General features: G+C 44.5%; 3 protein-coding genes across 3 annotated transcripts; 1 reads left to right on the forward strand and 2 right to left on the reverse strand.

Moving 5' to 3' along the window:
* Window positions 1–9603: 9603 nt before the first annotated feature.
* Window positions 9604–12056, forward strand: LOC311146204 (Krueppel-like factor 4). The gene is made up of 3 exons (XM_084182710.1): window positions 9604–9892; window positions 9996–10986; window positions 11171–12056. Exons 1-3 carry the CDS (start codon window positions 9824–9826, stop codon window positions 11344–11346), a joined length of 1236 nt encoding a protein of 411 aa, XP_084038836.1. The 5' UTR covers window positions 9604–9823; the 3' UTR covers window positions 11347–12056.
* Window positions 12057–20893: 8837 nt separating this feature from the next.
* On the reverse strand, window positions 20894–120870 carry LOC311146922 (uncharacterized protein; the record flags this gene model as incomplete). Its single annotated transcript, XM_084183543.1, has 12 exons — window positions 20894–21085; window positions 34504–34511; window positions 34982–35045; window positions 48346–48431; window positions 63847–64012; window positions 73187–73259; window positions 73942–74027; window positions 79885–80044; window positions 95729–95778; window positions 97347–97472; window positions 97794–97873; window positions 120837–120870. The coding sequence occupies 12 exons, from the start codon at window positions 120868–120870 to the stop codon at window positions 20894–20896; spliced, it is 1125 nt and encodes a 374-aa protein (XP_084039669.1).
* A 4721-nt stretch (window positions 120871–125591) lies between these two features.
* On the reverse strand, window positions 125592–128624 carry LOC311146736 (retinal homeobox protein Rx2-like; the record flags this gene model as incomplete). Its single annotated transcript, XM_084183296.1, has 3 exons — window positions 125592–126059; window positions 126824–127080; window positions 128333–128624. 3 exons carry the CDS (start codon window positions 128622–128624, stop codon window positions 125592–125594), a joined length of 1017 nt encoding a protein of 338 aa, XP_084039422.1.
* Window positions 128625–144179: the final 15555 nt, after the last annotated feature.

Here is a 144179-nt window from a genome sequence, read left to right on the forward strand (position 1 = left end):
AACCAATCAAATGCCTTGCTTGGGCGAAGCTCCAAAGGTGCTCACCAGATTAGTGCCGTAGGAGCAACAGTGTGGGAGGACTAAAAATGGCAACAAAACAATCACTGGTAACAAAAAAAAATGAATGTTTGCAACATGCTAGTTTTCACAGCATTTCTCTGTTCTTTTGAGATGAGCTAAAGCTGCAGTCAGAGGGGTGAAATGGTCTACAATGCTGGCCATATCAATATCTGAAGTGATATTTGGCTTTAAAGTCTAGCATGAGGGACAGGAAGTAGCTAGCCACAATGAGGTTTGTTTTGAGAATAATCAGCTAACCTTGTAATCTAGCTAGGTATCTAGCTAGCTATGTTAATAAAACAGCATATTATTGACGTAAAAGGTTAGCTGTGTTAGTCCAGTCAATAGCTTATTCAGGGTCAGTGATACATTGAGCAACCATATACTGTCTATCTATGGGAACAACTGCAACCTTTTAGCAAGCAACATTGTAAAATGAATAAAATAAAATGAACCTCATATGTTTCCTGTAATGCGCATCTCCTATAGCCTAATTAACATACAGTGAAGGAAAAAAGTATTTGATCCCCTGCTTATTTTGTACGTTTGCCCACTGATAAAGACATGATCAGTCTATCATTTTAATGGTAGCGTTTATTTGAACAGTGAGAGACAGAATAACAACAAAAAAATCCAGAAAAACGCATATCAAAAATGTTATAAATTGATTTGCATTTTCATGAGGGAAATAAGTATTTAACCCCTCTGCAAAACATGACTTAGTACTTGGTGGCAAAACCCTTGTTGGCAATCACAGAGGTAAGACGTTTCTTGTAGTTGGCCACTAGGTTTGCACACATCTCAGGAGGGATTTTGTTCCACTCCTCTTTGCAGATCTTCTCCAAGTCAATAAGGTTTTGAGGCTGACGTTTGGCAACTTGAACCTTCAGCTCCCTCCACAGATTTTTTATGGAATTAAGGTCTGGAATACCCATCCACGACCCTTTCTCAATGCCCTGGCTGAGGGAAGGAGGTTCTCACCCAAGATTTGACGGTACATGGACCCGTCCATCGTCCCTTTGATGTGGTGCAGTTGTCCTGTCCCCTTAGCAGAAAAACACCCCCAAAGCATAATGTTTCCACCTCCATGTTTGACGGTGGGGATGGTGTTCTTGGGGTCATAGGCAGAATTCCTCCTCCTCCAAACACGGCGAGTTGAGTTGATGCCAAAGAGCTCGATTTTGGTCTCATCTGACCACAACACTTTCACCCAGTTCTCCTCTGAATCATTCAGATGTTCATTGGCAAACTTCAGACGGCCCTGTATATGTGCTTTCTTGAGCAGGGGGACCTTGCGGGCGCTGCAGGATTTCAGTCATTCACGGCGTAGTGTGTTACCAATTGTTTTCTTGGTGACTATGGTCCCAGCTGCCATGAGATCATTGACAAGATCCTCCCATGTAGTTATGGGCTGATTCCTCACCGTTCTCATGATCATTGCAACTCCACGAGGTGAGATCTTGCATGGAGCCCCAGGCCGAGGGAGATTGACAGTTCTTTTGTGTTTCTTCCATTTGCAAATAATCGCACAAACTGTTGTCCCCTTCTCACCAAGCTGTTTGGCGATGGTCTTGTAGCCCATTCCAGCCTTGTGTAGGTCTACAATCTTGTCCCTGACATCCTTGGAGAGCTCTTTGGTCTTGGCCATGGTAGAGAGTTTGGAATCAGATTGATTGATTGCTTCTGTGGACAGGTGTCTTTTATACAGGTAACAAGCTGAGATTAGGAGCACTCCCTTTAAGAGTGTGCTCCTAATCTCAGCTCGTTACCTGTATAAAAGACACATGGGAGCCAGAAATCTTTCTGATTGAGAGGGGGTCAAATACTTATTTCCCTCATTAAAATGCAAATCAATTTATAACATTTTTGACATGCGTATTTCTGGATTGTGTTGTTGTTATTCAGTCTCTCACTGTTCAAATAAACCTACCATTAAAATTATAGACTGATCATTTCTTTGTCAGTGGGCAAACGTACAAAATCAGCAGGGGATCAAATACTTTTTTCCCTCACTGTATTTTCATACTGTACCTAAATTACAAGGGTTGGATTTGCCCTACACAGTTGTATATGTCAGCACTTAAAAGCCATGTACAAAATCTGGTATATGGTTTACCTCATATACATTGTCTACTGAGAACATATAGCTCAACATGTAAACAATGTGTGAGTTTAGCTATTCGCTGCTTCAGATTACAGCACTGGTGTGTATTCATGGATGCCAAGGGAAACCAGGCTTTCCCAAAAAATTGACCAAGAAAAAAACAAAAAAACAAAATAATGTATCTTTCGTCTCTCTGTGTTTTCATAATTTTCCTTCAATTTGCAAGAGGCTGAATGTATCTCACCGGAGAAAGCATACGAGAGAGCGAAACAGTGCCTCTCTGTCTCTGTATGTGTAGGCCATCTAGCTGATGTGGTCTGGTGATAAAGCGTATGACATTGTTGTCGCCCGTAGCATTGAATGCAAGGGAAACCAGCAAGCAGTTGGCCTCCCTTGATGAAAAGTATAAAATAATAGCCAATCAGTGTTGAGCTAAACTGAGTGAGTTTAACTGTGAATGGTCCTGGCACACCAAAAAAAGTGTGATCGATAGAAACTTCAATTGTTGTATCTCGTTGTGTTGTTGTCCTCCGGTGGCTAGATAGCTAGCTAAAATGGGCCTTCCCTAAATTAGCCATGGATGGAGATAGGGATTTGGACTTGTGGTTTTACTTAATTCTCCGTACTGGCCAATGATTATAATGTAGATTCTGATCCAACCATAAAATACATTGAGCCACTGGACTGAGAGGATGGAAGTTCAATATGTAGCTAGATGTAAAAGGCTAATGTTAACTAGTTAACGTTGCCCATGAAAGGAAGTTAGGCTAGTGAGCAAGCATTTTAGCCAGGTAGCCTAGGACAACAAAAACAGTCATAGACCGTTTCGTCAACATGAAAGAGAGGAGGATGGCATTGGCATTTCTCTACAAGCAGGGTGAGTCAACATTTTTTTTCTGCTTACACGAACGCACACACACACACACACACACACACACACTCAGACACACACAACCATCAGAACCATGAACAACCACATCATATTTAGCTTACGTTGATTGGACTGAATTGTTTTTGGTATCTTTTAGTTGTCACTGTATTAGACTAATCATAGGTGATTAGATGATGTTGAAATTAAATGGTGCTGGAACAGTGGAGGCAGCTCCTGTTTTCTTTGCGACTTGCATTAACTCTCCGTGGTTCTAAATCAATAGTTGTTTAGTAGTCTGAAAATGTCAGAAACATTACTTTTCTTGACCATGCTGTAGGTCATGTAACTGTTTGTTAGATGCAATATGGTTTGTGGACTTCACAGATTGCGCTCTGGTTTTGTGATGAAACAAAGTTATGGTTGAATTTATTCTGCCACTGTGTCTTATTATTGTCTCGGCCTTAGGCATATATCACGGTTGCAAAGAATATGATCTAACAGGTTATAGAGCAAACAACGCAAGTATCATACAGTGTGTTAATGAGTCAACCATTTTTCCCTCCCACAACATTTTCCCAAAATGCACCATAATTTACAAAATGCTGCAGTAAATATACAGCAAAACAGCACTTTTTTGTTAAATTGTATTGTAATAAAAATACAGCAATTGCTAACAGTGAATATGTAATTATATATTACAGCATACCAATGAATATTTAGTGTTTTATATCACTTGAACTTGTAGAGGCCTTACGAAAGGCTTCTAAGCTGGCAGTGACTACAAGGCAAAACTAAAGGTTTGAGACTTGCTGCCACTCTGATCGGTGCCCTATACACATTACATTGTTTGGGAACTACTACCACATACAGCACTCTTACTTATGGGTGCAACAAATATAGCCTCTTACAAGGCACGCCTCAAAATATATTAATGAGCCAGAAACAACAATACCATGCACCCACTAGTATTCAAAAGGTTTTTGGCATTCCAAAAATACAGCATGGTACTGTAGTCTGTGGGGTGGTACTGAATTACAGTAAATTACTGGCAGCACAGTAGCCAATAAGTTACTGTAGATATACAGGAGAAGGTTTTTAGATTCCAAAAATACGGTATGGTACTGTATTCTGTGGGGTACAGCATTCTCACTAACGGGTGCAACAAATATAGCCTCTTAGAAGCCAGAGAGTCTTTCTCCGCCCACAACATTTCCCACAATGCACCATAATTCACAGTATTCTGCTGTAACTATACAGCAACACAGGTAACACAGTACTTTACTGTAAAATTGTATTGTAAAATTGCTGTAATTTTACAGTGGTGTAGTTGAATGCCATTGCGCCCCCATAATGCATTGCTCTTTACAGTACTTTACCGTAATATAGAATTACATTAGCTAACTGTTAATGTTTTGTTGTACATTTACAGCAATTTGTTTGTGTACCTTTCCAAAATGTTTATCTAGGCTATCTATCCAAATTCTAAATAGGCCTATTGTTTTGAATTGTGACTCAAGGTTCAGTGTGAAATGTGTGTTGAATTTAGATTTAAATCATTAAGAAAGTGTAAATAAAGTATAAAAAATTAAATGGTCTTAGTCAATCGAACATAGGCCTATTTTGTATTCTTAGCTGTCACTAAATTATTTTGGCCACATTATGTAAGGGATAATCATTGAGGGGCTATGCATTCTATAGAAAATAATGAATGACGTGCTAGCTGAGTGGAACTGACCTTCCATGGAGTTGCATTATTTTCCAGAGATCGCATAGAGCCCCAAGTTGATTATCCCTTTTATACCATGGCTATAATTTAACACATTTGCCACTAGAAAATTGTTCATTTGCCGGTAGAAATGTGTTCAACATACACTGAAGTTGCTAGCAAGTTTACTAGATAGCTACAGTAGTTGCTGTGGTAACCAAACAAACAGACTTGCTAGTTTAGCTAACCAAACCATCAGTCCTAGCTTGCTATTATTGCTAAACTAACATGCATATACAGTTGAAGTCGGAAGTTCACATACACCTTAGCCAAATACATTTAAACTCAGTTTTTCACAATTCCTGACATTTAATCCTAAAAATTCCCTGTCTTAGGTCAGTTAGGATCACCACTTTATTTTAAGAATGTGAAATGTCAGAATAATAGTAGAGAGAATGATTTATTTCACATTCCCAGTGGGTCAGAAGTTTACATACACTCAATTAGTATTATTGTAGCATTGCCTTTAAATTGTTTAACTTGGGTCAAACGTTTCGGGTAGCCTTCCACAAGCTTCCCACAATAAGTTGGGTTAATTTTGGCCCATTCCTCCTGACAGACCTTGTGTAACTGAGTCAGGTTTGTAGGCCTCCTTGCTCGCACACACTTTTTCAGTTCTGTCCACAAATGTTCTATAGGATTGAGGTCAGGGCTTTGTGATGGCCACTTTGTTGTCCTTAAGCCATTTTGTCACAACTTTGGAAGTATACTTGGGGTCATTGTCCATTTGGAAGACCCATTTGCGACCAAGCTTTAACTTCCTGACTGATGTCTTGAGATGTTGCTTCAATATATCCACATAATTTTCCTTCCTCATGATGCCATCTATTTTGTGAAGTGCACCAGTCCCTCCTGCAGCAAAGCACCCCCACAGCATGATGCTGCCACCCCCGTGCTTCACGGTTGGGATGGTGTTCTTCGGCTTGCAAGCAATCCCCTTTCTCCTACAAACATTACGATGGTCATTATGGCCAAACAGTTCTATTTTTGTTTCGTCAGACCAAAGTACATTTCTCCAAAAATTAAGATCTTTGTCCCCATGTACAGTTTCAAACCGTAGTCTGGCTTTTTTATGGTGGTTTTGGAGCAGTGGCTTCTTCCTTGCCTTTCAGGTTATGTCGATATAGGACTCGGTTTACTGTGGATATAGATACTTTTGTACCTGTTTCCTCCAGCATCTTCACAAGGTCCTTTGCTGTTGTTCTGGGATTGAGTTTCACTTTTAGCACCAAAGTACGTTCATCTCTAGGAGAAAGAACGCGTCTCCTTCCTGAGCGGTATGACGGCTGCGTGGTCCCATGGTGTTTATACGTGCATACTATTGTTTGTACAGATGAACGTGGTACCTTCAGGCGTTTGGAAATTGCTCCGAAGGATGAACTAAACTTGTGGAGGTATACGATTTTTTTTCTGAGGTCTTGGCTGATTTCTTTTCATTTTCCCATGATGTCAAGCAAAGAGGCACTGAGTTTGAAGATAGGCCTTGAAATACATCCACAGGTACACCTCCAATTGACTCAAATGATGTCAATTAGCCTTTCAGAAGCTTCTAAAGCCATGACATCATTTTCTGGAATTTTCCAAGCTGTTTAAAGGCACGGTCAACTTGTAAACTGTATGTATGTAAACGTCTGACCCACTGGAATTGTGATACAGTGAATTATAAGTGAAATAACCTGTCTGTAAACAATTGTTGGAAAAATTACTTGTGTCATGCACAAAGTAGATGTCCTAACCGACTTGCCAAAACTAAAGTTTGTTAACAAGAAATGTGTGGAATGGTTGAAAAATTAGTTTTATTGACTCCAACCTAACTGTATGTAAACTTCCGACTTCAACTGTATTCTCAAATTAAAAACATGCTTTCATACTGTAAAAGAACAGTAGTCCTAGACTAAATTATTTATTTATACCCAGAAACATGGTGACTAGTTTTGATTGAATGGTCCCCTTGGTTTGTGTCCTATGTTCCCATTACCTTAAGTCATTTCCCCCTGGTGTGAACAATTACAGCAGAGGAAAGGAAAGGTTAGACAATTTATTATCTGTGGGCTATCTTCCTCCCAGGTTAAACACTTGAAAATATTCATTGAAGTTTCAAGCAGGCTTTTTAATCAGGGCTCATTCCGTTTGATGCATCTCTGTGGGGAGGATGGTGCTGAGGATTCTACAGCCCAGCTGGAGAACAGAACAGGGGACCTATGGGAGAATAATCACACTGACTACAATAATATGATAAAAACACATTCAGCTAAAGCATTCACGCTCATTAAAATATTCACAGTGGAAACCGTCATCAGTATTTTCTAACGGTGTCCATCACTTACTGTAGGTGTGTATTCGGCTAATAAATGGGAAAAGGCAGATGATTAATCTCAAACAAACAGGGCCATTGTACATAACATCAATGATATATCCAACTCACAGAGGCACAGTCCTCCCCGGTCATCTTGTGCATACATTATGAATTCACAACAGTCTCAAGCATGCTAATAAGCTATGTCATACCCAAAAGGCTATTCCTCTCCATGCATATATTACAGTAGACACATAACACTTTCCCCCAGGCCAGACTGTCTAATCATAATCTCTGTAATAAGCAGGGTTGTGGTCAATTCGGAATTTCTGTATTTAATTGCATTCAAACCATTAATTTGAATTGGCCACACCCCACAGGAAGCAGAATTTGAGTTGTATTTTAATTCAAGGAAGTAGAATTGAATTCAAAACAATTTTTATTTTATTTTATTTATTTAACCAGGTAAGCCAGTTGAGAACAAGTTCTCATTTACACCTGCGACCTGGCCAAGATAAAGCAAATTTAAATCAATTTAACTGAGACATGAAAGTCTCATTCATTTTAGAAATATTTTATCAAAAGGATATGCCACTTATTAACGCAAAGAATACACAACCATTTCAAATCTTAGTTTGATTATAACTCAAACTGTATTTTTCTTTGTCATGAGATGTTAGATTTTTCCTTTCTATACTGCAGTGTTTGATCTAATGCATTCTGGGAAATGTTTTTATTTTCTTCTCATATTTAAAAACATTAAGGGAATAATGAATTATTATAGACAACCCACAACATGATCTTAGTTAGAATATTTCCAGACCACTGTAATTACTTAAAATAGTTTTAGGAGAGTGAGTTTTAAAAATGAAATGTTTCAACCTAATGCTACATGGTATTGGTAACCATACATTATGTCAAAATAAACATTTATTTGGTGATGAGGAGAATAAGCCATTTTAATTAAATACATTTTTTATTTAATTCGAATTCAATTCAAATTCTGCTTCCTGTGGGGTGTGGCCAATTCAAATTCAAGAATTGAATTGGAATTAAAGAGCAATTCGCAACTCAGTTCTGAAATGAGTCCCGGGAGGATTCTAACTAATGATGATAGTTCAGTATAGTTGACACACACAAGGTAAGACGAGTTAACAGTAGAATATAAAGTATTGTTCAAATGGAAAGAGATTCCCCTCTGCACTGTGTTGTTCCTGGTGATAGTGGGGAGCTGGCCAGTCGGACCATGTTACCCTTGCTGCTAGGAGCTTGTGAGATGAGACCAAACAAACTTTAAACCCTCTGCCCACCCAAGGGACCTGCTCCCTGGACACTCAGATGCGGCTGACACCCGTGGACAGACCATGGACATGATGCATTCACAACCCACTGTTGTGTGACCGACTGCCAATGTCACACTTCTACTGTGGGCCCTGTGTAGCTCACTTGGTAGAGCATGGCGCTTGCAACGGCAGGGTTGTGGGTTCGTTTCCCACGGGGGCCAGTATGAAAAAAGTATGAAAATGTATGCACTCACTAACTGTAAGTCACTCTGGATAAGAGTGTCTGCTAAAATGTAAATGTATAATGAAAATCGAATTCAACAAAACCAATACTGTTTTTAATTAGGCTTTTGCTTTCAAAAGCAGCTCAAACTAAACATGAACTATTGCCATTGAATTATGCAGTCCAAATATACAGTGCGTTATTTAAGCAATAAGGCCAGAGGGGTTGTGGTATATGGCCAATATACCACAGCTAAGGGCTATTCTTATGCATGACGCAACGCGGAGTGCCTGGATACAGCCCTTAGCCGTGGTATATTGGCCATATACCACAAACCCCAGAGGTGCCTTATTGCTATTATAAACTGGTTACCAATGTAATTAGAGCAGTAAAAATATATGTTTAGTCATACCTGTGGTATACCACGGCTGTCAGACAATCAGCATTCAGGGTTTTAACCACCCAGTTTATAAAGGGAAATAATGCACACTCTAGAAGCCAATCAGAAAGGAATATTCAACAATGTCATGGTATAAGTATGTGTAATGATGACATATTGTGTTTTCGACAACTAGTAACCCATGGTTTAACCAGGGGTGTAATCTTTACAACGATTCTGTTGCAAAACGTTTCTTCCGTTTTGCAACAGAAACAATATACTCCAAATGGAACATGCAAACGAGAGTTTCTATTGGACAAATTCAGTTAGGTCCCTCCCCGTTTCGAAACGTTTGCTCTGTTTGCTTCCGTTTGGTTCTTAAACATTAAACGGTTTCCGTAATGAATACACCCCTGCTTGCAAGTATTTTCCAACTTTCGAGTAACCCCCTTCCCTTCCTCGCCTCCGGGTGGGTTGTTCTACAACCCGGCTGCGTCATCTTTGTGGAGGGAGGTTCCCCAGTGTTTATAGGCTCGCCTGAACGGCCGAGTGGGGAGAGAGATAGAGCGCAATAACTTAGCTCACTGGAGGACCGCTTTATATACCGGAGCTAAATTTACCATCATCCTGAACGTATTTCCTCGGCTGCGCTCAATTGGTCCAGCTACTCGGCTACCATAGTTATAAGCTTGGAGAACCTCCTACTACCATTCAAACTTGCTCATGTCTTTGAAGCGCAACTTTGGAAGAGCAACAGTTAGATAGAACGCACTGATTCTGGTGAAAGGTGAGCGCAAAAGGGCACTCACTTTGACAAAAACGAACGTGTCACCTTTTTAAAAATGTTTTTATCCGGGGTGATTTTGCCATCCATCTCGACATTTTCAAACCAAACCAAAAGTTGTGAACATGTAAGTAAGACTACAGACCTAAAAGTGTTATGTTCATAGCCTTCTGTTGGAGATTCAGCTCTGTGTTGTATGTCTAATGCCCTATTCCTCTTGGTTGTTGCAGAAGTGGAAAAGCGAGATGGACAAACCCATTTCTTCCAGCTGCTCCGTGCTTGATATGGTACAGAACATGGACTGTCGCAGTATCGGGAGAAAGGACGACGGGGACCTTTGTAATTACTTAGATCTGGATTTTATTCTGGCCAACACCACTGGCTCAGACAGCATGGCTACCGCTGCGCTGGGAGCAGGTGTAGCGGAGTATTACATGTCCTCGGCGGATCAGCCAGACAACCCGTTCACCACCGAGAGCCCCATGCCATCCTACCTGTCCAGTGAGCACAACTCCCCGCCTCCTACCTACAGCACCAGCCTGATGGCGGAGCTTCTCAGGTACGAGGGGGAGAACAACTACGTAATTGGTATTACGCGCAACACCTCTAGCACCCAGGGAAGGTTGTATGTCAACTCTGCGCCGTTTCCCAGACAGGACATGTTAGATAACATCAAAGTGGAGCCGTCCATGGACGGTTATGGACCTGTTATGGGCATGGTTCCCCAGAGTTGTCCAAAAATCAAGCAAGAGGGCAACGTGTCGTGCATGATGTCCTTCGAGCAGCCGAAAGTAGCCATCTCCCCGCCGGCAGCCAGCAACATGACGCCGCCGCTCAGCCCCAACGATCAGGGGAGCTCCGAGTGCCACCAGCAGCCCCCGATGTGTCACTCCATGAGCTTCCCACAGAACTACCACTCCTCAGCGGCGTACCCACACCACCACCCCGGGGCGGCTCAAGCCACCCAGATGCAGCTTGGACCATACCAAGGCGCTCACCAGTTCGGCGTGTACGAGGAGGGACTCAGCATGCAGCCGAACACACAGAGGGTACTGCTGACGCCCCCGTCCTCTCCGCTGGAGCTGCTGGAGACCAAACCAAAGAGAGGTCGCCGCAACTGGCCACGGAAGCGCACGGCGACGCACACCTGCACATTCGCTGGGTGCGGAAAGACCTACACCAAGAGCTCGCATCTGAAGGCGCATCACAGAACGCACACTGGTAAGATAGATATCTTTGTTTGTTTTTTTAGCACATTATGCACCATAACATGTAACATTACACACTATTACGCGTGACCGTATAATATTACAGGGCCATATTATTGGTGAATAAATGTAGGCCTAGTTGCTTGTTTATACTCAAGAGAGCTTATGCTGATGTTTCTTTTGTTCTGTCTCCTCAGGTGAAAAGCCATACCATTGCAGCTGGGAAGGTTGCGGCTGGAAATTCGCTCGCTCCGACGAACTGACCCGCCATTTCCGCAAACATACCGGTCACCGGCCCTTCCAGTGCCACCTGTGTGATCGCGCCTTCTCCCGGTCCGACCACCTCGCGCTTCACATGAAGAGACATATGTGATGTGATGTACACGAGGACTGATTGGGGGTTATTAAGGAGTGTCCTTCATGCCTATTTTGATTAGGCCTATCTGTCTTTTATTTAAAATATTTAAACATGCCATTTTTTTTATACATATATATATATATTGAAAAAAAATGTTTAGTGTTATTATTTTGTAATAACGTAGCTGGTACTACCTTGGTTATATTTGTTATATTAAAGCTTTAGAACGCTTAATAGGGTGTTTGTTTTTGAGTAAACAGTCCTATGTGGGGCTGGCCCTGTACTTCTTCTCTTTCCATTACAAAACTGGAGTGCTGTGTTTGACACAAGTGCCTTTCTATTATTCTGACTGTGTGCTACTGTAAACACTGTCTATGGCAGAACTACAAGGCCACCAAAATAACAAGACAAGTTTACTTAGTCTGCTATGAGTGAAAGACAATGTTTTGTTATTTAAACTGCCTGAATGTTTTTTTTTGGATGGCCCAAATACTGTAGCTTGCCTTACACTCAACTGTGTTCTGTTTTCATGGAAATCGTACACTTTTGGTTGAAATTGTATGGTTTGAGTGCAAACAGATGGGTCCAGACCCTTTGTACACTACCAGGGCTGGATGTCCTGTGTATGATTATTTTTTACAGAAGTGTATATGAATTGTATACTGTAAATTGTTTATGTATTGTAAATGTTACAATACATTTAAATATATTCTTGATTTGTATTACACGCTTGATTGATATCTCAATGTGTGCAATCATGCATTTAGCCGCATAGTCACCAAAGATGTTCCTTTTTTTTAGAAGGTTGTTCACACATTATACTATAGCTTAGTGAAACACATCCACCCCATAATATGGGCTTTATATTTAGACTGTAAATAGATGCTGAAGAACAGACCTAAGATCCTACAGACAACCTATTACACAATCCATTAGACTATAAGCGTATACACACTGCTACTCTATATACCCCCTCTCAACCTCGAAGACTTGGTTAAATTGAAACAATTATGTTTTCCAGCTGTTAGTCAGACAAGGCCAGCCTCTCGTGGGCTAAGCCTATAAATACAAACATTACATTTCCATAATTACAGAGAGGGAGAGAGAGACTGGCTGGGCAGACATCTGGACAGGACAAGACAGGGGGCACAGCACAACACAGCAGTCCCAAATGGCACTATATTTCCTACAAAGTATATATTTCTTTATGGAATAGGGTGCCATTTGGGACGCATATGTTTCTGATGGCTAAATTATACATGGACATCAAAGGGTCTTATGATAAACTAATACTGAAATTATACATTTGGGGCAGGTTTCCAGGACTGAGATTAAGTCTCCTGGACTAAAACACACTTTCAATGGAGATTCTCCATTGAGCATGGTGTTTAACTCAGGACTAGGCTTAATCTGTGTCTGGGAAACTGGTCCATGGAGTAGTAGATCACAGTTGAAAACATTCTTGGCGGATAAAGATAATATATTATGAGTGTAGTTCCATTTATAAAACATTTGACGTTGACAGAGTTTGCTGGCGTGAACTTAATTGTGGACTTTACTAAAAGAAGCCAAAGACAGAAAGAGGATAAAATGAGACAAATGAAGAGACTAAAATACAGTTTATCACACTCATAGAGCTGAGGTCACACAAGTTTGGCAGAAATACAGTTAGTTTCAGTTGCTATAAAAGTTAAATGAGCTCCAATAAAACCACATCTCCCATTATAAGTGGCACCACTCTGTCCCTGAAGGAGACACATTTTAATACAACCCACTATGCTGATTAAGCAAAGAAAAATATACGGTACTATACAGGATAGGTAGGAAGAGACAGCTGCACCTAGTACCTCTCACTCAATACCTCTGCATTTACATTGTGTATATGTCTCATACACTGTATTTACATACAGTAGGTTGTTAAATTCAACGTTATTTTCAATTTTTTCTATTAAGTCAGTTTTGGAGAGAATTTTACAATTTGCAGAAGACCAAGGCCCATCATAGTATTTTAGTTCAATCAGCCAACATCTTGTTAGAATACATCTCAAGTAAAAAAAAAAAAAAAGACAACAGAAGTAAAAACCTGGCTAAAAATAACTAATTGAGCAGCGAAATGCAAATCTAACATTCTCATTTCACTTTTCTGTTCATGTGAAAGTTACTTTTACTACAGAGTGAGAGTGAGAGAGAGAGAAGGTGGAGAGAGAGGGGGAGAGAGAGGGGGGAGAGAGGGAGAAAGAGAGTGTGTGTAGACCCGAGACATTTTCTGGAATGTTACATTAATTTTATTTATATTAAATTATATTAAGAGGATTACAATTATTTTGAGAAAAATCCCAAACCTTGAAGGAATATTTATAATCATATACATTATATATTGTTACACATGAAATTAGTCATTTTGGTTGTGGATAAATAAGACATTGTAGTACATTTATTACATATTCATGTACATTACTTTTGCATTTGTGTGACCAATACAATGCACCTTCTGGCCAACACTGGAGAAAGGGGCTGCAGCACATAGTTAGTTGAATAACACACATTGTGGATTGGTCCCAAATGGCACCCTATTCCCTATATAGTGCACTACTTTTAACCAGGGCCCATAGGGAATAGGGTGCCATTTGAGACATAATATAAGAGTTCCTTGAATAAACACACACACACACTGTATGTGCCAAATAACCCTCATTGTCAGTGAATATAACAAAACAATTTTACATGGATGCATTATAAGGCATTAGGACCCCACATACTCGCACCAGGTAGTGGCCATGATCAAACTGAGTTATAACTGAGTGTGGTGCTTATGAGTGTTGCAAGGCAGGATTCATATAACTGTGACCTGGGTCACATTCATTACTGCACAAATTAGCTAAATGTTTTGCAACGGAAAACGATTGTTTCTTATTGGGTAAGTTTAGGTAGTTCCTCCCTGTTTCAATCCGTTTTCTTCTGTTTGGTGCCTACTCAATACAATCCAGCTGCAAATGGAAGGCTATTGCATGCTAAAGCAAAGTGAAGGGAAGACATGAACGTTGCATGTGGTGTCGGTCTGCAAGGAATTACTAACTACAATATGATGATGTAACAGACATCCATATGAATTCGATTTTGTCCTTTCAGTTTGGGAAGACTTGCATTATTCTTTCATTTCCATTCATACAACATTAAAGAAAACGGATGCCATCACTATTTCCTGGTCAGCTATTCTTCTGGTAGTTTGATGACACTTTGCAATGATATTGATAATAATACAAATGTTGCATTCCTTCAATTAAAAAATAAGGGCAAAAAATAGAATTAAAGTAATTAAAAACAGTTGTTTTAAGTGGTTAAACCTATGCTGTACTAATAAACCCACATAGCTTAAAAAGGAGTATATATAACTTGTTAGATGAAACTGTAGGAAAACAAAAACGCCCTACTAGTTGAATACATCCTCCACAGATGAACCAAAGAAACACTTCAAATCAGCCTACTAAATGCATAATAGAGTTTAGCACGAAGAAATCAAAAAGGAAATCCACATCACTCAAAATGTTCTTGAAGCTCTGGTGACAGAGGGTGGTCCCTTATCCTTCAAGGCAGATGAGGTGGGTTTTGACCTTGTCATTCTTCTGTTACAATAAAATTGTGTAAGGCAATGAAGTAGAAAACCCCAAGATTAACAAATAAACAATATTTGTCATTCCACAATCTAAAAAGGTGGTGATTTTCTCACCAAAACCAGAATTGCACCAGAAATAAGGAACCCAAACATGCTTGATGGCGTAGCAGTGCGGTCGCTTTTATTTCATCGTCCTGTGTAAATATCCCGTTTCTTGTTTTTTTTGGTCTATTTTGTATATATTTCTCAATTTTTACTTTCATTATTTAACTAAATATACTTTCCTGTAACCCGCCTCACCCAACGTGGAAAGGATTCTATTATTTCTTTATAACTTTCATCAAGAACCTTAAGCTGAAACGTGTGTAACGCAATCTGAATTGGCTACCCGTGGCCTACACTATCCACCAGCCAGCTCTAGCTCTAGCCTGGACAATTCGTCGGCCAGTCTGCACAGCGTGCTATCGACCCAGCGTGCTATCGACCCAGAGCTTATTGGACTTTCTGCCGGAATCACTGGACCCTAGCGCCGGATCATCACAACCAGCTAGCTAGCTGAGTGTAGCCGCAATCTGAGTGTAGCCGCAATCTGAATTGGCTACCTGCTATTAGTTACCCGTTTTGTCTTCACCACTGTCCGTGGCCTACACTATCCACCAGCCAGCTCTAGCTCTAGCCTGGACAATTCGTCGGCCAGTCTGCACAGCGTGCTATCGTCCCAGCGTGCTATCGACCCAGAGCTTATTGGACTTTCTGCCGGAATCACTGGACCCTAGCGCCGGATCATCACAACCAGCTAGCTAGCTGCAACCTGTTGTTGGCTGATTACCATTGTCCTATAGCAAGCACCAGTTAGCCTTGAGCTAGCCTCAGGCCCATTCTCCCGGCTATCTACCTCTTTGTCAACCGGACGGGACCTCCTAGTGTTGACACTGAGCCCCGCCGATCCAACACGACTGGTTTGCCGACAAAATAGTCTGATGTGGTTTCAACAGGCTTCCCGTTGCGACGACCACGAAGATCCATCTGCCAGCCCCGGCCCGCTAGCACACGCAAACTACAACTGTGCTCCCTGCTAGCTGTGCTGAAGCACCAATTTGAACTGCTCTCGGACTCACATATTGCTGTTCACTGGACCTTATGATCACTCAGCTGCACAGCTGATGCCTGCTGGACTGTTCCTTTACACGGTACCCTGTCCTGTTTATTCTGTTTAGTCTTAGCCCAAACGTTATCGCTATTTCCAGTTGTGTCTTAGCTCTCTCTAAATAACACCTGTGACTGCTTTATGCCTCTCTCCCATGTCAATTATGCCTTGCCTATTGCTGTTTGGGTTAGTTCTTATTATACAATTTCAATGTAGAACCCCTAGTCCCTCTCAAACTACCTCATATAGTTCCTTTGTTCCAAACCCCATACACGCCAAGACCGGCTCAATCGATGCCTCCAATGACGCTATCTCTTTCATTGTTACCCAACGCTTAGGGTTACCTGAACTGTACTCATATCCTTCCATATCCTTTTCTGTACATAATGCCCTGAATCTTTTCTACAACGCCCGGAGAACTGCCCCCTTTATTCTATGTACCCAACGCACTAGAAGACCAGTTCTTAAAGCCTTTAGTCATATCCTTATTCTAGTCCTCCTCTGTTCCTCTGGTGATGTAGAGGCTAACCCAGGCCCTGCAGCCCCCAGTATCACTCCTACTCCCCAGGAGCTATCATTTGTTGACTTCTGTAACCGTAAAAGTCTTGGTTTTCTGCACATAAATATCAGAAGCCTCCTTCCTAAGTTTGAGTTATTCACTGCGTTAGCACACTCCGCCAACCCTGATGTTCTAGCAGTGTCTGAATCCTGGCTTAGGAAGGCCACCAAAAATTCTGAAATTTCCATCCCCAACTATAACATTTTCCGTCTAGATAGAACTGCCAAAGGGGGTGGAGTTGCAATCTACTGTAGAGATAGCCTGCAGAGCTCTATCATACTATCCAGGTCTGTGCCCAAACAGTTTGAGCTCCTACTTCTAAAAATCCACCTTTCCAGAAATAAGTCTCTCACTGTTGCCGCTTGCTACAGACCCCCCTCAGCCCCCAGCTGTGCCCTGGACACCATATGTGAATTGATTGCCCCCCATCTATCCTCAGAGTTCGTACTGCTTGGTGACCTAAATTGGGATATGCTTAACACCCCGGCCATCCTACAATCTAAACTAGATGCCCTCAATCTCACACAAATTATCAACGAACCTACCAGGTACAACCCTAAATCCGTAAACATGGGTACCCTCATAGATATCATCCTGACTAACTTACCCTCTAAATACACCTCCGCTGTCTTCAACCAGGATCTCAGCGATCACTGCCTTATTGCCTGCGTCCGTAACGGGTCCGCGGTCAAACGACCACCCCTCATCACTGTCAAACGCTCCCAAAAACACTTCAGCGAGCAGGCCTTCCTAATTGACCTGGCCCAGGTATCCTGGATGGATATAGATCTCATTTCGTCAGTAGAGGATGCCTGGTTGTTCTTTAAAAGTAATTTCCTCTCAATCTTAAATAGACATGCCCCATTCAAAAAATATAGAACTAAGAACAGATATAGCCCCTGGTTCTCCTCAGACTTGACTGCCCTTGACCAGCACAAAAACATCCTGTGGCGTACTGCATTAGCATCAAATAGCCCCCGCGATATGCAACTTTTCAGGGAAGTTAGGAACCAATATACACAAGCAGTTAGGAAAGCAAAGGCTAACTTTTTCAAACAGAAATTTGCATCCTGTAGCACTAACTCCAAAAAGTTTTGGGACACTGTAAAGTCCATGGAAAATAAGAGCACTTCCTCCCAGCTGCCCACTGCACTGAGGCTAGGAAACACTATCACCACCGATAAATCTACAATAATCGAGAATTTCAACAAGCATTTTGCTACGGCTGGCCATGCTTTCCACCTGGCTACCACTACCCCGGCCACCAGCTCTGCACCCTCCGCTGCAACTTGCCCATGCCCCCCCCGCTTCTCCTTCACACAAATCCAGACAGCTGATGTTCTAAAAGAGCTGCAAAATCTGGACCCCTACAAATCATCTGGGCTAGACAATCTGGACCCTTTCTTTCTAAAACTAGCCGCCGAAATTGTCGCAACCCCTATTACTAGCCTGTTCAACCTCTCTTTCGTAACGTCTGAGATCCCCAGAGATTGGAAAGCTGCCGCGGTCATCCCCCTCTTCAAAGGGGGTGACACTCTAGGTCCAAACTGTTACAGACCCATATCCATCCTGTCCTGCCTTTCAAAAGTTTTTGAAAGCCAAGTCAACAAACAGATCACCGACCATTTCGAATCCCACCGTACCTTCTCCGCTATGCAATCCGGTTTCCGAGCTGGTCATGGTTGCACTTCAGCCACGCTCAAGGTCCTAAACGATATTATAACCGCGATCGATAATAGACAGTACTGTGCAGGCGTTTTCATTGACCTGGCCAAGGCTTTCGACTCTGTCAACCACCGCATTCTTATTGGCAGACTAAATAGCCTTGGTTTCTCAAATGACTGCCTCGCCTGGTTCACCAACTACTTCTCAGATAGAGTTCAATGTGTCAAATCGGAGGGCCTGTTGTCTGGACCTATGGCAGTCTCTATGGGGGTGCCACAGGGTTCAATTCTTGGGCCGACTCTTTTCTCTGTGTATATCAATGATGTCGCTCTTGCTGCTGGTGACTCTCAGATCCACCTCTACGCAGACGACACCATTTTGTATACATCTGGCCCTTCATTGGACACTGTGTTAACAAACCTCCAAACGAGCTTCAATTCCATACAACACTCCTTCAGTAGCCTCCAACTGCTCTTAAACACTAGTAAAACTAAATGCATGCTCTTCAACCGAACGCTGCTTGCACCCGCCCACCCGACTAGAATCACTACTCTCGACGGGTCTGACCTAGAGTATGTGGACAACTACAAATATCTAGGTGTCTGGTTAGACTGTAAACTCTCCTTCCAGACTCACATTAAGAATCTCCAATCCAAAGTTAAATCTAGAATCGGTTTCCTATTTCGCAACAAAGCCTCCTTCACTCATGCTGCCAAACATGCCCTCGTAAAACTGACTATCCTACCGATCCTTGACTTCGGCGATGTAATTTACAAAATAGCCTCCAACACTATACTCAGCAAATTGGATGTAGTCTATCACAGTGCCATCCGTTTTGTCTCCAAAGCCCCATATAATACCCACCACTGTGACCTGTACGCTCTTGTTGGCTGGTCCTCACTACATATTTGTCGCCAAACCCACTGGCTCCAGGCCATCTATAAATCACTGCTAGGCAAATCCCCGCCTTATCTTAGCTCATTGGTCACCATAGCAACACCCACCCGTAGTCTGCGCTCCAGCGGGTATATCTCACTGGTCATCCCCAAAGCCAACACCTCCTTTGGCCGCAATTCCTTCCAGTTCTCTGCTGCCAATGACTGGAACAAATTGCAAAAATCTCTGAAGCTGGAGACACTTATCTCCCTCACTAACTTTAAGCATCAGTTGTCAGAGCACCTTACCGATCACTGCACCTGTACACAGCCCATCTGAAATTAGTCCGCCCAACTACCTCATCCCTATATTGTTATTTATTTTGCTCATTTGTACCCCAGTATCTCTATTTGCACATCATCTCTTGCACATCTATCATTCCAGTGTTAATACTTATTGTAATTATTTTGCACTATAGCCTATTTTATTGCCTTACCTCCATAACTTGCTAAATTTGCACACACTGTATATTATATGTATTTCTGTTGTATTTTTGACTTTGTTTTGTTTTACCCCATATGTAACTCTGTGTTGTTGTTTTTATCGCACTGCTTTGCTTTATCTTGGCCAGGTCGCAGTTGTAAATGAGAACTTGTTTTCAACTGGTTTACCTGGTTAAATAAAGGTGAAATAAAATAAATAAAAAATGGTATGTTTAGACTTCAATATGAATGTTTTAAGCAGTTATTAAAGGGTATATGATAAAATGTATAATACAGTTATAACAGTGCATTTATATATACTTTATAAACCACAGATGCATGATTTCTATATAAATAATACAAATGAAATTAAAATGTTAAAATTGTCGATTTTTCCTCACAACAAACAATGAACCAAAGCAAAGTCAAGCATCCTGTCTCCCCATCTAAGAACTATGGGGTCTACTAGTCAGAATGACCACTTGCCGTAGCCAAGTCAGAGTTAAGTCACTATGGATTTAGGCTGTAGTCAGGGTTAAGTCAAACTTAAGTCAGACTGAAGTCGGGCTGAAGTGGAGATCCGCTGTAGTTGATTATAGTTGCGATGTAGCTGACTAGAGTTCCATTAGGAGGCTGATAATGCCAAAAGGGTTGAAGAAAGAAAGGCGTTGGTAGGTTACAGTCTTCAAATAGTTTGGCTTCAGTGGAGCTGGGTTGGTAGAGGGGCTGCTGTCCCATCGGTAAGTCCTAGAGCTGTCGTGAGAGCGAGGCTGCTTTCTTGCTGTACTTTTCAGGTTCTGGAGAAGCTGAATCTGTAGGTAGATGGGCTGCCGTCTGAACGTCACAGAGCTGTAGTGGGAGGCTGTAGTCAGGGTGAAGTTGTAGTTGTTGTAGGGCTGTTGTCAGGGTTGTATCTGGGCTGTACAAGCGTTGTAGTCAGGCTGTAGTGAGGGCTGTAAACACACTGTTTTCAGGTTGTTGTCAGATAGTAGTATTTGGGTTGTAGAGGAACTGTTGCTAGTCTGTATCACGTTGTAGTCCAGCTGTATGTGGGCTGTATGTTGTGAGTTTGTAGCATTGTTTTGGCTTGTAACGGGACTGTGGTCAGGCTGTGAGTGTTCTGAGTGTGTATCAGGGTTGTTGTTGTTATTGTGAGTGTGTAAAAAGGTTTTTCGTTTTTAGTCAGGTAGTAGGCAGGTAAGCCTTACTGAGGGCAATGGCTAGTTCCAGGACCTCCTGTTATGTGTTGTTGTTGTGAGTCTGTGACAGGGTTTTAAGTTTTCAGCCTTGCTGAGAGCGATGGCCAGTTCCAGGTCCTCCTGTTCTTGTAGATGGAGTCTCCTCAACCTCTCCTGTTCCTCCCGCTTGCTCTCACTCTTAGGCGACGCCTGCTGCTCCGCCTCACTTCCAAACTACAGGAGGGTAGGGAAAGACGTTAGACACTAGATACAATGGTAGAGATGCACGGCAACAGCACACACACACACACACACACACACACACACACAGCTAAACCATGCATGTCAATTTGGAGACAATAGTGTGGGATAACAATGTGAAATTAAATTATAGTGTTTGAATTGCGAAGATGAGTAAATATTATCAAAAAGTTAGTCAACAGGGTCATGAATTCCAACTGTGGTAAAAACAGTTCATGGTGATTCATTTCATTGATGGGTGATTGATTTGAAGAATTCAGTATTTATCAATGAGAGAAATTTGACTGTAACATTTTTGAAAAAGTAATGCATTTTCAAATGGATCTTTTTTTTTTTTATATAAAACAACGCTAGACATAAAATGTACAAATCAGGCACATGCCCCCAGCAAATTAACACACACAACACGCATAAACAGTATCACCAATGGTAGTACAATGCAACAACAACAATAAATGCATAGCCGAAGACAAAAGATAGAAATTCAGACATATCTACATCTCCTTAATGGCAAAGAGAATCACACGGTATCAATGTTATTATAGTAAATTAAAATAGAAACTAAAACTAAAATCATCATGAAAAAATCATTTTGTAAACAAATAAAATAATTAACAAACCGGTTTGAAAAACTAAAACTATACTAAAAATATTATTTTTGACTCCAAAACCAACAAAAAAATATTATGATTTATGTTCCGTTTTTCTTTTTCTTCTTGGGCAAAAATGTAATGGGGTTTTCAAGCTTTTATTTCGAATGGGGTTTTCAAGCTTCTGAATCTGGCGGGTCACATTGAGATTGACTTGAATTTACATTTTAGTCATTTAGCAGACGCAATTTAATAAAGCTAGAATTCTTCAATTAAGAGGAGCAATTAGGTTTAAGTGCCTTGCTCAACGGCACATCGACAGATTTTTCACCTTGTCGGCTCGGGGAGTCGAACCAGCGCCCTTTAGGTTACTGACCCAACACTCTTAACAGCTAGGCTACCTGCCGCCCCTAGACTCAGCAATATGACGTTGCCACGAGCAGCACCGCAGACATTGGTCGCATTCCGTTGCTCAGACATTGACTGCATCAACTAATGGTTGCGTACCACGTCATCAACTGTGGTGTCGGGGACCAGATTGCTATAACTGTGGTGTCGGTCCTCTTCTCAGACGTTGCTGGCGCATGCCAGATCTTACATCGCCTAGATAGGTATTATATGTATCAGCTAACCACATCATATGGTATAGCAGTCTGATGCCCAACTGCACAGTTGATGACGTGGCACGCAACCATTGGTTGATGCTAGAATCCTTCATTTCTCCCCAGTCCTTACCGATTACAAGCATACCCATAACATGATGCAGCCACCACTATGGTTTAAAATATGGAGAGTGGTACTCAGTAATGTGTTGCCCCAAAAATAACACTTTGTATTCAGGACAAAAAGTGAATTGCTTTGCCACGTTTTTTTTGTATTACTTTAGTGCCTTGTTGTAAACAGGATGCATGATTTGGAATGTTTTTTAACCTGTACAGGCTTCCTTCTTTTCACTCTGTCAATTAGGTTAGTATTGTGGAGTAACTACAATGTTGTTGATCCATCCTAAGTTTTCTCCTATCACAGCCATTCAACTCTGTAACTGTTTTAAAGTCACCATTGGCCTCATGGTGAAATCCCTGAGCGGTTTCATTCCTCTCCGGCAACGGAGTTAGGAAGGACAGCTGTATCTTTGTAGTGACTGGGTGTATTGGTACACCATCCAAAATGTAATTGATAACTTCACCAAGCTCAAAGGGATATTCAATGTCTGCTTTATTTAATTGTTTTCCATCTACCAATAGGTGTCCTTCTTTGCAAGGCATTGGAAAACCTCCCTGGTCTTTGTGGTTGAATCTGTGTTTGAAATTCACTGCTCGACTGAGGGACCTTACAGATAATTGTATGTGTGGGGTACAGAGATGAGGTAGTCATTCAAAAATCATGTTAAACACTATAATTGCACACAGAGTGAGTCCATGGAACTTATTATGAGACTTGTTAAGCAAACTTTTACTCCTGAAGTTATTTAGGCTTGCCATAACAAAGGGGTTGAATACTTATTGATTCAAGACATTTCAGCTTTTCATTTTCATTTTTAATTCATTTGTGAACATTTCAAAAAAATAATTCCACTTTGATATTATTGGGTAGTGTGTAGGCCAGTGACAAAACATCTCAATTTAATCAATTTTAAATTCAGGCTGTAACACAACAACATTTTGAAAAAGTCAAGGGGTGAGAATACTTTCTGAAGGCACTGTATGCAAGTAAAATGGTTGCACTGTAGAGCCATAGGAACGCACCATGATGTGGTTAGCTAAAATGTAAAATACCTATCCAGGTGTAGCAAGATCTGACAGGCATTAGCAACATTTGAGCAGAGGAACGCGCCCATTGAGATGAGCGCAATACAAGACTTTGCTCTCATACAGTCATACAGAGTATCTGCGCATGTGCACTGATGTGCTTCACGCTGACACAACATAGTAGCAACAGGACCAAAACAGAGGAGAGGTTTAGCCTCGCACTTTAACGCTCCACTACAAGTGTTTACTTGGTGCATCTTCTACATCTCGCTGAGTCTACCTTTAAACCTAACCTATGACCTTATGCATTCCTGCCCCACAGTGGCAAAAAGTGACACCCCAAAAAACACAACTATACAACACATAAATGGCTCCTAGCCTCCCATCCGCAGACACTCTGCACTCCGTGGAATGAGTTTGACATGTGTGGCCTAAACAAACTACACTATCAATTTAGAAGTCTACAATCTCACCATGTTCAACCTGCAGATCGATGTGGAGACTGACATTCGCAATGGCAATGCAACCGTTGCATTAGTGGTTTTGGGTGGATGCACCCTGGAATGAAGAGGCAGACAAATGGGAGAAATGTGGTGGAACATTTACATTACATTACATTTACATTTTAGTCATTTAGCAGACGCTCTTATCCAGAGCGACTTACAGGAGCAATTATGGTTAAGTGCCTTGCTCAAGGGCACATCGACAGATTTTTCACCTAGTTGGCTCTGGGATTTAAAACCAGCAACCTTTCGGTTACTAGCCCAATGCTCTTAATTGCTAGGCTACCTGCCGCCTGAGCAGGAGATGGAACATTTACTGTGGAGCAAGAACATTCCCTGTTAAGTCTGCATTCACTGTAGTCATCTAAACCTCACAAAGCTAAACCACACATCCTTCACATTTGCACTTATAAAACAGCATAAAGACAGACAAGCAATTGGCATAAATGTGTATGGCAACTTAATATAATATAATATGCCATTTAGCAGACGCTTTTATCCAAAGCGACTTACAGTCATGCGTGCATACATTTTTGTGTATGGGTGGTCCCGGGGATCGAACCCACTACCTCTGCGTTACAAGCGCCGTGCTCTACCAGCTGAGCTACAGAGGACAACTTAACACATCCCATAATTAAGTCACCATAAAGTAGATAAGACCGGGAGACCTCAGGTACCAGCAAATGGTGTGTGAATATCTATTGGCCTTTCCCTGCAATATCTGGTAGGTAGGCCAGTCGGTGACATGCGTTGAGCTAACCCTTACGGAAAAAACATGAATTTCACATCTCATATGATCACGCGATTTAATGTAAAGTTCATGTGATAACGTGACAACATGTGAAGCAACATGTGATAACATAAAACTACACGTGACAACATATTAGCACCTGCGAGAACATGATCTTGTGAAATTTATGTGAAATAAATGTGACAACATGGGGATGCAAAATCTCAACGTGATAACATGAAACTATATGTGACAGCATGTGAGTACATGTAAAAGAAACTATGTCATGTGAAATAAATGTGACATGGGGAGGCAATGATACCATGAATATGACACTATATTTTTACAACTAAATTAAGGTGTTAATGATGATGCTGATTACTTGGGAATCAACCTCTTGGGATTTGAACTCACAACCTCTTGGTTGCTTGCTATCTGAAGTTGAAGGTGTTATTTCTATAAAATAACAGTATGCTGATGTAAATTACTGTAGAATCTTGTACTCTGACCACAAATGGGATTTGAACTTAAAACCTCTCGGTCGCTAACAACCTGAAATGTTCTGCTACAGTGCAGGTACACCACCAGATCTGTGAGCATGAACGAGATATGGGCCACAGACTTATTGGCAAGAATGCATTTCTGCATTATTCATCACTGCCCAGAATCAAGTAAATAATTGTGCAATTATCACCACCAACATAGCATTAACGTAAAACTAGCAGTGCTCAAGCACACTGTTGTAGCAGGTTAAGTGTTTGATGGTTATGCCGATGCATTATAAGCACCTCTCCTTACACTGTCTGTTCCGGAAACCTTGTAAGAGAATGTGCCAGTAATGAGCTGCACTCACTGTAAAAACGTTATTGTGTATTTTCCAGTAAGTCAATGGCAACTTGTTGCAAGAAGTTGCTGTGAATTTGTCATTTTTTACTTGGAACCTACTAGTTTGTAAGTTATTGTCAAATTCACAGTAACATACTGCCTTTTTTGTTGTTGTTGCCAATAACCTATAGGACACTTGCTGCCACTAGCAATCCTTGCCAGTAACCTACTGTGCCTTCACCAACTCTTCTGTTGACAACATGCGCATCACTTGCTGATTGGCAGCATACTGTAGCAGCTGCAGCCTATCAGAAGATTGCAGGTGTAGCTTATTGGAGGCGTGGCTTTCAGCTAAGTCAGTTAATGTGCTATATTGTATTCTGTTCATAAACACAAAGCTGTCAGTTTTGCAGCTTTGTTAAAGGCTGCCATAAGTGCATGTACAACAAAGGAACCATACAATATTTCATTTATGTCACGGTTTCCGGCCGAGGCTGCTCCTCCTCCTTGTTCGGGCAGGCTTCGGCGGTCGTCGTCCCCGGAGTACTAGCTATCACCGTTTGATGTTTTCGCTGTCTGTTGGTTTTGTCTGATTGTGTACACCTGTGTCCTGTTTAGTTGATTATGTCCTCTATAAGTTTCCCGTTTGGTTAGTTTTGTGTTGTGTGTTATTGTTCGCCTGTCATCAGGTCGGCTCGTTGTTTGTTTGATGTTTTCCCTGTCGTCGCACTGTACTGTTTTCGTGCGCCTTGGAATTCTAGCCTTTTGCGCATTGTTGCGCATCGTCCGCCTCTTGTTTGTTTTGAGGCCAGTGTTTTGTATATTTTTGGTCGTGTTCAGTAAAGTATTAGACTGAGCTTCTGTGTCTGCGTTTGACTCCTTCACCACATCTACATCAGCCATTGTGACAGAATAACACACCACTATGGAGTCAGCAGAAGCAGCGGCGGCACCCAAGTCGCTGGAGGAACAGATCAGCCATCAAGACACCATGATCTGGCGACTTGAAGCCGCCATGAACGAGGTGGCGAACACTCTGCACCGTTTGGTCACCAGAGAGGTGCCCACACCTCCGCACACCTTACCATCAACATCGACCAGTCCTCCTCTTCCAGCACCGGAACTCAGCGGTATTCGGCTCTCGCTCCCGAGGGCATATGATGGTACCGCAGCCGGATGTCAGGGGTTCCTCCTGCAGGTGGAACTCTACCTGGCCACCATACACCCGGCGCCCTCGGGATACGAGAGCGTCTCCGCCCTCATCTCCTGTCTCACCGGCAAGGCGTTAGAGTGGGCTAACGCCGAATGGAGGGGAATAGACACCGCTACCATCACCTACGCGGAGTTCTCCCGCCGCTTCAGGGCCGTGTTCGACCATCCACCAGAGGGGAAGGCGGCGGGGGAGCGTCTGTTCCACCTTCGACAGGAGAGGAGGAGCGCACAGGAGTTCGCCCTGGAGTTCCGGACTCTAGCAGCGGATGCAGGGTGGAATGAGCGGGCCCTCATCGACCACTACCGATGTAGTCTACGGGAGGACGTCCGTCTAGAGTTGGCCTGCAGGGATTCCCATCTTACCTTCGACCAGCTGGTGGACATGTCCATCCGGCTTGACACCCTGCTGGCTACCCGCGGATGCACCGAGTGGTGGTCGTCCATTCCACCCTCCAGCACCTCCGAGCCGAGCCCTATGGAGCTCGGAGGTGCTGGCGCTAGAGAGAGGAGGAGGAGGAGCCCGAGGGGGGCTGTTCCCTGCACCAACTGTGGCCGTGGAGGGCACACTGCGGCTCGGTGCTGGGGAGGGTCTCCTAGGGGAGAGGATGACAGGCCACGCACTGGGGAGTCATTCCAGGTGAGTAGGCGTCCCACTTACCCAGAGCTCTCTGTTGTGCATGTCTGTTTACCTGTACATTTTCCACAGGTTGCACCTCATTCCCAGCATAAGGCGCTTGCGATTCAGGCGCAGCTGGGAATTTTGTTGATCGACATTTTTGTTTAAAACTAGGGATTTTCCTTCTTCCGGTCGACGCCCCATTTCCTGTCCATGCTTTAGATAGCCGTCCCTTGGGATCGGGTTGATTAGGGAGGTCACTGCGCCACTTAGGATGAGGACGCAGGGGGGTCATGAGGAAACTATTCAGTTATATCTGATTGACTCTCCTGCGTATCCGGTGGTGTTGGGGCTCCCCTGGTTGATTACCCATAATCCGTCTATTTTGTGGCAAGAGAGGGCTCTTAAGGAGTGGTCTGCCCAGTGTGTGGGGCGATGTCTAGGTGTTTCCGTGGGGGCGACCTCGGTGGAGAGTCCAAACCAGGTGCCCGCACTGCACATTCCCTCGAGTATGAGGATTTGGCAATCGTGTTCAGTAAATCGAGGGCGACGCAGTTGCCTCACCATAGGCAGGGAGATTGTGCGATAGACCTCCAGGCAGGAGCAGCGCTTCCACGGAGCCATGTGTATCCTCTGTCTCAGGAGGAGAAGAGAGCTATGGAGACTTACATAGCTGAATCTCTGAGACAAGGATACATACGGCCATCCACTTCCCCTGCGTCCTCAAGCTTCTTTTTTGTGAAGAAGAAGGATGGAGGTTTGCGCCCGTGCATTGATTACCGTAGTCTCAATCAGATCACGGTGAAATACAGTTATCCACTCCCGCTGATTGCGACTATGACTGAGTCATTGCACGGGGCGCGTTTCTTCACAAAACTAGATCTCAGGAGCTCATACAACTTGGTGCGCATTAGAGGGGGCGATGAATGGAAGACAGCATTTAGTACCACCTCAGGTCATTATGAGTATCTCGTCATGCCATACGGGTTGATGAACGCTCCTTCAGTCTTCCAATCCATCGTAGATGAGATTTTCAGGGACATGCAGGGGCAGGGTGTGGTCGTGTACATTGATGACATACTTGTGTACTCTTCCACCCGAGCCGAGCATGTAGCCCTGGTGCGTCGAATGTTGAGGAGGCTGTTGGAGCACGACCTGTATGTCAAGGCAGAGAAATGTCTGTTTTTCCAGGAGTCGATCTCCTTTTTGGGTTATCAGTTGTCTGCGTCAGGGGTGAAGATGGAGGTAGACCGTGTGTCAGCCGTGCGTAATTGGCAAACTCCAACCACTGTTAAAGAGGTGCAGCGGGTTTTGGGGTTTGCAAATTACTACCGGAGGTTTATACAGGGTTTTGGACAGGTGGCAGCTCCCATAACGTCTCTGTTGAAGGGGGGTCCTGTGCGTCTGCAGTGGTCAGCCGAGACGGACAGGGCTTTTGGGAGACTGAAGGACCTGTTTACTTCGGCTCCGGTGCTGGCGCATCCAGATCCCTCTTTACCATTTCAGGTAGAGGTTGACGCGTCAGAGGCCGGTATTGGGGCCGTACTTTCGCAACGGTCCGGCACGCCACCTAAACTCTGCCCCTGTGCCTTTTACTCCAAAAAGCTCAGCCCGGCGGAACGAAATTATGACGTAGGGGACAGGGAGCTGTTAGCCGTGGTACAGGCCCTAAAGGTGTGGAGGCATTGGCTTGAGGGGGCTCAACACCCTTTTCTCATTTTGACTGACCACCGTAACCTGGATTACATCCGGGCAGCTAGGAGATTGAACCCTCGCCAGGCGCGGTGGAATATGTTTTTAGCCCGTTTCGTATTTAAGATCACGTACATCCCTGGGTCCCAGAACGGTAAGGCAGACGCACTGTCTCGGCGGTATGACACAGAGGAGAGGTCCATTGAGCCCACTCCCATACTGCCGGAGTCTTGTCTGGTGGCACCGGTAGTGTGGGAGGTCGATGCGGAAATCGAGCGGCCGTTGCGTACCGACCCTAGTCCTCCACAGTGCCCGGTGGGTCGGACGTACGTTCCGCTCGAGGTTCGCGATCGATTGATATATTGGGCTCACACGTCACCCTCCTCTGGACATCCTGGTATTGGCCGGACTGTGCACTGCCTTAGCGCTAAGTACTGGTGGCCAACATTAGCCGGGGATGTGAGGGTTTATGTCTCCTCCTGCTCGGTGTGCGCCCAGTGTAAGGCGCCTAGACACCTGCCCAGGGGTAAGTTACAACCCTTGCCCGTTCCACAACGACCATGGTCTCACCTCTCGGTGGATTTCGTCACAGACCTTCCCCCCTCACAGGGGAAGACTACATTACTGGTCGTTCTGGATCGGTTCTCCAAGGCCTGTCGTCTGCTCCCAATGCCGGGTCTTCCTACTGCCCTACAGACCGCCGAAGCTCTATTCACCCACGTGTTCCGGCACTACGGGGTACCCGAGGATATAGTGTCTGATAGAGGTCCCCAGTTTACTTCCAGAGTCTGGAGGGCGTTTATGGAGCGTTTGGGGGTCTCGGTGAGCTTGACCTCGGGTTACCACCCGGAGAGTAATGGGCAGGTGGAACGTGTGAACCAGGATGTGGGTAGGTTTCTTAGATCGTATTGCCAGGACCGGCCGGAGGAGTGGGCGAGGTATGTCCCCTGGGCAGAGATGGCCCAGAACTCCCTCCGCCACTCCTCAACCAATCTAACCCCTTTCCAATGTGTGTTAGGTTACCAGCCAGTTCTGGCACCGTGGCAGCAGATCCAGATCGAGGCTCCTGCGGTGGATGAGTGGATGCGGCGCTCGGAGGAGACGTGGAACGCTGCACACGTCCACTTGCAGCGGGCTATCCGTCGTCAGAAAGCGAGCGCCGATCTCCACCGCAGTGAGGGGCCGGTGTACGCACCTGGTGATCGAGTCTGGCTCTCTACCAGAAACCTGCCCCTCAGCCTGCCCTGCCGGAAACCGGTGCGGCGGTTTGTGGGGCCTTTTAAAGTCCTGAGAAGATTGAACGAGGTGTGTTACCGATTACAACTACCTATTAACTATAAAAACATTAACCCCTCGTTCCATGTGTCTCTTCTCAGGCCGGTGGTAGCTGGTCCACTCCAGGACGATGAGATAAGGGAGACTCCTCCGCCCCCACTTGACATCGAGGGGGCTCCGGCGTACACAGTTCGGGCCATCTTGGACTCAAGACGTCGGATGGGGGGTCTCCAGTATCTCGTGGAGTGGGAGGGGTACGGTCCGGAGGAACGGTGCTGGGTGCCGAGGAGAGACATCCTAGACCCGTCTCTCCTGACTGAGTTCCACCGTAGTCATCCTACGCGCCCTGCTCCGTGTCCTCCTGGTCGTCCCCGAGGCCAGGGTCGGCGCACGGCTGGAGCCGCGCGTCAAGGGGGGGGTACTGTCACGGTTTCGGCCGAGGCTGCTCCTCCTCCTTGTTCGGGCAGGCTTCGGCGGTCGTCGTCCCCGGAGTACTAGCTATCACCGTTTGATGTTTTCGCTGTCTGTTGGTTTTGTCTGATTGTGTACACCTGTGTCCTGTTTAGTTGATTATGTCCTCTATAAGTTTCCCGTTTGGTTCGTTTTGTGTTGTGTGTTATTGTTCGCCTGTCATCAGGTCGGCTCGTTGTTTGTTTGATGTTTTCCCTGTCGTCGCACTGTACTGTTTTCGTGCGCCTTGGAATTCTAGCCTTTTGCGCATTGTTGCGCATCGTCCGCCTCTTGTTTGTTTTGAGGCCAGTGTTTTGTATATTTTTGGTCGTGTTCAGTAAAGTATTGGACTGAGCTTCTGTGTCTGCGTTTGACTCCTTCACCACATCTACATCAGCCGTTGTGACAATTTATAGCTAGTAACCATGTCATTGTAATACTCAATTCCCTACCAGACCATTTTGGTGAGTGAGATGGGTTAGCTACAGTTAGTTAATGTGCATTTCACATTAACTCACTTGCAACTAGTTGACAGTAAGTTATTGAAAATTAAACATGAACTTCCTGTGAACCAGCTGCAATTAAGCTACTGGAAAATGTGCAGTAACCTTTTCACAATGCAGCTCTTCACTGTCACAAGCTCTGCCAAAGATTGTAGACCAGCTAGTGTCAAAAGAGGTACTCAACCTTAACCAACACAACGATAAAACCACTTAAACTGGTACAACACTCTGACTGAAGGTTGGCACAAATACAACATATTTTAGAACATGCCCCCAATTATGCTAACGAGCCCCCGCCAGCACATTGCCCCCACCTACAGTGCATTCGGAAAGTATTCAGACCCCTTGACTTTTTCCACATTTTGTTACGTTACAGCCTTATTCTAAAATTGATTAAATTGCTTTTTTTCCCTCATCAAAGTACAAACAATGCCCCATAATGACAAAGAAAAAACTTAATGTAGCCTACTCCCCTCCTAAAAAAAATGAATATGAAATCGCGCTTATGCTTACTGAGGCATGAAATGCAATATTTTGAACCGTTTTGTGTAGAACATGAAGTTTCTAGGCTACACCAGTGACCAGACAAAGGCGATCAAGGAGTGGGGAGCGCAGCAGAGCAGTCAGCAAAGCAGCTACGTAGGCAGCAGAGTGTGCACTCAGCTACGTAAAATAAAAATCCTGCACATGCGCAGAAATATCTGTATTTTTAGCCTGAGCAAATTGGGATACAGAAACTCTGTATCTGTTGCCACTCCATATCCATTAAGCCCAAAAGGTATTCTGCTCTAGATGTTCTGAGATGGCCACTAAAAGCAGAAATCAACAACAACAACAGTGTCAATGGCTGATGTGGATGTGGTGTGGAGTCAGGCGCAGGACACAGAAGCTTAGTCCAACAGACTTTACTGGACAGAAACACGACAATACAAAAACGGGCCTCAACAAAACGGAGGCGAGCGATTACGCAAACTGTGCGTAAATAAACAAAATAGATAAGAGCAAAATACACAGCACCAACGGACAGGCGGACAATAACACACAATCTCACATACACAAAGCAGGAAACTTATAGGTCACATAATTAGACACAAACGGACACAGGTGCAACAGACAGACCAAACCAAACAAACATCGAAACATCCAACGGTGGTAGCTAGTACTCCGGGGACGACGAACGCCGAAGCCTGCCCGAGCAAGGAGGAGGAGCAGTCTCGGCCGAATTCGTGACAAACAGTGGCTGGGACTGGACAGTAGTAGGACCACTAAGCTCAAACTTACATAATCAAACCCTGAGAGAGAGCCTCTAGAAGCAGCTTTACTGGAGACACGAGGAAGAACAAAATGATATTCTCTGCTGCTAAGTGCATCTCCAAAGGTGTTTTGACTTTGGAAAGGGTCCCTGGGTTTGTCCAAAGTACCACCACTACCCTACCTAAGATAGCCTAAAGGAGAACTCTTAGGTTTGGAGGACACATCATAAATATACTAAAGTTGCCTTTCTTCTTGAATATGTGAAGAGTACAGTACTTGAATATGACATAACAATTCTCACATTAGGCCAGGCTACTGTTTAAACTTTGTAACAATAATGTATTTGTTACAAGCACTACACAAATCAGATTTGGTGTCATTTAATTGATTGATGACAGATTGATGTTGCAAAATGAAGTCATGTCTTGTTATATAAAGAAACCCCCGCACCAAAAAGTGCATACTTTGTGCTCTGGGGCTTAGGGCTCTGGTCAAAAGTACTGCACTGTATAGGGATTAGAATGCCATTTGGGACGTAGACTCTGTGACTTGAAAGCTGTAGAAAACACCATCACTTTCTCTGTGCTCTGTGACTTTAGTAGCAGGGCTGTAGAGAAAACACACTATGACTTTCTCTCAGTCCTTCCTGTCAATGGTACTAGTTTAGCACTTTCTTTTGTATTTGACACATTTGATCAGTCTCTTCAAATTATCTCTCATTGTCTAAATGTTGTTTGTATGTATTCATGAAACCCTGATGAAGACCGCTTGCTGTCGAAATGTTGGTGAATAAATTATTGCATCGGAGTGTGTGGCTTTTCCTCTTCTTCGATTGCCTGCTGAGAAGCAAATTGCCCTTCCAGGACGATAAAGGTTTCTATTCTCTTCTCTACTCTCCTTTCCTCATTCAGCAACACATTGGCAGTAGCAGCACCGTGACAACACCCTTGTCTACAGTTGAAATACTTAACACATTTTACATTACATTTTACATTTACGTCATTTAGCAGACGCTCTTATCCAGAGCGACTTACAGTTAGTGCATACATTATTGTTTTTTATTTTCATACTGCCCCCCCCCCCGTGGGAATCAAACCCACAACCCTGGCGTTGCAAACACCATGCTCTACCAACTGAGGTACATCCCCTACACAACGACAGCGACATTATCCACTGGTTTCTCTCATTTAAATTAACTTGAAAATGTACAAAATAATTAATGTATGGAAAATGGAAGGATGTCCATGAATTGTGCTAACAGAGCTTCATTGTCCTACCTAGTATCTGTGTGTTTGTAATACTGTTAATATAATATGACTATGCCTCTCTGTTGTTGTCCTGACACACACCACTTAATGCTAATACAACTACAAAAATGTTGTGGTGGGCTTTGCTTGATGGTGCATCAAGCACTGTAAAGTGTATTGCAACCCATGTGAAATGCATGGGTGAATTAGGATTCATTTAAATACATTTGGAACGTGCTGAACAGCTGAAGGCACAGCTGGGTGACAGAAGGAGCACCTGTATTAGCTAGTCTACCCTTCACTGCTCCTCTCTGAGAGTGTAAAAGATTCTTTAAAGATGATGAAGGCACCACATATGAACTGTGGCTGCTGCTAGCGGAAGAGAGGCACAGGGCACACACACACTGAGGGAAATGTGGGCAAAACGTGTGTATATTCACATTTTGACACATTTAGCATTTGCTCAATCTCCTTTCGCAATGCTGAGTGAAATTCAGCCTAAAAATAGGCCTAAACATTTTTGCCCTTTCTAGCTACCCATTCCCTCTACTAAAATAACCATATTTTCTAGGCACTGGTTAATTCACATCTTAATCCGGACACCACTTTAGTAGATGGTTTGGTAGGTAAACAATATGGTAATCAGTCTGTGCTCAAGCAAAAACAGACCTTATCTGTACCAACTGCTTTCCTGTTCACCAACTACTTCTAAAGAAGAAGAAACTGGGGGCTCTGCACCCTCACACCAGAACGACTGCGAGGGGGAGAGAAAAGGGAAGTACTAACAAGGCGAGCACACACACACTCACAAGTTTAATAAGACAGTGTTAGACCACAAATAAGTTGTTCTGCAAAGCTGACACATCAAAACCTCTCCTGCTTCTAACTAACTGACATTTCCCCAAGTACACACAGACACAATTAACAAGAGACTGACTACTTAGATGTGTTTAAAAAAAACTATTAATTAGATAAACAGATTTAACAATAGAAACATCTATTTTAGTCTTGTGGAATTTCGACCCATGGAAACGTTTTTAAACCTTTTTTAAAGTATTTTTTGTGAACTTACGCCCCTCAGTCTTCAGTATTTCTGTTCTGTTCCTTTGATGTAACAACTGATGTAACAACTTATTAACTTAAGGATGAACTGTGTATTATGCTAACTATTACAGTGGGTTCAAGCTTGTTTTAATCCGCACACGCGAACACACACACACTTACCATAGGGAGGTGCAGGTCTGTTAGGCACGTCTTTCTTGGGTGGCAGCACAGGATTGTCTGGCTTCTGCTCAAAACCCCAGAATAAGAAAAAAAACTAAGCACATAAATCCAAAATGAAGACTTTAAAACATAGTTTTTAAACACAAGCTTTTTGTAAAGAGCCTATATTTAGTCAAGACAGTCATACAGTGGTTCCCTTTCAGTTAGTCAACATCAGGACAACATACTATGGGGAGTCGCACTCTCGCGACTTTGGTTGAAGGCTCCACAATCACGCCTGACAATGCCAATGAAATCCGCGCCTTGCTGTAAGCCCCGCCTTCCAAAGGTGATAAGCGTGAGGCTCGGATTTATTCCTTAAATTATTCCGCTCTTCACCTAAGTGTGAACAGGAACGATTCACGCTACTAAAACAAACAATTTGAACACGAGGGTGTCTTACGTTGTGCCAACTAAACTGTCCCTTAGTTTGTAAGGTTCTCATAAGTTTCTCAATCACAAACAAATAGGTATTCTTCAAATTGGCTATATCAATAAGTAAGATGGCTAACGCAACCGACCATGTCCCAGTGAATTAAAAGATACTCACGTTTGTTGTCTTGTGTGTCTCAGCTCGGTGCAGGTTCAGGCTGCCCTCGCTCAAATCAGTTGTGTGCGAGACTAGGGGATGGCTGGCACTGTTCCCCTACTAGTCGGTGGCGCAGGTTCTCCTGACAATCGTATAGCATTCTTTAGGGGGCTTGGCGGTTTCGAGAGTGACTTCCTCTCCCGGGTGCTCGTACCTCGGCTGAGTCTGAGTTGCGGGAAGTGGAGATGGTTTGGGTCGTTGGTCGGCTCAAATGTCTCCCGGCTCCTATGCGCTCTGTCGCCGGTTATGGGAGGTTACTCGAGGAGAGAGGGCGACCAGGTTCTGTGGGTATCCTCCCGCTCCCTGTGTATGCCTTAGTTAAGCACCACTTGCCTCTCTTCCCAGAAGGGTCCAGGTCCCACTTCGGTGATCTGGTTCTATGTAGACTTTCGAGACCAGACTAGCTAACAAGCACTGCATACTATCTATTCCTGCCTCCCCACGGTGGAGTTGCTTTGGTAGCTCTCTTGTTTAGTATACGTAGCATTAAGTCGCTTGGTTATTCTAAACAGACCGTGCTGCGGTCAAAGAGGCTAGCTAGCCTAGCTTAGACTAAAGAGCCTCCTGGCTATCTTCGGCTAGCATGCAACTTCCTGTGAATTAAGCTTCATAGCGTTCCTCCGGCGCTATGGTAACCCCATTCCTATTTTCAATTCCTGGAGTTGGAGGGAGTAGAGAAAGCTTGTGTGTTCCTCTAATGAGGAAGTAGCCCCCAAGCAGCTGCGCCGCTCCACAAAAACATGATTGTGACACCAGTGACCCCAAGTTTTGTTTCAACAAAAGGGGTACTGCGTCAGCCATTGCCGGAGCCCTCTGTGCCCATAAGGGGGTCGGGCTTCACGCAGGCTATACATTCTCACAGAAGCACAACGTGTGTTGGAAGCTTTTCCATGTTTAATGTCCCTCTGGTACCCTGCGTTCCATAGTGTTCACATGGTTAAAGGGGTATATCAATCTCCACAGGGTGGGAGTAATAAGTTGGACGATTTGCTCTCTGTCTACAAAGGGGCACCACTGCCCCATAGGTGGCACATTACTGAGATTCATTGCTGATTCCTGCCTGTAGGCTCACTAGTCCCTATGAGGTGTCTAGTGATACAGGTTATGGGCTCTATAGGCGATTGGTGGTTGGTAACGAAGTCGAGGGAACAAGCAGGGTTGGACACAATCATGCTATTATCCCATACACAGTCTCTGTGGTCATATGAACCCCAAAATCAGATGTCTTTCTCCAGCTCAACGCTTTTCATTCCTGGGAATTATATTAGCTTACAAAATCGCCCCTGTCTGTTAGCACAGAATGGGGTCAGTTTTTCAGCACTGTCTGTCCCATTCCCAGCTAGGTTACAAGGCGCCTGGTCGCCAGTAGTCTACCTATGACTGGTCGGTAGGGTAACCTCCATGATAATGTTTTTTTCCATGGGTCTAATTTTCATGTAGCTGTCCAGTGCTGGGTGCCAGCCGGTTACCGGAACGCATCTTACCGCCTAAACCGAGTGAGGCTCGTCATGACAACAGTACACCCATGTGTCAGTACCAATCGGGGTACGCCACTGAGCGCCAGAGCCCTTGTACCCAGAATGGGCTTTAGGCAAACCTTGGCACATAAACATAGGTTTTTTCAATCCCAAATTCCACAGTGTTCACGGGTGTCAAAAGTGTTGTGTCTCTCGCAAATGAATTTGATGAAAAGTATCCCTTCTCCACGTTCAGACACACAGTTGTCAAGAGTGGTGGAAATTGAAAAATATAAAATCTCTCCCAGTCCACAATGTGGGTCCCCATCCTGTCAGATGGCACGCTGTCTGCTCTTACTAATGGCGCACATGCGCAGTATCGCCCTGGAACAGTAACGTCAGGTACAGGCTACAATTTGTTGTGCGTTCCCAATGCTTCTGCAGCGCCATCACGTTGACTGTTCCCGAGGCCTCAGTGCCTGTTTTGAGGGAGGAAATATCCTCCTGTCTCCAGAAGCAGTCAATCCGAGTGGTTCTAATGTCGGCGATCCAGGATGGCTGGTACAGCAGGTATTTCCTGGTTTCGAAAAGGGACGGGACTTTGCGTCACATTTTAGACCTACATGGCCTCAGCAAGCACTTAAGAGACTACAAACTCAGAAGCTCACGAGCCGCTGGCTATTACAGTCAATTGGCTGGTGGCAAGCAGTGTTACACACATCCATGCTACTGTCCCATATTCAGTCGCTAGGGCAAGGCTTCATAAAATAAAACTGAAAAAGAGCTGTCTGATCTCAACGCATTCCGTTTCTGGGTCTCGAGTTAGACTAATTCCCATATCGCGCTTTTCTATCCCCACTGTGGGTTTCCGGGTTCCGGCTATGCTTAGCCAAATTTCGGCTGGGGTCACACAGTGCATTTCTGCCAGAGCCTACGCCTAATGGAGAGGATGGCTTCTGTGATGGAAGTCATTCCCCTGGGGCTATTGTTAATATGGCCCTTCCAGCGCTGAGTGCTAGCCACTCATTTGGATGCATCTCGCAGCTTAAGCCGGTCGCTTCGGGTGTCCCTGTAAGGCCTACGGGCCATGGCCCAATGGTGGGACCTTTTGCTAATGTCAGGGGGCTCACATAGGCTGAGTTGTATCCCACAAAGTGCTTACGACAGACACATCTACCCGAGGAGCGCACTGCATATCAATTACCCGGAGCTACTATCTGGCGCTCAGGCACTTCCCCCTGCTTTTGTCAGGCCGGCTTGTGCTGGTCAGAACCGACAATACAGTGCTTTCGGAAAGTATTCGGACACCTTTACTTTTTCCGCATTTTGTTACGTTACAGCCTTATTCTAAATTGTATTAAATAAATAAAAAGTCCACATCAATCTGCACACAATAGCCCATAATGACAAAGTGAAAACAGATGTAGAAATGTTGGCAAATGTAAATAAAAAAAATCTTTAAAAAACGTATTTACATAAGTATTCAGATCCTTTGCTATGATACTCAAAATTGAGCTCCTCACCTTCCTCCTCTGGCATAGTCTTTGTTTTTTCTCATCCTCCTCTTTTCTTTTCTTGTCATCTTCTTCCTGTTTCATTTTCTTTTCTGGCTCCTGTGGCAAGTAGAAATAATGAGGGGGCGTTAAGAAATAATCAAAAATGAGAAATAAAACTGTAAATATACAGGTATTGAAAGTGAAAGCCTTATTGTGGTATTTGTCATGTTTGCCATTTCTGTTCCAGTCCAACACTAGCACACCTGATTCAGCTAATCAAGGAGTTGATGATTAAAATCAAATCAAATTTGTATCTGTCACATGCTTCGTAAACAACAGGTGTAGATTAGCAGTGAAATGCTTAGTTATGGCCCCTTCCCAACAATGTAGAGAGAAAAATAGACAGATATTATAACACGAGGAATAGAGATACACAATGAGTAATGATAACTTGGCTATATACATGGGGTACCAGTACCGAGTCGATGTGCAGAGGTACGAGGTAATTGAGGTAGATACACTACATGACCAAAGGTACGTGGACACCTGCTCGTCAAACGTCTCATTCCAAAATCATGGGCATTAATATGGAGTTGGTCCCCCCTTTTCTGCTATATCATCCTCCACTCTTCCACTAGATGTTCCACTAGATGTTTGAACATTGCTGCGGGGAATTGCTTCTATTCAGCCACAAGAGCATTAGTGAGGTCAGGCACTGATGTTGGGCGATTAGGCCTGGCTCGCAGTCGGCATTCCAATTCATCCCAAAGGTGTTCGATGTGGTTGAGGTCAGGGTTCTGTGTAGGCCAGTCAAGTTCTTCCACACCGATCTCAACAAACCATTTCTGTATGGACCTCGCTTTGTGCACGGTGGCATTGTCATGCTGAAACAGTAAAGGGCCTTCCCCAAACTGTTGCCACAATGTTGGAAGACAGAATCGTCTAGAATGTAATTGTATGCTGTAGTGTTAAGATTTCCCTTCTCTGGAACTAAGGGGCCTACCCCAAAACATGAAAAACAGCCCCAGACCATTATTCCTCTTCCACCAAACTTTACAGTTGGCACTATGCATTGGGGCAGGTAGCATTCTCCTTGCATCCACCAAACCCAGATTCGTCCGTCGGACTGCGAGATGGTGAAGCGTGATTCATCAGAGAACGCATTTCCACTGCTACAGAGTCCAATGGTAGCGAGCTTTATACCACTCTAGTCAACACTTGACATTGCGCATGGTGATCTTAGGATTGTGTGCGGCCATGGCAACCCATTTCATGAAGCTCCCGACGAATAGGTATTGTGCTGATATTGCTTCCAGAGGCAGTTTTTAACTCAGTAGTGAGTGTTGCAACAGAGGACAGACGATTTTTACGCGCTGTGCACTTCAGCACTCGGCAGTTCCGTTCTGTGTGCTTGTCTGGCCTACCACTGCGCAGCTGAGTCGTTGTTGCTCCTAGACATTTCCACTTCACAATAACAGCACTTACAGGTGACCGGAGCAGCTCTAGCAGGGCAGAAATTTGACTAACTGACATGTTGGAAAGGTGGGATCATATGACGGTGCCACATTGAGAGTCACGGAGATCTTCAGTAAGGCCATTCCACTGCCAATGTTTGTCAATGGAGATTGCATGGCTGTATGCCCGATTTTATACACCTTTCAGCCACACCCGTTGCTGTAGGGGTGTCCACATACTTATGTAAATGTAGTGTAAATGTAAATGTAGTGTATGTACATATAGGTAGGGGTAAAGTGATAAGGCAACATTATAGATATTAAACAGTAGCAGCAGCGTATGTGATCAGTCAAAAAATGGGTCTATACAGATAGTCCGGGTAGCTATTTGGTTAACTATTTAGCAGTCTTATGTCTTGGGGGTAGAAGCTGTTCAGGGTCCTGTTGGTTCCAGACTTGGTGCATAGGTACCACTTGCCGTGCGGCAGCAGGGAGAACAGTCCATAACTTGGGTGGCTGGAGTCTTTTACAATTTTAAGGGCCTTTCTCTGACATCGCCTGGTATAGAGGTCCTGGAAGACAGGGAGCTTGGCCACAGTGATGTACTGGGAAGAACGTATCACCTTCTGTAGCAACTTGTGGTCGGATGCCATGCAGTTGCCATAGCAAGCGGTGATGCAGCCAGACAAGATGCTCTCAGTGGTGCAGCTGTATAACTTTTTGAGGATCTTTTTTACAGCCTCCTGAAGAGGAAGAGGTGTTGTCCTGCCTTCTTCACAACTGTGATGGTGTGTGTGTGTGTGGACCATGTTAATTCCTTAGTGATGTGGACACCGATGGGGGTGTGCTCAGCCCTCTGTTTCCTGTACTCCACGATCAGCTCCTTTGTCTTGCTGACGTTGAGGAAGAGGTTGTTGTCCTGACACCACAATGGCAGGTCAATGACCTCCTCACTATAGGCTGTTTCATCATTATCGGTGATCAGGCCTACCACATTGTGTCATCAGCAAACTTAATGATGGTGTTGGAGTCATGTGCGGCCACGCAGTCGTGGGTGGACAAGGAGTACAGGAGGGGACTGAGCACGCACCCCTGAGGGCCAGCGTGGCCGATGTGTTGTTGACTACCCTCACCACCTGGGGGCGGGCCATCAGGAAGTCCAGGATCAAGTTGCAGAGGGAGATGTTCAGTCCCAGGGTCCTGAGCTTAGTGATGAGCTTGGAGGACACTATGGTGTTGAACGCTGAGCTGTAGTCGATGAACATCATTCTCACATAGGTGTTCCTCTTGTCCAGGTGGGAGAGGGCAGTGTGGACTGCAATAGAGATAGCGTCTGTGGATCTGTTTGGGCGGTATGCGAATTGGAGTGGGTCCAGGGTGTCTGGGATGACGGTGTTGATGTGAGCCATGTGACCGGCCTTTCAAAGCATTTCATTGCTATAGATGTGAACGTTATCGGGCGATAGTCATTTAGACAGGATACCTTGGCGTTCTTGGGCACAGGGACTATGGTGGTCTGCTTGAAACATGTAGTTATTATAGACTGGGTGAAGGAGAGGTTGAAAACTTGCCAGCTGGTCAGCGCATGCTCTGAGTACGCATCCTTGTAATCCATCTGGCCCTGTGGCCTTGTGAATGTTGACAAGTTTAAAGGTCTTACTAACATCGGCTACTCAGAGCGTGATCACACAGTTGTCTGGAACAGCTGGTGCTCTCATGCATGGTTCAGTGTTGCTTGCCTCGAAGCGAGCATAGAAGGCATTTAGCTCGTCTGGTAGGCTCGCGTCACTGGTCAGTTTGCGGCTGGGTTTCCCTTAGTAATCCATGATCGTTTGCAAGCCCTGACATATCTGATGAGCGTCAGAGCCGGCGTAGTAGGATTCGAGCTTAGTCCTGTATTGACGCTTTGTCTGTTTGATGGCTCGTCAGAGGTCGTAGCGGGATTTCTTATAAGCGTCCATACAGTATAAGCGTCCATCTAGCCTTTAGCTCAGTGCAGATGTTGCCTGTAATCCATGGCTTCTGGCTGGGATATGTATGTATGGTCACTGTGGGGACGACGTCGTCGATGCATTTATTAATGAAGCCGGTGACTGATGTGGTAAACTCCTCTATGTTATCGGATGAATCCCTGTACATATTGCAGTCTGTGCTAGTGAAACAGTCCTGCAGCTTAGCATCCGCTTCATCGGACTACTTCCGTATTGAGCGGCTCACTGGTACTGGAAATCAGGAGGATAGAGTTATGGTCAGATTTACCAAACGGAGGGCGAGGGAGATCCTTGTATGCGTTTCTGTGTGTGGTGTAAAGGTGATCTAGACTTTTTGGTTGATTAATTGAATCAGGTGTGTTAGTTTTGGGCATGTACAGTACACTCTTGGGAGTCCCAGATGAACAGATTGGTAAACACTCATAGGAAAGTAGAGAGGACCATCCAGTGAAACACCATACAGCTACGGTACATATCTTAGTAACACCTCATGTCTCAGCTCCAAACTCCTCTGCTGCCTTCACATCATCTGTGATCAAGAAGTTGTCAAATATGGTGCCAGATTTCACCTGAAAAGATAGACACCAACATCATGAGTCCCACTGATCAGATTCATTGATCAGCTCCATCCTCACAGAAATATGTTTCTCACGGGTCAATTCCACTTCAATTCAGTCAATTCAGGAAGTGAACTGATTTGGAATTTCAGTTTACTTCAAGAATTGACTGATCCTAACCCTGTGTCACAGCTGTCCACTTGTCTCACCTGCCACAGATCTAGTCCCAGTACGCTGATGTCATCAAACTTGTAGATTGTTGAATCAGCTATGTACTCTGGGTTATCAATCTCAGGAAGGTTCCAGACTCCCTTGTATACTGACCAAAAATATAAACGCAACATACAACAATTTAAAAGGTTTTACTGAGTTACAGTTCATATAAGGAAACCAGTCCATTGAACTACATTCATTAGGCCCTAATCTATGGATTTCACATGACTGGACAGGGGCGCATCCATGGGTGGGCCTGGGAGGGCATAGGCCTACCCACTAGGGAGCCAGGGCAAGCCAATCAACGCATCTACCAATAGGTGCCCTATTTTGCAAGGCATTGGAAAACCTCCCTGGTTTTTGTGGTTGAATCTGTGTGTCAGGAGGTGATGTGTACGCGGCGAGTGAAGTCAGACGCAGGACACAGAGAATCAGGTTGACTACTTTACTGAGCGTTACGCACAAAACAAACGTCTCCAACACTGGAGGGAAAAACACCATTTGCGTAATCCGAAGTAGTAGCTAGGCCGAACATCAACAAGACAATAAACACTAATATGCAACAGGTGTACTAACTAGACAACACAAGACAAACACCGAAAACATCGATCGGCAGTAGCTAGTACTCCGGGGACGACGAACGCCGAAGCCTGCCCGAGCAAGGAGGAGGAGCAGCCTCGGCAGAATCCGTGACACTGTGTTTGAAATTCACTGCTCGACAGAGATGGGGTAGTTATTCAAAAATTATGTTAAACACTATTATTGTACTCAAAGTGAGTCCATGCAACTTATTATGTGACTTGCAATTATTTTCTCCTGAACTTATTCAGGCTTGCCATAACAAAGGGCTTGAATACCTATTTACTTAAGACACTTCAGCTTTTCAGTCATTAATTTGTAAAAATGTCTAAAAACATAATTCCACTTTTGACATTACGGGGTATTGTGTGTAGTCCATTGACACAAAATATAAATGTAATCAATCAGAAATTCAGGCTGTAACAACAAAAAGTCAAAGGATGTGAATACTTGTCCATTCCCTTTTTGTTTTTTCTTCTGATGAAGGCCATTGACGGACGAAACATGAATCTTTTAACTTGAATAAAACAATGTGAGGGAAGAGCGCCCTTCTCAAATCGAACATTAATCTGCGCCGCTCGGTCATTTTGTCAACAAAGCAGAATGGTGCATCGTCCAGAAACATACAACTCCATATTAATGCCCATGATTTTGGAATGAAATGTTCAACGAGCAGGTGTCCACATACATTTGGTCATGTAGTGTATATTCAATACAGGACGGTAGCTACTAGCTAATTTAGCCCAGCTAGTTTGGCAAACCAGCTAACGTTAGGTTGGTTACCTCTAATCGAGAATCTTCCGTTTTTTTAAATGAAAAAATCTATGGTATCGCATCGCTTCTCAGCTGCTGTCGAAATGGATTACCCATCAGTTCAGCCTGAAAATCCCTCTGATAATCTTTGGTCACCTAAGCATCAATTTTGCACTTGATTGTAATTAGCACAGCCAGGCACAGAACACCACACCAATGATGACAAATGTTGGTGAAAAATGGTATATTGTGTGTGTTTGTTCAAAGTAAAATAACGGCTTCTAAATCCATCTACCTGCATTCGCTATGAATGCCGGACTTTGTGGTTCACTATGAGCAGATGAATACACAGGAAGTCAAAACTTTTACATGTTTTATTTATTAAATTCCATAAATATTGAAGGAAACAAATTCAAATGTGTTACATAAATCTATACATCCTTCTTAAAAAGGTAACACAAAACATCACAAACAAACAGATAAACACAAAAACAGAAACACATGCAGGATTGTTACATTCAAAGAAATTTGAAAAGCTTAAGAGTATCAATTGATTTCATTACATTATTCTTACAGAGCATATCATTCAATGTGGCAAAGGAATTATTTAAATCTACCTTTAAATATATTGAATATAATGTTTTCTTCTTTAAAAAATCATTTTATGGATGTAATATTTAGCTAGAATTATAATCAAATTCATCACATACTTTTCGCTAGTGGAGAATCTTGGACTATCAAAAACAAAAATAATATCACAAGCTTGCATATGGATGTCTGTACCAAATATGTTACCCAAGTCCAGCCAGAGATCCACCCAGAACATAGTCACATACACACATTGGAAAAACAAATGATTCTGTCACAGGTGATTCTGTCATAGATTGACTAGATGTACATTTCTCATCAACATTTCTAATACTGTATATTTACAAATACTTTCGTTAGATGGGTAACAGAGTGTTTCTCTCACTTTGTTTGTGAGCACATATTTATATGATAAAGTCCATACCTTTGACCAATTTTCCTCATCAATCTACACACAATACTCAATAATGACAAAGCAAAAACAAGTTTTTAGAATTTTTTTCAAATGCATTACAAGTAAAAAACTGAAATACCTTATTTATGTAAGTATTCAGACCCTTTGCTATGAGACTCGAAATTGAGCTCAGGTGCATCCAGTTTCCATTGATCATCATTGAGATGTTTCTACAAATTGATTGGAGTCCACCTGTGGTACATTCAATTGATTAGACATGATTTGGAAAGGCACACTCCTGTCTATATAAGGTCCCACAGTTGACAGTGCATGTCAGAGCAAAAACCAAGACATGAGGTCAAAGGAATTGTTCGTAGAGCTCCGAGACAGGATGGTGTCGAGGCACAGATCTGGGGAAGGGTACCAAAACATTTCTGCAGCATTGAAGGTCCCCAAGAACACAGTGGCCTCCATCATTGTTAAATGGAAGAAGTTTGAAACCACCAAGACTCTTCCTAGAGCTGGCCGACGGGCCAAACTGAGCAATCGGGGGAGAAGGGCCTTGGTCAGGGAGGTGACCAAGAACCCGATGGTCACTCTGACAGAGCTCTACAGTTCCTCTGCTCCAGAGCGCCCAGGACCTCAGACTGGGGTGAAGGTTCACCTTCCAACAGGACAACGACCCTAAGCACACAGCAAAGACAATGCAGGAGTGGCTTCGGGACAAGTCTCTGAATGTCCTTGAGTGGCCCAGCCAGAGCCCGGACTTGAACCCGATCAAACATCTCTGGACAGACCTGAAAATAGCTGTGCAGCGACGCTCCCCATCCAATGTTCTGCAGAGAAGAATGGGAGAAACATGTGTGCCAAGCTTGTAGCGTCATACCCAAGAAGACTCTAGGCTGTAATCGCTGCAAAAAGGTGCTTCAACAAAGTGCTGAGTAAAAGGACTGTATACTTATGTAAAGGTGATATTTCAGTTTTGTATTTATTCTAAATTTGCTAAAAAATCAAAAAACCTGTTTTTGCTTTGTCATTATGGGGTATTGTGTGTAGATTGCTGAGGGGGGAAAACAATTTAATCAATTTTAGAATAAAGCTGTAATGTAATAAAATGTGGAAAAAGTCAACGGGTCTGAATACTTCCCGAATGCACTGTATGTCAGTGGTGGCGTGCATCAACAGATGGGGAGAGACTACGTGTCTTTCCTTCCTAACCTTAGCTCACTCCTTGTTGCTGGGGAGCAGTGTGCACATTATCTCGCTTTGGCGATGTATGTCCCCGGTTGCCTCAACTTGGGTGCAGATCTTTTATCCAGGTGGGACCCACTCTCTCAGGAGTGGAGGCTGCATTTTTAGCAGGGCTGGCATATATCTTTACGCATTGTGAGACAACATGCAGTCTCGTCTATTTTTCCTCAATGAGGGACCTGAGTGTCCTGTTGAGAACGGATGCTCTGGCGCACCAATGGCCTCGGACCCTCCTTTACGCGTTTCCGGCAGTGGTTCTGATTCAGCCCACGTTGGAGAGGGTGCGCCAGGAGGGCTTACCATTGGTTCTTGTGGCTCCCCGTTAGCCCAGGCAGCCTTGGTTTGCGGAGATCATGCACCTTTTAGGCAGGGAACCGTGGCAACTCCCATATCATAGGCAAGTGAGGCCAGAGATTTGGTTCCTATGGGTCTTGCCCCTGGGAGGGCCAATCTGATGGCTTGAGGTTTACCTTCAAATGTTATTCCTACCATTCAGTCTGCAAGGGCACCCTCCACAAGAGGGCTCTATGCATATAAGTGGCAAGCGTTGAGCTTTGGTGCCAAAATAAAGGAATTGTTCCTTTTCAGTGCTTATGTTCCTACAGGAGCTTTTTGAGCAGGGGCAGGCATTCTCCACGTTAAAAGTATACATGGCCGCTATCCCAGCGTGTCATGTGGGAAGTGACGGAGCCTCACCGGGGGCCTACCCCTGGTTGTGCGGTTCCTGGAAGGTGGACGTCGTCTCAGACCGGTCTCTAAACCTATTGCGCCGCACTGCTTTTGGATGCACTGTGTGCGGTCCCCTTTGAGCCTCTGGATCTGAAGATCCTCTCCTACGAAACCTCCCTGCTCATGGCTTTGGCCTCGGCTAAACGTGTTAGGGACCTCCACGCGTTATCTGTACACCCTTCCTGTACTCAGTTTGCCCCCGGGCGACTAAGGTGACGTTGCTTCCGAATGCAGCCTTCGCACCGAAAGTCATGGCTATGTCCTATAGGTCCTTAGCTTTTGAGCTATTTCCCTTTTCGCCACCTCCTTTTCTTTCTGAAGAGCAACAGAGGTTACATGCCCTGTGTCCGGTGAAAGCTTTACACACATACATTGAACGGACCCGAGATGTCCGGTTATGTGACGAGCTTTTTGTCTGTTTTGCTAATCCAACTCGCGGCAGGGCGCTCTAAGCAGTTTCTCTCCAACTAGATTGTGGAGGCTATCTACCTGGCATATAGCAGCAAGGGGTAAGGGTTACCTAACGGTGCACATGCCCACTCCACCATGGGTCTGGAAGCGTCTTGGGCGTTGTTTAAAGGGTTGACTATAGGAGATATTTGTGCTGCGGCGAGTTGGGCATCACCACACACTTTTGTGAGGTTTTATCACTTGGATGTCACTGCTCCCAGTGTGCTTACAGCTGGGACAAGGGAAAGTCACTAGGCAGTGCGCAATATCCAGACTGACGCATCTGGCGGGGTCAGGTCTGGGTGGTCTGCCATGGGCCGTTTCATTTAGTATCCGTTGGGGTCGGCTTGGGGAGTGATTATCTTTCCCCATAGTATGTTGTACCGAAGTTGACTGACTGAAAGGGAACGTAAAGTTATGACTATAACTAATGTTCCCTAAAGGAGGGAACAAGGTATAACAGCTGTTTGGCCCCGCGCCGCCTGTTCCTGGGCTTGGTGAAGAGCGGTCTTAAATTGAAGGAATTCATCTGAGTCTCACGCATATCAGCTGTGGAAAGCGGGCATCCAGAGAGGCAGGGATTGTAGATCCTTCAACCGAAGTTGCAAGAGTGCGATACCCCATAACGTTACGTTTTACAGCAAGATCTCCCTCAATGTCACCAATGGAAATTATAACCAATGGAAATTATGTATAGAACACAGGGCTTGAAAAGTGTTAACATACAGTAGTGGTATGCAACCATTAGGCCTACAGGGGGTCTATTATTGCTATATGGCAGTACTTATATATTATTTACATCCACAAAGCACCCTATAACTTACATTGTTTGACATTTGACTAAAGTCTGCAAATCCACCCTTTCCTCCAAAAGCGTTGCCACCAAAAGGGTCCACTGTTCCAAAGCCATCTACAAGAGAACAGAACATTACAGCCATAAACACACTTATGAAAACAACCAAACACACACTTAATATGGAAACATCTAGTGAAAAAAATAGCTTCTAAACGTTGCCTGAGCCTGAAACTACACATTCACAATAATTTGAGCATTTTGCTTATTCTAAAAAGGCTTAGGTGCTATTTCCAGAACAGGGGGTATGTGGCGTGACTGTTGAATTTTCCATGACTTTCCAAACAAAAGCAGAGCCTGAAGACTGACGTATGCATCTGATTAACTAATTACAGAACTGAGCTGGTTTACTGTTAGCAGCACTGTGGTGGAGTTGTTTTCGAACACTGTGGTATGCCTTTTAACTTAACGGATAAATAAAACAAACATTGTAACAAAATATGTTTGTTGTTACTTGGGAGTTATTGTGACGATAAAGGTGCGCATTCATGTGTGTTCCTGTGTTATGCAGTGTTTTCCTTCCCGTGGCATTGCTCTAAGTCTCCCCACAGTGTGTCCCTTATTCCTGTGGAGGTCTGTCGTTTCACTGGTGCGTAGGAGTGTGTTACCCCTAATTTAAACCAACTTCCTCCTCTTTCACTGAATAAGGCATAAGGGCGATTCCACGCCAGCGGGAGCTGAAATATTTTTGGTATCTGAGATTGTTCTGGCAATTCTCACATAGAAACGTAATTGTGAGGAAGGATGTTTGAAATGCTTTTTATATTTATATCACAAACAATTTTTTTTACATCATGATGAAAGTGGCCATTTTAGGCACTTTTTAGACCTATATATGCCTCCTGTAAGACCCTATGATCTGTGAACCGTATATGATACAGACAACATATTGGTGTCATTATAGACTACTCCTTATAGTGTGTTCTAAAATATGGAGTATGACTTGATTCTGAAATAAAATATGTCACATAAATGTATTCAACATTTAAAATATTTATATTCATATCTCAAAACTACCCTTTTTGATTTTGTTCATTTTAGACATTGTTTGGAACAATATACTCTACAAGTACATCACATTTCTAGAGTGGACTCTCTGCTAATTCTGAAGGTATGATCAATTTTATGAGCATCACCAACACAGTGAATGGGAAAATTGATTCAAAGGGAACTCCCTCTGCTGGTGACTGGCTGAATGTGCAATCCTAAAGGAGGGCTGTGATTGGTTTATGACTTATAATGTCAATTTCTATGTATAAAATGGGTTATATTATTAAAAGTACCAGAGCCCACTCTGGAAATGTGAAGAGTACACTGAGTGTACAAAACATTAAGAACACCTGCTCTTTCCATGACATAGACTGACCAGGTGAAAGCTATGATCCCTTATTGATGTCACTTAAATTCACTTCAATCAGTGTAGATGAAGGGAAGGAGACCGGTTAAAAAAATATTTTTAAGCCTTGAGACAATTGAGACATGGATCGTGTATGTGTGCCATTCAGAGGGTGAATGGGCAAGACAAAATATTTAAGTGCCTTTGAACGGGGTATGTTAGTAAGTGCCAGGCGCAGGGGTTTGAGTGTGACAAGAACTGCAACGCTGCTGGGTTTTTCATGCTCAACAGTGTTCCTAATGTTTTGTACACTCAGTGTATATTTTTACAAACAAAATCAATAAGGGTAGTTTTGAGATATTAATAATAATATTTTTCATGTTGAACAAATGAATGTGAAAATGTGTATTTCAGAATCTAGACATTCTCCATATTTGAGAGAACACCAAATGTTCTGCATCATGTACGGTTCACAGATCATAGGGTCTTACAGGAGGCATGTATAGGTAAAAAAATAATCCCTAAAATGGCCAATTTCAACATGATTTTCTCCAAAAAGGTTTGCGAAACAAATTATTTGTATTTTTTAACATCCTTCCTCCCAATTAAGTTCCTATGTGAGAATTGCCAGAACAATCTGGTGTGGATTTGCCAATAACGCCCACCAGTTCAACAGTAGGGGATCAAGGGAATGTACAGGCGATAGAGAGGAGGGAGGAGAGCTGAACTGGTTAAAGCAGTGCTGCCAGTGTTCTGGTGTGCTGGACACACACAACACAGTTTCTGATATGTTCGGCCTACACTGCGCCTCCTGTTTTTCCAGGGTTATTTTTAGTTGGCCAGCAGTTAAATGCGTAGGTAGCCTACTAAATATAGACCAAGCCACAGGAAAATATGAAGCCACGGTGAGTTTAAATTGTATGCCACTAACTAATGCCAATAAATAAAGTCTAAATGTAACCAACACGTCACCAGGTAGCAATGAATGAGGGCTTTTCTTCAGAAATCTTGCACAATTCAACAGACTTTCTCTCTCTCTAAGTGATATACAGATAGGGGTTTGATTATTCTGTTCTGCTTCTAAATCTTGTGAAATTCCTCCTGAATTACTGTTTTGATATGTTGATAGCTTGTTGAAAAACACGGAACATGATCTCAATAACTGATAGGGTGCTGAAATGTGAGTTTTATCTATTTAGTTTTCACTCTAAATATGATTTACCTTACCCCAGACCATTACAACAAAAACATACTGAGTGCAACTACACTAACTAGAAAGTCATTCAAATGTAGGTACAAAATTAAAACAGTTTTAGACATTTAAGTGTGGCCTGGAGAGTTTTCTTAACCTAAAATAATCATTTTTAATTTGTATATATTTTTTTTACTCAAACCTCCTGTGGGCTGGATTAAATGGGATCTCAGGCCAGATCTGGCCTGCGGCCCGTAGTTTGCCCACCCCTGGACTAGGTCCTAGTGCCAACGTGGTGTGTGTGGTGTAAAATAAAGGTTGTGTACTGCAGATGAGAGGTAGCTACAGTATATATTGGACTGTAAATTAGTTTGAGTGCCTCCTTGTATTTATACTTCTGCTACATTGTTATTCAATTTTTATTCCATTGAGCTCTATCTATGATTTTATTACTTTACTACTCCTTTTGTTCTATTCTTATAGGTCATTATCAATAAAACGTCACAATACGGTGCAGAGTGTTTGATTTGGCTGCTGGAGAAAAATGTGTAGTTCTGACTGTGCTCTTCAAGAGGTGATGATAATACATCCAAATAGTTAACATTATTTAACAATCCCTTGAAAATGACACACATTTGTCAATGGTTTTAGCGGCGCTCGGGTCTCTTTTGCCCCCAGCAGGCAAATCGAACACTCTGCACCTTATTGTGACTTTTTATTGATAACGACGATATTGTTGCCGCATTGAGAGGTGAACCTGCAAGTAAGCATTGAATTGTTCTGTGTACACTACAGGCCTTTTTACACACTGCATTGTTCTTAGCACCGAACTATCCATGACTGGCCCTGGGCTAGCTTAGGCTGTGTTCACAAAAGCAGGGCTAACTGAAACCAACTGTCACTTTTCTGGAATATAATATTCAAATTAGGTAACAATGGAACTCTGTGATTGGCTAGCCCCGAAAAGTCGGCGCTAACCTTGCTCCAGAGCAGAGCCAGCTAGCCCACTTTAGAATTTGCAAGTGTGAACACTCTCTTAGCCCCGGGCTAAAAGCTTTTAACCCTGGGCTAAGTGCAGTGTGAACATGGCTCATGTAATAAATGTCTATCCTGTGCATTTTGTATGACAAATAAACTCGACTTACACCCCAACTCTGCGGAGGTAACTGATTACAAGTAATAATATTGTAATCAGATACTGTACAGATACTTTTGAAAAACTAGATGATTACTTCTTGGATTACTTTTAAATTCAGAAAATATTTTGCGAAAAAATACAATACGACACCTTTCAATTTTCTCAAAAACATTAAATTCAGCATTGAAAAAATGCGCAAGTTTAAGTTTGTTCCACCTGAGAGAGTCTGACCACAAGTCAGAGACCACTATGATCACACACCAAATGCATTTGATGGATCCTTTCGGTCTTCTTCTAATGCCTCTTAAGGGGAAAGTAATCCAAAAGTAATAAGATGCATTGTTGGTTAAGGGTTGGTTAAGGGCTGTAAGTAAGCATTTCACTGTAATGTCTACACCTGTTGTATTCGGCGCATGTGGCCAATAAAATGTGATTTGATTTGATTTGATTATGTTACTGAGTTTGGGTCATCCAAAAGTTACGTTACTGAAAACAATTTTGGACAGGAAACTAGTAAATGTAACAGATTACATTTACAAAGTAACCTAACCAACCAAGGTGTCACGATCGTCTAAAACAGGAGACCAAGGCGCAGCGCGTTGAGTGAACATGATGACTTTAATTAGTAAAGCACGTCAATACAAAACAAAAGACGATAGTGAAGTCCAATAGTGACTATGACTAAACAGGAACAAAAACCCACAAACCCCACAGGAAAACATACAGAAATAAATATGGCTCCCAATCAGAGATAACGAGCCGACAGCTGACACTCGTTACCTCCGATTGGGAGTCATTGACCAAACCTAGAAATACAACACTTAGAAACACCCAACCAAACATAACAAAATACACCCTGGCTCAAATACAAAAGTCCCGGAGCCAGAGTGTCACAGTACCCCCCCCTAAAGGTGCGAACTCCGGGCGCACCAGCATACAGTCTAGGGGAGGGTCTGGGTGGGCGTCTGTCCACGGTGGCGGTTCTGGCCCTGGTCGTGGTCCCCACCCCACCTTAGTCACTATCCGCTTCCGTAGCCTCCTCCACATGACCACCCCCCAACTAAACCCCACTGGATTAAGGGGCGGCACCGGACTAAAGGGCAGCACCGGACTAAGGGGCAGCACCGGACTAAGGGGCAGTACCGGACTAAGGGGCAGCACCAGGATAAGGGGCAGCACCGGGCTAAGGGACAGCACCGGACTCAATGGCGGATCCTGGCTGGCTGGCTCTGGCGGATCCTGGCTGGACGGCTCTGGCGGATCCTGGCTGAACGGCTCATGGCTGGCTGAAGGATCTGGCTGCTCATGGCTGGCTGACGGATCTGGCTGCTCATGGCTGGCTGACGGATCTGGCTGCTCATGGCTGGCCGACGGATCTGGCTGCTCATGGCTTTCCGACGGATCTGGCTGCTCATGGCTGGCCGACGGATCTGGCTGCTCATGGCTGGCTGACGGATCTGGCTGCTCATGGCTGGCCGACGGATCTGGCTGCTCATGGCTGGCCGACGGATCTGGCTGCTCATGGCTGGCCGACGGATCTGGCTGCTCATGGCTGGCTGACGGATCTGGCTGCTCATGGCTGGCTGACGGATCTGGCTGCTCATGGCTGGCCGACGGATCTGGCTGCTCATGGCTGGCCGACGGATCTGGCTGCTCATGGCTGGCCGACGGATCTGGCTGCTCATGGCTGGCTGACGGATCTGGCTGATCCTGTCTGGCCGAAGGCTCTGGCTGATCCTGTCTGGCGGAAGGCTCTGGCTGATCCGGTCTGGCGGAAGGCTCTGGCTGATCCTGTCTGGCGGAAGGCTCTGGCTGATCCTGTCTGGCGGAAGGCTCTGGCTGATCCTGTCTGGCGGAAGGCTCTGGCTGATCCTGTCTGGCGGAAGGCTCTGGCTGATCCTGTCTGGCGGAAGGCTCTGGCTGATCCTGTCTGGCGGAAGGCTCTGGCTGATCCTGTCTGGCGGAAGGCTTTAGCAGCTCCGGTCTGGCGGACGGCTCTGACGGCTCATGGCAGACGGGCGGCTTATGCAGCGCTTGGCAGACGGACAGTTCAGACGGCGTTGGGCAGACAGGCAGTTCAGGCGCCGTTGGGCAGACGGGCAGTTCAAGCGCCGTTGGGCAGACGGGCAGTTCAGGCGCCGTTGGGCAGACGGGCAGTTCAGGCGCCGCTGGGCAGACGGGCAGTTCAGGCGCCGTTGGGCAGACGGGCAGTTCAGGCGCCGTTGGGCAGACGGGCAGTTCAGGCGCCGTTGGGCAGACGGCAGACTCTGGCCGGGCGACGCGCACCGTAGACTTGGTGCGGGTGGCAGGAACAGGCCGGACCGGGCTGGCGACGCGCACCGTAGACTTGGTGCGGGTGGCAGGAACAGGCCGGACCGGGCTGGCGACGCGCACCGTAGACTTGGTGCGGGTGGCAGGAACAGGCCGGACCGGGCTGGCGACGCGCACCGTAGACCTGGTGCGGGTGGCAGGAACAGGCCGGACCGGGCTGGCGACGCACACCATAGACTTGGTGCGGGTGGCAGGAACAGGCCGGACCGGGCTGGCGACGCACACCGTAGACTTGGTGCGGGTGGCAGGAACAGGCCGGACCGGGCTGGCGACGCACACCGTAGACTTGGTGCGGGTGGCAGGAACAGGCCGGACCGGGCTGTGGAGACGGATAGGAGGCCTGGAGCGAACAGCGGACACCACCCGTCCTGGCTGAATGCCTACCCTCACACACTCTGTGTGAGGCATCCGCACAGGACATACAGGGCGGTGTACCCCTGGCCTGGTGGCCTCCTGGATACTCCCCCTTTTCTCCTCCGTCAGCCCCGTCGTCCATGCCGTGTGCCCCCCCCCTAAAAATTTTCTGGGGTTGACTCACGACCCTCCGACGATGGCCCTGCTGCCGCCGTTGCTCCTCTCTCGCCAGGGCCTTGATCCTTCCCCAAGGTCCCTTGCCTCCGAGCATGTCCTCCCAGGACCACGATGTGCCCACCTGGGCCATCGCCAGCCTCTCTATCTCCTTGCCCGGTGCCTCCTCCCATGTCCAGTCTCCTTGCTCCTGGACACGCTGCTTGGTCTTTCTTTGGTGGGTTTTTCTGTCACGATCGTCTAAAACAGGAGACCAAGGCGCAGCGCGTTGAGTGAACATGATGACTTTAATTAGTAAAGCACGTCAATACAAAACAAAAGACGATAGTGAAGTCCAATAGTGACTATGACTAAACAGGAACAAAAACCCACAAACCCCACAGGAAAACATACAGAAATAAATATGGCTCCCAATCAGAGATAACGAGCCGACAGCTGACACTCGTTACCTCCGATTGGGAGTCATTGACCAAACCTAGAAATACAACACTTAGAAACACCCAACCAAACATAACAAAATACACCCTGGCTCAAATACAAAAGTCCCGGAGCCAGAGTGTCACACAAGGTGGGAAATTAACACCCGCCACCCACCAAATGAAGGTAGATGTTGGCATTGGCGGGTAATAATGTATATTATGTAAATTTGATATTTCTGGGTTTTATATTTTAAAAATGTGCAACATTTCTAAAAACCAATTTTAGCTTTGCCATTATGGGGTATTGTGTGTAGATTAATGAGGGAAAAAACAAATGTAATCCATATTAGAATAAGGATGTAACGTAACAAAATGTGGAAAAAGTGTATACTTTCCTAATGCACTGTATATACACACTATATAAACAAAAGTATGAGGACACCTCTTCAAATAAACGGATTCGGCTATTTCAGCCACACCCGTTGCTGACAGGTGCATAAAATTGAGCCCACAGCAATGCAATCTCCATAGACAAACATTGTCAGTAGAATGGCCTTACTGAAGAGCTCAGTGACTTTGAACGTGGCACCGTCATAGGATGCCACCTTTCCAACAAGTCAGTTCGTCAAATTTCATAGGGTCTGCAAATGTATGGGTCCTTAATACTTAGCTATATAATAATATAATAAGCTATTTAAGTTTTTTATTTTCAATAAATTTACTAACATTTCTAAAAACCTGTTTTCGCTTTGTCATTATGGGACTGATGATGATTTGTGTTTATTTAAACAATTTTAGAATAAGGCTGTAAAGTAAAAAAAAATTGGAAAAAGGGAAGGGGTCTAAATACTTTCCGAATGCACTGTATATATCATATCAAATCAAATCAAATGTTATTTGTCACATACATGTGTTTAGCAGATGTTTTTGCGGGTGTAGCGAAATGCTTGTGCTTCTAGCTCCGACAGTGCAGTAATATCTAACAAGTAATATTTAACAATTTCACAACATATACCCAATACACAAAAATCTAAGTAAGGAGTGGAATTTAAGACTATATACATATATGGACAAGGAATATATATACAGCACCAGTCAAAAGTTTGGACACACCTACTCATTCCAGGGTTTTTCTTTATTTTAACTATTTTCAACATTGTAGAATAATAGTGAAGACATCAAAACCATGAAATAACATATATGGAATCATTTAGTAACCAACAGTCTTGAAGGAGTTCCCACATATGCTGAGCACTTGTTGGCTGCTTTCCCTTCACTCTGCAGTCCAACTCATCCCAAACCATCTCAATTGGGTTGAGGTCGGGGGATTGTGGAGGCCAGGTCATCTGATGCAGCACTCCATCACTCTCCTTCTTGGTAAAATAGCCCTTAAACAGCCTGGAGGTGTGTTTTGGGTCATTGTCCTGTTGAAAAACAAATGATAGTCCCACTAAGCCCAAACCAGATGGGATGGAGTATCAGTGCAGAATGCTGTGGTAGACATGCTGGTTAAGTGCGCCTTGAATTCTAAATAAATCACATACAATGTCACCAGCAAAGCACCCCCACACCATCACACCTCCTCCTCCATGCTTTATAGTGGAAAATACACATGCGGAGAGCGTCTGTTCACCCACACCGCGTCTCACAAAGACACGGCGGTTGGAACCAAAAATCTCAAATTTGGAGACCAAAGGACACATTTTCACCGGTCTAATGTCCATTGCTCGTGTTTCTTGGCCCAAGCAAGTCTCTTCCTCTTATTGGTGTCCTTTAGTAGTGGTTTCTTTGCAGCAATTCAACCATGAAGACCTGATTCACGCAGCCCCCCCTGAACAGTTGATGTTGAGATGTGTCTGTTACTTGAATTCTGTGAAGCCTTTATTTGGGCTGCAATTTCTGAGGCTGGTATCTCCAATGAACTTATCCTCTGCAGCAGAGGTAACTCTGGGTCTTCCTTTCCTGTGGCAGTCCTCATGAGAGCCAGTTTCATCATAGCGCTTGATGATTTTTGCGACTGCACTTGAAGAAACTTTAAATGTTCTTACAATTTTCCGTATTGACTGACCTTTATGTCTTAATGTAATGATGAACTGTCATTTCTCTTTGCTTATTTGAGCTGTTCTTGCCATAATATGGACTTGGTCTTTTACCAAATAGGGATATCTTCTGTATACCACCCCTACCTTGTCACAACACAACTGATTGGCTCAAACGCATTAAGAAGGAAAGAAATTCCACAAATTAACTTTTAAGAAGGCACACCTGTTAATTGAAATGCATTCCAGGTGACTACCTCATGAAGCTGGTTGAGAGAATGCCAAGAGTGTGCAAAGCTGTCATCAAGGCAAAGGGTGGCTATTTGAAGAATCTCAAATCTCAAATATATTTTTATTTGTTTAACACTTTTTTGGTTACTACATGCTTCCATATGTTTTATTTCATAGTTTTCATGTCTTCACTATTATTTTACAATGTAGAAAATAGTAAAAATAAAGAAAAACTTGGTGTGTCCAAACTTTTGACTGATACTGTAGTTAAACCCCAAAAGGTTGGGTTGTTGGTGTTGGGTTTTTAAGGTTGGGTTATGGATATTTGATCCAGCCAGTGGGTTAATTCTCCCACCACCAGCGCATGAAATCCACAAGAACATGAGCAAGTGTCGAGCCATGGCAACTTAATAGTTTTCTAGTGTGACTTAGTGACTGACTGAGTGGCTAACGTTATTTTGACAAACTAAGGGTGTTTTGGCTGACTGAAAACCGTAAGTAACAAACGTTACGAATTATGAATGATGGTCATTCATGTTAAATAGGTTATCCTATCATAAATAGGTAGCTTGAGCGTCAGCGAGACATTTTCTGGCAAATATCTCTGACTGTGGTAACATTTACTAGCTAGCTAACGTTAGCCTCGCAACCAATGCTCTCAACGCTAGGTTACTGGAGTGTTGTCGCAGAATATAGCTAAATGTATGTTTTTTGTCAACGTTTGGCTAGCTAGTTAGCTAACTATGTCAGTGTCTGTAATGGTAGCTAGCTAATTGACTTCTTCAGGACTGTGTTGGGCACTGTTTCAGTCGTTAGCTGGCTAGCTGAATTACCATAGCTCGATTTTACTTATTCTCTGTCTGGGTTAATTTAACCAAGCTATTTGGCAGGCGTATCTCATGCTTGCATGGTGATTGATTAAGTTAGCTAGCGTTACTGTACTGGTTTTCAATAGTTTCTGACAGTGGCAGCTTCAGTCGGAAGAGGATGGATGAAAATTATTTTAGCTAGCTAACATTAAAATGTACCTTAAATATGATATAGTCAAGTTAGTTGCTAGCTAGCTATGTTTCTAACATTTCTTTATTTCTGTACTTAAATGCAGAGGCCAAGGCCAATGGACGGCTTTGTAAAGGATACGCTGAATGAGTGGAACCTGGCCTCTTTGATTCCAAAGTTTGAGGGTAAGTAAAACTGAGAAATTCCTTTCTGAGAGTGAGGGGACAGAGCTTTGGGAGTGAAAAAACACACATTTTCATTGACCCTGTGTAATACACCATCTATGTCTTGCACATTGTCATCGATAACCAGTAGTACAACCTTAATGGAAACTTGAAAGACTTAACTTCAACAGAGCCTCTTAGAACCATGCAGCCACTTTGGGACTACATAAATTATATGCACAGCTACCATAGTTAGTCGGGCCTTCATTTTACCTACTTGCCTTATTGGTCATTTGCACAGATATTCTGTTGCAGTGACAAACCTGACACACAACACACATCACAGCAGGCTGGGAGCAGCTCATGGGCACTTAGGGGTAAAGTGCCTTGCTCAAGGGCACAACAGCAGTAGGTAGAATACAGAGATATTGTAGCTGGTAACCCTTTGGCTGCCGGATCACTCCCTGCAGGCCGCAAGGGGTTCGAACCGATACCCCGCCTGTAATCGGCCTGCCTTTCTAACCTCTATTCATTTTGTTCTTTCCTCACTCCCTTGCCTATGTTCAACCATTTGACCTGTCTTATCAACCCTTCCTTCTTCAAAGTATGTAATTTAGAAATGTGGGTGAAACTATCCCTTAAAATCTCCCCCCTAGCCGTTAAGCCTAGCGGTTAAGCCTAGCGGAAATGCAGGCATTACAAATAAATGAATAGAAATGTAACATTGTATCTTGATTGTGTGTAGGAAAGGGAGGGGGTGGGATGGTAGGGAAGGGAAGGGAAGGGAAGGCAAAAATACATAAGCAAAATTGAAATTAGGATTACACTGAAAATAACCCAAGGATTACATAAAAACATTACCCAGTTGCTGGGTCAATCCCCCAACCCAATGTGCTGGGTTTATGTCACAACCCAATGCACTGGGTTGTTTTAACACAGCAAAATAGTCTAATTTACCCAGCAACTGGGTCAAGCGCTCAACCTATGGTGCTGGGTGTACAATATTGACCCAGCGCTGGGTTGTCGAAATGACTCAAATTGGGCTATTTTGAACCCAGCATTTTTTAGAGTGTAACAATAATTCATTTTGGAAAAATATTAGGCATAACTCAATTTCTACCTTTATTTTTGTACTTTTTACCCCCAATTTCGTGTTACAGTCTTGTCCCATCGCTGCAACTCCCATACGGACTCCAAAACACGACCCTGCCAAGCCGCACTGCTTCTTGACACACTGCTCGCTTAACCCGGAAGCCAGCCGCACCAATGTCTTGGAGGAAACACCGTACATCTGCCGACCGAAGTCAGCGTGCATGCGCCCGGCCCACCACAAGGAGTCGCTAGAGCACAATGGGACAAGGACATCCCGGCCTGCCAAACCCTCCCCTAACCCAGACGACGCTGGGCCAGTTGTGCGCCGCCTCACGGGTCTCCCAGGCCGGCTGGAATTGAACCCAGGTCTGTAGTGACGCCGCAAGCTCTGCAATGCAGTGCCTTAGACCACTGCGCCACTCGGGAGGCCATCATTTCTACCTCTTTAAGACGCCAAAATCAAATGTTTTCAGTAATTATTTTCAGTATCCTAATTTTGTTTGTTTTGTGTTTTCTGATTGTTTCAGTGCATGTATTCAACAAGCTTTGGATGAAGGACTTTCACAGGGCCGCCATCTCCAGAGTTCTCAAAAAGGCAATAGTTCTGAACTGGGTTTGATTTAGTTTTTGTTGTTTTAATTATATAAATGTTGTTTATTATCTTTTAAACGTCCATAGGTTGAAATCTATTGCTCAGTTATCATGTACATAATTCTGTAGTTGTCCCTTTAAACATCCTAAGGTCAACATCACCATAGTGTTCACATTTCTCCGATGTAAATGTTGTAGCTACATACAAAGATGAAATGAACAATTTGTGAAATATCCAGTCATTGCTCTTTTCTTCATTACCATGCTGATGATTTCAAGTTGTATTGGATGTATTTTTATCTGTTAAGACATTGAATACATGTTTAGTATATTTACTACATTTAATGTTTAGTTTTTTTCTCTAAGAAGTAAGTTCATTTAAAGTTATTTGATTTCATTTATGTAGTTACAACATTTCAATCTTAACACACAGTAACCAAAAACCTGATCTAATTTGCATATTCAAATGGAGTTTGCAGCAAATTTGTAGAATCTTTGTAGAATCTCTGTAGAACAGTAGAATCTTCGCCACAATTTTCCCAGAATTGTTTGCCAGAAGTTCAAAAGTTGCAGCAAATTTGCCACAAAACCAATTTGCATGTGAAAAAATGAGAAATTGGCCAAAGGTTTGCCACAACAGAAGCCTGTTTTTTCGGTAAGGGATACTATAGTTAACACGTTTCACATTGGATTTATTAACTACAAAAAGGTAAGACACATTTTCATTTGAATTCTGGTGCTGGTCTGAAAAAAAAAAAAGGGGACAGAAAGAATCGATATAAACCGTTACTTCTTTGTTTGACCGGTTCAGAATTTGATTTTGCTTGTTGGAACAGTGGAAAGGAACGAAAAAAAGAATGGTTCTCTTCAGAACAAAATGATTGGAAAATAATTTTGGTTCCAACACCTGGTCACAACCATAAACTGTCAACCCCATCCCCCTGATAAATTAAGATAGGATATGAATTTTGTTTTAGATATGTTTCTTTTAATTAGGTTTTATAGTCATAAAGCAACTGAGGAAAAACAAAATTGCTACTTTGTATAACACTTGAATGAAGATGAACATTTTTACTTTTGTCAACTCCGTAAAACATAAACTCCGTCAGAGTGCTGAAAAACCGAATAGAATGGTTGTTTTTATTGGGGATTTTCAAATGAATCAGTTTATATATTTTACAAATTGAACTTTTATTTTTGAAGCAATTAATAGTCTGTTTTGTGTATTTGTTGTCAACTCCGTCAGTGGCAAGTCAACTCAGTCACCCCTTAAAATCTTTTTTTTGTGTAAATATTCTCAAAAAATATTGAATCACAATTCTGCAACATATGCTTAAACTATTAAAGTATTTGCTGTGCTAGATATAAGGGATAATATATGCTTTATAAATGTTGTTTTCTTTTCTGAATTTAGAAGAACATGCCAAAATGCTAACGAAATATGCCCTGGAGCATTATATAGCGCTATAAAATAAAAAATAAAAAATAGTTTAGAGATTTGTATTACACATTTTAATAATCTAATGTTAGAATTAAACAATAAATGCCTTTAAACATTTGTTGGACAATAAACATAAACATTAAATGCCTTTAAAAGTGTCTGACGGAGTTAACATAAATCCATTTAGTTGCATTTCATGAAAGAATGTAAGAATTAAGAGGTTATTTCTTTACATGGTGTGATAGCTGATACTTTGGTCTATGAAAATATATATTTAAAACATTGTTAATATCAAGAAAAATATTTGTGGGAAAAAAAGTCCAGTAAAAAAAAAAGGGGGAATTGATCAATATACCACATTACTTCTTACAAGTAATATACTTCTTGTTTTAGAAACATTACAAAGCATGCTCATCAAATATTTGTGATTTTTGGTGTAATTATGGCAAAACATATTTTGGCTGGTAAACAATGCGAGTAGCTGGTAGATTTTTTCATCTACCTGCCACAGTGGCTGGTGGACCAAAAAGTTACAGTGAGGGAAAAAAGTATTTGATCCCCTGCTGATTTTGTACGTTTGCCCACTGACAAAGACATGATCAGTCTATCATTTTAATGGTAGCGTTTATTTGAACAGTGAGAGACAGAATAACAACAAAAAAATCCAGAAAAACGCATGTCAAAAATGTTATAAATTGATTTGCATTTTAATGAGGGAAATAAGTATTTGACCCCCTCTCAATCAGAAAGATTTCTGGCCCCTAAGTGTCTTTTATACAGGTAACGAGCTGAGATTAGGAGCACACTCTTAAAGGGAGTGCTCCTAATCTCACTTTAATGTGCTTCTTCTTGAGCCACTCCTTTGTTGACTTGGCCGTGTGTTTTGGGTCATTGTCATGCTGGAATACCCATCCACGATCCATTGTCAATGCCCTGGCTGAGGGAAGGATGTTTTCACCCAAGATTTGAAGGTACATTGCCCCGTCCATCATCCCTTTGATGCAGTGAAGTTGTCCTGTCCCCTTAGCAGAAAAACACCCCCAATGTCACGCCCTGACTCAGGGGACGGTTATTTGTTGAGTCAGGGTGTGTATATTTCGTGTTGTGTTTATTTCTATGTTTAGTTTCTAGATCGTTTAGATCTATGTTGGCCAGGGTGGTTCCCAATCAGAGGCAGCTGTAGCTCGTTGTCTCTGATTGGGGACCATACTTAGGCAGCCGTTTGGCACCAGTCAGTTGTGGGATCTTGTTCTGTATGAGGTATGTTATTTTGTCTACCTTGGACTTCACGTTTCGTTTGTTGTTTTGTCATGTGTTCAGTACGTAAATAAATATGAATACATATCACGCTGCGCCTTGGTCCTTCTCGTTAATGAACGATCGTGACACCCAAAGCATAATGTTTCCACCTCCATGTTTGACGGTGGTGATGGTGTTCTTGGGGTCATAGGCAATATTCCTCCTCCTCCAAACACGGCGAGTTGAGTTGATGCCAAAGAGCTCGATTTTGGTTTAATCTGACCACAACACTTTCACCCAGTTCTCCTCTGAATCATTCAGATGTTCATTGGCAAACTTCAGACGGGCCTGTATATGTGCTTTCTTGAGCAGGGGGACCTTGTGGGCGCTGCAGGATTTCAGTCCTTCAAGGCGTAGTGTGTTACCAATTGTTTTCTTGGTGACTATGGTCCCAGCTGCCTTGAGATCATTGACAAGATCCTCCCATGTAGTTATGGGCTGATTCCTCACCATTATCATGATCATTGCAACTCCACGAAGTGAGATCTTGCATGGAGCCCCAGGCCGAGGGAGATTGACAGTTATTTTGTTTTTCTTCCATTTGACAGCAACAGGAGTCATACAGTACATCAATTAGATTTCATTTTTTTTATTTTTTTATGTTATAAGCCTCTATAAAGTGGGGACAATAGTTTTTCCTGTTCAGACCATAATAATATGTGTGTTGCTAACTGACCAGCGTGGACTCGTCCTGACACTTCTGCCTGATGTCGTTGAGCACACCCTCCAGCATGTTCCTCTGCTGATCCATCTCTTCTAGCCTATCCTGGGCATCCTGCTTCTGGGACTCCAGGTCCTGCAGACCACTGCTCTCACAGTCCAGGTCACCCTGCATCTCCTGAAGGGCAGACACCAGAGCAGAGGCATATATATAGACACAATCATTAAAACTGATGAGTTAGCTCAGACCACTGCTCTCCCGGTCCAGGTCACCCTCGATCTCCTAATACAGGGTTCCCCAATAGGCGGCCCGCGGGTGATTTTATTTGGCCCCCCAAGTTTTCTGAGCAAATATTGTTGAACATAAAAGACTGTAAAATCACCAAGAAATCCTCTCAAAGTGATTTTTGTCATGAATGTCTGTGGAATGCGGTGGGCCAGAGTCAAGCGCAGGACACAGAATGAAATGAAAATCTACTTTACTGAATAGTAAAGAAACAAGTAAAACCTCCAAACACAGGGAGGAGCAAATCCGCTCACAAACGACACTTGTAACAAGCAACAAACACGCACAACACACAGTGGGGGCGAACAGGTTAAATAAGGAAGGACATAATACTATAATGGGAAACAGGTGCGCAACACTAGACAACAACCAGGTGAACATAGAAACATAAAACATAGATCCAGTGACAACGAACGCCGCAGCCTGCCCGAACCAGAAGGAAGGGCAGTCTCGGCAGAATCCGTGACAGATTTTAATTAAGGGAAAGCATATGCCTAATGGACAAAAATGAATAGCAACTTATTGCCATTGGACGAAACATATACACAATTGCAAATACCACTCAAATAGATGCCAAATGGTGCAAACATATTGCAAATGGTATATGGCAAATGCCAGTGTAAAAATTCAAAAATCCCAAGGGGGGCGAGCGTTCTCCACCGTCAGACAGTATATTGCAAGTGGACACCAAAGTAAAATCTCAAGGGTGAAATGACCAATTATAAAAACTTTGTCAAAAGACTGGTAATGTATTATGTGTAATGGACACTGTCCATTAGCAATATATTACAATGGGAATTTACCATCACGAATTGGACATAGTGTGACATTTCTGAAATGCCCAATTGTCAGACTCGTTGAACTCAGGATGGCCTAGCAGTGATAGTGGTTCCTCTCCCTTATTCATTGGTGTTGATTTCAGCCTGTCCATTTGGTGATGGTAAATCACTGCTTAAACATATTGGAAATGGACAGTGTTCATCTGCCATATGATATATTGCCAGTGCCTATATGTCAGTATAACTTATTGGCACTGGCAATATATCATATGGCAAATGGACACTGTCCATTAGCAATATATTACAATGGGCATTTACCATCACGAATTGGACATACTGTAACATGCTCTTACATTGCTGAAATGCTCAATTCTCAAGCTCATTGAACTCGGGATGGCCTAACAGTGATAGTGGACTCTCTCCCTGTCCATTAGCAATATATTACAATGGGCATTTACCATCACGAACTGGACATGAGTTAAAGGGCTTAAACTAATAAAGTCCACTACTGGGACACTCTACTGTACAAATACAATTCAAATGTGCTGTCCTTTGACTGTTGATGATGATTTTAAGCAATGAGATGGCTGACTTGATTGCTGTCCAATTGCAATATGTTACAATGGCATTTGCCATATGGTATATTGCAAGTTCATACTTCCCTTTTAGGATATGAAGGGGACCATGTACTCTATTCATATTGATATCTGTAGAGCTAAAGGTGACCCTGAACACGTGGCAAAAGGAACTTTGCAAATTGCATAAACAGAAGCAGAGTTAGAGTATAACCTGTAAACCAATGTTATCCTAAGGGAACAACTCGGATGGGTCAAACTGAATGAACCGCTGCACGCAGCTAGAATAACTCTGTGGCTTGTCTACCCCAACCTCCCCCCGATGACCCAGTCAAAAACAGCGTGTCTCTGTGTGACCCAGAGGCCACAATATGTCAAAATCATGTTGAAATCACTACTAGTCAGGCTTAATTTCGGGCCTACTTATTTGCACAGTCGCTGCGGTCAGACCGAGCGAGCTACAGTCAAGTGGGGCACATCATTGAACTCGGAAAGGCCTAGAGACTATAGCGATGACATTCATTTGCCTTTCAGTGTTGATTTCAGCCTGTATGTTTGTTGATTTTAGCCTGTTCATGTGTTTGTTGATTTCAGCCTGTTCATTTGTTGATGGTAAAGTTCATACCTCCCATTTAGAATATGAAGGGGACCATGTACTCTATTCATATTGATATCTGTAGAGTTACCGGTGACCCTGAACATGTGGCACAAGGAACTTTGCAAATTGCATAAACAGAAGCAGAGTTAGAGTATAACCTGTAAACCAATGTTATCCTAAGGGAACAACTCGGATGGGTCAAACTACATGAACCTCGTTCAGTGATGATTTTAGCCTGTCCATTTGGTGATGGTAACTCCCTGTTTAAACATATGGGTATTGGACTCTGTCCATTATCAATATAACATATGGACCATGCCAATATATAATACTGCAATTGGACAGTCAGCCATCAAGTCAGCCATAAGTGAATAAGATATCATACTTACAACAAACTGATACATACTGACACCAAACTTACTTTGTCCAACTCGTTTAGAAGCCAACTATCACATATGTCAGAGCTGGCCCAAAATTCATTGCGCTTTCTGTTAAAACCATAAACAAAACACGTACTTACATTCGAGCTGCAAGTCCAGTTCTGACATTATGTGTAGGCCTAGCTGAGGCGAACCCGAATCCCGAGTTTCGGCTCGATGGGTCATTCGGAGCACGAGCAGCGACCTTCATTAGTTCTGAAAATGAACTTTTTTCGGGGGTTGCTATGGGGTTCCTGAACAAGCTATCGTTCTTGTAGGGTCCGTTTCTATGGGCCGAGGCGGTTTCAATGCACCTAGTCTTGTGATTCTGGGACTTTTCTAAATGTCGTCATTTTCGTGATGTTAAAAATGAATTTAATATATTGCAAATGGACAAGGCTGTTTCTCGGCCGGAGAACCTCCTAGAGCCACATAACTCACTGTGCAGTACCGACTTAAGCTATATAACTGTTTTATAAAGTTTCAGAGCTCTAGGGCTGACGGTTCTTTGATGGTTCAAATGCAGGCTCCTTGCGTCTGTAAGCCACACACTGTGTCACTCCATCTTGGCTGTGTGTGTGAGTTTTTCTCGTAGGTCTGATGGGCAGTTTGAGCACATGTCAGGCTAGAGCATGTCTCTATGGGTGCTGCGTTTATGGGGTGGTTCTTTGGGTCTCAAAAGAATACTGGAAGTACACGGTGCTGTGTGAGTCTGTCCATTTGCAATATGAAAATGCACCTAACTTATTGAAGATGGACAAACTTCATACATAAAATCACATAAATCACTTAAAGCTCCAAAACCTGCCTTAACGTATTCGCCTTAATACGCCTCAACTGCCTCTATAACTTTTTTCTACAAAAAACATTTTTCTTTTTTGCATCAGGAAGATGACGTTGTACGATTTCTCATAAACTACGATAGATAAATGGCTGGTTCTATTTTTCCTTACACTGTAGGTTTATGTACTTTGACGTGCAGCGGTCAAATTAGCGATGTATTACTGTTTGACCTTTAGTCCCAGAAAATGTGCATTAACTCAAAAAGCGTTGTGGCCTCGACGCCATCTTGTTTCCAGGGTAAAAGTACATCTGGCCGCCCCTCTGCTCACCGAGTTTCGTCTTTGAAGTCTGTTCAGTTTACGCGAAACGGCCATGTCCATTTGGTGATGAAATGTCAATTTGCCATATACAGCGGGTCAACACCCTGTGGTATTGTCCGGTACAGCAGAAATAATGAAAAATATGATATCTCGGAAACCTAGTGTTCTGGAAACTTTCTTTCATGACTTCCTGGAAGAACGGGCCTTGGCGCTCGACCCGAGGCCTTCGGCCTGTTTTTAGCACACCCGCGGACATCTAGTTAGGGGCCGTCCATTTGCCATATGACATTTCTCATCGATCATATGGCAAATGCCGTCTGCGTCCCTTTATGTAGGAAATCTGTTCCCAAGTATTCCAATGTAATCTAGGTTTGAAATGATAAAGTCAAATACTATATCTGTTTGGGCTTCTTGCGGTCAATTTGCAGTGCACAAATTATTTATAATTATGTTCCAGCCCGCCGACCATCCGCTCAAGAAAATAATCGGTGAATGTAATTGGGGACCCCTGTCCTAAAGATTAAACCTCAGACCTTAGCCCATAGATAGATATACAGTGCCTTCAGAAAGTATTCATACCCCTTGAATTATTCCACATTTGTTGTGTTACAGTCTGAATTCAAAATTGATTAAATATACATTTTTTTCTAACCAATCTACACACAATACCCCATAATGACGAAGTGAAAGCATTTTTCAAATGTATTGAAAATGAAATACAGAATATTTCATTTACATAAGTATTCACAACCCTGAGTCAATACTTTTTAGAAGCACCTTTGGCAGAGATTACTGCTGTGAATTTTTATGGGTAAGTCTCTAAGAGCTTTCCACACCTGGACTGTGCAACATTTGCCCTTTATTATTTTCAACTTCTTCAAGCTCTTACAAATTGGTTGTTGATCTTTGCTAGACAACCATTTTCAGGTCTTGCCATAGATTTTCAAGTAGATTTAAGTCAAAACTGTAATTCGGCCACTCAGGAACATTCACTGTCTTCTTGGTAAGCAACTCCAGTGTAGATTTGGCCTTGTGTTTATTGTCCGGCTGAAAGGTGAATTCATCTCCCAGTGTCTGGTGGAAAGTAGACTGAACCAGGTTTTCCTCTAGGATTTTGCCTATGCTTAGGCCCATTCCGTATTTTTTTTTATACTGAAAAACTCCTCAGTCCTTAACGATTACAAGCATACCCATAACATGATGCAACCAACACTATGCTTGAAAGTATGGAGAGTGTTACTCAGTAATGTGTTGTATTGAATTGGCCCCAAACATAACACTTTGTATTCAGGCCAAAAATGTATTGCTTTCCCACATTGCTTGCAGTACTACTTTAGTGCCATGTTGCAAACAGAATGCATGATTTGGAATATTTTTATTCTGTACAGGCTTCCTTCTTTTCCCTTCTTCTCTTATCACAGCCATTCAACTTTGTAACTGTTTTAAAGTCACCATTGGCCTCATGGCGAAATCCCTGAGTGGTTTCCTTCCTCTCCGGTAACTGTTAGGAAGAACGCCTGTATCTTTGTCGTGACTGGGTTTACTGATACACCATCCAAAGTGTAATTAATAACTTTACCATGCTCAAAGGGATAGGTGCCATCTACCAATTGGTGCCCTTCTTTGCGAGGCATTGGAAAAACTCCCTGGTCTTTGTGGTTGAATCTGTGTTTGACATTTACTGCTCGACTGAGGGACCTTACAGATAATTGTATGTATGCGGTACAGAGATGAGTTAGTCATTCAAAAAATCATCTTAATCACTATACACAAGTTTTTGAGCCGTTTCCGCTCTACTTCCTGAACTCCTCCCGTCGATGCAATCCACTTCCGTTCTGCCGGGCTGGATTTGTTTTGCTAGCTAGCTCCGTTGTGCCGACAAAGCACTGATATCGCAGTGACAAAGAGGATATAAAAATTACAATTACAACATGAAGAAAAGTGGTTCGGGAACGACGTGTGCGGTAGTTGGTTGCAAAAACACGAGAAAGCACCTGAACGAGTGGTTAGATAGAGAGTGCTACGACCACAAACCAGCTACGAAGAGGCAATGTCCATGCGCTCCATTGTTTACATTTTTTCGCAAGCCTGATACCGACTCGGAATCAAGGACCTGGCTGAAGGCATTGAATCTAAAGAAACCACCCCTCAACGTTTTTGTTTGTTCCTATCACTTTGTTGACCAAAAACCTACCAAGGATAATCCTTTCCCAGAGTTGTGGTTGGGATACAATCGCCCTCCCCAGCCAAAGAGGCGTCAACTCACCCAGCGGACCACTGCCTCCCCCCAGATAAAGAAACGCAGACTTGAATCTGAGGGTAAGTTCAGCAACTAGCTATGAAGCTGACAATACTGTTAATTATGAAGAAGTTGTCATACATTAACATTGCTACCGGTATTTTGCTAAGGCAGTTGATTGTTTTGGAGATGGGACAAACAATGCCCACGATAGCTACATCATTAATTGTGTGTGTGTGTGTGTGTGTGTGTGTGTGTGTGTGTGTGTGCCTGCCTGCGTGTGTCTTAGTCTACATCATAAATACAATGCAAGGTGGCAGGCTGTTGTGATGATGATTGTGTGTGTGCGTGTGAGTGCAATGTTGTAGTACACATTTTCCCATTGTGATGTTTGTAGTGAGAGGACTCTATGCCTGCATTAATTTTGCTCCATCCATGTTTTCTCTTCCCCTTTTTAGATGCTCCAGAAACCTGTCAGCCTGTCTGTGAGGCCGAGCCTGCTACACCAAAATTTCGAGATGCCCAGACCCAATGGGAGGATCCGTCACATATTGATCACATTTACTGTTCAACAACACAGTCTGTTAAAGTAGACAAGGCCACACAGTGCGAGGCAGAAATGGGTCCTACTGTGACCAGCACCACGGTCATTGATGATGCTAGGTCCCGGCTGTATACAGGAGTGCTTATGGTTCAATTCTTCACCCTGGTGACGGTGTTGTTGCCTTTCAGTAAGCCATCAATTACCCTTCCTGTTGTTGACCAAATACTTATGACATTGATGAAACTAAAACTAAACCTAATATTAGGAGATATTGCTCACCGCTTCAATGTGTCTACATCCATGGCAAGCATTGTGATTAGTCACTGGATTGACGTGATGGGTGAACAGTTCAAAGTCCTGATCCCCTGGCTTCCAAGAGAGACCATTCGTGCCACCATGCCCTTGTCGTTTCAGAGGAACTACCCTCGAACCACCTGCATCATTGACTGTGCCGAAAGTGCCATGCAGAGAGCCACAAACCACGACTCAAGGAGTGACACTTTCAGCCAGTATAAATCACGCAACACTGTGAAATATCTCGTCGCTGTGGCCCCTAATGGGCTAATCATGTTTATATCTGATGCCTATGCTGGCAGAAGCAGCGATAAGTTTATCACCATGGACAGTGGGTTCCTAGACTATCTGAGGGCTGGTGATGAGGTCATGGCGGACCGTGGGTTCACCATTCGAGACTTGCTTGATGAGAGAAGGGTCAGTTTGAACATCCCTGCTTTCACCTACAGGCGCAATCAGTTGACCAATGAAGAGACGACACGCACCAGGCGAGTAGCCAATGTCCGCATACATGTGGAAAGAGCAATCCAGAGACTGAAGGTGTTTAAGATTTTATCCCAGAATGTTCCCATCAGCATGGCACCGAAACTGGACAACATCTTAACCATCTGTGCTGGCCTAGTTAACCTGAAGAGTCCACTGATCAGTGAGGTTTAGAATCTTGCCCTGTGTCCCTGTCTACCAACACCCAGCCATGTTGTTCATTAAATACAGATAAACACAACAAATACTGCGTGCATTGTATTTTTTAATATTATATATGAATATTTTCATAGTGATGTAATTGTGTGGGCTGCTTTTGTATTTTACTTTTTAATACCTGTTAAGATTAAACACGCAATCTTTCTTGTTGAAGCCATTTGTTTAGTTTCCTCAAAACAATTAATTAATCCAGTGTTATTTATGTACAGTATGAGCTTACTATGAATTATGAACTGTGTTAAAATAAATTGTAGCACTCTAAGGTTTGAAATTACATCAAACTTTATTTTCACTCAAACAGTAGGCACACTGATATATTGCACAGCATAAAGAGATCATGTAAACAATGGACATCTGTTGGCTCCTGTGGGCATGACCTAAATAAGGCAGTTTATTTTGGTTTTAAAATGCTGAGATATTTACTGCAGAACTGTAACCTTCCCTCAACAAAATCATCAACAATTTTCGGGAGCATGTGGGCAAAGTAGAATGTGCGCAGCCTTATGATATGCCCCTGGACAAAGCCTTGGTCGTAGGGTACTTCGATTTCTAGGTGCTCAGTTTTGTTCCAGATCACCAACTTGGAGTGCTGAAGCCCTGTGCAGTGCATCCCAATTTGTACCTGCATGTAGTAGCCTTTTGGACCATTGCAGGCAATATGGTAATCGACCCTATCTCCGTTTGCCACAGTTGTGATTTTGCAGTTCTTTGTTGCCAAGTGACTTGTTTCCCATCACAGGTGATTTGATCTCCAACAGAATGTCGTTGTTTATCACTCCATCGGTGATACCGTGTTCCCAAGCTAGCGTCGACATCGCTGTGTTTACACCGGCAGACGTTGTGCAAACAACTTCCGGCGGAAATGAAATGCATTTGTGTAGAGTTATGGCGCCACCCGGGATACAGCGCGTAAACTTGTCTATTATTGTATACAGATTGAGTCTATGTGACTTGTTAAACAAATGTTTACTCCTGAACGTATTTAGGCTTGCCATAACAAAGGGGCTGAATATTTATTCATTGAAGACATTTCAGCTTTTCATTTTTACATTATGGTGTATTGTGTGTAGGCCAGTGACAAAAACATTAATTCAGGCTGTAACACAACAAATTGCGGAAAAAGTCATTGATAGTTAGTAGTCAGACCACTGCTCTTCCGGTCCAGTTCGCCCTGTATCTCCTGATGAATGGACACACACCAGAATACACACCTTATTGTGATTGTTTTAAATTAAAATGGTCAATAAGAAACTAAAATTGCTTCTTTGCAAAGAGCAATTTCTCAAGCAAGAATTTTCCTAGGAATGTCTGGGACTGGTCTGAGTGAGGAGCCTAAATTGGACAAGCCTAATGGGAGGGAACTGTAACCTGAAAACTAGCTGTTATTGTCAGAGAGGTTTGAAACTCTGCTGTTGATTTATTAACTTATACCGCCCGGTGATGTCACCAAGCAGGCCAAAACTCCATCCCACCAAAACAGGCTGAATGTTAAGTGGCCTTTTATAACAGCTCTATCATCATTTTCACAGTATTATTCCAACCTCAGTGTGGAAATAAATATAAAACACAGGAACATTATGTTTTTGACTGCACTGGGCCTTTAAGCTAGTATCAAGGAAGTATCATGCAAATGAGGCCCTTGAAGACTAAAGCTGCTCATCCCCAATTCCAGGTGGAATTGTCACCTTATTGCTAACAGCATACAATCCTCTTAGATCTAGGGATAGCATAACGTGTAAGAGCAAGGGTTTGATTTGGGACCCAGGGAGTAAATGGGGCATCTCTAAATACAGTCAATTCCTTGGAGTCTCACCTGAACCTTGTTGTTCTTCTGTCTGATGGCTTCCTCCTTGTCCCTGATGTCCTGCTCCAAAGTGTACATCTCTCTACAACACCATTCACACACACACACACGCACACACACACACACACACACACACAGCTAGGTGAGAAGATGATATCAAATGATACGTTGCTATCCCCGCCAAGTACTTGGAGATTAGTAGTGGCTTGGTTGGAACACAAATGTGCACTCTCTGGGGGTCTGCGAGGTATAGATTGAGAAACAGCGCCCAAGCCATTGCTACAAGCTGCAACAGCTGAACAGCACATAATGCTTACATGTCATTAGGTTATCTGTGTATCCCAGTGTATTAAGGATAGAGTGCTGAAGAGGCAGTGTGAAGAGAACAGTGTTTACAAAACACACATCAAGGAAAACCACCATGGCATCACATAGGGGATCAGCTGAGGTGGAGAAACCAGGGAGAGTGTCTGTGTCCCAAACACCCGAGGCAACTAGAAGATATCTAAACCTATTGAGACCTCTCTTCACACTGGGCTAAGAAGCAAATTGCAGAATGAGCATACTCAGAGCCACTAAGCCCAGTGCTCCCATAAAATCTAGGATTCAACAAAGTGGTCACCCTGCCACATTTTTGGGATGGGGCTGGAGAAATGTAATCACTCACCCCTTTAATAAGATTCCCACTTTTAGAAGGAATGACAAACAAATATTTCCTCCTGGGAGAGGGGGTTAGGGTTAGAGGGGTTGAGGGCAGAGCTCACCTCTGTAGCTGGGCGATTTCCTGACTGATGTCATCCAGCTCTTTGATGCCTATCAGGTCAGCTGACCCTGTAGAACTGCTGCTGTCCTGAGGGTGGAGAGATGGAGAGAGAGGGTGAGGGGGAGGGATGGAGAGAGGGAGTGAGAGAGGGGGGAGAGGAGGGAGAGAGAGGGTGACAAAGGAGAGGGGTAAAGGGGTAAGAAGGGAAGGGATATGGGAGGAAGGGTAGATAATGGGGAGAGGGGGTAAAGAATGGGGGGGAGAGGGAGAAATTAGGGATGAAAAGAGGTAAGGAAAGGGATAGGGAAAGAGAGAAGAGTGAGTCAAGGAGGTCAGTTCTGCTCAGAGGGAGAGAGAGCTCACTAGGAGGAAGGAAGAGAGGAGGGAACGTCAAGCAGAGAGAGAGAGAGAGAGAGAGAGAGAGAGAGAGAGCTAGAGAGAGAGAGAGAGAGAGAGCGAGAGAGAGAGAGAGAGAGCTAGAGAGAGAGAGCCTCCACAGTAAACTGAATCAGCCCTACAGCCAGAGGTCATTATGAGGTGCAGACAGTGGTGTTATCACTCTAGACCACCACAAGGTTGCAGTGTTCGCCTTGTAAACAGTAACATCAAAGGTGAGGCTTGAAATCTGAGAAGACATTCATTCCTTCCTTGGCATTGGTAATAAATAAACAATACGTCATGATACACAACAGGAAATACATCTGATATTGTACAATGGGAATCATAGAATGGTGCTACTACAACACAACACATGCAGGGCAGCTAGCTACTCACTCTGCGTATGTGAGCTAATGCAGCGAGATCCGGTCCCACTCCAGACAATAATTCAAGGCAAGGCATCAATTCCCAAATATGCTCAGTGGAGGCAGCAGGCCTATGAACAGGGCAGATAGAGTTGGCTAAAGCACAAATTGGCAAGTAAAGGGATTTTAGAGAGAGTTTTAAATGCAGTACAGTAATGCTACAGATAGCAAGAGCTGGGGAGAGGTTGTAGAGTGAGGGATAAGGACAAGAAAGGGGAGAGGAGAGGGGTAAGGGGTTGGGGAGAAGGGGAGAGGGGGTAACTCACAGGAGTAGCGGCAGGGCCAGCCCACCCATTACGCAGGATTAGGCGACCGCCTAGGGAGGCAGATTGATGAGGGCGGCATTTTCTGATCTAAACTGACCAAAACCCACCTCCAACAACACATAACAAATCATATACACTACCCGTCAAAAGTTTTTGAACACCTACTCATTGAAGGGTTTTTCTTTATTTTTACTATTTTCTACATTGAAGAATAATAGTGAAGACATCAAAACTCTGAAATAGCAAACATGGAATCATGTAGTAACCAAAAAAGTGTTAAACAAATCAAAATGTATTTTATATTTGAGATTCTTCAAATAGCCACCCTTTGCCTTGATGACAGCTTTGCACACTCTTGGTATTCACTCAACCAGCTTCATGAGGTAGTCACCTGGAAGGCATTTCAATTAACAGGTGTGCCTTCTTAAAAGTTAATTTGTGGAATTTCTTTCCTTCTTAATGCGTTTGAGCCAATCAGTTGTGTTGTGACAATGTAGGGGTGGTATACAGAAGATAGCCCTATTTGGTAAAAGACCAAGTCGATATTATGGCACGAACAGCTCAAATAAGTAAAGAGAAAAGACAGTCCATCATTACTTTAAGACATGAAGGTCAGTCAATACGGAATATTTCAAGAACTTTGAAAGTTTCTTCAATGTGCAGTCGCAAAAACCATCAAGCACTATGATGAAACTGGCTCTCATGAGGACTGCAACAGGAATGGAAGACCCAGAGTTGCCTCTGCTGCAGAGGATATGTTCATTAGAGTTACCGCGCAGGGTGAAATGCGTACATCTTTTATTGAGTACTTACACACAGCAACAAAACGAAACGTGAAGTCCTCGGTCATAAACACAAACCTACACGGAACAAGATCCCACAAAAGACAAGTGCACAACAGGCTGCCTAAGTATGGTTCCCAATCAGAGACAACGAGCCACAGCTGTCTCTAATTGGGAACCACCCCGGCCAACATAGAAACACATAAACTAGAACAAGAACATAGAAAACGAAACATAGAACCTTAACACCCAGAAACTAACACAAAGAAACTAACACCCTGGCTCAACATATAAAAGTCCCCAGAGCCAGGGCGTGACAGTACCCCCCCCCCCCCCCCCCCCAAAGGCGCGGACTGCGACCGCGCCAACATAAACCCAACAGGGGAGGGGCCGGGTGGGCATTCCACCTTGGAGGCGGATCCGGCTCCGGGCGTGACCACCACCCTCTAACAACCGCCCCGTAGCGCCCCTGGTCTGGTCTGGCCCCGCTGGCTGGAGCTGGACTGGACATCGGTGGAGCGGATTGCTTAGGCTCCGGTGTGGAGCAGCTGACCGGTACCTGACCAGGCACGGGCTGTGCCGGACTGACGACGCGCACCACAGGCTTGGTGCGGGGAGCAGGAACGGGCCGGACCGGGCTGACGATGCGCACCACAGGCTTGGTGCGGGGAGCACGAATGGGCCGGACCGGGCTGACGACGCGCACCACTGGCTTGGTGCGGGGAGCAGGAACGGGCCGGACCGGGCTGACGATGCGCACCACTGGCTTGGTGCGGGGAGCAGGAACGGGCCGGACCGGGCTGGCGACGCGCACCATTGGCTTGGTGCGAGGGGCAGGAACAGGCGGGGCCGGCGACGCGCACCATTGGCTTGGTGCGAGGGACAGGAACAGGCCGGGCCGGGCTGGCGACGCGCACCACAGGCTTGGTGCGGGGAGCAGGAACGGGCCGGGTCGGGCTGGCGACGCGCACCATTGGCTTGGTGCGAGGGGCAGGAACAGGCCGGGTCGGGCTGGCGACGCGCACCATTGGCTTGGTGCGAGGGGCAGGAACAGGCCGGGCCGGGCTGGCGACGCGCACCACAGGCTTGGTGCGAGGGGCAGGAACAGGCCGGGCCGGGCTGGCGACGCGCATCACAGGCTTGGTGCGAGGGACAGGAACAGGCCGGACCGTACTGGGAACACACACCACTGGCCTTGTGCGGGGATCAGGAACGGGCCGGACCGGACTGGTAACACACCTCAGTACCTCTCGCCGTGCCTCTACACTCTCCCTCCCTCTAACGACCAATGTCCCCCATAACCTGGTGGCCTTCTCTCCTCGTCCAAAAACTCGCCCTGTATCTGCCTCCAGCAGCCCCGTCGTCCATGCCGTGTGCCCCCCAATTTTTTTATTGGGGGTGCCTCTCGTCTGTCCGACGACGACACTGTTGGCGCCGTACCTCCTCTCTCGCCAGGGCTTTAACTTTAGCCCATGGCCCTTTACCCGCGAACATGTCCTCCCAGGACCACCATTGGCCCACCTGGGCCATCGCCAACCTCTCCAGCTCCTTACCCGGCGTTTGCTCCTGGAAACGCTGCTTGGTCCTGTTTTGGTGGGATCTTCTGTCACGATCGTTATAATGATTGGACCAAGGCGCAGCGTGAAATGCGTACATCTTTTATTGAGTACTTACACACAGCAACAAAACAACAAAACGAAATGTGAAGTCCTCGGTCATAAACATAAACCTACACGGAACAAGATCCCACAAAAGACAAGTGCACAACAGGCTGCCTAAGTATGGTTCCCAATCAGAGACAACGAGCCACAGCTGTCTCTAATTGGGAACCACCCCGGCCAACATAGAAACACATAAACTAGAACAAGAACATAGAAAATGAAACATAGAACCTAACACCCAGAAACTAACACATAGAAACTAACACCCTGGCTCAACATATAAAAGTCCCCAGAGCCAGGGCGTGACACTGTTCAGAGGAGACTGTGTGAATCAGGCCTTCAAGGTCGAATTGCTGCAAAGAAACCACTACTAAAGGACACCAATAAGAAGAAGAGACTTGCTTGGGCCAAGAAACACGAGCAATGGATATTAGACCGGTGGAAATATGTTGATAGAACTGCTAAGACAGCAAAAACTAAAGAAATTGTAAGTGTTAGATAATACATATCACGAAAACAGCTGAATGTTGTCAAGCTTTAACATATCAAAATTGTGGCTACATTGACGGGGACCTGTTCAGGAAGTGGTTTCAGCACTTCATTAAGCATGCAGTGAAAGAGCGTCCTCTCCTTCTCCTCTTCGATGGACACAAGAGCCACATGGACCCGGAGGTGCTCGCGGCGGCACTAAGGGAAGGGGTTATACTTCTTTGTCTTCCACCACACTGCACCCATGTCCTGCAGCCGCTGGACATGGCATACTTTGGACCTTTAAAGGCTGAGTTCTCCAAGGTAGCTGGAGACCTCAGCCATTTTGACCACTCCTACATGGTAAACAAATCAGAATTTGCCAGAGTATTCCGCTAACCGTACCAGCGATGCAAGGACATGCGCTATGTGGTGGAAGGGTTTAAGAAGTGTGGCCTCTTCCCTTTTGACCCTTCAGCCATTGAAGGGTCCTGTTTAATGCCGTCTCGGTCCCTACCGGGTCCCACCACCGCCTCTCCTGGAACCAGCAGCACTGTGCCGTCCATCAGCACCTCCTCCCCAGTGACCACAGGAGGACCCTCAGCCCCTGCTCCAGTCCCAGCCCTAGCTCTAGAAGAGCACCCCCTAATAGAGGGGGGGCTGATAGCGAAGTACCTGGGGCACATTCTTATTGTCCTGAAGTATCGGCTGGACCGATACAGAAGACTCCCTGTGGTCGCCACATGCCTCACCGGGGAGGAATACACGCGCCAGTGGCAGGAGAGGGGTGAGAAGGAGAGGGCCGAGGCAGAGGAGAAAGAGTGTCGGGCAGCCCTCAGAACACAGAGGGCACAGGAGAGGGCTGCCATGGATGAGACCATTGACGCCATCGCCTCTGCTGGACCCCCTGCTGACAACTGCATCACCATTGCCAGTGTCTCCCAAATTATGAGACATTTTTTGGTTACAACACTGAATATGTTGGTGAAGAACCATTTTTTAAGAGTCCACAGGAGGGCGCACCGGGCTACGCAATGAAAAGCAAGTCATTATTTTTTACCGGAAGGCTAGCCAACTAGTCAACTATCTTGTAAACAATTCAGTGGTGTGTGTCTCTTTTTTGAACAAAATTAAACGGATATATCTTGTAATTGAACAAAATAGTAAGGTGGCCAATAACTGGGGATCGTATGCCGATAATACGGGATGTATTTATTTGCTAAACCGCTTATCAAAAAGTTGATAGTAGTATTTCCACTGAAATGTCAAACATGCTAATTTCTAACACCAATAATCACATAACATTGATGGCTTGATCACAAGATAACACTGTTGAAGGTAATATATTTCTTAAACGCTGTTGAATATGCCGATAATACGGGGTTCCACGCTACGATTTGAATATGACATGTTAACAAACACCATATCCTAAAAACATGCCAGGTCAAAATAAAATGGACAATATGGAATGAAATTAGGCTACTCACGACTGCTGTCTGGGAGTTTCAGTCCGTGGGCTAAATTGTCATAAATCAGTGATTTAAATTGTAGGCCTATTCTTAAATGTTTGATGAGCTGATCATAGCGAAGAAGAAAATGCTTCTTCATTTCCCGCTGTGTAAACACATTGATTCTCATTACAAATAGTTCAAAATAACTCCTGATAAACTTGGGTAGCTGATATGCAGACCTTAAATAGCCAAAACGATTTGTCTTAAGCTTTGATTTTACAAAGGTACGGCATGGATGGGCATTCATAAAATTGCATTGCGGGCCGACACTGTAGGCTACACTATTCTAGTTTTGCTGGGATTTTTGTTGGTTCGCCTAGGATGGCAGAACGACCAGGACCGGGCCTGGTTAGTGGTGGCTGTCCTTTCGGACGGGGGGATCATGTCAGGAGTAAGGGTCTGAGGAGGGGAGAGTGGTGAGGACATGGAGCTAGAGGTGAGGGAGTGACTTACAGACACAGGGGTGGTGGTCCTCTCGGACGGGGGTATCATTTCGGGAGTGAGGGTCTGGGGAGGGACCAGTCCATTGGTGACCTTCTGCTGGATCAGCCACATGGCCAGAGAGAAATGCTCTCTAGAAGGCTTTCCTGTCTGCTTGGTGTCAGCCAGGCCCCTAGGAACAAGGTTAATTACATGACATTACATTACTGCACTCTAGACAGCTTCCCTGTCTGCATGGTGTCAGCCAGGCCCCTGGTAACCAATATCAATTACATTACATGACATTGTAGTCAAGTTAAAAGGTACTGTGTACAGGGCCGGATTAATGCAGTGGCTTACAGGGGCTGGCCCCTGGCCCAAGCCCGCTCTCAATGTTCAAAATACACCAAAGAGCTACATTTTGCCACAGAGGATCAATCGTCTTCTTGGGTATGACGCTACAAGCTTGGCACACCTGTATTTGAGAGGTTTCTCCCATTCTTCTCTGCAGATCTTCTCAAGCTCTGTCAGGTTGGATGGGAGAGCATCGCTGCACAGCTTCCAGGAATAGTGTACCGATCCTTGCGACATGGGACTGTGCATAATCATGCTGAAACATGAGGTGATGGCGGCGGATGAATGGCACAATGGGCCTCAGGATCTCGTCATGGTATCTCATTGAAATTGCCATCGATAAAATGCAATTGTGTTCCTTGTCCGTAACTTATGCCTGCCTATACCATACCCCCACATCCACCATGGCTCACTCTGTCCACAAAGTTGACATCAGCAAACTGCTCGCCCACATGACGCCATACACGCTGTCTGTCATTGGCCCGGTACAGTTGTAACCGGGATTCATCAGTGAAGAGCACACTTCTCCAGTGTGCCAGTGGCCATCGAAGGTGAGCATTTGCCCACTGAAGCCAAACTACAGTCAGGTCAAGACCATGGTAAGGACGAAAAGCACGCAAATTAGCTTCCCTGAGACGGATTCTGATAGTTTGTGCAGAAATTATTTGGTTGTGCAACCCCACAGTTTCATCAGCTGTCCGGGTGGCTGATCCCGCAGGTGAAGAAGCCGGATGTGGAGGTTATAGGCTGGCGTGGTTACACATGGACTGCAGTTGTGAGGCTGGTTAGACGTACTGCCAAATTCTCTAAAACGTCATTGGAGGCAGCTTATGGTAGAGAAATGAACATTCAATTCTCTGGCAACAGCTCTGGTGGATATTGCTGCAGTCACTATGCCAATTGCACGCTCCCTCAAAACATCTGTGGCATTGTGTTGTGTGGCAAAACTGCACATTTTAGAGTGGCCCTTTATTGTCCCCAGCACAAGGTGCACCTGTGTAATGATCATGCTGTTTAATCAGCTTCTTGATATGCCACACCTGTCAGGTGGATGGATTATCTTGGCGAAGGAGAAATGCTAAATAACAGGGATGTAAACAAATTTGGGCACAGAATTTGCAGAAATAGCTTTTGTGCGTATGGAAAATGTCTGGGATATTTTATTTCAGCTCATGAAACATGGGACCCACACTTTACACGTTGCGTTTATATTTTTGTTCAGTGGAAATTGTGGAAATCCCACAACAGGGAGGGATCGAGGGTATCCCTCACTGGGACCCTGCACCATTCCTCCGGACAGTACCCCTCCCACTCCACGAGGTACTGAAGGCCCCCCAAACGACGCCTCGAATCCAGGATGGAACAGACGGAGTACGCCGGGGCCCCCTCAATGTCCAGAGGAGGCGGAGGAACCTCCCGCACCTCAGACTCCTGGAGCGGACCAGCCACCACCGGTCTAAGGAGAGACACATGAAACGAGGGGTTAATACGGTAATCAGGGGGGGTAATAACCTATAGGTAACCTCGTTGATTCTCCTCAGGACTTTGAACGGCCCCACAAAACGCGGGCTCAGCTTCAAGCAGGCGGAGGGGCAGATTCCGGGTCGAGAGCCAGACCCGATCACCCAGTACGAAGACCGGGGCCTCACTGCGGTGACGGTCAGCATTGGCCTTCTGACGACGCAAGGCGCGTTGGAGGTGGACGTGGGCAGCGTCCCACATCTCCTCCACGCGCCAAAACCAGTCATCCACCACAGGAGCCTCGGTCTGGCTCTGGTGCCACGGTGCCAGAACCGGTTGGTAACCTAAAACACATTGGAATGGTGTTAGGTTAGTGGAGGAGTGACGGAGAGAGTTCTGGGCATATTCGGCCCATGGCAAGAACACCGACCACTCCCCCGGCCGGTCCTGGCAGTAGGACCGCAGGAACCTACCCACATCCTGATATACCCGTTCCACCTGCCCATTAGACTCGGGGTGGAAACCAGAGGAAACCGAGACCCCCAGACGTTCCATGAACGCCTTCCAGACCTTGGATGTGAACTGGGGACCTTGGTCAGGCACTATATCCTATGGTACCCCATAGTGCCGTTAGACGTGTGTAAACAGGGCCTCCGCAGTTTGCAGGGTCGTGGGGAGACCGGGCAGAGGAAGGAGGCGGCAGGCCTTGGAAAAGCGGTCCACAACGACCAGGATGGTGGTGCTACCTTGGGAGAGGGGAAGATCAGTCAGGAAATCAACACTCAGGTGAGACCATGGTTGTTGTGGAACTGGTAAAGGTTGTAACTTACCTGCTGGGAGGTGCCTAGGTGCCTAACTCTGGGCGCACACCGAGCAGGAGGAGACATACACCCTCACGTCCTTAGCCAAGGTAGGCCACCAGTACTTTCCGGTCAGGCAGCGCACTGTACGACCGATACCTGGGTGACCATAGGAGGGTGACGTGTGTGCCCAGTAGATCAGACGATCACGGATAAGAGCAGGCACGTACTGCAGCCCAGCTGGACACTGAGGTGGAGATGGCTCTGTGCGTAATGCCTGCTCTATATCCACGTCCATCGCCCATATTACCGGCACCACAAGGCAGGAGATCGGGAGTATGGGGGTGTTGTCTCTGGGCCTCTCCTCTGTGTCATACAGCCATGACAATGCGTCTGCCTTCACGTTCTTCATAGCCGGGATGTAAGATAGTGTGAAATCAAACCGGGTGAAGAATAGGTTACGGTGGTCCGTCCAGACGAGGAAAGGGTGTTTTGCCCCAGTGCCTCCACACGGTCAGGGCTCGGACAACAGCCAACAGCTCTCGATCACCAACGTCGTATTTCTGCTCCGCCGGGCTGAGCTTCTTAGAGAAGAAGGCACAGGGGCAGAGCTTGGGTTGCGTGCCCGAGTGTTGAGATAGGACAGCGCCTATCCCTACCTCGGACGCATCCACCTCCACTACGAACGGTAGTGATGGATCGGGGTGGGCCAGTACCGGGGCTGAGGTGAACAGACCCCTCAGGTTACTGAAAGGCCTGTCAGCCTCAGCAGACCAGTGGAGCCAGGACGGCCCACCCTTCAACAGAGATATAATGGGAGCTGCGACCTTGCCAAAGCCCTGGATAAACCTCTGATAGTAGTTGGCGAAGCCAAGAAAGTGCTGCACCTCCTTAACCGTGATGGGAGTCAGCCAATTACGCACGGCTGAAATGCGATCTCCCTCCATCTCCACACCTGAGGTGGTAATGCGGTATCTGAGGAAGTAGACAGACTGCTGGAAAAACAGAAACTTCTCTACCTTGGTATAAAGGTCATTTTCCAATAGTCGGGCCAACACTTTGCGAACCAGGGACACATGCTTGGGCGCGTAGCAGACTACACCAGAATATCATCAATGTGGACCACTACACCACGACCAAGCATGTACCGAAACACCTCGTTCAGAAAGGACTGGAAGACGGATGGAGCATTCATCAAACCGCAGGGCATCACCAGGTATTTATAATGCCCCGTAGTTGTGCTGAATGCTGTCTTCCACTCATCCCCCTTTCGGACACGCACCAGGTTGTACGCACTCCTGAGATCTAATTTGGTGAAGAGAAGAGAAGAAGAAGAGCGCCCCATGCATTGACTCGATCACTGAAGGAATGAGGGGGAGAGGATAACTAAATCTTTATTATCTCCTTGTTCAGTGATCGATAATCAATGCAAGGGTGCAGACCGCTGTCTTTCTTCTTCACAAAAAAGAAACTAGAGGAGGCGGGTGAAGTGGAGGGACGTATATACCCCTTGCACAGGGATTCGGTGACGTATGTTTTCATAGCCTCCGTTTCAGCCTGTGACAGGGGATACACATGACTCCTGGGAGGCACAGCGTCTACCCGGAGGTTTATCGCGCAATCCCCTGCCTGATGAGGTGGTAACTTGGTCGCCTGCGTTTTAGAAAACGCGTGCTCCAAATCTAGGTATTCGGTGGAAATGCGCACGTGGAGGTACTGTCTGGACTTTCCACCGTGGTTGCACCAACGGAAACAACTAGACACCTACCCTGACACTCTCGCGACCACCCCGTAAGAACCCTCTGCGGCCATGAGAAGATTGGGTTGTGGAGTGCGAACCAAGGAATACCTAATACCACAGGGAAAGCAGGAGACTCAATAATAAAAAAAGTGACTTTCTCGCAATGAGTCTCGTGGGTAATCATGGTGACTGGTGCTGTAACTTCCCTAACAAACCCGGACCCTAATGGTCGACTATCAAGTGCTCTGATGGGGAGTGGATGGATAGGGGAACCAATGAAATGCCTAGACAGTGTGAGAATGCCCTGTCCATAAAGTTCCCAGCTGCGCCTGAATTGACTAGTGCCTGGGGAACTACCATGTGATCAGGAAAGTCGATGGGTAGGGTACAGTGCGCAGCAGAGGGCTCTGATTGAGTGTGGGTGTTCGATACCTGGGGTGATGCGAGAGTGCCCTGCCTGCCGCCTCCAGACCCAAAAGAACGCTGATGACAACGTGCAGTGTAATGTCCCTTCGTGCCACCAGAGTGACACTGGCGCTGTCGTCTCGGATAGCGGTTCCACCCAGCTCCATCAGCTCGGGATCCAAGTCGGCCAGGGTGGGAACGGGCAGACCCCCTCCAGGACGTCCTCTGGCTGCCAGCAGGTTGTCCAAACGGATGCGTGAAGGACAACGTGGTGTCCCGGCAGGCTAGCTCCCTTCGGATGTCCTCCCCCAGATGGCACAAGAAGTGGTCGATAAGGGCCCGCTCGTTCCACCTGGACCCAGCTGCTAGAGTCCGAATCTCCAAGGTGAAGTCCTGCGCAGTCCTCTTCCCCTGCCTCAGGTGGGCCAGCCGCTCACCCGCCTCTCGACCTTCGGGCGGGTGATCGAAGACAGCCCGAAAGAGGCAAGCAAACTCCCCGTAGTTGTCCAACGCGGCTCCTCCTTCGTTCCAGACCGCGTTGGCCCACTCCAGGGCTTTCCCCGAGAGGCAGGAGTCGAGGGCGGACACCTTCTCCCGCTCCGATGGGGCCGGCCTGATGCTGGAAAAGTAGAGCTCCAGTTGGAGGAGGAATCCTTGGCAGAGAGCAGCTGTCCCGTCGAACTCCCGTGGTCGGGATATATGGATCCCTCTGGGTGCTGGGGTGTGGGTGGCTGGATCCGGTTGCCCAGCTGGTCTCGATAGACCGGGTCCTCTCTTCTCCAAGCGTTGGACAACCTGAAGAACCCGATCCATCGTTTCTCCCAAGCTGGCTAGCATCGTTGAATGCTCCTGGACCCGTGCCATGACTCCAGGCATGAGCTCCTCTCCCGCTGACTCCATAGCGGGTGGGTGATTCTGTGAGAGTGTGATTTGAAGGAGTCAGGCGCAGGAGGGTAAATCACAGAATACAGAATTTATTCCGTAGTACACAGTTACACTGGATAGCGTCAACAGTCCAGGGCGCAAAACAGGCGCACTGGAAGAAATACAGGCACACAGGGACAATATACCCCGGCAATACAAAGTACAGGTAGCTCCACCGAGCTACACTCATCTCACATGAAACAATCTCCCACATGGACAAGGGGGCAGAGGGAACACTTATACATGTACTAATGAGGGGAATATGAACCAGGTGTGTGTAATTGACAAGACAAGACAAATGGAATGATGAGCAGTGGCGGCTCCTGAAAAAATTCTCAGGGGGGGCAATTTTTCTGATGATTTAGGTGACCTACACACATTTTAAAAAAGATATGTCCAGCAACAACATGAAGACAGGGGCAGCATATAAGTCAATACCAGAAGCATTTATTGACTGATCTCAAAAGTGTTGGCTTACCAGGGTTGGTGGAGCCCTCAGTTTCATCTTTGCCTCGCAAAGCTAACTCAAACACTCCGCAAAACTTCACACACTGGATTAGCCGGCTGAGGATGTGGCGGTTCTTGCTAATGTCGTAGTAAATATATTTGTTATAGTGAATATGGAATATGATATGTTGAGTAAAATGTTGTGCTAAGATCTATTTAGGTCAGGAGCTGGTTATAAGTTCTGTTCCTATCCAATAACAATGGACAAAAGGGTCCTATCTTGTCAGCCTTGTCAGCAGGTGGCCAAGGACAACACCCACGCCATAGGCCTCTCAGTTCTTCCAACTCACGAGTTCTTGCTCTGAGGACACACACACACACACACACAAACACACACACACACACACATCATCACTGTTAAACACACACACACACACACACACACACACACACACACATCATCACTGTTAAACACACACACACACACACACACACAAATCCCCTCTCTTAGGCTGAACATTTGAAGACAGAGAACCCGACTCAGAGCCAATGCAACAGTGACAGTAGCCTGGAGGGGACCTCGCCCAACTCATCAGGACCAATCAGAAGATCAGAACTACTAGATTCAACCTACTTCATTTATTGCATAAAATGTCTGCACACAATGTTTTGGGGCTCTCTTCAGATAATAATAATAATAATAATAATATGCCATTTAGCAGACAATTTTATGCAAAGCGACTTACAGTCATGCGTGCATACATTTTTGTGTATGGGTGGTCCCGGGGATCGAACCCACTACCTTGGCGTTACAAGCGCCATGCTCTACCAGCTGAGCTACAGAAAGTGGATACTCATGGATGCGCATCGCAATTGTAAAATGTCAACACAATTGGAGACACCACGTCATTTTTGGAGACATGTTATTGACAGTAAACTATTGTAGATGCGACTGCTAACTAAATAAAACATTTTAGCTGGCTAGCTAATCATCTTAGCTAAATGTGGGGCAAACAATTCAGTTATTTACCGTTAATTTGAGGGATTGGGGTGAAAGAAATCGAGTTACATAGTGATACTTTACGATATACTGTATTGACAATATCGCAATATTTTAGCGCTAGTTGGCTGTACCTGCACCAAAACACCATTATTGTTCCTTCATAGCTTGTTCTCAATCTTTTCACATTGGGAGCCAATTTGTTTTCAGCACTTTTATTTCCATGACTGATCAAAACTCGTTCTCATGGCTTTCTGATCCCTCTGCAACAGACATATGGTGCGCAATAAAATCACAGCATCGAATCGCAATACGTATAGAATCATGAGACTCGCAATGCTGATGCATATATCTTATCGTGAGGTTCCTGGCAATTCCCAGCCCAAGTTCATTTGCCACAACAAATCTCTTCGCTAGCAAACGCGATGTCTTCTCCAAAACGGCAATGTGTCTCCAGCAATGTTTACTTTTTTGACGTTCTATGGCATCTCCACTTTCCAAGCATATATGACCACATGTAATATTTTGGTAAGTGATGCAAATAGTGAACTATGTAGGGCCAGGATGTAAAATATATGTAGCTGCAGCAATTTCTCTTATCTGATATGGTAAGTAATGGGGCTTAATTTATAGCTCCCTAAGAGTTTGACGAACGTGTCCGTGCACGCGATTCCAGATATCTTTACCTCTGAATAAACTGCCTTTATTATACCATATCCACCCTGTCCAAAGTCTCTACTTGGTCTCAGTTCTCCAGTAAACTTGTGATTATCAACACTAACCTCATCGTTGTGGCGGCGGACAGCTAGCCTGTATCCCTCATCAAGTTGAGTGGCAATGTTATTTTTCCGTTCGTACCAATTTTTGGAAAATCCTCGGGTGTAGGACTTTCCGCCTTTAGTAGAAACCTGTTGAATTATTAAATTTGGTCTGGGAGGTCCTAATTGTTTCGTTGCCAATTTATCTTCATTTGTTCGCCGACAAAAAGGAACTTCTTTCAAAGACACAATCCGCTCTTTTCTCAGTTACGTTCATGGTTACGTTACGTTACGTATGACGAAAGCACGTAAGTGCAAGCCCTCAGACACCCATAGAGATTGTATTGAAGGCTCTGAAATTTGAAAAAAATAGATTTTACATTAGAGGCTATGAGAGACTTCTGGGCGATTTTCAACCTGACTGAAATCGCCCCAAAAGGGGGGGGAGCCATTTGAAGCACGACTTTAGCCTGATTCGACATTTAGTGGCAGTGTGGCACTGTGGCAGATCAGACGTATAGATTACAACACTGATAACTACTGTTGCCGTGATATAATTGATTAGAAAAAAAATCCCTTCCTTTTCCCGTTTGGCAGTGCGTCGCCCATATCGCCCTATTGAACAGGCCGCCCCTGATGATGAGATATGGAGCGGCAGTGGCTAGAAGGCCGATGACGACCAACGCCGAAGCCTGCCTGAACAAGGAGGGGAGGCAGCTTCGGAGGAAGTCGTGACACATATGCTTTTTTTTATTATTATTGTTTTTTAGAGAAAGAAACATTTGAATTAGAAAAGACCTTGAACAGGCTTCAAAGTGAACATAAAAATAAAGGAAAACTGACTGATACTAAATGAAAAACAAAAATAACAAAATAAAACTAGATCAAATTTACTCTGAAAACATAGAAAAAGCTTTGATATTTACTAAACAGAAATATTACGATAGTGGCCCAAACGCCCAGAAATTAATAACATTTAGACTGAGAAAACAAAGTAAAAAGGCCAACATACCAAGAATTAAAGATACCAACTCAGAAATCCTCACCAAAAGAACCGAAAAAGCTAATACATTTGTCAAATACTACAGAGGTACAAGAATCTAACAGAGAAAATTCAAAAATACTTAAATAAAATAAAACTCCCTGAAGTGACAGACTAACAAAATGCAAAGTGAACTAAACCAATAACTGAAGAACTGACAGATACCATTCAAAAAACAGAACATTTCAAATGCTCAGGTAGTGACGGATACACTAATGAATTCTATAAGGAATTCAAACAAGACATAGTACCTTTCTTATGTGAAGCCCTCAACAGCAGAAAGTACGCACCAACCTGGAACTCAGCTATTATTACTGTTATTCATAAAGACAATAAAGATCCAGCAGAAAGTTCATAGTATCGACCAATATCATTGCTGAACGGCGACCAACAATTGCTTACCGTAATTTTTGGACTATAAGCCGCGCCTTTTTCCCATTTTTCGACCCTGCGGCTTATATAACGGTGCGGCTAATCTATGGATTTTTACAGCTAACGGCCACTAGAAGACCTCCTAAATCTATGGATTTTACAGGTTACAGTCCACCAACTTTAACTCTATGGGCTCTATGACCGGTCCGCGCCCCCCACCTTTAAGCGGCGGCTCCAGCAGGAAAAGCTGGAGGCCGGAAAAGAGTGAGACAGGTAGCGCGCAAAAGTAAAAGTGGAACCAAGAGTGGTACGAGAGACAGAACGAGAGACAGAACGAGAGCAAGACAGACAGACATTACGAGAGCGAGACAGTTTGTCTCTTTCCCGACAATCCCCTCTGTGCACGAACCCTTACATATGGTAATTAAGCATTAAAACACCTGCGGCTTATAGTCCAGTGCGGCTTATATATGTACACATCATTCAATATCATTCAATTTAGCTGCTGCGGCTTATACTCTGGTGCGCCTTATAGTGCGGAAAATATGGTACATCAATTATTGCAAAGAGATTAAGAAATATAATCCCAGATATCATAATCTCTGACCAAATGGGACCAAACAGACTTCTGAGCGATAATGTTAGGCGGCCGTTTAATGTAATGGAACACACACTCAAGAAAAAACATCAACTGCTTATGCTAACTTTAGCTGCAGAGAAAGCCTTTGACAAGGTGTCATGGCCTTTCATCTTCGAAACATGTTTAAAAAAAAAAAAATTATGAAACTTTCCTGAACTGGCTACCAGTTATGTACAAAACACCAAATGCCAGAATAAGACAGGGAGATCCTCTGTCACCCTTAATCTTCATTTTAAGCATGGAACCGAACATATAAGAAACAATCTGAAAATACAAGGTCTACAGATCGATTTGGAACACAAATTAGCTGTGTACGCAGATGATGTGATTCCCTATTTAACAAACATACCTCAGTCCGTTCCTGCCACTATGGATGAAATAAAACAATACAGTGTCGTATCTGGATACAGACTAAATACAGGGGAAACAGAAGCAATGAAGGTAGGTCAACCAATATCCCAAGACATCAAAACTCATGGATACATGTGCGTGTGAATGCGTGCATGTATTTGAATGTAGGAGTGCAAGTGTGTGTATGTAAGAGTGGGTGCGTGTCTGTGTGTGTTTGTGTGTGTGTGTGTGCGTGCGTGCGTGAGAGAAAGAGAGAAAATGAGATTGAGAGTGTGTGTGTGTGAGTGAAGACGGTGAAAACGCAATGCAGATAGGGATGCCAGGACGCCAACACCACGCATATGAGATATAACAAACAAAAAACAAGTACACAAAAAGGAAAATAATAACACTTCAGATAAATGTCCACTGCCCAAGCCAACGCCAAACAAAGGATACCTTGTTTTTGCTTGATTTTTTTTTACTGTATCTATTCTTTTTGTAATGATTATTATTCTTTCTTAGAGTCAACAATGACTTGTACCACATAAACCAATGATATTGTCTTATGAAATACTGACTGTTGGCCTGTTTAGGTAAAACAAATGTTTTGTGTGATTCTGTTGTGATCTAAAACCACCAAATAAAACATATATTTTTTTTATAAACGTTTTTGGACGAAAGGGTTCTCTGACGATTCTATAAAAGGCAAGAAGGATTCTTTGAAAGGCAGGAAGGGTTCTACATAGAACCCTTCTGAATCTGAATAAGCTTTTTTATTGTAATTGTTGTTCTTTCTTTTAAATAGTACCTGAGCATTAGTGTTTACCTCAGTGCTCAAATATTAACATCAACTGTAGCTATATGGAAATATTTGTGCATACAGTGAGTTCGAAAGTATTGGGACAGTGACACCTTTTTTGTTGTTTGGCTCTGTACTCTAGCACTTTGGATTTGAAATGATACAATGACTATGAGGTTAAAGTACAGACTGTCAAGCTTGTGACTCTACACATTTCTTGGATGCATTTGCTGTTTGTTTTGGTTGTGTTTCAGATTATTTTGTGCCCAATATAAATAAATGGTAAATAATGTATTGTGTCATTTTGGAGTCACTTTCATTATAAATAAAAAATATAATATGTTTCTAAACACTTCTACATTAATGTGGATGCTACCATGATTACGTATAATCCTGAATGAATTGTGAATAATGATGAGTAAGAATGTTACAAAGGCATAAATATCAAGAAGATATTTAACACTTAGTTGGAGATTTGATACAAAGTATTTAATACATACGGTACCGGGTTCGCATAACAAGCGGCACGTGTGTTGCCTCTTATCATCCAAAATACTAGACAAAGAAAATATCTCTCTTCTTATAGTCCCTGTTACATATTGCTTCAACAACATCTGGTAACCATCAGTGGGCACTCCCCACCCTGATGGTATCACCTTGTACCCAAGGCAGGATATTCCATCTATCAATCATTCTAAGAGAAACACTAGTAAGCTCCCTCGACATACTGGAATCCTTGGCATTTAGACTCTGTGGCGCCAAGAGTTACCTATCTAACAGATTTAACTTTGTTCCTACAACACTGTGAAAAGACGTCATATCAAATGGTGAGAGATTAGCATGTCTGGTGGGTATATTTGTGCATCTAACTTTTTTTTTTGGGGGGAAAAAATCATTCTGATTGGCTCCTAATGTTGCCAATTTGTATGTGGGAGCCTTTGAAAGAGACAATGTGTTTTATTTTTTATTTTTATTAATTGACGGAAATACCAGTTGATATAAATACATTTGACTGGTCATGCTTATCAGTCTATAGGGTAATTTACATAATTTTGTGGAATTAAATTGCAGTGTATAGGCTACAGTATATTCGTTATGTATCTTATTTATCACAAGCATACAGCACTCAGATACAGAGCCTTTGAGCGGAAAATCTGTCAGACAGTGCAAGAGCTGCTGATGCAGCATCTCAAACGGCAACAGAAGGCAAGCTTCATCAGCGAGTCACCACCACTTTGCAATGAGCTGGAGGCAGTAGGCTATGCATTTTGCCACAACTTTGGAAATATGCTTGGGGTCATTGTCCATTTGGAAGACCCATTTGCGACCAAGCTTTAACTTCCTGTCTGGTGTCTTGAGATGTTGCTTCAATATATCCACATAATTTTCCTTCCTCATGATGCCATCTATTTTGTGAAGTTCACCAGTCCCTCCTGCAGCAAAGCACCCCCACAGCATGATGCTGCCACCCCTGTGCTTCACAGGTTGGGATGGTGTTCTTCGGCTTGCAAGCGTGCCCCCTTTTTCCTCTGAACATAACGATGGTCATTATGGCCAAAGAGTTATATTTTTGTTTCATCAGACCAGAGGACAGTTCTCCAAAAAGTACAATCTTTGTCCCCATGTGCAGTTGCAAACCGTAGTCTGGCTTTTTTATGGCAGTTTTGGAGCAGTGGCTTCTTCCTTGCTGAGCGGCCTTTCATGTTATGTCGATATAGGACTCGTTTTACTGTGGATATAGATACTTTTGTACCTGTTTCCTCCAGCATCTTCACAAGGTCCTTTGCTGTTGTTCTGGGATTGATTTGCACTTTTCGCACCAAAGTACATTCATCTCTAGGAGACAGAACACGTCTCTTTCTTGAGCGGTATGACGGCTGCGTGGTCCCATGGTGTTTATGCTTGCGTACTGCTGTTTGTACAGATGAACATGGTACCTTCAGGTGTTTGGAAATTGCTCCCAAGGATGAACCAGACTTGTGGAGGTCTACACATTTATTTCTGAAGTCTTGACTGATTTGTTTTGATTTTCCCATGATGTCAAGCAAAGAGGCACTGAGTTTCAAGGTAGGCCTTGAAATACATCCACAGGTACTCTAATTATGTCAATTTGCCTATCAGAAGCTTCTAAAGCTTTTCTGGAATTTTCCAAGCTGTTTAGAGGCACAGTCAACTTCTGACCCACTGGAATTATGATACAGTGAATTATAATTGAAATAATCTGTCTGTAAACAATTGTTGGAAAAATGACTTGTGTCATGCACAAAGTAGATGTCCTAACCGACTTGCCAAAACTATAGTTTGTTAACAATAAATGTGTGGAGTGGTTGAAAAATGACTTTTAATGACTCCAACCTAAGTGTATGTAAACTTCCGACAACAACTGTACTTAATTGTTTGAAACCTGAACGTTTTAATACATATTATGAGACATGTCTTAACTTGCTTCAAAGTAGCCTATTAGATCTCCTCTCTGTCTACATTTCTAACGGATGTGGTAAATGTTGTTTTCCCACGAATTACATTATGGAACAAACATTCACACATTAGCCTACTGCCTTGTGCGCATTGCTGTGCTTATAATGTGAAGAAATAATAGTTTATCAACATTTTAAGCTAAACGTTCTGATCTGTTGCATCAGACGCACTGCTTTTTAACTTTTTTTTTATGTAGCCTAGGCCTACTGAATTTGTGATATACCTTCCCATAACTGCCCCAGAGTATGTTTGGAATAGGCTACTTCTTTTTCGACAAGCTGACCAATATAATAGGTCAACTTTTCTACTATGGGAGATAGTAGATTGACATAGGCTAGTGATTTTGCTGTTCGTTACTTGTCCTGTTGGCTGAGGAAAAGTAAATGTGGACAGTTTTTCCAGTGAAATGCTTACTTACAAGCCCTTAAAAACTGCGTTGTTGGTTAAGTAAGTAAGAAAAAGTAAAAAATGTAATCAAAACAAGGAACTAAATAACAATAACGAGGCTATATACAGGGGGTACCGGTACCGATTCAATGTGCGGGGGTACAGGTTAGTTGAGGTAACTGAGGTAATATGTACATGTAGGTAGGGGTAAAGTGACTGTGCATTGATAATAAACAGTGAGTAGCAGCATCGTAAAAAAAGGGGGTTCAATGCAAATAGTCTGGTTAGCCATTTGATTCACTTTTTAGCAGTCTTATGGCTTGGGGTCAAAGCTGTTTATGAGCCTTTTGGACCTAGTCTTAGCGCTCCGGTACCGCTTGCCATGCGGTAGCACAGAGAACAGTCTATGACTTGGGTGGCTGGAGTCTTTGACCATTTTTAGGGCCTTCCTCTGACACCACCTGGTATAGCGGTCCTGGATGGCAGGAAGCTTGGCCCCAGTGATGAACTGGGCCATTACACAATACCCTCTGTAGAGTCTTGCAGTCGGATGCCGAGCTGTTTCCATACAAAGCAGTGATGCAACCAGTCAGGATGCTCTCTCGTTGGTGCAGCTGTATAACTTTTTGAGGTTCTGAGGACCCATACCAAATCTTTTCAGTCTCCTGAGGGGGAATAGGCTTTGTCGTGCCCTCTTCACGACTGTCTTGGTGTGTTTGGACCATGATAGTTTGTTTGTGATGTGGACACCAAGGAACTTGAAGCTCTCGACCCACTCCACTACAGCCCCGTCGATGTGAATGGGGCGAGCTCGGCCCTCCTTTCTCTGTAGTCCACAATCAGCTCCTTTGTCTTGCTCACGTTGAGGGAGAGGCAGTTGTCCTGGCACCACACTGCCAGATCTCTGACCTCCTCCCTATAAGCTGTCTCATCGTTGTCGGTGATCAGGCCTACCACCGTTGCGTCATCGGCAAACTTAATGATGGTGTTGGAGTCGTGCGTGGCCACGCACTTGTGGGTGAACAAGGAGTACAGGAGGGGCCTAAGCACGCACCCCTGAGGGGCCCCTGTGATGAGGATCAGCATGGCAGATCTGTTGTTGCCTACCCTTACCACCTCGGGGCGGCCCGTCAGGATGTCCAGGATCCAGTTGCAGAGGGAGGTGTTGATGTGAGCCATGAACTGCCTTTCAAAGCACTTCATGGCTACAGATGCGAGTGCTACGGGGCGGTAGTCATTTGGCAGGTTACATTGGCGTTCTTCGGCACAGGGACTATGGTGGTCTGCTTGAAACATGTAGGTATTACAGACTCAGTCAAGGAGAGGTTGAAAATGTGAGTGAAGAAACTTGCCAGTTGGTCAGCGCATGCTCTGAGTACGCATCCTGGTAATCCGTCTGGCCCTGCGGCATTGTGAATGTTGACCTGTTTAAAGGTCTTACTCTCATCGGCTACGCAGAGGGTGATCACACCGTTGTCCGGAACAGCTGGTACTCTCATGCATGGTTCATTGTTGCTTGCCTCGAAGCGAGCATAGAAGACATTTAGTCTGGTAGGCTCACGTCACTGGGCAGCTTGTGGCTGGGTTTCCCTTTGTAATCCATAATAGTTTGCAAGCCCTGCCACATCCGACAAGCGTCAGGGCCGGTGTAGTAAGATTCAATCTTAGTCCTGTAGTGACGCTTTGCCTGTTTGATTTTTCATCTGATGCTTTAAGCAAACTGTGATTAAATTATTAAGACACACAAATGACTCAAGAGGGGGCCAGAGATCAAGATAGCCTAACCAGAAGAAAAACCCTGAAAGAGACATAGAAAAAAACAACAGTCCAACCAACTGGTATGCATTATCCAATCTCTCCATTGCCAACAAAATACGTAGAGTCCTACAGAGACATTGGGTCGTCCTGCAACTACACAACAATTTTATTGACAAACCTCTTGTGAGCTCTCAGAAGGAACACCAATCTCAGAGACAAACTGGTACACTGTACACAAAACTTACGTACCCACACATAACACCATCAATGGTCTCCCACCCCCTTTAGGCCATTACTCGTGCGCACACTGTTCCTGTTGCGCACAACCACAAAAACAGAAACAATTTCCCCATCCAAAAACCAACAAGCCCATCACCTTGAAGAACCTGACTACTTGCGCTTCCGAAGGAGTCATCTACACTATACAGTGCCAGCGCCCTAAACTATACATCAGGAAGACCACATGTGCACTGAGAACACAGATCACAGAACACAAACGCTATATTAGACGCAAGGACGAGAACTACCCTCTGGCATCCCACTTTCTTCAGCACTAACACACAGTCAATTAATTAGTTCTGCGCTATAGAGAAAATGCAGAGGAATGAGATTTTCACCATTTCCTACTACAAAAAGAGGCTAAATGGATACACCTAGATACTGTCGTTCCTCACAGATTAAACGAACAACTAGAGCTAAACTCTATCTAGACCTTCCTAGACTTGACCAGTATATAGCCTTTGGTGTATTTTCCTTTTTGGAAATCACCATGGTGTGCATCTTGTTTTTATAGAACATGTTTTACGCACCAGTGCATATACTGTCTTTTGCGCACGCAACTCTGATAGAATATCCCTTATTTTGTATACATTCCTTTGCGTTATTGTTCATGCTGCCTTTATTTTTCATGTTGTTGATGTGAGAATGTTGTATGTACATTTTTAGTAAATAGTTTATTTCCCTGTCATGTGACATTTACTTGTCCCCACCTCTATTTCTAGAGACACGTCAGCTTCTGTCGACAACGCTGCCTGAGGAAGACTCTAGTAGCCTATTCTTTTGTAAATATATTCTGTTAATAGGTCACTTACAACATACTGGCCGCCTACTCGTCTTCTTTCTTGGATTACCTGCCATTCTTTCAATTGGGCACAAAATAATCTAAAACACAACCAAAACAAACAGCAAATGCATCCAACAAATTTGTAGAGTCACAAGCTTGATGTAGTCATTGATTGCACGCTAGGAATATGAGACCAAATACTAAACTTTTTACGACTTTAATACACACAAGTGAATTTGTCCCAATACTTTTGGTCCCCTAAAATGGGGAGACTACGGGCAAAAAGTATTGTAATTTCTAAATGCTTCACCGGATATGGATGGACATACCCTCAAATTGAAGCTGACAGTCTGCACTTTAGTCATTGTATCATTTCATATCCAAAGTGCTGGAGTACAGAGCCAAAACAACAACAAATGTGTCACTGTCCAAATACTTTTGGCACTCACTGTATATCTGGTATTCCCTTTATCATTTTACATATACAGTGTACTGTATACATTACATATACTAACACAGTGTATATCTTTGCCATGATTTCTTTTTCAAATTAGTATTTTCTGTGATTCTATTGAGCAGAGTGTAGGAGAATAGAAGAGAGTATGAGTGAACCAGCAGTGTATTGTATGGTACACAGCAAATTGGCCAGTTCTAGCTAGTGTTGATTAGGAATAACTTTTAGTGGTCCTCTGTAGCTCAGTTGTTTCAGGACAGGGCCTAATCATGTGCTTACCCTTCCTAACACGTCCAGTAGTAGTTTAGAGTTGATCAGGACGGGTTTGACCTTGTCTCCAGACAGAAGACCGTTTACCGGTATCAGACTTTCAAAGATGCCATCAAACTTCCCTTTCTCATCAGACTGGACGGGTGGATAGGCAAGGCAGGGATAAACAGACAGAGAAAGATGTTACATGGTGTAGAGTTGATTTTTACCTGTATTTTAAAAAAACACAATGTTCTATGGTGGTCATTACTCTGTGAATTTAATCTCACAGTTTTTTCCAAAATGAAAAGTATACAAACATTGAATGATTGTTTGATTTATTATATACTGTATGTTGCCCTTCAAAATGAAATTATTTTGTATAAAATGCTAATGAAAGTATCTAACGTAAAGTATGTTTTCTTTGTATAACAGATATGAATGATCACCCTAACAGTCCAGTGGGAATCAGATGACGATGTATTTAGCGATGCGTTGAATGATGAACTCAGTGAAGTACTCAGTGATGTGTTGGGTGACGGAGTATTTGCGTCTCTCTGCAACAAAAAATACAACACAAGTTAGCTTGTATCAATAAAGACCACAATAAATGAACTGATATGATGACTGAGATGACCCCCAATGACATTTAGCTAAACAGAGGGGTATCAATGATAAACAACCAAAAATAACAATTGATTTTCGGCTTCATTAAGAAAGCTAAACTTAGATATGTGTTTTTTTGTTGTGGAGTCATTCCAGTTTTCGCTGATATTTTAGATTTAGTTTTAGTCTTTTGACTAAAATAGCTTTAAGTCACATTTTAGTCATTTGATCCTTCTCAATTTTAGTTATTATCAGTCGGCAAAAATTCTGGACAATTTTTGTCTAGTTTTAGTCACACTGAGTGTACAAAACATTAGGGAGACCTTCCTAATACCCCATAATAACGCACAATACCCCATAATTTCAAAGTGGAATTATGTTTTTAGAATTTTTTACAAATTAAATAAAAATGAAAAGCTGAAATGTCTTGAGTCAATAAGTATTCAACCCCTTTGTTATGGCAAGCCTAAGTAAGTTCAGGAATAACATTTGCTTAAAGGTGCTACACATAAATATTTGCATTCTAATTTCAGAAAATGTCCATAATATATCTGGTGCTAATAGTGGAATGATATTGTAACACAATATTACTTACCCACCAGTGCTGTGATTGGCTGTGATATTCCCCTATTGATTTCTCCCGCTGGAGTGGCATCTGTTGTAAATATTTATGTTTTCTTATTTTTATATCTCGTGTGTTTTTGTTCTACCTTGTTATTTTTTGTATTACATTGTTATTGATTACTGTATGATTGTGGTTAGAGCTTGCAAGAAAGGCATGTCACTGTACTTCTGCATGTGACATGAAAACGTGTTGTCAAAGTGGGAAAGCTGTTCTGAATTTGTGGCTGTGTTATCTAGTGGAAATTGCTCATTTCCTGGTTGCTAAAATTCTACACTGTTTGCTCAATTTCAGTTCATGTGAGAAAACAAGCACTGAAAAGTGTAGAGAAACATTGTACCATCTAAATTGCTGTGAAATATATTTTAAATAACCAAAAATATCATCTATACAGCTGTTTGAAGCTGGTGGATAAAAATAAACGGAATAGTGCTAAGCACAGGCAAAATCCTAGAGGAAAAGTCAGTTAAGTCCGCTTTCCAACAGACACTGGGAGACAAATTCACCTTTCAGCAGGACAATAACCTAAAACACAAGGCCAAATATACACTGGAGTTGCTTAACAAGATTAAATTGAATGTTCCTCAGCGGCGTAGTTACAGTTTTGACTTAAAATCAGCTTGAAAATCTATGGCAAGACTTTAAAATGGCTGTCTAGCAATGATCAACAACCAACTTGACAGAGCTTGAAGAATTTAAAGAATAATGTGCAAATATTGTACAATCCAGGTGTACAAAGCTCTTAGAGACTCACAGCTGTAATAAATGCCAAAGGTGATTCTAACATGTATTGAATCAGGGGTGTGAATACTTATGTAAATTAGATATTTATGTATTTCATTTTCAATAATAGGGTATTGTGTGCAGATGGGTGAGAATAAAAACCATATATTTAATAAATTTTGAATTCAGGTTGTAACACAATAAAATGTGGATTAAGTCAAGGGATATGAATAGTTTCTGAAGATTTATACAACGGGATGGGTCTAATCTTGATTGGTTAAAAGCGCATTCCAGCCGGTGTCTATTCCACAAGTTACCACCGGCTACATCTATGACGCTATAATGACTATTTACTCTGTTACATCTGACTGCGCAATTCACTCTCTCATCAGCCCAGCCAGGCACTTTATAAACTTCATCTCCACTATAAAAAGCATCTAGACATTATCTCACATTTCTTTTACACTAACATTTAGTTTTCAACAGCGGAGATTTGTATAAACATTGCTGTCTGTCACTCCGACATTTGCAACATTGTTTCAATATTCAAATTCAATCTCCAGATGTCCCATAGTAATTAACGTGTCAGGAGTCTGGATGAGACAGACAGGCAGGCAACTTTTCTCAGTCAGTCGAAGTCATGATTCAGCATCATTTTTATGGATATATATACAAAGAACTATCAATAGAAAACAGGTAAAACGAAACAAAGTGTAGCTAGTTTACTGTCTTTCCAGCTTCAGTTTGAAGTGATTGTGTTAGCTGTGTTGTTGGCTAGCTCCTCTGAACAAGTGTCTTGACGAGAGAGCACATTTTCTACTCCAGGCGAAATCGCTCATCATTAGCTCATTGTTATGGATGTATCCAAATAAATGTCACTAGAAAAAAGCTTAAACAAACGCAAATGCAGCTACTTTGCTGTTATTCTGGCTGCACTGTTTGATGTTACTGTAAGTTAGCTGCAGTTGGCTAGCTAGCAAGCAAGGGATAAGAACTTTGCCAGCCAGTATTGCAATGGAACATTTAGAACGAACGACTGGGTCACGTCAATAGATACAGAACAAAAAGACTGAACAACCGGGTCGTGTCTCTGGCAACTGAACCAATAGAACGAACGACCAGACGGCTTGGGTAGCAACCCTAGATTTGTGACGGGACTATATCTTATGGAAGGATGAAATAGTATTAATCAATTAATCAAAATAACGTTCTTAACGAAAATATGTAAATCATTGTATAAAAATGATAATGCCCTCAAAGCGGTGTTTTGAGGATATACTGGCACGTTTTGCCGGCCCTCGACGTCTCGGGCCTAACAACACCCGTGCCAATATATCCTCCAAACACTGGCATCTCGGGCATTATCACTTAAATAACATATTGGGCCTATATGAATTCTAACTACTTTTGAAGCACATGTTGTGCTCTAGAAACTAATATTTAACCCATAAAGAAATGTGTTTATTATAAAAAGCTAAAATGTTGATACAAAAACCTGTCATTTAAATGACAGTCATTTGTTGAATATTAGGTTCTACATTGTGTAAAAGCACTACCAATTGAGATGCATTACATCTCAATTCTACTCTGTCACTTTAAGAGCCTCAAGTGACAACATGCAAGAGATCATTCATTGCTATGATCATTGATCTTTTAAAGAAGCTATCCCTTGTCCTTTCTTTCTGTGCCCCCAAATGTATACGTAGATATGCTGGTAAAGAGACCAGGTTGTTAGCTTGCTAGCTAGCTAATGAGCTAACATGACTGAACATGACCAAAATGCCCATGGTGGTTTTGGAACGAACCACAAAGTGGTTTATTAACAGGGCCTAAAAATGTACTTTTTGGTTCATGAAAAAAATCTACCAGCCACTCAGAATTTTTACCAGCCAATACATTTCTTTGCCAAAATAACACCAAAAACCAGGTTTTCGGATTTCCCCCTTTCTTTCAGGTTTTCACTCTCAAAATCACACATTTTTTAAATATAAAAACCACTAAATTGGATGTTCCAAGTCCACAACGATGCTTAAACCACATAAGGAGACCACTGTAGAGGTCTGGGTAAGAAAATAAATAGAAATATTTTGGAGGGTGTAGTTTCCCTTTAATTCCAATTCTGCACCTCAAGAGACTGGTGTTTGGCTAGCGGTGTTTCTGTACTGCATGAGCAATAGCCAAGTTTGCAAAACAAAAGACCACCCAATTGATACAAATCATCATTATATCATATCATTCTACCAGCTATGCTTACTTTTCAGTTAACATTTAATTTGGAAAGTTTTATGGGAAAGCCTTTAGAAATGACTGTTTCAGTATCGCTAACTGGCTACACAAAGTGGTTGACATAGGCATTCCCATGTCGTTGTATCTTCAGAAAGTTGCAAGAAATACAAAATCACTGATGCATGCTTTAATATTCTTTACATGTAGGCTTTGGATTTAACAAATCTGTGCTCACTTTTTTCTCTAGTGCACTTGGCCACAACTGCACAGTGAAGCCTATCAATACAACATCTATTATCTGAGTATTTTTTTTCCTGGTCGCACTGGTGCTCACAAATCAATTAAAATGTCAGGTTGCACAGCAAAATATCTAAGAGCTTATGTAGGAACCAATAAAATCAATTATATTTTTTGCCTAATTCCGTTTTGTTTTTTCAGATTTCACCCCTTTCTTTCTCTTCAGTTACAAAATTGGATGTTCTAGGTCCGCAACAATGCTTAAACCACATTAGGAGACCACTTTTATGGTCTGGAAAAAATCTACGATTTTTCATTTTTGGGTGTAGCAAGAGACTTGTTTGGTAAGCGGTGTTTCTGTAGCACACGTGATTGCAGAGCTTGCTAAACAAATCGCCATTGGATTGATGCAAAGTGATACCAGGTATGCACTAGCTACTTTGTAGTTAATATGTAATTGAGAAGGTTTTTGGGAAAGCCTTTCCAACTTCCAGAAGACGGTTATCATTATTAGCGTCATCACTAAGCGGCTACACAAAGTGGTAGACAAACGCACGCACACAGACAGGGGCGTTACCTCGTCAGAAAGTTGAAGGAAAATACGAATCACTGATGCATTTTGTTAATGTCTTATGATAATCTTGGGTATATTAATACATTACCTCTCCATCTTTCTCTCTCTCCCCCCATCTTTACCGCACCTGCTGTCTCGACCTCTGAATGCTCGGCTATGAAAAGCCAACTGACATTTACTCCTGAGGTGCTGACCTGTTGCACCCTCTATAACCACAATTATTATTATTTGACCCTGCTGGTTATCTATGAATGTTTGAACATCTTGAAGAACGATCTGGCCTTAATGGCCATGTACTCTTATAATCTCCACCGGGCACAGCCAGAATGGCGTAGTAGTGCGGTCGTGTATTGTGTTGTGGCCTCGTGTAAATAGCCTTTTTTTCTTTTTTTTTCGTATATATTTCTCTAGTTCACTTTCCATCCTTTAACTAAATATACTTTCCTGCAACCCGCCTCACCCAATGTGGAACGGATTCTATTATTTCTTTATTTTTATCAAGAACCTACAGCTGAAACTAGTCAGCTAGCCAGCTAATTAGCTACTTGCTATTAGCCACCGTTAGCGGTCTTCACCACTTGTCCATGGCCTGCACTACCTACCAGCCAGCTCTAGCCTGGACAATTATCGGCCAGTCTGCACAGCGTGCTATCGACCCAGAGCATATCAGATTTTCTGCCGGAATCACTGAATCACTGGACCTTAACACCGGACGATCGCAACTAGCTAGCTGCATCATCTGATGTGGTTTCAATAGGCTTTCCGTTGCGACGACCACGAAGATCCATCTGCTACCCTGGCCCGCTAGCACGCGCAATCAACAGCTGTGCCTCCTGCTCGCCTGTGCTTTGGCAGCCTACGATCTGCTCCCGGACTTACTTAGTGCTGTTCACTGGACCTTATGATCACTCAGCTACACAGCTAATGCCTGCTGGACTGTTCCTTTACACTGTACCCCATCCTGTTTATCTGTTTAGCCTCAGCCAAACTTTCGTCGCCATTACCAGTTGTTGTCTTAGCCCTCTCGAATAACACCTGTGATTGCGTTATGCCTCTCTCCCATGTCAATATGCCTAGCCTATTGCTGTTTGGGTTAGTTCTTATTATACAATTTCACTGTAGAGCCCCAAGTTCAGCTCAACCAGCCTCAGAGTGCTCCTTTGTCCCAACCCCCATTCACGCGGAGACCGGCTCAATCGGTACCTCCAGTGATGCTATCTCTTTCATAGTTACCCAATGCTTTGGTGTACATCCACTGTACTCATATCCTTCCATATCCTTGTCTGTACATAATGCCCTGAATCTTTTCTACAACGCCCGGAAATCTGCCCCTTTTCTCTGTACCCAACGCACTAGAAGACCAGTTCTTAAAGCCTTTAGCCGTATCCTTATTCTATTCCTCCTCTGTTCCTCTGGTGATGTAGAGGTTAACCCAGGCCCTGTAGCCCCCAGTATCACTCCTACCCCCAAGGTGCTATCATTTGTTGACTTCTGTAACCGTAAAAGTCTTGGTTTCTTGCATGTTAACATCAGAAGTCTCCTCCCCAAGTTTGAGTTATTCACTGCGTTAGCACACTCTGCCAACCCTGATGTTCCAGCAGTGTCTGAATCTTGGCTTAGGAAGGCCACCAAAAATTCAGAAATGTCCATTCCGAAGTACAACGTCTGCCAAAAGGGGCGGAGTTGCAATCTACTGTAGAGATACCCTGCAGAACTCTATCATACTATCCAGGTCTGTGCCAAAACAGTTTGAGCTTCTACTTCTAAAAATCCACCTTTCCAGAAATAAGTCTCTCACTGTTGCAGCTTGCTACAGACCACCCTCAGCCCCCAGTTGTGCCCTGGACACCATATGTGAATTGCTTGCCCCCCATCTATCTCCAGAGTTCGTACTGCTTGGTGACCTAAACTGGGATATGCTTAACACCCCGGCCGTCCTACAATCTAAACTAGATGACCTCAATCTCACACAAATTATCAACGAACCTACCAGGTACAACCCTAAATCCGTAAACATGGGCACCCTCATAATATATTCATAGATATCATCCTGACTAATTTACCCTCTAAATACACCTCCGCTGTCTTCAACCAGGATCTCAGCGATCACTGCCTCATTACCTGCGTCCGTAATGGGTCCGCAGACAAACGACCACCCCTCATCACTGTCAAACGCTCCCTAAAACACTTCAGCGAGCAGGCCTTTTTAATTGACCTGGCCCGGGTATCCTGGATGGATATTGACTCATTCCGTCAGTAGAGGATGCCTGGATGTTCTTCAAAAGTGCTTTCCTCTCCATATTAAATAAGCATGCCCCATTCAAAAAAATCAGAACTAAGAACAGATATAGCCCCTGATTCACCCCAGACTTGACTGCCCTTGACCAGCACAAAAACATCCTGTGGCATCCCGCATTATATGCAACTTTTCAGGGAAGTCAGGAACCAATATACACTATCAGTTAGGAAAGCAAAGGCTAGCTTTTTCAAACAGAAATTTGCATCCTGTAGCAATGACTCCAAAAAGTTTGGGGACACTGTAAAGAGAATAAGAGCACCTCCTCCCAGCTACCCACTGCACTGAAGCTAGGAAACACTGTCACCACCGATAAATCTACGATAATCGAGAATTTCAATAAGCAATTTGGTACGGCTGGCCATGCTTTCCACCTGGCTTTCCCTACCCTGGCCACCAGCTCTGCACCCTCCTCTGCAACTTGCCCATGCCCCCCCCCCACGCTTCTCCTTCACCCAAATTCAGATAGCTGATGTCCTGAAATAATAATAATATGCCATTTAGCAGACGCTTTTATCCAAAGCGACTTACAGTCATGCGTGCATACATTTTTGTGTATGGGTGGTCCCGGGGATCGTACCCACTACCTTGGCGTTACAAGCGCCGTGCTCTACCAGCTGAGCTACAGAGGACCACAGCTGCTAAATCTGGACCCCTACAAATCAGCTGGGCTAGATAATCTGGATCCTTTCTTTCTAAAATTAGCCGCCGAAATTGACACAACCCCTATTACTAGCCTGTTCAATGTCTCTTTCGTATCATCTGAGATCCCCAGAGATTAGAAAGCTGCCGCGGTCATCCCCCTCTTCAAAGGGGGTGACACTCTAGATCCAAACTGTTACAGACCTATATCCATCCTGCCCTGCCTTTCGAAAGTATTTGAAAGCCAAGTTAACAAACAGATCACCGACCATTTCGAATCCCACCGTACCTTCTCCGCTCTGCAATCTGGTTTCTGAGCTGGTCATGGTTGCACCTCAGCCACGCTCGAGGTCCTAAACGATATAATAACCGTGATCGATAAAAGACAGTACTGTGCAGCCGTCTTCATCGACCTGACCAAGGCTTTTGACTCTATCAATCACAGCATTCTTATTGGCAGACTAAATCCACCTCTACACAGACGACACCATTTTGTATACATCTGGCCCTTCATTGGACACTGTGTTAACAAACCTCCAAACGAGCTTCAATGCCATAAAACACTCCTTCCGTGGCCTCCAACTGCTCTTAAACACTAGTAAAACTAAATGCATGCTCTTCAATCGAACGCTGCTTGCACCCGCCCGCCCGACTAGAATCACTACTCTCGGCGGGTCTGACTTAGAATATGTGGACAACTACAAATACCTATGTGTCTGGTTAGACTGTAAACTCTCCTTCCAGACTCACATTAAGCATCTCCAATCCAAAGTTAAATCTAGAATCGGCTTCCTATTTCGCAACAAAGCCTCCTTCACTCATGCTGCTAAACATACCCTCGTAAAACTGACTATCCTACCGATCCTTGACTTCGGCGATGTCATTGACAAAATAGCTTCCAACACTCTACTCAGCAAATTGGATGTAGTCTATCACAGTGCCATCCGTTTTGTCACCAAAGCCCCATATACTACCCACCATTGTGACCTGTACGCTCTCGTTGGCCGTCCCTCACTACATATTCGTCGCCAAACCCACTACTTCCAGGTTATCTATAATCCTCTTCTAGGCAAATCCCTGCCTTATCTTAGATCATTGTTCACCATAGCAACACCCACCCGTAGTATGCGTTCTAGAAGGTATATCTCACTGGTCATCCCCAAAGCCAACACCTCCTTTGGCCGCCATTCCTTCCAGTTCTCTGCTGCAAATGACTGAAACGAACTGCAATAATCTCTGAAGCTGGAGACACTTATTTCCCTCACTAACTTTAAGCATCAGTTGTCAGAGCAGCTTACCGATCACTGCACCTGTACACAGCCCATCTGTAATTAGCCCACCCAACTACCTCATCCCCATATTGTTATTTACATTGTTATTTATTTTGCTAATTTGCACCCCAGTATCTCTATTTGCACATCATCTTCTGCTGTCACACCCTGGCTATGGGACTCTAGTTGTTGAGCCAGGGTGTGTTTGTTCTATGTGGTGTATTTCTATGTTGGGGGTTCTAGTTCGTCTATTTCTATGTTTTGCCTGAGTGACTCCCAATCAGAGGCAACGAGTGTCAGCTGTTGGCTGGTTGTCTCTGATTGGGAGCCATATTTGAACTGTCTGTTTTTCACTTTGTGTTTGTGGGTTTTTGTTCCGTGTTCGGTCATTGTCACCGTGGACTTCACGAGTCGTTTGTTGTTTTGTTTATTGTGTATATTATCACTGAAGATAATAAATAACCATGTTCGTTCAACACGCTGCGCATTGGTCTACTTCTCTCCCTGACGATCGTGACAGAAAAACCCACCATACCAGCACCAAGCAGCGTGTCCAGGAGCAGGCAGCCTGGTCATGGGAGGAGATATTGGACGGGAAAGGGTCCTGGACCTGGGAGGAGATCCTGGCCGGGATGGATCGCCGGCCATGGAGTGAGACAGTTGAGAGGCGACGGAGAGAGGAGCAACGGCGTAAGCAGTGTCAGCGTCGGACGGTCGAGAGGCAACCCCAAAACAATTTTAGGGGGGGGCACACGGCAGGGGCGACTGGGCAGCAGGAGGCTGCCACAGGGCGATTAGGTGAAGAGGCCACCAGGTTAAGGGGGCTACTGGCCCAGAGGGAGCAGGAGTTAGTGTTGCAGAGGATGGAGCTATTGTAGGCGATAAGGGAAAGGGTGAGAAATGAGGCACGGCGAGAGGAACTCGGTAGGCAGCTGAGGGAGCGGAGGGTTATGATGAAACCCAGTCCCGCTCCTCACACCAAGCAAGTGCACTAAGTGTACGGTGTGTACGGTGCACGTCGCCAGCCCAGCCCGGCCTGTTCCTGCCCCTCGCACCAAGCCTACGGTGTGCGTCGCCAGCCCGGCCCGGCCTGTTCCTGCCCCTCGCACCAAACCTACGGTGTACGTCGCCAGCCCGGCCCGGCCCGTTCCTGCTTCCCGCACTAAGTGTACGGTGCACGTCGCCAGCCCAGCCCGGCCTGTTCCTGCCCCTCGCACCAAGCCTACGGTGTGCGTCGCCAGCCCAGCCCGGCCTGTCCCTGCTCCACGCACCAAGCCTACGGTGTGCGTCGCCAGCCCAGTCCGGCCTGTTCCTGCCCCTCGCACCAAGCCTACGGTGTGCATCGCCAGCCCGGCCCGGCCTGTTCCTGCCCCTCGCACCAAACCTACGGTGTACGTCGCCAGCCCGGCCCGGCCCGTTCCTGCTTCCCGCACTAAGTGTACGGTGCGAGTCGCCAGCCCGGCCCGGCCTGTCCCTGCTCCACGCACCAAGCCTACGGTGTACGTCGCCAGCCCAGCCCGGCCTGTCCCTGCTCCACGCACCAAGCCTACGGTGTGCGTCGCCAGCCCAGTCCGGCCTGTCCCTGCTCCACGCACCAAGCCTATGGTGTGCGTCGCCAGCCCAGCCCGGCCTGTCCCTGCTCCACGCACCAAGCCTACGGTGCGCGTCGCCAGCCCGGCCCGGCCAGTTCCTGCCACTCGCACCAAGTCTACGGTGCGCGTCGCCAGCCCGGCCCGGCCTGTTCCTGCCACTCGCACCAAGCCAGGGGTGCGAGTCGTCAGCCTGGTCCAGCCCGTTCCTGCCACTCGCACCAAGCCAGGGGTGCGAGTCGTCAGCCTGGTCCAGCCCGTTCCTGCTACTCGCACCAAGCCAGGGGTGCGAGTCGTCAGCCTGGTCCAGCCCGTTCCTGCCACTCGCAACAAGCCAGGGGTGCGAGTCGTCAGTCCGGTGAGGCCCGTTCCGGCTCCACGCACCAAGCCAGGGGTGCGCATCGTCAGCCCGGTCCGGCCCGTCGCTGCTCCACGCACCAAGCCAGGGGTGCGAGTCGTCAGTCCGGTGAGGCCCGTTCCGGCTCCACGCATCAAGCCAGGGGTGCGCATCGTCAGCCCGGTCCGGCCCGTTGCTGCTCCACGCACCAAGCCAGGGGTGCGAGTCGTCAGTCCGGTGAGGCCCGTTCCGGCTCCAGGCACCAAGCCAGGGGTGCGTATCGTCAGCCCGGTCCGGCCCGTTGCTGCTCCACGCACCAAGCCAGGGGTGCGCATCGTCAGCCAGGTCCGGTCCTTTCCTGCCTCACGCACCAAGCCAGGGGTGCGCGTCGTCGGTCCGGCACAACCCGTGCCTGGGTCACCGGTGCCTAACCAGGTACCGGTCAACGGCTCCACTACGGAGTTGAAGCTAACCGCTCCTGCTTCGTCCAGTCCAGCTCCAGCTAGCGGGGCCAGACCGGACCAGGGGCGCTATGGGGGGTTTGTTGGAGGGTGGTGGGCAAGCCCGGAGCCAGAACCGCCGCCGAGGAGGTATGCCCACCCAGCCCTCCCCTGTTTTGCTCTTTTGAGGCGCGGTCGCAGTCCGCGCCTTTAGGGGGGGTACTGCATTGGTCTACTTCTCTCCCTGACGATCGTGACATCTGCACATCTATCACTCCAGTGTTAATACTAAATTGTAACTATTTTGCACTATGGCCTATTTATTGCCTTACCTCCATAACTTACTACATTTGCACACACTGTATATAGATTTTCTATTATGTTATTGACTGAACGTTTTGTTTATTCCATATGTAACTCTGTGTTGTTGTTGTTTTTATCGCACTGCTTTGCTTTATCTTGGCCAGTTCGCAGTTGTAAATGAGAACTTGTTCTCAACTGGCTTACCTGGTTAAATAAAGGTGAAATAAATAAAAAATAAAGAAGAGGACTGGCTACCCCTCAGAGCCTGGTTTCTTTTCGATACTAGAACATGAAAAACGGTTCAGTACTAGAATTTATGTCACGTTCGGTAATTCTGTCAAATGTTTCTCACGTCATATACGGATTGTGAGGATCAAGTCGGTCTAGTAATTTGTCGGAATCTTCTCAAGGGGGAAGTAGAAAACTAGCCAGGCAACTTACGCTCGAAGCTGACACAGTGCAAGCCACTTTTGAGAAGCAAGCGAGAGGAAAAAGATAATGTCGACAGCATGGCAAGAGGTTTTACAAAGCAGTGCAGTGCAAGGGAGGTTTACTTGCAAAATGACATAAAAATGTTTACACAACTACATTTGAATTATGTTTGAGTAACAATGACATTAAAATATATTCAGCATGTCATTCATGTGAGCATTATAATATGACAACCCAAAAGTAATGTGAAATGCACTCATAACTTAAGACAGCAATATATTTAGACTACTTCGCATTTGTCTGGGCTTGTGGGTTTGCTAGCAGTAGCTGTCAGGGTTGAGTGTAGGGGTGGTGTAGAATCAGGCGCAGGACACACAGAGGTTTCGAACAGCGTCTTTAGTAAAGTCCAAAACAACGAGCCATACACGGCAACAGGCTACAGGCGAACTTTACGCAAACAGTAAAGTAAGCTAAGGCGCACAAAGTGCGGAACTCTCTCTCAAAACAACAAAAGTCAGAGAGAACAGAAAAAACTAACTAACACACAACGTGACAAGGAACAATTCCACACAACACCTGACCAAACACAAGAGAACTAAATAGGACGCCTAATTAAACACTAATAAGGAACAGGTGTAGCAAAAAAGACAAAACCAATCAAACATAGAAACGGTGGCAGCTAGTACTCCGGAGACGACGACCGCCGAAGCCTGCCCGAACAAGGAGAAGGAGCAGCCTCGGCCGAAACCGTGACAGTACCCCCCCCCCCTTGACGCGCGGCTCCAGCCGTGCGCCGACCCCGGCCTCGGGGACGACCAGGAGGACGCGGAGCAGGGCGCGTGGGATGACCACGATGGAACTCGGTCAGAAGAGACGGGTCTAGGATGTCCCTCCTCGGCACCCAGCACGCTCCTCCGGGCCGTACCCCTCCCACTCCACGAGATATTGGAGACCCCCCATCCGGCGTCTCGAATCTAGGATGGACCGAACAGTGTACGCCGGAGCCCCCTCGATGTCCAACGGGGGCGGAGGAGTCTCTTCTATCTCATAGTCCTGGAGTGGACCAGCTACCACCGGCCTGAGGAGAGACACATGGAACGAGGGGTTAATATTCTTGTAATCAATGGGCAGTTGTAACCTGTAACACACCTCGTTCAATCTCCTCAGGACTTTAAAAGGCCCCACAAACCGCCGACCCAGTTTCCGGCAGGGCAGGCGGAGGGGCAGGTTTCTGGTCGAGAGCCAGACTCGATCTCCAGGTGCGTACACTGGCCCCTCACTGCGGTGGAGATCGGCACTCGTCTTATGTCGACGGATGGCACGCTGCAGGTGGACGTGTGCAGCGTTCCACGTCTCCTCCGAGCGCCGCACCCACTCATCCACCGCAGGAGCCTCGATCTGGCTCTCATGCCAAGGTGCCAGAACCGGCTGGTACCCTAACACACACTGGAAAGGGGTTAGTTTAGTGGAGGAGTGGCGGAGAGAGTTCTGTGCCATCTCGGCCCAGGGAACATATCTTGCCCACTCCTCCGGCCGGCCCTAGCAATACGACCTCAGAAACCTACCCACATCCTGGTTGACACGTTCGACCTGCCCATTACTCTCCGGGTGGTATCCCGAGGTAAGGCTCACCGAAACCACCAACCGTTCCATAAACGCTCTCCAAACTCTGGAGGTAAACTGGGGGCCTCGATCAGACACTATATCCTCGGGTACCCCGTAATGCCGGAAGATGTGGGTAAATAGAGCCTCAGCGGTCTGTAGGGCAGTCTGAAGACCCGGCATGGGAAGGAGACGACAGGCCTTCGAGAACCGATCCACAACGACCAGGATGGTGGTATTCCCCTGGGAGGGGGGAAGGTCTGTAACAAAATCCACCGAGAGGTGAGACCAGGGTCGTTGTGGAACGGGCAGGGGTTGTAACTTACCCCTGGGCAAGTGTCTGGGCGCCTTACACTGGGCACACACCGAGCAGGAGGAGACATAAATCCTCACATCCCTGGCTAACGTTGGCCACCAGTACTTTGTGCTAAGGCAGTGCACTGTCCGGCCAATACCTGGATGCCCAGAGGAGGGTGACGTGTGAGCCCAATAAATGAGTCGATCCCGGACCTCGAGCGGGATGTACGTCCGACCCACCGGACACTGTGGAGGGCTAGGGTCGGTGCGTAACGCCCGCTCGATCTCCGTATCGACCTCCCATACCACCGGTGCAACCAGACAAGACTTAGGTAGTATGGGAGTGGGCTCAACGGACCTCTCCTCCGTGTCATACCGCCGAGACAGGGCATCTGCCTTTCCATTTTGGGACCCAGGGATGTAAGTGATCTTAAACACGAACCGGGCTAGAAACATAGTCCACCGAGCCTGGCGAGGATTTAGCCTCCTAGCTGCCCGAATGTATTCCAGGTTACGGTGGTCAGTCAAAATGAGAAAAGGGTGTTGAGCCCCCTCAAGCCAATGCCTCCACACCTTTAGGGCTTGTACCACGGCTAACAGCTCCCTGTCCCCTACGTCATAATTACGCTCCGCCAGACTGAGCTTCTTCGAATAAAAAGCACAGGGGCGGAGTTTAGGTGGTGTGCCGGACCGTAGTGAGAGAACGGCCCCGATACCGGCTTCAGACGCGTCCACCTCCTCTTGGAATGGTAAAGCGGGATCCGGGTGCGCCAACACCGGAGCCGAGGTAAACAGGTCCTTCAGTCTCCCAAAAGCCCTGTCCGCCTCCGCTGACCACCGCAAGCGCACCGGACCCCCCTTCAGAAGGGACGTTATGGGAGCTGCCACCTGTCCAAAGCCCCGGATAAACCTCCGGTAGTAATTCTTAAAACCCAAGAACTGCTGCACCTCTTTAACCGTGGTTGGGGTTTGCCAATTACGCACGGCTGACACACGGTCAAGCTCCATCTTCACCCCTGACGCAGACAACTGATAACCCAAAAAGGAGACCGACTCCTGGAAGAACAGACATTTCTCTGCCTTGACATACAGGTCATGCTCCAACAACCTCCTCAACACTCGGCGCACCAGGGCTACATGCTCGGCTCGGGTAGAACTGTACACCAGAATATCGTCTATGTACACGACTACTCCCTGCCCCTGCATGTCCCGGAAAATCTCATCTACAAAGGATTGGAAGACTGATGGCGCATTCATTAACCCGTATGGCATGACGAGATACTCGTAATGACCGGAGGTAGTACTAAATGCTGTCTTCCATTCATCGCCCTCTCTACTGCGCACCAAGTTATATGCGCTCCTGAGGTCCAATTTTGTGAAGAACCGTGCCCTGTGTAATGACTCCGTCATAGTCGCAATCAGAGGGAGATGATAACTATATTTTACAGTAATCTGATTGAGACCGCGGTAATCAATACACGGGCGCAAACCTCCATCCTTCTTCTTCACAAAAAAGAAGCTCGAGGACGCGGGCGAAGTGGAAGGCTGTATGTATCCCTGTCTCAGAGACTCGGCAATGTATGTCTCCATCGCCCTCTTCTCCTCTTGTGACAAAGGATACACATGGCTCCGCGGGAGCGCAGCTCCTGCCTGGAGGTCTATCGCACAATCCCCCTGTCTATGAGGCGGCAACCGCGCCGCTCTCGTCTTGCTAAACACGAGTGCCAAATCCTCATACTCGGGGGGAATGTGCAGTGCGGGCATTTGGTTCGGACTCTCCACCGAGGTCGCCTCTACGGAAACACCCAGACATAGCCCCTCACACTGGGCAGACCACCCCTTCAGAGCCTTCTCTCGCCACGAAATAGTAGGATCATGGGTAATCAACCAGGGAAGCCCCAGTAACACCGGATACGCAGGAGAGTCGATCAGATAGAGCTGAATCGTCTCCTCATGACCCCCCTGCGTCTCCATCCTAAGTGGCACTGTGACCTCCCTAATCAACCCGGATCCTAACGGACGGCTATCTAGGGCATGTACCGGGAAATGATTATTTACCGAAAGGAGAGGGATCCCTAACTCTACACAAAATTTACGATCTACAAAATTCCCAGCTGCGCCTGAATCTACTAGCGCCTTATGCTGGGAACGAGGTGCAACCTGTGGAAAACAAACAGGTATAGTTATGTGTACGACAGAAAGCTCTGGGTAAGTGGGGCGCCTACTCACCTGGGAGGACTCCCCAATGCGTGGCCTGCCTTCTCCTCCACCAGGAGACCCTCCCCAGCACCTAGCCGCGGTGTGCCCTCCACGGCCACAGTTGGTGCAGGGGACGGCCCCCCTTGGGCTCCTTCTCCTCCGTTCTCTAGCGCCAGCACCTCCGAGCTCCATAGGACTCGGCTCGGAGGTGCTGGAGGGTGGAATGGGCGACCCCACCCGGGACGCCCGCGAGTGGCGAGCAGGGTGTCCAGCCGAATGGCCATGTCCACCAATTGGTCAAACGACAGCGTGGTATCCCTACACGCCAACTCTCTCTGGACGTCCTCCCGGAGGCTGCAGCGGAAGTGATCTATGAGGGCCCGCTCATTCCCCCCTGCATCTGCCGCTAGAGTCCGGAACTCCAGTGCAAACTCCTGAGCGCTCCTCATCCCCTGCCGGAGGTAGAATAGACGCTCCCCCGCCGCCTTCCCCTCTGGTGGATGGTCAAACACTGCACGGAAGCGGCGGGAGAACTCCGCATAGGTGATAGTAGCGGCGTCCATTCTCCTCCATTCGGCGTTGGCCCACTCCAACGCCTTGCCGGTGAGACAGGAGATGAGGGCGGAAACGCTCTCGTGTCCCGAGGGCGCCGGGTGTACTGTGGCGAGGTAGAGTTCAACTTGCAGCAGGAACCCTTGACACCCGGCAGCGGTGCCGTCGTACGCCCTCGGGAGCGAGAGCCGAATCCCACTGGGTTCCGGAAGTTGGACAGGCGGACTGATCGATGGTGCTGGTGTGGTAGGTGGGGGCGTGGGTACCCCGCTGGTCTCCCATCGATGGAGGGTGTTCATAACTCTATCCAGAGCGTGTCCGATTTGATTAATCCTGTCCTCCTGTCCACGAAGACGCTCCTCGATGATTTCACTGGGTGCGGTAGCTCCTGCTGATTCCATAACTGTGTGTAATTATGTCAGGGTTGAGTGTAGGGGTGGTGTAGAATCAGGCGCAGGACACACAGAGGTTTCGAACAGCGTCTTTAGTAAAGTCCAAAACAACGAGCCATACACGGCAACAGGCTACAGGCGAACTTTACGCAAACAGTAAAGTAAGCTAAGGCGCACAAAGTGCGGAACTCTCTCTCAAAACAACAAAAGTCAGAGAGAACAGAAAAAACGAACTAACACACAACGTGACAAGGAACAATTACACACAACACCTGACCAAACACAAGAGAACTAAATAGGATGCCTAATTAAACACTAATAAGGAACAGGTGTAGCAAAAAAGACAAAACCAATCAAACATAGAAACATAGAACGGTGGCAGCTAGTACTCCGGAGACGACGACCGCCGAAGCCTGCCCGAACAAGGAGAAGGAGCAGCCTCGGCCGAAACCGTGACAGTAGCCACTAGCCGGCCATCAGCCCTGGGCGGAGCATTGTACCCTGGCAGTTGAAATGCACTCTGGGAATCGTAGTATGCTGTGTAAAATGTATTGTATTTCTATGGTGTGTAGACTATTGCAATATGCCTATAGAAGCTTCAGAAATGAGCGTCTATAGGCATATTAGGAACAGCGCCGGAGAAGGAACAGCACCGGAGAAGATGGCTGCCGGAGAAGATGGCTGCCGTTTTACAGCCCTCTAACCAATTGTACTATTATGTGTGTTTTTCCGCGTTATTTGTCATTTATTTTGTACATAATGTTTCTGCCATCGTCTCTTATAACCAAAAAGAGCTTCTGGATATCAGGACAGCGATTACTCACCTCGTATTGGACGAAGATTTTTTCTTCAACGAGGCGACCGCGAAGGATATCATACAGACACCCGACAAGGCCCAAATCCCCGTCATTCGCATGAGGAAGAGACGGAGATATCGTGGACGTAGGTCGGGGTGTCTTGTAAGGATCCGACGGCGAGCGAGTAAACTGCCGCTCCCATCAATCCTATTAGCCAATCTTCAATCATTGGAGAACAAATTGGATGACCTAAGATTACGGTTATCCTACCAACGGGACATTAAAAACTGTAATATCTTATGTTTCACCGAGTCGTGGCTGAACGACGACATGGATAACATACAGCTAGCAGGCTATACGCTACATCGGCAGGATAGAACAGCTGACTCCGGTAAGACAAGGGGTGGCGGTCTGTGTATATTTGTAAACAACAGCTGGTGCACAAAATCAAATACTAAGGAAGTCTCGAGGTTTTGCTTGCCTGAGGTAGAGTATCTTATGATAAGCTGTAGACCACACTATTTACCAAGAGAGTTTTCATCTATATTTTTCATAGCTGTCTATTTACCACCACAAACCAATGCTGGCATTAAGATTGCACTGAATGAGTTGTATAAGGCCATAAATCAACAGGAAAACGCTCATCCAGATGCAGCGCTCCTAGTGGCCAGGGACTTTAATGCAGGGAAACTTAAATCCGTTCTACCTAATTTCTACCAGCATGTTAAATGTGCAACCAGAGGAAAAAAAACTCTGGACCACCTTTACTCCACACACAGAGACGCATACAAAGCTCTCCCTCGCCCTCCATTTGGCAAATCTGACCATAACTCTATCCTCCTGATTCCTGCTTATAAGCAAAAACTAAAGCAGGAAGCACCAGTGACTGGGTTAATAAAAAAGTGGTCAGATAATGCAGATGCTAAGCTACAGGACTGTTTTGCTAGCACAGACTGGAACATGTTCCGGGATTCTTAAGACAGCATTGAGGAGTACACCACAACAGTCACTGGCTTCATCAATAAGTGCATCGATGATGTCGTCCCCACAGTGACCGTACGTACATACCCCAACCAGAAGCCATGGATTACAGGAAACATCCGCACTGAGCTAAAGGGTAGAGCTGCCGCTTTCAAGGAGCGGGACTCTAACCCGGACGCTTATAAGAAATCATGGCTCACATCAACAGCATTATCCCAGAAACCCTAGACCCACTCCAATTTGCATACCGCCCCAACAGATCCACAGATGATGCAATCTCTATTGCACTCCACACTGCCCTTTCCCACCTGGACAAGAGGAACACCTACGTGAGAATGCTATTCATTGACTACAGCTCAGCATTCAACACCATAGTGCCCTCTAAGCTCATCACTAAGCTAAGGATCCTGGGACTAAACACCTCCCTCTTCAACTGGATCCTGGACTTCCTGACGGGCCGCCCCCAGGTGGTAAGGGTAGGTAACAACACATCTGCCACACTGATCCTCAACACGGGGGCCCCTCAGGGGTGCGTGCTCAGTCCCCTCCTGTACTCCCTGTTCACCCATGACTGCATGGCCAGGCACGACTCCAACACCATCATTAAGTTTGCCGACGACACAACAGTGGTAGGCCTGATCACCGACAATGATGAGACAGCCTATAGGGAGGAGGTCAGAGACCTGACCGTGTGGTGCCAGGACAACAACCTCTCCCTCAACGTGACCAAGACAAAGGAGATGATTGTGGACTACAGGAAAAAAAAGAGGACTGAGCACGCCCCCATTCTCATCGATGGGGCTGTAGTGGAACAGGTTGAGAGCTTCAAGTTCCTTGGTGTCCACATCACCAACGAACTATCATGGTCCAAACACACCAAGACAGTCTTGAAGAGGGCACGACAAAGCCTATTCCCCCTCAGGAGACTGAAAAGATTTGGCATGGGTCCTCAGATCCTCAAAAGATTCTACAGCTGCACCATCGAGAGCATCCTGACTGGTTGCATCACCGCCTGGTATGGCAACTGCTTGGCCATATGGCAAAAGCTTCCTGCCATCCAGGACCTCTATACCAGGCGGTGTCAGAGGAAGGCCCTCAAAATTGTCAAAGACTCCAGCCACCCTAGTCATAGACTGTTCTCTCTGCTACCGCACGGCAAGCGGTACCGGAGTGCCAAGTCTTGGTCCAAAAGACTTCTCAACAGCTTCTACCCCCAAGCCATAAGACTCCTGAACAGCTAATCATGGCTACCCGGACTATTTGCACTGCCCCCCCACCCCATCCTTTTACGCTGCTGCTACTCTGTTAATTATTTATGCATAGTCACTTTAACTCTACCCACATGTACATATTACTTCAACTACCTCAACTAGCCGGTGCCCCCACACATTGACTCTGCACCGGTACCCCACTGTATATATAGCCTCCCTACTGTTATTTTATTTTACTTCTGCTCTTTTTTTCTCAACACTTTTTTTGTTGTTGTTTTATAATTACTTTTTTTGTTAAAAAGAAATGCACTGTTGGTTAAAGGCTGTAAGTAAGCATTTCACTGTAATGTCTGCACCTGTTGTATTCGGCGCATGTGGCCAATAAAATTTGATTTGATTTGATTTAACTATTAGTTTAATACATTAAATTACTGAGCTGTAATGAATAATGAACCATAGGTCTAATGAATGTCATTTGACCCAATATTTTGGCCATAGATGAGCAAATATTCCCTGATACAGTGCATTCGGAAAGTATTCAGACCCCTTGACTTTCTTACGTTACAACCTTATTCCCTAAAATCTAATAAAAAAAAATTTATTCTCATCAATCTACACACAATACGTGATAATGACAAAGCAAAAACTGTTTTTTTGAATATTTTGCAAAAACATAAAGGAATGAGACTCGAAATTGAGCTCAGGTGCATCCTGTTTTCATTGATCATCCTTAAGATGATTCTACAACTTGATTGGAGTCCACATGTGGTAAATTCAATTGATTGGACATGATTTGGACAGGCACACACCTGTCTATATAAGGTCCCACAGCTGACAGTGCATGTCAGAGCAAAAACCAAGCCATGAGGTTGAAGGAATCGTAGAGCCCCATGACAGGATTGTGTCGGGGAACAGATCTGGGGAAGGATATTGAATGTCCCCAAGAACACAGTGGCCTCCATCATTCTGAAATGGAAGAAGTTTGGAACCACCAAGACTCTTCCTAGAGCTGGCCGCCCAGCTTCCTAGAGCTGGCCTTGATCAGGGAGGTGACCAAGAACCCGAATGTCACTCTGACAGAGCTCCAGAGTTCCTCTGTGGAGATGGCAAAACCTTCCAGAAGGACAACCATCTCTGCAGCACTCCACCAATCAGGCCTTTATGGTAGAGTGGCCAGATGGAAACCACTCCTCAGTAAAAAGCACATGTTTGCTAAAAGGCACCTAAAGGACTCTCAGACCATGAGAAACAAGATTCTCTGGTCTGATGAAAACAAGACTGAACTCTTTGGCCTGAATGCCAAGCCTCAAATCTGGAGGATACCTGGCACCATCCCTACAGTGAAGCATGGTGGTGGCAGCATCATTCTGTCGGGATATTTTTCAGCGACAGGGACTGGGAGACTAGTCTGGATCGAGGGAAAGATGAACAGAGAGAACCTTGATGAAAACCTGCTCCACAGCGCTCAGGACCTCAGACTGGGGCGAAGGTTCACCTTCCAACAGGACAACGACCCTAAGCACACAGCCAAGACAATGCAGGAGTGGCTTCGGGACAAGTCTCTAAATGTCCTTGAGTGGCCCAGCCAGAGCCCGGACTTGAACCCAATCGAACATCTCTGGAGAGACCTGAAAATAGCTGTGCACTGATGCTCCCCATCCAACCTGACAGAGCTTGAGAGGATCTGCAGAGCAGAATGGGAGAAACTCCTCAAATACAGGTGTTTCAACAAAGTACTGAGTAAAGGGTCTGAATACTTATGTAAATGTGTTACAATTTGCTAAAATGTCTAAAAACGTGTTTTTGCTTTGTCATTATGGGGTATTGTGTGTAGATTGATGAGGGAAAAAAACGTTTTCATAAATTTAGAATAAGGCTGTAACGTTACAAAATGTGGAAAGGTGAAGGGGTCTGAATACTTTCCGTATGCACTGTATCTTAATACCTGTAAAGGAATTATGGGATAGTAGTAGATGAAAAAAACCTGAGCTGTCAAGAGGTAGAGGAATGGACTAATTGGGCAACCTTGCCTCACTCCTCTGTTGAGTTCAACTATAGGTGATGTACCATTGGCACATTTTACAGAGCTATTACTTATTGATTTAATAAAGAAATATCCACAATTAAAGTGGAGGGGATCAAAAAGAAACTTATGGCTTACAATATCAAAGGCCTTCTGGAAATCTAGAAATAAAATCATAGGGTCACCATCAAGTAATTCATTATATACAACCATATAACTTCCTGATTCTCCCAGTGACATGAAAATGAGCTCGTTCTAGCTTTTGGTGTGAATGAATTGATGTTTATGACAAAAAATGTATGTTGTTGTTATGTTGTTGTAATGGGGCGCAGTGGTCTAAGGCACTGCATCGCAGTGCTAGCTGTGCCACTAGAGATCCTGGCTCTGTCGTAGCCGGCCGCGACCGGGAGACCCATGGGGCGGTGCACAATTGGCCCAGCTTCGTCCAGGGTAGGGGAGGGAATGGCCGGCAGGGATGTAGCTCAGTTGGTAGAGCATAGCGTTTGCAACGCCAGGGTTGTGGGATCGATTCCCACGGGGGGCCAGTATGAGAAAAAAAAATGTATGCACTCACTAACTGTAAGTCGCTCTGGATAAGAGCGTCTGCTAAATGACGTAAATGTAATGACTATATTTTTGACAGCTTTTACTTTTTCTCCACTACATTCCTAAAGAAAATATGTAATTTTTACTCCCATAAATTTACAACCTCATAGTACACGTTACATTTCAATTGCTAGGCATGACAGGAAAAGGGTCCAATTCACTCGCTTATCAAGAGAACACATTGTCATCCCTATACTGTCTCTGATCTGGCGAACTCGCTAAACATAAGCGCTTCATTTGTAAATGATGTCTGAGTATTGGAGTTTTCCCCTGGCTATCCGTAAATTAGAAAAACAAGAAAATTGTTCCGTCTGGTTTGCTTAATATAAGGCATTTGAAATGATTCATAGCATTTACTTTTACTTTTTATACTTAAGTATATTTTAGCAATTACATTTACTTATGATACTTAAGTATATTTAAAACCAAACACTTTTATACTTTTACCCAAGTACTATTTTACTGGGTGACTTTTACTTGAGTCATTTTCTATTAGGGTACTGTATCTTTACTTTTACTCAAGTATCTTTACTTTTCCACCACTGATTATTTCAGGCCTCACTCTTGTCGGCCTGACTACTCTTTAGTTCATGCATCGCTTAAAAAAATGCACTATTAATCAACATCTCTCTATAAAAAAGACAACCATTGCTTTTCTAATCAATGCATGTCACTGAGTTATAATATATTTTGTACCAGGGTTATAATATCTCTGTCAACCTGTGTGTGTGTGCATGCGTGCAAGTGCATGGCTTCAGCCCGTGTGTGTGCATGCACGCATGCGTCCGTGTGTGTGTTCCTCTCTGACTGACACATCCTTTTTTTCTCCAGAGTGAATATCTCCACAGAAAAGTAAACTGGAGCCAGCCATCAAATCGCCCCCACCTGCCCCCCAACTGCTCTCCAATTACATCAAGGCTAAGGGGGTTCAGAACCCAGAACCAGTTTGAAAAGCATTTTTAATCAAACCACATTAATCACGCTCCTTTCCCGCCAGTCTCCCGAGTGGCGCAGTGGTCTGGAGATCCTGGTTCGAATCTAGGCTCTGTCATAGCCGACCGCGACCGGGAGACCCATGGGGCGGCGCACAATTGGCCCAGGGTAGGGGAGGGAATGGCCGGCAGGGATGTAGCTCGGTTGGTAGAGCATGGCGTTTGCAACGCCAGGGTTGTGGGGTTGTTTCCCACGGGGGGCCAGTATGAAAAAAAAATAAAAAAAATAAAAAAATGTATGCACTCACTAACTGTAAGTCGCTCTGGATAAGAGTGTCTGCTTATTTCCAGCATGGAACATATCCTCTCAGTTAGGCCTGTAAACTGCAGCCTGAGCACAGCGCCACGCATTGCCAAGCATAACATAAACTAATAACAGCACATCATCATAGTGTGGGTTGTTAATTAATGAGTGGTATTAATTAGTAGTTACAGGTGTTCGGTTCTCACTGCGTTTACACAGGCAGCACAATTCTGATCTTTTGGCAAAAGATATGATCTGATTGGTCAAAAGACCAATTAGTGGCAAAAAGATCAGAATTGGGCTGCCTGTGTAAACCCAGCCATGGTGACTTAGGCTACATGGGAAATCAGTTTGGCAGTGGCTAGTTTAACTAAATCACAAAGTATGGATTGCAGTTACTCCTTGCCCATAGACTGTGTTTAAGGTAAGGAAACAAATATGTAAAGATGTAAAATCGCAGAACTAGCCCTTCTATTGTTGGGCAAGTACCAAACGCACCTCTGAACCAAATATGGTGAAAGGAAATTAAAGGGAAGAGTTATATTCTTCAAGAATCAATGGCTATATGTCATAAATTTAAAAGTCCAAAAATTTATATACCAATCCTTGATTGCCCCTTTGAATTACACATCTTCAGATACAGAAAGGTGGTAGGCATAGTTTGATCTCAGTTTGATATTATCAATAAAAAACTAATCAAGAAGTCCTCAAACTCATCATCGATAACTGTACTTTGACACGTTACTGACCCAGAAGGGGCCTTCCATCTGTCCTCCTGAACTATGGAGAGATCACACACACACACACATCACTCCGCTACAGTGGCCCACACATGGTATAGGGTCCAAGAGCAATTAGTGCAGTAGCCCCCCCCCCCACCCCACCCCTCACACACCCCTGGGGAGGCCTGATGGAGTGGAGCTTCATCTGCCTAACGGGCTGGCAGGCCTCCACCAGGCTGAAGACACAGCACAGCGGAGAGAGACACAACAGGTCGCTGATCCCTGGCCTCCAAGCCCTAACCCAGTTTTGTCCTGCTGGAGCTGACATGGTGCTATTGTCGAGCCAAAACACTCATTTAGTCAAATCAAATCAAATCAAATTTTATTGGTCGCATACATATATTTAGCAGAAGTTATTGCAGGTGTAGCGAAATGCTTGTGTTCCTAGCCAAAACAGTGCAGTAATATCTAACAAATGACAACAATACACACACATCTAAAAGTACAATAATGGAATTAAGAACTATATAATATTAGGAAGAGCAATGTCGGAGTTCGGAGTATAAATGCAGTATATATATATATATATATATATATATACCGTGCATTTGGAAAGAGTTCAGACCCCTTGACTTTTTCCACATTGTGCTACATTACAGCCTTATTCTAAAATTGATTAAATCGTTTTTTTTCCCTCATCAATTTACACACAATACCCCAAAACGACAAAACTAAAACAGCTTTTTAGAAATTTGTGCAAAAAAATAATAAAATAAAAGGAAATATCACATTTACATACAGTACCAGTCAAATGTTTGGACACACCTACTTATTCAAGAGTTTTTCTTTATTTTTAATATTTTCTACAATGTAGAATAATAAGGAAGACATCAAAACTATTAAATAACACATATGGAATCATGTAGTAACCCAAAAAGTGTTAAACAACTCAAAATATATTTTAGATTTTAGATTCTTCAAAGTAGCCACCTTTTGCCTTGATAAAAGCTTTGCACACTCGTGGCATTCTCTCAACCAGCTTCATGAGGAATGCTTTTCCAACCGTCTTGAAGGAGTTCCCACATATGCTGAGCACTTGTTGGCTGCTTTTCCTTCACTCTGGCGTCAAACTCATCCCAAGCCATCTCAATTCGGTTTAGGTCGGGTGATTGTGGAGGCCAGGTCATCTGATGCAGCACTCCATCACCCTTCTTGGTCAACTAGCCCTTAAACAGCCTGGATGAGTGTTTTGGGTAATTGTCCTGTTGAAAAACAAATGATAGTCTGTCAGGTTGGATGGGGAGCGTCGCTGCACAGCTATTTTCAGGTCTCTCGAGTGGTGCAGTGGTCTAAGGCACTGTGCCACTAGAGATCCTGGTTCGAATCCAGGCTCTGTCGTAGCCGGCTGCGACCGGGAGACCCATGGGTTGATGCACAATTGGTCCTGGGTAGGGGAGGGAATGGCCGGCAGGCATGTAGCTCAGTTGGTAGAGCATGGCGTTCGCAATGCCAGGGTTGTGGGTTTGATTCCCACAGGGGGCCAGTATGAACAAAAAATATATATATATATATATATATGTATGCACTCACTAACTGTAGGTCGCTCTGTATAAGAGTGTCTACTAAAATGTAAAATGTAAAATGTCTCTCCAGAGATGTTCAATCGGGTTCAAGTCCAGACTTATCCCTAAGCCACTCCTGCATTGTGGTGGAGTGGTCCTCTGTAGCTCAATTGGTAGAGCATGGTGCTTGTAACACCAGGGTAGTGGGTTTGATCCCCGGGACCACCCATAAGTAAAAATGTATGCACACATGACTGAAAGTCGCTTTGGATAAAAGTGACAGAGCTCCAGAGTTCCTCTGTGGAGATGGGAGAACCTTCCAGAAGGACAACCATCTCTGCAGCACTCCACCAATCAGGCCTTTATGGTAGAGTGACCAGACGGAAGCCACTCCTCAGCAAAAGGCACAGCCCGCTTGGAGTTTGCCAAAAGGCACCTAAAGACTCTCAGACCATGAGAAACAAGATTCTCTGGTCTGATGAAACCAATATTAAACTCTTTGGCCTGAATGCCAAGCATCACGTTTGGAGGAAACCTGGCACCATCCCTACGGTGAAGCATGGTGGTGGCAGCATCATGCTGTGGGGATGTTTTTCAGCTGCGGGTACTGGGACAATAGTCAGGATCGAGGCAAAGATGAACGGCGCAAAGTACAGAGAGATCCTTCATGAAAACCTGCTCATGTCCTCAGACTGGGGTGAAGGTTCACCTTCCAACAGGACAACGACCCTAAGCACACAGCCAAGACAACGCAGGAGTGGCTTCAGGACAAGTCTCTGAATGTCCTTGAGTGGCCCAGCCAGAGCCTGGACTTGAATCCGATTGAACATCTCTGGAGATACCTGAGAATAGCTGTGCAGCAGCGCTCCCCATCCAACCTGACAGAGCTTGAGAGGATCAGAGAAGAATGGGAGAAACTCTCCAAATACAAGTGTGCCAAGCTTGTAGCGTCATATCCAAGAAGACTCGAGGCTGTAATCGTTGCCAAAGGCGCTTCAACAAAGTACTGAGTAAAGAGTCTGAATACTTATGTAAATGTGATATTTCCGTTTTTTATTTTTAATATATTTGCAAGAATGTCAAAAAACCTGTTTTTGCTTTGTCATTATGGGGTATTGTGTGTAGATTGATGAGGGATTTTTTTAAAAGTCAATTTTATAATAAGGCTGTAACGTAACAAAATGTGGATAAAGTCAAGGGGTCTGAATACTTTCAGAATGCACTGTAATCACTTTTAAAACAGTTAATTAGGTGTAAGGAGGTATGCTTGTCTGCACAAATTAGCAGGCGTGACAGATTATGCAAGACAGAGGATCTCAACCTCGCTCCGCCAGGACGGAGTCACCGAGGACTTGTTGCCTCATCAGGGCCAAGAGGATGTCCTAGTCAGGCCACATGGTCAGGAAAAACTCCTGGACCTAATATGGAAGTCAGAAGCGGTAGCTGTCTCTCCTGTTGCTTTGTACTGATAGGGTATTAACTAGTGATATATTGGTAAAAATTCAGCCGTCCATTGCAAAACCGTTACAGTACAAGCTTAATTGCATCCAGAGTATAAATCGATCATCAATGCTTGTCGCTCAGTTCTGTCTTTACGAGTCACTCAACAAGCTGACAAGGTGCCACGCACAGTATCCTCTCTGTCAGGATTTTAAACCAAGAAAGAAAAAAAAAGTTTGTAAACATAGCTACATTCATTTAGTTGAACATCCTTTATACAGAATGTCTTTGTTTTTGTAATCACATTTGTTGCAGTTGATCATCCCTTATACAGAACGTATTCTCTCCATCTTCTGATCACATGTGCTGCCAGGTTTTATCCATGGACTGAATATGCTCCTTAGCCTTCATCCTCAACACCGCGATGCTGGAGCTACATTCCACTTGCTCATGGATTGGGTACTTATCGTTGAAGCTGGGAGAACACTGGTAGGGTGGCGGGGCCATTGACTGCATGCCCTGTACCTTCCCCTGGTGCACCATGCCATATGTTCGGGGGCTGTTGAGGAAGCTTTGGCTGTGGGAGTGGCTAGGGTAGGCAGGCTGGAGGTGAGGGCCCTGCCCTGGGCCCATGTAGCCAGGAATAGTGTTCATGGGGGTGGCACTATTCATGGGAGAGGTCAGCCAGGGGTTAGACATGGGCCCCAAGTTGGAGGACATGGGCGGCCGGTTGAAGGACAGCATGGGAGAGTCGTAGAGCTTCGTGCAGCTAGAGTCCATCTTCTCCTGACGTCGCCATTTAGCCCGACGATTCTGGAACCAAACCTGGACACGGACAGAGATGATATAGTATTATTATTCTACAGTAGGCACTCAGTAGTGTACACTACAGTGTATTATAATAGTAGGTATAATAGTATTTGAAGTAGTAGTAGGAGGAGCAGTAGAAGAGTGAACAGTAGAAGAGTCAGTAGCCTAGTATTAGTCAACAGTACTGTACAGAATTATCCTTATTGGAGTGGGCAGTGTATTTATCGATTCAACCTTTGTATTTAACCAGGACAAAACCCTTGAGGTTAGAAACCTCTTTTTCTATGGGGATCTGGCTGTATGATGAGTGTGTAGTAGTAGAAGTAGTAGTAGTAGTAGTAGTAGTAGTAGTAGTAGTAGTAGAAGTAGAAGTAGTAGTAGTAGTAGTAGTAGCAGCAGTGGCAGTGGTAGTAGTAGTTTACAGAATGGTAGTAGTATTATCAGAATCCATTGGACGGAATGGGACTGCTGTAGTAGTCGTAGTAGTAGTAGTGGTAGTAGTTTACTATAGAATTATAATAATTAGAATGGACAGTATAATTAGTGTAGTACAGTATTAGTAGTAGTATCCGTTATAGATAGCTTACAGCTCCTCATAATCAAAGTGGACAGTATGATTAGTGTACATAGGTAGTAGGAGAAGTAGTAGAAGTTTACATTATTATCAAAATTACAGTGGACTGTATAAGAGTAATAGTAGTACTAGAAAGGCGGAGGCTCCATACACTATAATAAGTGTAGTAGTGGTACTGGTAGTAGTAGAAGTAGAGGCTCCATACCTGCACGCGGACCTCAGGGAGGTTGACCTTCATGGCCAGCTCCTCCCGGCTGTAGACATCAGGGTAGTGTGACTTCTCGAAGGCCCTCTCCAGCTCGTGGAGCTGGTAGGTGGTGAAGGTGGTGCGGTTACGCCGGTGCTTCTTCTTGGGGTGGTCCTCCTCTGGGGGTTCTGGGGACTTCTCCCCGTCACTGTCCACCCCCTTCTGGAGATCTCCCAGGTCCCCATCACACTTATCACTGGAGAAAAGGCCTGATTCTGAAGGAAGACAGTAGAAGAGGAGAGGAGTGTTTGTTTAGATATGTCTATTGCATGAGCCTTTTGGTTCATCCGGCAGTGCCAGTTCTGTTTACCAAATGTGGCATACTAAGTCTTGCTTTCACGTGGTTAGAAAGTTTGTTTCCCTTTGGTGGAAATGGTGCAAGGTGAATATAGTGTTTGATGTGAATTAGTGTATTTCACAACTTTGGACAGCAACTTCTGCATAATCTATGGTAGACAATTCACAATCACATGGCATTTAGCCACAGTTCCAATATCCATACCATTTAGAATACATGTTCATTATATTGCATCATTCTAGGTAGCTAGCATGCTACTTAAGATGGATATTGCAACAGAGGATAAAGGCAATGCAAAGCTGCAGGCCTCTCCACTGAGAGTCTCTGCGGGTGACGTCATAATGTCTTTGACTGTATTCCTCTGTCCCAGTAATCCCATGGAGACAGATGCCACCTGTTAAACCTGAGTGTCCCCGTGTGCCCTGGGTTGGCCAGCTCTAATCTACACAAAGACGTTACTTGGCTTCTCTACCCGCACAAGTACCAGATCTTATTTTCTAAGAAAACGGGGTGAAGTTGGATGGATGGTAGATCCCATTAGAGCTTGTTATTGAATGAATCCAAAATCAATTGAGATTATCATCAGATCATTGGCTTAGTTAACATGCTGTAATGTTACAGTAATGGATAATTGTTATGTCATGTTATGAAAAATACTCATTACAACAAGTAACAATATATTGTGGCTTTACTGCAGTGATAAACTGTAGTCTCTGAATCTTTGCCGAAAATGAGAACCCGAGCACAGTGTGTCACTGCCTTTGATCTTGGATCAAAGATTCTAAACAAACATTCTGACTACTAATTTTACTGGACAAAATGTAAAGTCTTTACTGGTCAAACTATTGTTTCTCAATCTGTGACCAACATACATTCCTCATTAACTCCCCATTGACACTTTCCTTGTACTATTATAGTTTGTCTCTAGTGACACGTCAGATCCAGTGATGCAATTTAAAACCAGACCTGCTCTATGGGATTGTGCCAATATTTAGAATCACATCAATATCACATCAACAAAAATTGACATAAGTCATCTCACATGCACTGCTTGCACCAATGCATGCACATTGGTGTTGTAGCTGTATATGTAAATTAAATTATGTAATAAATGCAATCTATCAATTAATTAATTGAACCAATCAATCAATAACAACCATCATACTGACCGTGGAAGGCAGAGTGCTGTGTGATGTCCCCCAGGCTGGCGAGATGTCCGTAATGGTCTGACTGGACCTGCTTCCCCTGGTACTCCAGGCCCTCTGTGTCCACTTTATGGGCCCCCACATCCCCCACGGGGGTGAGCAGGGGTTCCTGGTCCTTACTGAAGCCCAGGATCACATCGATGCTGTGGACCCGGCCTCCTACGCTAGACCCCCCTCCCTTCACCATGTCATGGTAGTTGTCTGGTGACAGGCAGCCGTCATTCACCATTCCCAAGGTATCCATTGACAAATGCATCCGGAAGAGCTCTCAGGTAGCTCGATATGTTGTCCAGCTTCTGAAGGGATACCCTCAGATATAGTTGGACACGTGACAGGCAAACAGAAGTACAGGTGGTCGCTTCTCCTCACATAGGGATTATATCACGAGAAAGCAAGTCAGAGGAGAAATGGAGGCTGCTTCCATTGGGGGTTGCTGATCTTGTATTTGAAATGTCCTGTCTGTCTGCAAAACAGAGTTTGGGGAGTTAGACATGTTAGTCTCATAAAACCACAGTTTACTATACTGAAAGTTCTGTTGTGAAAGTACTTATATGCAACTTGCATATGCATATGCCACTTCTTGATATTGTGCAAATGCAATGACACAGTATTGGTTGTAATGTTACTTCAGTAACAAGTAATTTCCCTTCAGTTGGAAAACTGTGGGCATATTTGACATTGATATGCACAACTCTCATCTGACATTTCTGACTATTCTTCATGTTCCATGCTTGACTGAAATCAACCAAACCTGAACTTTTTTTCTGTATCTTTGTCATACAAACTTGTGCACCAGTTTGCATTAAAAGGTATTTTGAATGCAAAAGCATAAATTGATCAATGTAATTTGTTGAAATATTGATGTATGTAATTTGTTTAAGTCAATTATATGTTTAAAATCAATACCAATTTGCTGTTTAGTTCAAAAATATGATCTGAAATTATCAACAGGTGTTTGTAAAATAAACATATTTCTAATTATAATGTCATAGCTAGCTACATTTATCAGCAAAATAGATATAGCATAGAATTGCCAAGTTATAAGATTATATAGTAAATCATATTTGATCCTTGAAACATGGGTCTAAGAATAAATATCTGTCTTTATTTTATAGTTTTGAAAGTTTGCAGGAGAGGGAATAGATGCATTCAGATTAAGTACACCTTATGACATTGGAAAAACAATGGCACAAGACTGCAATGAAATGAAAATAATAATAATCGTAACAATGATGGTATCTTCAACAAGAAGTAGTTGTTGTAACTAAGTAGTAATAGTACTATCAACTCAAAATAAACAACAATATCACTAGTGGCATATGTAAATGTACTTACCTCTATCCAGGTAGCTTAGTTATAGTACACACATCCTCTTCCGATGCTGAGCCATGAGTTGTGACTCCTCCATCAGACATGACGGTGAATGGGAGTTCCCTTAGCTGTGCACTTGCTCCTCCCAACCTCCTTGATAGTCTGCAAGCATATACAGTAAGTGAGCAAAGTAATACGTTTCGAAACTCCCTGTAACAAGTTCCTCCCTCTGCTTAATGGCAAATCAAATAAATAAAAAATGGTCACATGCGGCGAGTACAACGGGTGTATACTTTACCGTAAAATACTTGCTTACGATTCATTCCCAACGATGCAGAGTTTTTTTTTTTTTATAAGAAAAATAAAAATAGTATAACAAGAGGAATACATTACACAATAATTTAGCTATATACTGGGAGTACCAGATCAATGTGCAGGGGCATGAGGTATTTGAGGGAGATATGTACATAAAGGCAGGGTAAATTGACTAGGCATCAGGATCAGACCGGGGCAGAAAATATTTGTATTTTGTAGTTTATTTGAAAATACCAACTTTTCAAATACTCAAGGTAGTTTAATATAGTTTATATAGAGTTTCAACTTACATGCAACTATTTTCTTTGATATTCAAATACAGGCCTCAGAAAAACGAATCATATTTGAAGGTATTTTGAATACATATCAGAAAACCAAATAATATTTGAATATATGCAAAAACAAAACAAAAACATTATTTGATGGCTTCCAAATATTTGATGAAGAACCAAAAACTACAATAGTTAGTTGAATGGTATAGTGTGTGTGTGTTTGAAACAAGAAAACGTACCCTCAGATGCCTCCTAATGCAGTATTTTCAGGTATCATTAAATGTATTTCAACCTTTTCAGTGGCATGTTGAAAGAGTCATACAGTAGTTGAGCATCACAACTTTATTTATACTTATCTGTCCAAAATATAATTGGTTAATTGGTTTGACTTTATAATGTACACTTAGGGCAATGGACATTAAGGAGAATGGACATTTACAAAATGTTCAGATATAAATGTATTGTGTAGATCAAATATGACTGTCAGATAGATTGAAATAATATAGGAGATTGTGTGTGCTCTATTCATTCTATTTATATCTTCAACATGCAGTTCCAGATACAGCCCTGCCATTTGTTGAAGGCAGCCAATCAAAAAGTTTCAGAAAAGTAGTCTATTGCTGAGATCTGTATTCAAATATATTTACAAAAGTAGTCACATTCTGAGATCTGTATTCAAATAGTTTTAAAAAGTAGTCCAAAGTAACTATTTGTTCCCCCGAAGAAATAGTTACTTTCCACAAAACATAGTTATAGTTATCCCAGGTCTGATCAGGATAGATAATAATAAGAGTAAAATATAGAACAGAGTAGCAGCTGCATATGATGTGTGTCGGTATGTGTGTGTGTGCATATGTGAATGTGTGTGTGTTTTGTATAAGAGTGTCAGTGTGTGTAAGTGACTCACTTAGTCTTGTGTGCATAGGTGCAGATACTCAGGGCATGCTGCTGGAGGAGAATGGAATTAAAACCAAAGGATTTAAGAGGCTTCATAATTGGAATCCTTCCCCTTTAAGAAGGATTGGCAGTTGTTTTCTGGTCAAGTAATTGCTGCAAATGTGGCCTGCATTCAGACCACAGAGGGAGGCCTTGGCTAATGAAGGCTTGACAAAACGTTATTTCAGAAATCTATTGTTTAAAAGATAATGGCTCCTAATAATCGCTTCATTACATACAATATATGAGAGAACAGACACAGAGATACGAAGATGTAGGCTTTGTTTGGACACAAACTGGCCCTGCAGAGGAAAGACATGAAATGACTTTATTCTGTTAAAGCCCCTGTCTGAGCGCTTGTGGATTGTGAAAAGAATGCACAGATGTCAGATAAATTAACAATGACTATGGGATCTATTTTGACAAACCTAAAGCAATGGCAGGGGTGTAGTGGCGCTCCCACACTTTTTTCAATTTGAGAATACACAGAACTGGTAAAACCTTTTAATTGTGATCAATTCTAAACACATTTTATTTAATTACCACAAAAATTCCATGAAAAACAATAGAATGACAAACCAAATAAATATGTATAGCAGCCTAGAGGTAGGTAAATGGTGGTTTCTTCCCTGTTTTCTCTCTGGCGTTGGCGAGAATGATGAATAACTGTAGGCTACGTGTGCACTGCGGTGGTCCGTCGGAACATTTCAATTTGGCCAAGATGGAGGTAATAATGCATTTAGGTTATAGTTTGAGATGCATGAATACACCACACCAAAATCTTGATTTTTAATGGCTGTTTTAGAACTAATTTCCTGCAATTCTACGTAATAATGATTTATGTTCACTACTTGGTCAATTGATTTGATAGCATGTTTAACCTACGCAAATAAATTATATGAATTGATAGTTCACCTCTTTTCTTTTATTCTGTAATAGGGTATATTGTAACCATGTGTTCAAGATAATCAAATCAAATACAGCGTAGTGTAATCTACACGATACAATGAAATGCCTACTCGCATCAAAAGCTCTCCTTGCAAACAGTGCAATGATATGAAAGGGATACTTCGGGATTGCATGCTAGTAGATACCCATAGACTTCAGGTCATTGCGCTAGTTAGCACTGACTCGCAAAACTCCCTCTAACTTTCTTCATACAGGACACAGAGACATAAAAATGATATCCACAAGTTCATCTGACTCTGATTGAGATCAATCAAATGATTGGCATGCAGGTGCAGTTTGGACGTTTCACCAGTAAACCGTGACGAATTATCATTCACGGTTGACAGTGATGATGGCGTATTTTGAAATTCGGTATGCGTAACTTGTGTTTGAAGATATTAAAAACATAATTTTTTCTTCAGACAATATGTGTGGTTATAAGCAGATGTTGCATTTGGAGGATGCATTTTATGCATATTCTATAATGATAAGCTATTCTATAGGCTACATGTCGGTACAAACTTTGATTGAGGAAATAATATATATATATATATATATATATATATATATATATATATACACTACCGGTCAAAAGTTGTAGAACACCTACTCATTCCAGGGTTTTTCTTTATTTGTGCTATTTTCTACATTGTAGAATAATAGTGAAGACATCAAAACTATGAAACAACACATATGGAATCATGTAGTAACCAGAAAACTGTTAAACAAATCTAAATATATATATATATATATATGTGAGATTCTTCAAATAGCCACCCTTTGCCTTGATGAGAGGTTTGCACACTCTTGGCATTCTCTCAACCATTTTCACCTGGAATGCTTTTCCAACAGTCTTGAAGGAGTTCCCACATATGCTGAGCACTTGTTGGCTGCTTTTCCTTCACTCTGCGGTCCGACTCATCGCAAACCATCTTTTAAATGTGCTCCCTCACCTAAACAAATAGCACTATATTACTGCATGTGTCAGAAATATTTTAGCTATTTTCACAACCAAAGTTATGGGTGCAGTAGCTGGTAGTGGCGCGAAAGGGCTAGGTTTTGATGAATAAACAAGTTGAAGGTGTGTCGAGACTTGACCCCTCACTGGCAAATCAGAATGTGCTCCATGGCTAAATATGTGGTTGCTTCAAGATGTGTATTTATGGTCCTCAAAATAAACAACTCCAATCATAATGTTAGTCCGATATAGCTTAGTTTGTTAAATAGCCTACAGAAACAAAATAACAAAATGTAGGCCTATACCATATTTGCTTAATATGTTGAACATGTTTTTGAACAATAATTGCATGGCTTCAATATGGAAATATACTGAACAAAACTATGAATGCAATTTCAACGATTTTACTGAGTTACAGTTCATATAAGGAAATCAGTCCATTGGAATAAATAAATTAGGCCCTAATCTATGGATTTCACATGACTGGGCAGAGGCACAGCCATGGGAGGGCCTGGGAGGGCATAGGAACACCCACTTGGGAGCCAGGCCCACCCACTGGGGAGCCAGGCCCAGCCAATCAGAATTACTTTTTGCCCACAAAAGGGCTTTATTACAAACATAAATACTCCTCAGTTTCATCAGGTGGCTTATGGTAGAGAAATTAACATTACATTCTCTGGCAACAGCTCTGGTGGACATTCCTGCAGTCAGTATGCCAATTGCATGCTCCCTCAAAACTTGTGACTTCTGTGGCATCTGTGACAAAACTGCACATTTCAGAGTGGCCTTTTATTTTCCCCAGCACAAGGTGCACTTGTGTAATGATCATGCTGTTTAATCAGCTTCTTGATATGCCACACCTGTCAGGTGGATGGATTATCTTGGCAAAGGAGAAATGCTCACTAACAGGGATGTAAACAAATGTGTGCACACAATTTGTGAGAAATAAGCATTTTGTGCTTATGGCATTTCTGGAATCTTTTAGTTCAGCTCATGAAACATGGGACCAACACTTTACATGTTGTGTTTATATTTTTGTTCAGTTTATATTGTTAACATATCATTTGCATTGAAATAGGCCTACTGTAAAATGCATTATGTCTGAGCCATGGAAATGCCAAACACTGTCAATAAGCAATATTACATTTGCTAATAATAAGACCCAAAAAGACAGTGAATAAATATATATATATATATATATAATTTTATTTTTTTGTATTTTACCCCTTTTTTCTCCCCAATTTCGTGGTATCCAATTGGTAGTAGTTACAGTCCCTGTCCCATCGCTGCAACCCCCGTACGGACATGGGAGAGGTGAAGGTCGAGAGTCGTGCGTCCTCCCTGAAACACAACCCAACCGAGCCGCACCGCTTCTTGACACAGTGCCCGCTTAACCCGGAAGCCAGCATGCACTGCGCCCGGCCCGCCACAGGGGTCGCTATAGCGCGATGGGACAAGGACATCCCTGCCGGCCAAACCCTCCCCTACCCTGGACGATGCTGGGCCAATTGTGCGCCACCCCATGGGTCTCCGGGTCGCGGCCGGCTACGACAGAGCCTGGATTCGAAACAGGATCTCTAGTGGGACAGTGAATAATTCTAATCAAATTCTAATAAAACCAAAAACCAGAAACTTGTTTCAAAATGTCTAAATACAGTTACAGGCACCATAATTGCTCCCCGTGGGCATATAATATTAGGCCTAAGACAACGTAGACTACGGAGAGTTTTACGAACATCCAAACTTTTCACAGGAGCTGGAAAATATCCAATATTGTCACACCAACCTTCGCTTTGGATCCCCCCTCCTGTTCAACTCAGGCGTCACCGGCCTTCTAAATGCTGCCGAACCTACTGCTTGCAAACGCCCTTCACTCATGAACCCCAGACTTGTCTCGTCATCATTACACACACCTGGTTCCAATCCCCACTCTATCACTGTATATATACTCCCTCTGCCATTTGACTTTGTCGGTCATTGTAAATGTTACTTGTTTTCCTGAGAGGAATCTCGCCTATTATTTCCTGAGAACATTATATTTTGCACTTTGGGTTCACCCTGTGCCTTTTTGTTTATGAAGAGATATTTTGAGCACAACAGCGTTTGGGTTTCGTCCCGCTTTGATCTATGGTGCTTAAATAAATTCAGTAGTTCTAAACCTGCGACTGCCTCCTGCCTACTCCTCTACACCAGTGACAGAATGACCGACCCAAGAAAACAGGAAGCAGCAGGACATCCCGACCTCTCCACTGTAGGAGCGAAGATCCGCCATCACGACTCGTGCCTGGAGCGCCTCGGGACTGCACTATCGACCTACTGCCTGGTTCTACCCTCCCACGGGGGGCACATCTACCCTCTCTCACATGCAGAGACCGAAGCCATGGAGGCCTACACTCCGGGGGAGTGGGCTGCGATTCTGCCTTGGGCAGAATACGCACAAAACTCCCTCCGTCACTCCTCCATTAACCTCAAACCCTTTCAGTGTGTTCTAGGTGATCAGCCGGCCCTGGCACCAGAGTCAGATCGAGGCTCCTGCGGTGGACGATTGGTTCCGGCGCGCCGAGGAGGTATGGAACACAGCGCACACCCGTCTCCGGCAGAAGGCGCAGGCCGATCGTCACCGCAGTGTGGCCCCGATCTTCCACCCCAGTGACAGGGTCTGGCTTGCTACGAAGGACCTGCCCCTCCGCCAGCCCTGCCGGAAGCTGAGCCCGCGGTTTGTGGGGCCGTTCAAAGTCCTGAGGACAGTCAATGAGGTGACGTAAAGATTTCATCTCACTGTCAAGTATCGTATCTCAACCTCATTTCATGTATCTCTCCTCAGGCCGGTGGCAGCTGGTCCCTTGGCAAGTGCTGGACCCCACGACGCACCTCCCCCTCCCTTGGATGTCGAGGGGGCCGTTGCGTACTCTGTCCGCAGCCTGTTGGAATCACGGTGTTGTGGGGGGCTTCTCCAGTACCTGGTCAACTGGGAGGGGTACGGTCCAGAAGAGCGGTGCTGGGTTCTGGCACGGGACGTCCTGGATCGTTCTCTCATTCGGGACTTCCACAGGCGTAGTCCCGACCGCACCGCGTCTCAGGGGTTGTCCCCAAGGTCGGCGGCGCCCCGCTGCTGGAGCAGCACCTCGAGGGGGTGTACAGTGTCACATGAGCCGTCGCTTTGGCTCCCCCTCCTGTCCAGCTCAGGCGTTCGGCATCGCTGGCCTCCTAGCTGCTGCCAAACCTACTGCTGAAAAAAACGCCCTTCACTCATCAACCCCGGACTTGTTTTGTCATCATTACACACACCTGGTTCCAATCCCCACTCTATCACTGTATACAGTTGAAGTCGTAAGTTTACATGCACAAACTATAACAAACTATAGTTTTGGCAAGTCGGTTAAGACATCTACTTTGTGCATGACACAAGTAATTTTTCCAACAATTGTTTACAGACAGATTATTTAACTTATAATTCACTGTATCACAATTCCAGTGGGTCAGAGGTTTGCATACACTAAGTTGACTGTGCCTTTAAACAGCTTAGAAAATTCCAGAAAATGATGTCATGGCTTTAGAAGCTTCTGATAGGCTAATTGACATCATTTGAGTCAATTGGAGGTGTACCTGTGGATGGATTTCAAGGCCTACCTTCAAACTCAGTGCCTCTTTCCTTGACATCATGGGAAAATCAAAAGAAATCAGCCAAGACCTTAGAAAAAAAGGTTCATCCTTGGGAGCAATTTCCAAACGCCTGAAGGTACCACGTTCATCTGTACAAACAATAGTACGCAAGTATAAACACCATAGGACTATGCAGCCGTCATACCACTCAGGAACGCGTTCTGTTTCCTAGAAATGAACGTACTTTGGTGCGAAAAGTGCAAATCAATACCAGAACAACAGGAAAGGACCTTGTGAAGATGCTGGAGGAAACAGGTACAAAAGTATCTATATCCTATATCGACATAACCTGAAAGGCCGCTCAGCAAGGAAGAAGCCACTGCTCCAAACCTTGCCATAAAAAACCCAGACTACGGTTTGCAACTGCACATGGGGACAAAGATTGTACTTTTTGGAGAAATGTCCTCTGGTCTGATGAAACAAAAATAGAACTGTTTAGCCATAATGACCATCGTTATGTTTGGAGGAAAAAGGGGGTTATTGCAAGCCAAAGAACACCATCCCAACCGTGAAGCATGGGGGTGGCAGCATCATAATGTGGGGGTGCTTTGCTGCAGGAGGGACTGCTGCACTTCACAAAATAGATGGCATCATGAGGAAGGACAATTATGTGGATATATTGAAGCAACATCTTAAGACATCAGTCAGGAAGTTAAAGCTTGGTCGCAAATGGGTCTTCCAAATGGACAATGACCCCAAGCATACTTCCAAAGTTGTGGCAAAATGGCTTAAGGACAACAAAGTCAAGGTATTGGAGTGGCCATCACAAAGCCCTGACCTCAATCCTGTAGAAAATCTGTGGGCAGAACTGAAAAAGCGTGTGCGAGCAAGGAGGCTTACAAACCTGACTCAGTTACACCAGCTCTGTCAGGAGGAATGGGACAGAATTCACCCAACTTATTGTGGGAAGCTTGTGGAATGCTACCCGACACGTTTGACCAAAGTTAAACAATTTAAAGGCAATGTTACCAAATACTACTTGAGTGTATGTAAACTTCTGTCCCACTGGGAATGTGATGAAAGAAATAAAAGCTAAAATAAATAATTCTCTCTGCTATTATTCTGACATTTCACATTCTTAAAATGAAGTGGTGATCCTAACTGACCTAAGACAGGGAATTCTTACTAGGATTAAATGTCAGGAATTGTGAAAAACTGAGTTTAAATGTATTTGGCTAAGGTGTATGTAAACTTCCGACTTCAACTGTATGTGTTGCCTGAATATATGCAAGTGATGTCAGCTAAATTAACAAGTTGATGGCGAAGCCATAAAGCCTCGGCTACTAAGCACAAATAAAGAAAACTCAAAAAAAGGTTTAGCAAATTTTCCAGACCTGAGCTATTTAATGTATGGGTTTTATTTATTACATTTACTTGTGGAATGTTACCGAATAGATAACAACAATAGAAAGAAGCATCTGGTGGCATTGGTAGAGAGTCAGGCGGAGAATGGAGTGAAAGTGCCCTGTAATGTAAGTACGCAACAACGCTGTGGGCCAAGTGTAAATGGTTTAGCAGCCTTTCCAATAAATAGGAATACAAAAGAAGCCATCCACCCTTGATGGGCTATCAGCAGGACAATAGACTCCTGCCGAGTTTAGGGACTTTACATTTATTAATGGCTGTTTGCGAGGAATGTCACTTCACCCATCTCTTTGCATAGCCCACCACATGCACTCTTTTCTAACCACATCTGGATGGATCCATCAAGAACTACTGTGGGAATAAATATCACTGAATGACAGCAATATTGGAATAAAGTAGGCTAATGCACTTGAAGACAACAAATTGTTGCTTACTGAAACACCTAAAGTCATCCAATTGTTATAATAAACTCCTGAGTGGCGCAGTGGTCTAAGGCACTGCATCGCAGTGCTAACTGTGCCACTAGATCCTGGTTCGAATCCAGGCTCTGTCGCCGCTGGCCGCGACCGGGAGACTCATGGGCGGCGCACAATTGGCTCAGCGTCGTCCAGGGTAGGGGAGGGAATGGCCGGCAGGGATGTAGCTCAGTTGATAGAGCATGGCGTTTGCAACGCCAGGGTTGTGGGTTCGATTCCCACCGAGGGCCAGTATAAAAAATAAAAAAAATGTATTCACTAACTGTAAGTCGCTCTGGATAAGAGCGTCTGCTAAATGACTAAAATGTAAATGTAAAATAATAGGATTTGAAGCAATAGCCTACCCGCGTGTGGTCAACTATTTCAGCACCGTTTCGCGCTGCTTTGAGACAACCATTGGAACTGGTCTTGATAAATCAATCAGATTTTCTTTTCACTGAATCTCCGTTTGGATATTGGTTATCCTACAATTAGGCTGTGGGAAATGTTAGGAATAATTTGCTCTTCACTCGCGGTCGCTTAGTAGCCTAGCCCTACTCCCAACCGGTCACGTTGTACAGCGCCATATTTTCCTTAAGGAAACCCTGAGGCCTACATAGGCTACTGTAAAATGCATTTTCGTTTTTCTTGGAATAGAAACACCATAATATTAATCAATATAATATTAATCCTACAATTGGCCCAGCGTCGTCCAGGTTAGGGGAGGGTTTGGCCGGCAGGGATGTTCTTGTCCCATCGCGCACTAGCGACTCCTGTGGTGGGCCAGGCGCTGTGCATGCTGACACGGTCTCCAAGTGTACAGTGCTTCCTCCGACAGGTTGGTGCAGCGGCATTGTGTCAAGAAGCAGTGCTGCTCTGCTGGGTTGTGTTTCGGAGGACGCACCACTCTCGACCTTCACCTCGCCCGAGTCCGTACGGGAGTTGCAGCGATGGGACAAGATTGTAACTACCAAAGATTTTTAAATAAATAAATAACAAAACAAAATACAAATAAAAATAGAGATAAATATCATAAAAGTCTAAAACTGACATCACATGTTTATATTCCCCAGCCCTTTACAATATGAATATGATGGACTATAACAGAATACAATAGAAAGGATATTTCCCCAAATTGGTATTTGCAGATTGTCATCAGTAGGCATGGAGCTGCGGTTCTTCTAGGAAAATGTTATATTTTAAAAGAGAGACAATCCAATAAACACTTTGTGTTGTTTGGCAAAACTAGGTTAATTAAAAACCTTGGAATATGTTATTTCGGATAGGGTATAGCAATCAAAAAGTCTGGCCTGGATGGACCTCTATAGCATTATTTGGACAAGTAAGTAATCACCAACAAGCTTCCTAAAGACGCCCTCAAAGATGCCCTCTGGTGGTCAAACAAGCATCAATGGCAACAATGGCTGACAGTAAAATACTATGACGTCATGCACTCCAACAAGCCATAACATTGCGCAGCATCCCGCAAGTTGTGCTGCTGTATGATGCCCACTGTGGTCCTCTGTAGCTCAATTGGTAGAGCATGGCGCTTGTAACACCAGGGTAGTGGGTTCGATCCCCGGGACCACCCATACGTAAAAATGTATGCACACATGACTGTAAGTTGCTTTGGATAAAAGCGTCTGCTAAATGGCATATTATTATATTATTATAAGTGTCACAAAGATCAACCCTCACCTTAATGGATGATGGACAATCAACTCATCCGAAAATAATTGACTAGAGTTAAACTTTTGACGGACAAAAAATAGACAGTGATGAATGCTATCCGTTTTCATGTGTCTCTGTGTGGCCACAACCTAATGGATGGAGTCACCTCCAAAGTTTTACCAAAGTACAGGGTCAGGAAGCTGCACCCTGCCAAGGCTCAGGTAGCTGTGCGCAGGCTCATCCCTGTGCTGCACGGGGATAACGATCGGCACTCGTATCACCTTTTCTTAGTTGTAGTAATCTCTTTCCAAGAAAAGGCAGTCCTGTAAGCTTATTATACTCTTAAAGGTGGATATAGGTGCTTAGCTTTGTTGTAAAGCAGGATAGTGGTGCACCATTAACAGGCCGTTGGACAATGTGGCTGGCCATATTGTGAGGTAACATAGGGTGAAAGTCTTGCATCTCTGTTATGTCTTAAAGTATGTTGTGCATGTTGCCAATCTTATACTTGAAATTGGCATTACATTTATTTACAATGATGGTAAACAGGGACAGTTGTATGTAATTTATGGTTTACAGTCAAAAGAAAAAGTATTTCGATTATTAATAATAATAACCAAAATCAATGTATATTAATGTATTTTCAATTAAAAGCATGGGCTGACCCGCAACCACAAATGTTGGTAAAGGTGCTGACTAGAGTTGCAAAATTTCGGTAACTTATCCACATTGGCACCGAAGGACATGGCTGCCGTTTTAGGGGCTCCTAACCAATTGTGCTATTGTGTCTGTTTCTTCGCATTATTTGTAACTTATTTTGTACATAATGTTTCTGCCACCGTCTCTTATGACCGAAAAGAGCTTCTGGATATCGGGACAGCGATTACTCACCTCGTACTGGACGAAGATGTTTTATTTAATGAGTCGGACGCAAATTATTTTCTTCAGACACCCGACAAGGCCCAAATCCCCGTCATTCACATGAGAAAGAGACGGAGATATCGTGGACATAGGTCGGGGTGCCTTGTAAGGATCCGACGGCGAGTGCGTAATCTGCCTCTACCATCAGTCCTATTAGCCAACGTACAATCATTGGATAACAAAATAGAATAACTAAGATCACGGATATCCTACCAAAAGGGCATAACAAAATTGCAATATCTTATGTTTCACAGAGTCGTGGCTGAACGACGACATGGATAACATACAGCTGGCCGGATATACGCTGCATCGGCAAGATAGAATAGCTGCCTCCGGTCAGACAAGGGGTGGCGGTCTGTGTATATTTGTAAACAACAGCTGGTGCACAAAATCTAATATGAAGGAAGTCTCAAGGTTTTGCTCGCCTGAGGTAGAGTATCTCATGATAAGCTGTAGACCACAATATTTACCAAGAGAGTTTTCATCTATATTTTTCTTAGCTGTCTATTTACCACCACAAACCGATGCTGGCACTAAGACTGCACTCAATGGGCTGTATAAGGCCATAAGCAAACAGGAAAACACTCATCCAGAGGGGCTCTTCTAGTGGCCGGGGACTTTAATGCAGGGAAACATACATTCGTTTTACCTCATTTCTACCAGCATGTTAAATGTGCAACCAGAGGAAAAAAAACTCCAGACCACCTTCACTCCACACACAGAGAGGCGTACAAAGCTCTCCCTCACCCTCCATTTGGCAAATCTTACTATAACCCTATCCTCCTGATTCCTGCTTACAAGCGAAAACTAAAGCAGGAAGCACCAGTGACTCGGTCAATAAAGAAGTGGTCAGATGATGCAGATGCTAATCTACAAGACTGTTTTGGTAGCACAGACTGGAGTACGTTCTGGGATTCTTCCGATGACATTGAGGAGTATACCACATCAGTCACTGGCTTCATCAATAAGTGCATCGATGACGTCGTCCCCACAGTGACCGTACGTACATACCCCAACCAGAAGCCATGGATTACAGGCAACATCCGCACTGAGCTAAAGGTTAGAGCTGCCGCTTTCAAGGAGCGGGACTCTAACCCAGACGCTTAAAAGAAGTCCCGCTATGCCCTCCGACAAACCATCAAACAGGCAAAGCGTCCATACAGAACTAAATATTTAATCGTACTACACCGGCTCCGTCGCTCGTCGGATGAGGCAGGGCTTGCAAACTATTGCAGGCTATAAACGGAAGCACAGCCGCGAGCTGCCCAGGGACACAAGCCTACCAGACGAGCTAAATGACTTCTATGCTCGCTTCGAGGCAAGCAACACTGAAGCACGCATGAGAGCATGAGCTGTTCCGGACAACTGTGTGATCACGCTCTCCGTAGCCAATGTGAGTAAGACCTTTAAACAGGTCAATATTCACAACGCCGCAGGGCCAGATGGATTACCAGGACGTGTACTCCGAGCATGCGCTGACCAACTGGCAAGTGTCTTTACTGACATTTTGAACCTGTCCCTGACTGAATCTGTAATACCAACATGTTTCAAGCAGACCACCATAGTCCTTGTGCCCAAGAACACTAACATAACCTGCCTAAATGACTACCGACCCGTAGAACTCACTTCTGTAACCATGAAGTGCTTTGAAAGGCTGGTCATGGCTCATATCAACACCATTATCCCAGAAACCCTAGACCCACTCCAATTTGTATACCTCCCCAACATATCCACAGATGATGCAATCGCTATTGCACTCCACACTGCCCTATCCCACCTGGACAAAAGGAACACCTATAGTGCCAGTCAAAAGTTTGGACACACCTACTCATTCAAGGGTTTTTCTTTAATTTTTTATTATTTTCTACATTGTAGAATAATAGTGAAGACATCAAAACTATGAAATATACACATGTGGAATCATGTAGTAGCCAAAAAAGTTATAAACAAATCAAAATATATTTTATATTTGAGATTCTTCAAATAGCCACCCTTTGCCTTGATGACAGCTTTGCACACTCTTGGCATTCTCTCAACCAGCTTCACCTGGAATGCTTTTCCAACAGTTTTGAAGGAGTTCCCACATATGCTGAGCCGTTGTTGGCTGCTTTTCCTTCACTCTACCATTTGACTCATCCCAAACCATCTCAATTTGTTTGAGGTCGGGGGATTGTGGCCAGGTCATCTGATGCAGCACTCCATCACTCTCCTTCTTGGTAAAATAGCCCTTACACAGCCTGGAGGTACAGTGGGGAAAAAAAGTATTTAGTCAGCCACCAATTGTGCAAGTTCTCCCACTTAAAAAGATGAGAGAGGCCTGTAATTTTCATCATAGGTACACGTCAACTATGACAGACAAATTGTGGAAAGAAAATCCAGAAAATCACATTGTAGGATTTTTAATGAATTTATTTGCAAATTATGGTGGAAAATAAGTATTTGGTCACCTACAAACAAGCAAGATTTCTGGCTCTCACAGACCTGTAACTTCTTCTTTAAGAGGCTCCTCTGTCCTCCACTCGTTACCTGTATTAATGGCACCTGTTTGAACTTGTTATCAGTATAAAAGACACCTGTCCACAACCTCAAACAGTCACACTCCAAACTCCACTATGGCCAAGACCAAAGAGCTGTCAAAGGACACCAGAAACAAAATTGTAGACCTGCACCAGGCTGGGAAGACTGAATCTGCAATAGGTAAGCAGCTTGGTTTGAAGAAATCAATTGTGGGAGCAATTATTAGTAAATGGAAGACATACAAGACCACTGATAATCTCCCTCAATCTGGGGCTCCACGCAAGATCTCACCCCGTGGGGTCAAAATGATCACAAGAACGGTGAGCAAAAATCCCAGAACCACACGGGGGGACCTAGTGAATGACCTGCAGAGAGCTGGGACCAAAGTAACAAAACCTACCATCAGTAACACACTACGCCGCCAAGGACTCAAATCCTGCAGTGCAAGACGTGTCCCCCTGCTTAAGCCACTACATGTC

This window comes from Coregonus lavaretus (genome assembly GCF_964263955.1).
Source record: "Coregonus lavaretus genome assembly, chromosome: 19".
In the NCBI taxonomy this organism is placed as follows: domain Eukaryota; kingdom Metazoa; phylum Chordata; class Actinopteri; order Salmoniformes; family Salmonidae; genus Coregonus; species Coregonus lavaretus.

Bases quoted from the DNA above. Each gene is read 5' to 3' on its own strand.
- LOC311146204 (XM_084182710.1), top strand. From the start codon at position 9,824: ATGTTTTTATCCGGGGTGATTTTGCCATCCATCTCGACATTTTCAAAC. The intron at 9,893-9,995 runs GTAAGTAAGACT...TGGTTGTTGCAG, and splicing joins AAACCAAAAGTTGTGAACAT to AAGTGGAAAAGCGAGATGGA. The intron at 10,987-11,170 runs GTAAGATAGATA...CTGTCTCCTCAG, and splicing joins GCATCACAGAACGCACACTG to GTGAAAAGCCATACCATTGC.